This window comes from Trachurus trachurus (assembly GCF_905171665.1).
Source record: "Trachurus trachurus genome assembly, chromosome: 16".
NCBI lineage: Eukaryota > Metazoa > Chordata > Actinopteri > Carangiformes > Carangidae > Trachurus > Trachurus trachurus.
This window is the reverse complement of record NC_139902.1, coordinates 1198329-1342507: the sequence shown is the minus strand read 5'-3', so window position 1 is coordinate 1342507 and position 144179 is coordinate 1198329.

Here is a 144179-nt window from a genome sequence, read left to right as displayed (position 1 = left end):
CTCCCGTTAAGAGCTTCTTAAGAAGCTTCTTTGGCGTGATCTTAAGGTTCTCCTAAGAAGGCAGTTAAGAACGCATCTGGGAAACACCCGTATCTTAGCGCTCCTTCTTAGCCGAACCCTTCTTAAGAGCCTTCTTAAGTCCTTAAGAAAGATCGAATCTGGGAAACGCGGCCATTGTCAGTAAGTTACTAACGAAGCATGCGCAGCTTTTCCTAATAACAGTATTTATTCTGCTTTGTTTAAAATGCATACTGCGGTGGGAATAAAAGAGTTCCCTGATGACAAGCTAGCAGAGTCTGTCAGAGCAGGGCATCCCTCTTTATCTCTCATGTCTTCACAGAGCACCTCTCCTATGACCTCTGACACTCTAACCTGTCTAACAACCTCATGTTTTTCAGCTTCTATTCACTCATTGAATAGATGAAGCATTTAATACTTACACCAAGGTCTCCTCCTGCACTCAAGCTTTAGTAATGTCTTTCACTTTAGAAAAGTGTCTGACAAATGACTGAATGTAAACATAACATTCACTGGCCTTTTAGCTCAAGTGTACGGACTGTTAACTGTTAATTTTCCCTCTCTGTGCTCTCTACCACACCAAAGTAACAGTACGTTCTCTGTAGTCCATCAAATAAAACAATACTATTGATTATTTGATTTTAGGTTGAATATATAATGTGCTTGTGGATTTTAAATCTGAACTTCTGAACTTCAGTTAGACCCTTGGTTTTAAGGAAATTCATCTTAAATAATTGCAGTTTTAACAATAATAATACATTTGTTAATACAAAATAATAAAGAGTGTGTTTGTGCTTGTGGGGACAAAAGTAAAGACTGGTTTAAAATAGCTGCTGTGACCACATGACCTGTAGCAGTCCAGGTTCTAGGTGCAGTTTGCCTTTAAAACAAAGAGGGGTTGAACATGTTAAATATGAAGATTTAGGACCATTTACAACAACACATTGTTTTCTGTCAGTTAAATGTGATTTCAACCATTCCATGGCCTGTTCAGAGAAATTAAAGGAAGCAAGCTTGTTCAGTAGAATTGTGTGATTGACTGTGTCAAATGCTCTTTTTAAATCCAGAAATACTGCCCCAACACGCTGTCCTATCAAGGTACTCCTTTGTTTTTTCAAGAAATAAGTTGATTGCTGACTCAGTAGAGTGAAATTTTCGAAAACCAAATTGCATGGGATGCAGTGGAGTGTGACCAGAATTTAGATGTTCGCATAATTGTGTCAGTACCCATTTTTCAATTATTTTAGAGATGACTGGCAGGATACTTATTGGTCTGTAATTATTCATGTCCGTCCTGCATCCAGACTTGTAAATAGGGTTGATCACGGCCACCGTCCAAGCTGATGGTACAACTGAGTGTCTGATAGACAAGTTAATGAGGTGAGTTATCGGGCAGACAAGAGAATCCTTGTGAGTTTTTAAAAACTTGGTATCAAGTCCATAGATATCCTTAGCCTTGGAGCTGTTTAAAATATTGATCATATTGGCAACTTCATTTTCAGAAATCTCCTCTATATCAAATATGGGCTTTCCAAGATCAATTGGATGAGGTGCACAATCTGGGAGAGTAAACAGCTTGGAGATCTCTTCTGTTGATTTTAGGAAACATATGTTTAATTCAGTGGCCAGAGTATCAGGTCTTGTCACTGGTATATTGTCAATGTGCAATTCCAGTTCTGTGGTATCTTTTTTATTCTGTTGACCTGTTAAACTTTTATTTATTTTTTTTAATCTTAATTAATTTAATTTAATTTTTTTAACTTTATTTTTTTTTAAATTTTCATAAAGATGAATTTTGCCTCTATCAACCATCCAAAATTTCAACTCCAGCATTCAAGCTCAGTTTAACAACAACACAACTGTAGCAGAAACAGCACAACGTCACTAACAAATGCTTTCATCTCATGAAGCTATGAACTGTTCCATTAATCAGACTAGCAGTTGGTGCTACCTCATCAGCAACACACCACTCATCAAAGCTAACAGCTAACACCGGCCATCTTTTTTTTTAGAACATTAAAACAATGATGTGCAATGAACCAAAGAACAGTGGAAACAGGCTTCTCAAGACCCCATTTGGTTTTTTATGAAAAGTACCTGAACAGCATGCAGAGTGTATTCTGTCTTCTCACAGTGGCAAGCAACAGACCAGCAAAGAATGTGTTCTTCAACCCATTGGAATTTCATTCTAACATCTGAACAGAAGCCCTGTCTCACACATTCACGGTCAGGATTCTGATAAAAGACCAGCTTGTTAGTGTTGACATATAGAAATATTTAAGGTTTTAAGATGATTCTGTGGCTTTTCTCACCAAGACGTTTACCTTCAGCACATTGTCAAAACGCAAAATGCCGGGAAACAGTGTGTCACCTACACTTGGTCTGCAGACAGTGTATCGTGTCCCCCACAGGAATATGCAACTACTCCTCGAAACCAAAAATAATGTTTGATTAGCCCTATGTTTCATGAGTTATAGCTTTAAAGCAACATGGCGGTAAAAAAAAAAAAAAAGGTAAAGGTTAGTCCTCTTGCTTCGTAGTGCTGTGCTGTGATGCCAGGTCATGTCAGTCCAGTCAGTTAACATTAGGCCTTATCCACACAGAAACTTTTCCCTACGGCCTTTTTCTTGTTTGTTCGTAAAAGGTTTTCCATAAAGTTTAACAACATTGTTCCAAGAAGGGGGGCATTCGTGCTTCAGCACGGTCTAGTGTGAGTGCACCCTAAGTCCACTAAACACTATGTTGACTGGGAGTCCAAATTTGCTGATACAATGAATGTGTCTCAGGCGTAGTATCTGAGGGACCTGACAGTCGTCCACCATTGTTGTTGCTGTTATGTGACATCTACTGGCTCAGGTTTCAGGTTAGAGAGGTGGGGCTATGACATCATAGCTGCACAAAAGTTGTGTTTTGGTTGTCTGCACAAAAACGCTGGGGTGGCGTTTTGAGAATTATTCACTATGGGGCCCGTTTTCAGAAAATAGCTTTTTAGGCAAGGTGAGTTAATTAGTATAGCTCATTTTTACAAGCAGTTTGTCTCAAAGGGCTTTACACAGCATCATAACAACATCCTCTGTCCTTAGACCCTCACTGAAGACAAACTCCCAAGAAAAGACAGGACAAAGCTCAGGATGAGAGACACAGGAGGATCCCTCACCCAGGACGGGCAGACGTGACATAGATGTTGTATTCAGACAAGGAAACAGTTTACAACATGGAATGTGGGTCACATTCAGGGAGAGCAGGCCAGCTGAGTGTGCAGGGCATTTTAGGGCTACTGCTGGAATTATATAACACTTTAAGAACTGGTATCTGTGTGGATGGGCCCTTAGTCTTTGGAGCAGGAGGAGTGAGTTCCTGTTCCAGTCTGACTCTGAGGAGGACTTGGTTCACGCTTGTGTGTTTATTGATAAATAAACATGTTGTAAACTGTACATGTCTCTGTCTGTATGTGACAGACTTTCACTGGATGTCTCTAGAGATCACCTGTGTTTCTGCTCTTATAGAAATGACTTAACCTCACTTTAGAATGTGAAGCTCTACCATAGTTGCTGAGAGGAGTCCCAGGGGGAGGGAGGGAGGGAGGGAGGGAGAGATAGAGAGAGGAGGAGGGGGAGGGTCTCTCTTCTGGGTTGGGACAAATGGAAATGTATTATTCACAGACAAGTATCTTAATCAAAAAGGGAGTTGGCGAGATAAAATGTGCAAGAGAACTTTTATGTTGCTGTAACAAATAGGAAATCTACTTCTGGCCCAGGGGCACGTTTAAAGGGATAGTAGCATTTTTTTTTAAGTGGCCCCTCAAAGTGCAGGAAAAACGCAGTTTTTATTTGGACCTAACCAACTGCTGATCGGCGGGCGCTAACCCTGGGCTGAATGATACGTGAGTTGATTAGGTCCAAATAAAAACTGTGTTTTTTTTTCAGGTAAAACCTCTTTTAGGCCGCGAAAATAGGCCGTTTCTTTGGGTCTGTTCACAACAATGTATGTTGTAAATCTCTGGGCAGGGCTATGGGCTGGCGTTGCTAACGGGAGGAGTGCAGAGAGTCTTCCACTGCAATTAAAGTACTTAGGGGATATTTGTAGATCATACAACCCCACTTTAAAAAAATGCTACTATCCCTTTAACACTGGGTTCTGGTACTGATCCCTTATTGTGGATGAAGCAGCTGTGGGTGAGGCAGTCACAACATCAGGCCATTGATGAAAAAGCTCATATAGTGTAAAAAGCCATTCATTCACCTAGTCAGCACTGAGCCAGTGTGTAGCTGTGGGTCAAATCACACTGCAAAGAGAAAACAAACGTCACATCTGCTTTTTGTCTCAGGACTCCAGCATACACAGTACTGTAGGCATGTGTGTGCTGTGAAATACTGTTTCACTCAGTCTGACAGTCGGCTTTTCTCTCCCAATCTTTTTCTATTGTGGGCAGACAGATGGGAGCCTCAGTCACCAGAAAGGGGGTCTTTGATCACAGTGAAGCCTGGGTACATTATGAAGAATATGAGCGGTGGTGGTGGTGGTGGGGATGGGGATGGGGGGGGGGAGTGGCGGCGGCGAGGTAGGTCGGGGAACGGCAGAGCAGGAGCCTGTCAGATTTGCCGTTTGTTACTCGGGCTGATCTGAAGGGGAGCTCAGGAAATGATCAAAGCCCAGGTTAAGTCTCTAATAGAGCTGTCGTTTAGACTAATCTCTCTCCTCCCTCCCTGGCAGAAGCTCTCAGCCCTCCATCCTGCTGTCTCAGAGGTGGAGCACCAGAGCCAGCATCACCCAAAACGTGTCATTTAGGACGATGAGACGGCACAGTTTTATCGCCATTACATATTGACATGCTATGCATTGTTTTTAATAAATGCTGCATGACAGTTTTACAGTAATAACCACTGTTGTCTGTATGATCCATGCAGCTCATTGTTCCGTAAAGATGCACTCAGTAGTTTATTTGCACGCAAATTGCTCAAATCCCAAAGTTCCTTCCCAACTTGAAGATGATGGTCTCACACTTGACTGATCATTGTGTTGAGTGTTAACAGTGACTGAGGATATAGACAAGACCAACCAGATATAAAAGTTCTTTACTGAAATGTAACATGTACCCCATGACATTAAAATGACAAAGGCTGGGGTATTTTGAACTCAGATAGAAAAGACTTTCAGCTTTATTAATGCTGCCCAGGAGTTGTAGCCCATAGGGGTTTCACCGAATAGTCGAATAGTCGAATATTCGACTATCAAAACCACTATTCGACGCTGTGAGTCATAGTCGAGTATTCGCCTTTTCCTTTTTTTTCTTTTTTCAAAAGCCCGGTGTTGTAATAAAGCCGTGAATTGGCATCTACATTAATGCTCTACAGCAGATATGCAGCAGGGGGCGCTGTGGGCGTGTGTGAGACTAGTGTAGTGCTTGTGGTTCCCAGAATGCATTGCGGCCGGTGAAGCCAAATCAGCTAAAAGCTGCTAAATCACAGCAGCTAAAAGTTACCGTGGTAGCACTGTTAATATGTCACTTTTTAAATATTTTTTCATGAGGGAAAGTAACCGTTTCGATCCTTAATGTGCGGTTAGTTTATCCAAATGACGCCTGTTTGGACATTTACTCCGACTTTTTTCGGATCAGTGAAGCTCCGCCTGTGTGAGCAGCCCCCCGGGAGCAGCCAGTCACCCTTCCCAGGCTGCAGAGCTGGTCGGCCGCCTGACGTCCGTGACGACGATCGCTGATTAACGTACCCACAGGTTTTAGAGGGTTACCGCCGGCTAGTTAAATTATACTTTATGAGATAAATGTTGTTCTAATTGATGAAATCTAACAACTGTATTAGCAACATTAGTTTGAATGAAAAGTGAAGCTTCGGGGCTCTGTATGTACAAAAATCATTTACATTTACATTAATAAATAAATGTTTTACAATCAGTCAACATGACATTTTATTTCTAAATTCTATAGTATGTAACAACGACCGAAGGTGGATATAACTTAAGTTAGGCTGTATGGCTATTTAGAGCGGAGGAGTGTCCGACGCAGCTCTGTTTATGACCGGCAGATAAAAAAAATATTTATTTTAGAACGTGTTGAAATGAATAGCAAATAATAGTGAGACTTCAAATGCATAAAATATTAAATACATGTAAATGCTTATCCACAATGGATGACAGCGAATACATTGTGTATTTATAACAGAAGCAAACAGTGTAGGGTTATGGCTGGCAGCTGAGGTGCCTTATGGATTAGGAAAAAAAAAATCTGGCGAATATTCGACTATTCGTCGACTATTGGGAAGTATTCGGCGAATACTAAAATCCAGTATTCGTCAATGCCCTAGTAGCCCAGCAGATCTCTCTTTTTGCCCGAGATAAAAATTCCTTTAAGGGGACATATTATGGAATTATCATTTTTTGAAGGCTCTTTGGGTGTTTGTCTTGCCTTCCGGCCTCCAAAAAATGACCAAAAAAATCTGTAATTCTAAGGCTTCCTATGAGCTATTCCCTCAGTTAGCATGCAATGATGTCATTAGTTTTTTAATTTGCATAATACCACCCCTACCTGTAAGTACTGGTAACAGTAGAGGGGCAAGCAGTGGTTCATTGCATTCATTGCATTTAAAGGGACAGACACTGAAAGCAGCCGTTCTGAACAGGGCTGTTTAGAGAGGATGAAAAGAGCTGTGATGTTTGATCCTTGGGGGATTTTGGGGGATAGTTCAACATTTTGGCAAATTGGCCCATTGCCATAATCCCTATAGTCATAGCAGTAGGTTTGTTACCTTTAATTGTTGGTGCAAGCTATTTTTAGAACGGCAGAGCAGAGCCTTGAGCTGCTCAGCTACGCTACGGAGGCTAATGGGATTTCTTGGTTTCCCTCATCAAACTCATCAAATACACAATCCAACAACTCCACAACGCTCTGGTGGACAAGTTGTGACCTGCACATTCACCACGCTGAGATAATAACGGAACATTATGAAACTGAGTTGTTTTCGAGGTAAATTCATGCAAATCTGCTGATGCGTGTTACCATCGGGGGCAGTTTTTTGGCGTTCGCCTCGAAAACAACTCAGCCTCGTAACGTTCCGTTATTATCTCATAGCGTGGTAAATGTGCAGGTCACAACTTGTCCACCAGAGCGTTGTGGAGTTGTTGGATTGTGTATTTGATGAGGGAAACCAAGAAATTCCATTACCCTCCGTGGCGTAGCTCTGAGCAGCTTGTGGTTGCCTAAATGTTGCACTATCCCTCTAAGACACCTGGGGACTATTTTAATTTGAGGTAAATGGGCATAATATGTCTCCTTAAAAAGAAATCTACATTCATTTTGAAAAAAAATGTGAGACACGATACCTCAGGAGGGGTGATGAAGTTGGATCTGGGATGGACAGATCAAGGAAGACAAGTCTGGAAACTTCCAGAACTGCCAAATGACCTCCCCTCGATCACGAAGACCTGGAAATATGATACATTACCCAAAGGCCTGAGGCAAACTCTAGTACAGCAGTTACCCACACAGGAAGAAATGAACAAATACACAGTGGGAAAGAGACTGCAGAGACAGAGAGACACACAAGGGAGAGAGTGAATCAAACCATCTAGAATGAAACACAGATAGCCAGGAGAGGGTGAGCTCAAATTGCCTGAGTGGAGAGGGAGGAAGAAAGAGGTGCTGGACTCTGAGGATTGAGAGAATAAACATCAGAGGTTACGAGATGTGTTATGGCTGGTTATCAGAATGTTTTTAAGTGCTAAAGTTGAAGGCAACTGGACATGTTTTCAGTTTCCTCTCTCATCCAAAAAGCTTCTTCAGTTCTGAAAACTGATGCAGGAGTCCCAGGTATTTGACCTTCGGTCGGGCTGTCACCTTGGAGATGGTTCTGACAATGGCGACTCATCGTTGAGTCTGTCTCCCCCTGTTCTCATATAAATTCAGCACAACATAGAAGACCCAGCTCAGCAGGACAACACTCAGCTGTACATCAGCGTCTTATGGAGGAGACACAGTTTTGAGGACGAGGTCAACGCTTTGGACAGAGAAGACAGATGGTTTGACAGAGCAGTGAAGGAGGCCATCCATAGCAGAGTTTACACTAAGGAAGTTCCTGATAAATTTAAGAGGCAGGAAGAAGCAGGTCAGCATGGTCAGCATGGCATGGTCTCAGTCATGTCATCATATGGGCTGGTTGCTGCTTTTCTAGGATGTAGCCTCTTGAAATAGGTCAGGTCAGGGCGGCCACAGGAAGATAGGACATTATCAACAACATCAAATCTCTGCTCGATACATAGCTGGGACAGCCAGCTGTTCAGAGTCCGTAGATGGAAACACACACGATTCAAATTTCTTTTAATGCGCATTTCCCAGTAATTCGAATCACTTTGGATGGAAACATGGCTAGTGATTGCTGCTGAGTCATATGTGGGCATCTGAAGGCTAAGCTAGAAGGCTAGGGTAAGAGCTAAGCTGACAGGGAGGCAACTGGCTGACTACTAACACTAAGAAAGTCTTAAAATACAACAGAAAGTTAGAAAAGTAGCCGGTGCTTTCCAGGTATAGTCTTTTAGTATGAAGTCAAAAAATAGCAAATAGTTTTCAATCTACAGTATCTGTGTCTGGACCAGTTATAGACGGAATAATGGATACGTTTCTTTGAAAACTGTGATGCAGCACTTAAAGGGATAGTTCAACATTTTGGCAAATTGGCCCATTGCCATAATCGCTTTAGTCACCACGCTATGAGATAATAACAGAACGTTACGAAACAGAGCCGTTTTCGAGGTAAATACAGAGTCTGCTTGCACATCAGCGGTTTTGCATGAATTTCCCTCTAAAACAACTCTGTCTGGTAATGTTGTGTTATTATCTCATAGTGTGGTGAATGTGCAGGTCACAACTTGTCCACCAGAGCGTTGTGGAGTTGTTGGATTGTGTATTTGATGAGTTTGATGAGGGAAACCAAGAAATCCCATGAGCCTCCGTAGTGTAGCTCTGAGCAGCTCACGGCTCTGCTCCACCGTTCTAAAAATAGCTTACACCGACAATTAAAGGTAACGAACCTACTGCGATTACTATAGGGATTATGGCAATGGGCCAATTTGCCAAAATGTTGAACTATCCCTTTAAAGAGAAATGGAGGGAGGAATGAGTGTTTTTTGCATGACTCTTATAACTGTTAGCTAGATGGTTCAACCATCACCAGTTTTTGTCCATACTAAAAAAATATTGTTGCTTTTATGGCTGTACATTCTTGCTCCTATGCATTCGTACACTCTGGCCCTCATTTATCAAATATGCATACACCAAAGAAATCTGAACATGAGCGTAGCGTTCACAAAAACTTCACGCCAGGTCTGACCAGGTGTACACACACCTGAAGTTCAACGCTTTAATGGACGTCTTATATACAGAACATTAATAAAGTAAGGGCATCAGCTAATAAAGTTTTTGATGAACTTCTCTATTGGGTTTGCTTTCTGGAAGTGAAAAAAGCCAATTATGTCTTTGCAGATCTTAAGTCTAAAATATAAAGTTGAACAGATTATCTTCACATTATAAGGAATAGAAGCAGCCCACACTCTGCTTTTTGAAAAGATTGAACTTGAGACTTCTTATGAGATATTTTACTAAAGCTGTCAATTTTAAAAATAGTTATTCAGCCAATTAGTTCATCAGTTAGCTGTCGTGATGACAGATATGATCATTGTCCCGGTTTGACAGCAACATCTCATCTGGTCCACCATCACAGTCTAAGGAGTCCCAACTGGTTGTGTGCGTTAGACTGGACCTGACCCGTGGATCTGCTGACATTGTTAGCTCCCTGTGATGAGCCCTCTGGAGACACAGCTCTGCTTATTAGTCTAGAATGAAGCCGGAGGGTGGAGTGGGTGTGACAGTGCAGTGATGAGCGCTGGCTCCTCCAGCTCCATGCACCGCTGATGGGCGGTAAGTGGCCAAAGCGGGCCATGTGTTAGACAGCCATGCGTGGGCTAATGACCCAACTGAGGCTCCATTGATCTCCAGCATCGTCATACGTGCACTCCTGTTGACTTTGGCCTCTATTTGCACTGGGTCTTGGGCTATTGATGCTCCTAGATAGCAGCTCAATCTGTTCTGTACTCCACCAATACAAATAACAGGGTTAGTACATTTTTAAGGTAGCACAGGCACAACATCTGCTGAAGCTTTATGGAGTCGATGGCCAGTGTTGGGAAAGTTCATTTTCTACATGAACTAGTTCAAAGTTCAGTTCACAAATTTTAAAATGGACTAGTTCAGTTCATAGTTCATAATTCAACATTTTGAACTAAGTTCACGGTTCCAAAACTGAACTAGTTCATAGTTTTTTTTTCCTTTTCTTTATTTTTTCAATATGTTGCTACAAGCTATTATTTTTCAAAATGACTGCCTCAGCCCATATCGAACCAACAGCTGATTGGCTGGTTTTTCCGCTACATATTAACACCTGTTTACAGTGTGTTTTATAGGGCTGCCCCCGACCAAAGATTTTGTTGGTCGACCAGTAGTCGTCACTTATGGCGATTAGTCGACTAATCGACCCCCCACCTTGAGGGAAAAAAAATAAATAATTTTTATTTTTTTTTTATTTTTATTTTTTTATATATATATATATTTTTTTTTGTGCCAGCGGTCAGGTTGAGAATTAATTAATTAATGCTCGTGACTCCGGCCGTGTTGGGTCCGAGATTCAACAACAAGCCGGTCGGGTTTCACCGTTATTACCGGCAGAATGCCCGTTTATCACCAATAAACACAGTAGATGAGGAGGGTAAAAAGTTACTGAGCTCAGGCTGTGTGACGGGGGTGGGGGTCCGCGGCGTGGAGCGGTGCGGGCATAGTATATGTCTATGGGTGTGGGCATAGACTGTCTATGGGTGCGGGTCTCTGACTGCAGCGGGGACCATCATGGATCCGCTCCGTGACACTGAGACTGACCGCCGGTGAGCGCTGTGGGACGGGACCGGAGCTCAGACAGCACCGCTAAGGTTGATAACAGCGGTGATACGAGAGAGAGAGACTGCCGTGCCGTGTAAAAAAAAAAAAAAGTGTCACGTAACGACTTCCTGTATCTGGCCCTTCAAAATAAAAGCCCCATAACCTTTCCTATACAGTTCAGTCATTGATGTTGGCTTAATTTTGACAAGACACGGCTCCAAATGTTTTTTTTTTTTTCCTGCGACCAATCGACCAATGAAATTGTGGTCGGCTAATGATTTTTTGGTCGACCAGTGCTTGGTCGACTATTTGGGGGCAGCCCTAGTGTTTTAGCTGGTTTTTGCCTGGAAGGCTCTATAGAAATCTGGCACACTCCTGAACGAAGTCAGAGTCAGAGAGCGCTGTTCACAAACACCAGAATGAACGTGTTCACAATAACGTTCATCAAGCAGAAATACAGTACGTTCAGTACTGCCCAAAAGTAACAAAAATGAAGGCTGCCACTTATCGCTCTCTTTAATATTTATATTGCACAGTTACACACTGTTTACAGTATGTCTTCATCTTGCATATGCCTATGATGCCTACGACCTTTTCATTTCCTGCTGTCAGTGTCAACATTAAGATTATAATCAATCAATAATCAACTCTATGTTATAAACAAAAAGCAGAAAAAGCAATATGATAAGTTCTCACAGTGAACAGTAATATCTTATACTCTTACCCAGTAGTTAGAGCTCGGCTCTCTACAATAAACATCTCAGTCTCAACAGTCAATACAGAATAACCTGAACAAGTATTATTCAAATGGTGAAAATGAGAACAATAACGATCTCACACCATTTTCTTTATTTACTAGACAGAACACTGGGACATTTGCTGTACAGAGTTGATCAAGAGCCTTAGACACAAGTTAGTGCTTATAGCTCTGTACAGTGAACACTGGTTTAGAGTATTTCACAGTGATTGACATTACCACAAGTCAGTTACAATAGGGGGGGGCACAGGGTGGCCAATCAGATTTCAGGGGAGGCGCCCCTGAATATTGTTCATATGTTCGGGGAAAAAATAAAAGTAAAAAAGGTCAATTTTGTGTACATTTAAACTATGGGGCATTCACATTGTCCTTGATGAAACAAGACAAAGAAAACAGACAAACAAATAAACACTATGGAATCTAATGAAGTGGTCCAACTTCATTATAAACTATGAAGACAGTGAGGAATCATATTTTTATGAATGCAGCAGGTTGGAGCAGCAATGTGCAGCATCTCTCCTCTGAATTATCTCTGATTCAGATTGAATCAAATTGGATTGGGACCATGTGAATCAGAATTAAAGTGAACCAAGAACTAGTCTCTACCCCACTGCAGTCACTAGAGATACACTGGCAGCACGTCCAAAAGACGACAACAACATCAAACATTACACCCCAAACCCCTCTGTTCAGATGAAGTGACTGGACGTCCTGCACTTTGCCATGACATGCACCATGGTCCCCAGAAGATTGCTCTTCATTCTGGAGAACATCTGACCTCTGATCTGCTGCTTGGCTCCGATGAAAACCTGCTGCTTTCTACAGCTCATATTGAAATCGGTGCTGTACAATAGCTGAGAGCTTGGGTGGACACCATGTGGGAGGGAATAGTGTGAGAAGTGAGTCTCCAGGCCAGACTCTTTTCAGCTTGTCATTCCTGTCTCTACACTGTCCTGTCAAATAAAGACACAAAATGAAATGTTGTGATATACTCGGCCGACAGGACCGCTCCCTCGTTCTGGCCTCAGCCTCGTCCTCCCAGCAGTGGAATGTCCAAACTGTTGCCCCTTCCATTCATTACATCCATATAGAATAAATGCATTAATGCATTAATATATTTACACAAATAAAAAAATAAAAAAACTCCCAGCGCACACTAGAGCGGATTGACACATCAATTAACAAAGGTTAAAAACAGTGAACACGGCGTTTCGCCTGCTGCTTCATCAGGTTCACTGTTGATTGTCATCACGTGTGCTTAAAGCAGAAGTAAGTGATATATTTGTGTTAATATAAGTCTTAAATAGTTCTATCTTCCGACAGCAATCACTTACATAGAGTGTTTGGTCTGAAACACGGGTCTCCCAGTCACTCTGCTCTGCTCTGAGCGGAAGAGAAAACATTTATCGTATCCTACAGTTTTTATCCAATGAGGAGAGAGAACGGCATGCAGGGCTGTGTGTGCAGCCAAGGGACGCCGTGAATGTGGCGACGTAGGGACGAGGACTGTTATGGTGCGTTCAAGGAAACTCGTATTTTTCCGACCGTGAAGTCGTATCAGTTCGATCTGGTACGAGTTCACCGGTCGGAAGTTACGAGTGGCCGTTATAGTGACTTTCACCGGTAAAACAGGTCGGAGTGGGTTGCCTGAAACGCTACAAAGTCGTAAGTTGTGACTTGAAGCTGTAATTTACGATTTCAAAAGCCTGCCTGGAATGCAGCATTAGCGAAAACGACCGGACCACTTACTTCTGCTTTAAAGCAGTACTAAAGAACTTTCAGTTTTGGTTGAGTTTGGCGGCGCCTGTGGACCAAAGCGGTAGTGTTTTGCCTGAAGGAAGACTCCATTTCCCATGAACACTAGCGTGAAGCCCTGTAAATATCCTGCATTAAAATTAACAAAAGACATCAAAACTAAGTTTCTGTTTCCAGTGGATCATTTCAAAGTGAAAACACAAACATAATCCATTGCTAAAGTGCTGTTTTGCCTGTTCCCTCCTTGTTGTGACTCGCAAAAGTGAAAGTGAAGGAAGACTCCATTTCCCATGAACACTAGCGTGAGAGCAGGGTTCCTACCATGCTCCTCAAAGCTGCTTAGTGCCAGAGAAAGAGATACAGACCCCCTCAGGCCATAACAGAGGTGTCATTCAACTTGTTGTAAGTCGATGTATCATCACAAAAGTTATGAAAATATTTTATGAAGGTTGAAAAGTTACTTAGTGTTGGTTTAAGTAGACTGTGAGTGACATATAGTGAAATATATACAGAACAAATCTAAGAAAAGCTAATATATAAAGCTATATATATATATATATATATAAGGAAGTATAATTATATAAGGAAGTATAATTAGGACCCATTACAACAATGAGATATGAATACACAATCTAATTCAAATGTACCAACTCATTATGCATTAAAGAATATACCAACTCATTATGCATTAAAGAATAGAGTGTGTATACAGTGAGTAATAGAAAAAAGAAACAAGAATAGAAATACACAAATAATATATAGGAGTGTATATCAAAAATAGTGTATATCACATATTTATCGGAGGAAGCAAATCGATAAATAAAAAAATATGACAGAAAATTAGAACATGAAATTGTAATTATTCATCTGATATGATGGGTAGCTGATCTGCAGAATAATTCATTTCAAATTGAATTTCAAATGTGGTCTTCATGTTTCTCTTAAGCGTCTGTCAGCTCTCCTCACCAGCAGAGATTTAACTTTCAGAGGCAGAAAAATAAAGTTGGGGGGTAAAACACATCAGGTTGGCCTGATCTTCTCCATGAACGAGCTCAGACCAGTTTACTTCTAAGACTGAAATGAGCCTGTAAAGAAAGCTGCGTCGCTGCTTTTGCTTGATTGAGCTGCTGACGTTGAAGAGTTGAAAGCATCAAGTGTATTTTCATCTTTTGCAGAAGAGTTTTCCTCTCATTAAACCACTCGTAATCGATTCATTTGTCTTGCATGCAGCTGTAATTGTTTTGTGGAAAGGTCATGTTTTGTATCAAATTCTGCACTGGGCAATTTGTTATTTTTAGATGCCTACAGTAAGGATGAAGGATCATAGACATAATTACACTGGCCTGATGGCACTGTGACAATGTGGACGATCCATCAGGTTCAAACAGGAAACAAACGTGCTGCAGCTGAGGAATCTCTCTGCTTTCTGTGCATGACAGTGCTAATTGCTCTCGTCTTCCGTGAACAATAATTTATAGTGTCAATTTGCATCACAAGGAGAAAAATTGAAAATGTTATTGAGATGGAATCAGGCCAGCGGTGCCTTTTTCTAATTGTTCAGACTCGATCACTTCGGTATCTTAGCATTTGTTTTTTGTTTTTTTTTGCAAACCCTTTTTTGCAAATGATCCGTCTCCTATTGAGCAGAGGAGTGAGGGGAAATTAGGAGGAAGCTTTTTCGACAAAAGGAAACAAAACTATCCAGCCAAACTGCATGATGGGAGCAGCATGGTGTTGAGCCTGACCAGAACAAAGCTCCTCATGATAATGATTTCATGTCCGTCTGCATTTTCTGCACGTTCTGGCCGCAAGGGACACGATGGCACACGAAACAGAGCAGAACGCCTCCAGACGGCTCCGTGTGTGTGTGTGTGTGTGTGGGGGGGGGGCTGCACAGTATGGGTATGTGTTTGTGTTTGGATCGGGGGTAGGGGGTTGGTTGGGAATGTACGCCTCCTCCCAGTGAAGTCAAGGTGAATCTTTTATGAATTCCTGTGGTTTTTGCCCACTCTGCTCTCCAGGTTCTCTGAGCTGGATTCAGTCATCTGCCTAAAAATAACCCTGTTTGTCCATAATGAAGTTGATGTGCCCGTTTGCATTTAAAGGGATAGTTCACCCAAAATTGAAATTTCACTCATTATCTCCTCCCCCTCATGTGGACTAAGGGCTGGGAGAAGTTTCAGAGTCCTCCGTGGCTTCTCTGAGTTACAGGGGGTCTCGGCGTAGCAGTGCATGTCCATATAACGGTTGCAAATGGATACCAACTGTCTTCGTAACAAAAAGACACACCAAAAAACATCCAAATACCTCCATGCTGCTAGTATGTAATGTCCGTCTTGTATTGACGTCCAAATTGGACGAACCGGGAAGAGGAGCTTCTGCTACAAACAAGCTTGAAATATAGACTTATTTAATTTTTTCCGGGACAATTTCACATTTCGTGGCTTCAATACAAGACGGACATTACATACGAGCAGCATGGAGGTATTTGGATGTTTTTTGGTGTGTCTTTTTGTTACGAAGACAGTTGGTATCCATTTGCAACCGTTATATGGACATGCACTGCTACGCCGAGACCCCCTGTAACTCAGAGAAGCCACGGATAACTCTGAAACTTCTCCCAGCCCTTAGTCCACATGAGGGTGAGTAGATAATGAGTGAAATTTCAATTTTGGGTGAACTATCCCTTTAACAACTCAGAATCTGGACCGATGTTCACATGCTGCTTCACTTACAACACATCGACATATTGGGAGGTATCCAAATCTCGATACCGTTAAACCTCCTCCACATTTTCCTGGGGTGTTCAGTATTATACCGTGACTAATTCAAAAATCATGTTGTACGGCTCAGACGGAGTCACCAAACCTACACCCTTCAGAAACAGAATACCAAACACCACATAAGAATACTGAAACGACAACAACAAAACATTGACGACTTTTACCAACAACAAATAGCAGCTGATAAAAAAAGTGTGAATATAGCAGTCAACCAGCAGATATAGATCAACATAAACATCCAGGACAGTTATTGCACACAAATCAATTGAATTAAAACACATCCAGAATACTTCGGCCAATAAAATAACAATGAATAGCAAAGGCAGTAATGAAAATGTGCACGTAGTAGACTGACAACTTTACCTGCGGTGCTAAAAAAAACCTACTCTGATGGTTTTTTGGCACATTTGCACAGGTACTCTAGGCCACTCTAGACATCAGAGAACTCCTGCCTCCATCACATTTCCACCAGAGAAGGGGGTTCCTCGTCTCCATGAATACCAGACTCTCAACAATAGGCTGCCCAGAGTCATGTCTTTATGTGGGGGGTTGGGGCTCTGATGGCCACTGGACCTGCTGCTTCTTGCCCCTTTAGTCTCACCATCTCGGCCTGTAATGCGTTTCCATCACTCATGTGAAATCCTCCTCAGTTCCATCTGAAGGTCGAGGAAAGTACATTTTTCTCATTGAATCACATTCATATTGATTCAAGTTTTCACTCCTGCTGTAATGGCATGGACAGTCAGGCACATATGGGATCATGTTGACTGACGACCAAATGTCAGTTGCTGAAAAAAAAATGACGTTTTAATATATAATATACATTTTACAAAAAAAAGGACTTAAATAAAACTGATCCCATTGTTATTTTCAAGATGCCACTGGATACCTTAACAATGTGTTGGCCTTGGTCAAGCTGTATAGTGCAACAACAAACATCTGTGATGTTATTACTCCATAATTGGAGCCATTAAATGGATATTTCAACATTTTGGCAAATTCGCATGATGCCATAATCCCTATAGTTTTGGTGTTCCATTATTATCTCATAGCATGGTGAATGTGCAGGTCACAACTTGTCCACCAGAGTGTTTTGGAGTTGTTGGATTGTGTATTTGATGAGTTTGATAAGGGAAAGGCGAAAATACCGCTGTGCAGAGCTTGCGTCTCTGCCCCGCCACTCACAAAAACAGCTTGCAACGACAATTAAAGGTAATGAACCTACTGCTAACACTATAGAATTTGCCAAAATGTTGAAATATCCCTTTAATAATCTTATAGGACCTGTTTAAGATTGAACTGTGGTTTGACAATCCTTTTAGCTCAGTTATGTGCCACTTAATACCATATTAATTATCTATTTATCTATGTTTTGTTTTTTGTTTTATATGTCCTCCATTTGCCAGAGATGTAACTTATGTACAGCCCCACTGCATGCTTGCTACGCTCCATTACTTGTACTGTCTGATGTTTGTGCTCCATACCACATATGTGGTCGTGAGATAAATAACAAAAATGAAAAGTGAAATCAGTTATTTTCCTATATGTTATCAGCATTCCTGTGTAATCTACAAGAAAAGAGTGAAGGTTAAAACCGTGGCTTCATAGACGTAGTCCTTCTACAAACAAAGCTCAGACCTTCTCAGCTCCACCTGCAGCAGCAGCTGTTGGGAGCATCAGCTGCTCAGTGGCTGAATTGCAGATTTTTGGAAAGACTAAAATCTGTCCTCCCTCCTCGGTGAGGAGAGACAGCCCCTGACCTCCACCATAATGAGATGGGAGCTCCTGATTAAGTTGGTTTCTGATTTGAGAGTATAATTGAACATGCTGCAGATAGCACATTTGTGCTATCGACAAGCTACTCAGGGAGGGCGCCATGCTAATTCATCCCCTGCGTGCTCCAGACTCTCACTCATTACAGTAGCAGAAATCAGGACACTTTGTATTGATTATTCACTGCTTAAATAAAGTGAAGAGGAGAAAAAACCCAACCAGAGCCAACTGATCATCATCTATAATCAGTTCACTGGGGTTTATCATTACCAGTTGGAAATATGCAAAGTGAGATTCTGGCTTACAGCTTTGTTTTACTAAATCCCCCCTCAGACGTGTATTTATTTACTTACTTACTTTTACAGCTAGCACTGAAAACTTTAAATCCTATCAAGGAGATATGAAGTCATTCAAGTAGTGGTCTCATATTCTGTCTGCAGGCGACTGGAGATTAGCATGATTTGTAAAAAACAAAACAAAAACAAATATTGGATATGTTATTTGTTGAAGATAATTAATCTCTATCAGTTACAACCACAACTAAAACAAAGAAAACCATAACCTGTCATTAAAGTAAAAACATCTCCACTCCAGCACAGGTTGGAGTGGAGATGCACATGTTCACCTGCAGCTTGCTGTCAGAGGAGCACTCTGCTGTTCCTCTCTCTTTAGCCTGGTGTTTGGCTGCACTTTGTATAAAAGTTCTAAATGTGCTCTTACCTCCATCTGAGCACCAATCAGCTGAGCCAGAGCACAGTGGATGTGGAGCTGCACAGCTGGAGCAATTTGTTTTAGAATGGCAAGTAAAGATGTGCAGGTCAGGATGTTTTTCCAACCTGTGGGTCCCGCATTTATGAAATAATTAACCGCATCTATTTAAATTAATTAAATAATATTAAATACTTGTTAAATACTCAGAAGACGGCTTATATTCAGTATGAAAAAGGTGCTTGAGACCAGCCCAGTGGCACAGGAAGCTGGACCTCCTCTGTCAATCAAAATCCGTAAATAAACTGCGAGGAAGATCACATTTTAATTTTCACGTGTTGTATTTCTCTTTGAAGTTTCTCAGATCGCCTGTTTTGGAGGCTTTTTAATCAGAGAAAAAAAGAAACGAGAGTGAGTTTTGGGGGCAAAAAAAAAGTGCTGTTTTGTGTGGGGTGGGTATACAGTATGTGTGTGTGTGTAGCTATCCAGGTGCAACTGCCGCCACCCCGCACCTACGGGAAAATACATAGATCAGTGCTGATATGCTCACCACTGTAATTTCTCTCTCACCTCTTCTTCCACCTTCACTCTTCATTGATTATTCTCTGTTTGTTGTAGCTGCTGCTTGGCGTGTTTTTTGTTTGTTTGTTTTTTTGCGTGAGAGTGAATTTCTTAACCCGCCACGGCAAGAAACAGAAAAACATTGCCGAGGTGCAGGTTGCCGATCAACACAAGCCTAGGCCTAGTCACAGACGTGTAATAGAGCATTTTAAAGCCATGGTTATTGGTCAGAAAATAAATAAAAAATATTCATCCAGGTTGGCGTCAACCCAGTTTGTGTCTATTTTGAAGTTCAGCCTTGATCTCAGTCAGTTGGTCACTGGTCCAGCGTGGTGTTGCCTTAGTGTTCCTGTGGTCTTGTGTTTTTTTTCCCCATAAGTAAATACATTTTTCCTTCGTTCCACTATACCTGTCTTCCATGTGAGTGTCTGCACTTGAGATCATAAATCCTGACACAAGCCCATGGCCACAAATAGAACATGTCTCTGACACAAGAGTCTACAGTCAGCATTGGTAGTGACGCACACTAGGATGAAACATGTGATTTGCCACTCAGTCGGCCTTTTCAAGTTTGAACAGGTGTCCTTCTTTTAACATTCAGTTGTTTGGCTGTTGCACCACACTGACAACATGTTGTCGATGTGAACACACACTTGCACTCAATACAGCCAGTTTGTGTATGGAAGCACAGGTGCATCTCAATAAAGTAGAATCTGATGGAGGTCAGCCTGAGTCTTCCTCATGATAGTGGAGCTAGTGAACCAGACTAATGCTGCGTTCGAGACCAGTTGGAACTTAGAGTCGGAGCTCCGACTTGAGGTGGCGTTCGATTGCCCTTTTTCTAGTCGGAGGTCTGAAAGATTTGAGTTCTGACTTGTCTCGAACGCAGCATAAGAGAGCATCTAAAGGCTCAGGAAACCTCTGCAGGTGTTTGGAGTTAATCAGCTGATTCCATGTGATATCATTAGGTTACAAAAGTGAACTTTTTAACTATATTCTGATTGATTTTTTTTTAGAGAATTTTGGGTTTTCACTAAATGTAAACCATAATCGTTACTAGGGATGTTCGATATTGGAAATTTGCCGATATCCCAAAAATGGATTAACAACATACCTCCTACACATTACTGTATGACTACATTTATTGTGATGCCCCACTGGATGCATTCCACAAACTCAGGCATTACGTTATCGTGTTTCATTATCGGCAGAAAAACCGATAACGATATGGACAGATATTACATTTTTATGCTAATATCGGCCGATATTATCGGTCGGCCGATATTTTCGGACATCTTTAATCATTACAATTGAAATAAATAAAGACATGAATTATTTCAGCCTGTTTGTAATGAATCTATATATGAGCTTCACTATTTGAATTGAACTACTGAATTTAATTAAAGCAGAAGTAAGTGGAATGTTAGTGTTAATATAAGTCTTAAATAGTTCTATCTTCCGACAGCAATCACTTATATAGAGTGTTTGGTCTGAAACACGGGTCTGTCAGTCACTCTGCTCTGCTGTAAGCCGAGGAGAAAACTTTCCTTGTATCCTACAACCTTTATCCAATGAGGAGAGAGAACGGCATAAAGGGGCGGTCCTCTCTGTGTGTGCAGCCAAGGGATGCGCGTGAATGTGGTGACGTAGGGACGAGGGCGGGGACTGCTAACTCCATCTGCTGACAGGAAGTTAGCCAAAACCACCGGATCACTTACTTCTGCTTTAACTCTTCCAAGATTTTCTGATTTATTGAGATGCATAAACAAACATTCACAAATGCGCTCAGTGCATCACTTTTTGACAGAAAATAAATATTTAAAACACAAATAACCCACTGATATCTTCAAATCTCATTTGCGAGCATAAGGGAACAAACTTTTAAACTCGACAAAAATAGTGATTCGCGTTATATCGTGATATCGATATCGACCGATATGAAAAAAAAATTGATATAGTGGAGTTTTTCTCATATGGCCCAGCCCTAGTGCACCATCATCATCAGTTTGTGTATGGAAGTAAATGAAGCAAGACGCAGCATAGGAGCAGAGAGATGACAGACTCAAGGACAGCTGACAACAGGTGAAACACAGCAGGACCGTGAGGAGGAACCACTGCACAGAGACTGACTCAGCCACCGACATCCTGACAAGATGGTGATGGTGGCATTAAACCTGCTCAGTGTCATCATCGTCAGCATCGTAGCGTGTCACCGCGAGCTCAAAGTCCTGCAACGTCTGCTGAGTCCAGGGATGGAGGGCTGCCGCAGACACTTTAGATTTCATATTTACAGCCCTCAGACACATTTCCAAAATGTCTCTGTGGGGACTGTAATGTAGGACAGAATGAAAGTTGTGACTGTATCAGCCACACCACTCGAACCACAGGGAGACTAAATTTGTCAAGAGTGATTTTGTGAAGGCAATGCATATCAGTGCAGCTTTGAAGTGGCGTGCTGATATGGGCACGTTTAAGTGTCGACATGTTAATGTGAGAGAACAGTTTCCAGTGTGAAAAGATAAGAAGCTGCTGAATTGATCCAAAGCATTTTGCCAAAACACTGATTGTGAAATAACCCTCTATGGATCCTTCAACCTTCCAGGGAACAGTGGAAGTCAGTGAAATCAGCATGAAATCACAAGAACAGATTGTGTATTGTGGGTTCAAATGTGAAAATTATATTTCCTCGGCCTGGGAAGGATTTGGTCACAGTAATTGTATTTTCATCCACTTGACACAAGGATGAATTTTATGTAAAACTAATGAAATCTTTGCACAAAGTTAAAGTTGGGGTCATCAGATTGAGGTTTGAAGTGTAATAAATGAGACTATAAAGGTATCCTTAGCAGGGCTGTCAGAATGAACTTTGTTATTAGACCAGAATTCAAATTATTTTAAAATTGAGAACATTCGAAGGTGGAAACTGAATGTCAAACATGTGACTTCTGCAACGATGCAAATTAACGTAGTGCATCGCGACATTCGGGGTAGTAAACATGTTGATAAAACAAACAATTTTTAGAGCCGTAGCTTCAATTATATGAGCAGAGTCACCACGCTATGAAATAATAATGGAACGACACAGAGTTGTTTTCGAGGTAAATGCGTAGCCGGAACAACATTCCAGACACTACTGCTGGGCTTCGCGATTTCAAAAGCGCAAGTAGTTCTGAGTATGAGTCGTAATGTTACTGATATTTCATAGCTTGACAAATGTGCAGGTCACAACTTGGAGTTGTTGGATTGTAGTTGAGGGAAACGTGGAAATACCGTGCAGCTCACGTCTCTGCCCCGCCGATCTAAAAAGAGCTTGCACTGACAATTAAAGGTAATAGACCTACTGCTATAAGACTATAGGGATTATGGCAATATGTGAATTTGAAAAATTGGCAAAATGTTGAAATATCCCTTGAAGCTTTGATCAAATAAAAAGCAGTTTAGCCATGTAAACACACAAATTAGCAGTATCCACCACTTTCCGGGGAACGACACTGGGTGCCGCCATGACACTCCATTCATTACATTTTGTATTTAGCTGTTAGCCGTTAGCAGTGTCTTAAATAACTCAATAAACGGCCCTTGAAAAAACTATATTTTCCAGCGGATATCCTAGTTACTCATGACTGAGCTAACTGGAGTAGTTTCATGTTTCAACGGGAGGGTTTTGACAACTGACGTCCTGATGTTGGTTTGGTGCTGCTGTTGGCTGTCAGCGGCAGCGAAGCTAACGGCTACGATAGCCATGACTAGTTGCAGAGGCGTGCACACAGAAGTGGTGATGTTTGTTCGGTAATTAGTGTGAATGCTGAAAGCATTCACACTATTGTTCTTCTGTTCGGCCATTTTCTTTATACTTTTGGCACTTAACTAGTCCTTCATACTTTGTGCTATTTCAACAATTCTCACATCAAAATGTTCAGCCTTTTCGGGACAGGTGTGCTATTACTTTTCTCTTTTCAACTATTCATACTTTTTGCAATATTCAACTATTTCTCTTTCCCCATAGAGAATGCATTGGAACAGTCTTGAAACTCTTCAAATCTTCTTCAACCTCTCTTCTCCACAACTCTGTCTGTAGTCCAGTTGGTAAGGTGGCCGCTTGCCAACCCCAAGGTCACTAGTTCGAATCCAGGCTGAGCAATCTTGTTATGTGATGTTGAATTCTGCTCCCCTCCCCCACCCTCAATTGGTTACAGGTGTTCGTTAAGAGAAGCATTAATTGCTACTGCCAACAAGTTTATGTCTGTGCTCTCTGTGGCAAAGCGGCAGAGTAAAGGTTTAGTGATCATGAGGTTGTGGGTTCGATTCCTGGTTCAAATCTTGCCTCAACAACAATTATAGTGAATTATTTTCCCAGTCGTCCTCTGTTGACTTCTGATAACTTGCTTCATGTTGAAACTGCTGCTCTCAGCCTGAAATTCACATAAATTTTCATTGTAAGTCATTCAGGCTTGACTCTCAAGCTTTCTTGGTGTTGACACAGTGTGTTTCCAACAGGTGCAGCTTTGGGCTCGTTAACTTCAGAGTGAGACAGAGTGCAGCTCATCAACAGACAACAGTCTCTGTAACTGTGTGTACACTGTGGCCTAGAGGCAGAGTGAAAGTCTACTGACCGCGAGGTTGTGGGTTCGATTCCTACCTCGGTCAAACATTTGTATGGTGATCACTGCTTGCACTATTTGCTAATTCTGCAACAGTGTTCAGCTGCTTTCAGCATTCACACCATTTCCATTCTTGGAAATGCTTTTTCTAGTTTGTTTTGTAGACTTGACAAACATCAGATTTAGTCACAACGGTTTTGGCAGCCTGGAGCCCCCACATTTGGTGCCTACACCGGTGGCTAACGCTACCAGTTAGCCGCTCGCTAGAATGTTACTAAGGGGTGAAAACCGACTTCCGTTGTGGTGTGACGCAATGGATCATGGGAAAATAAAGTGGTGGATAGACCAGAACAGGCTGTAACCATGGTTATTTCTGTTGTTAAGCTGAACATGTTATCAAGTGGGGGAACTGCAGGTTTCAGCACCTCAGCATTAGATTCATCTCGTCGACCACGTGACTTTTTCATATCTCTGGACCTGTGCCTCTGGTTCCTACAACATCTACTGACCCTCGGTCACTGTGAATGGGACTTGTTGCTGATTCAGTCTCATCATGTTTTCCAGTCACATTCTCACTATTCGTCTCCCGTTTCTCACAACATGTCTCTCCCATAGATCTGCTGCATATGCAGATGTCTGTTTAGTCTTTGTTCCCATGGCAACACCGGCCAGCTTCGCATCTTGTGATGGGGAAGTGATGCTTCCTCCATCAGCGCCCAATCAAAGTCACCCATAGAGCATAACAGGGTGTTAATTAGTTAATGGAAGCATCTGAATTTTTACAGGTTTTCCTTTAATTTGTCAGCTCTGGTACAAACCCCCCCCTCCTGCAGGCCCACCCAGCGACTGGCTGGTCTGTGTCCACTGTAGCATGAACACTGGTGTCCATTCATCATGGTAAATGAAAGGTGTACAAAGCGAGTGTTAAAGAAGCGTGCGTATATTGAGATAATATTAAACGCACACTAAAGGGCCTTCAGTCGAAAAAAATGACCCTTTTCCGAATGTATCACAATCTTGTAATTCTGCTTGAGTGACTGCATGCAATCATGTTATTACCTGGACGATTTGTCAGTATAGCTCAGTGAGTAGAGTTAATGACTTGTGATGTAGAGTGAGGGTCTTATTTCCTCCTCCTCCTCCTCCTCCTCCTCCTCCTCCTCCTCCTCCTCCTCCTCCTCCTCCTCCCCTCACCGTTTCATTGTCCAGCTCTGCTTTGTCTTCTCTGTCTCTCTTTATTTTATTTCAAGATTTGATCCCCTCTCCTCAAATCCTGCTTCTTGTGCACATTTTCTAAAAGTCTCTATATATTTTATCTATATCACTGTGCTTTTGACCACGTCAGGATGAAAATGCAGATAGAAGTCATTTCTTGGTGCAGTGTTTGACAAAAGGGGTGGGCGAGATGGCTCATCCAGGTCGTGATGCTGATCTCTAGCCTGCTGTAATGGCTCCAGGCCATTAACCCTCCCTGTCATTTGCAATGACATGTGCTTTTGAACAAGGAAAATGCTCCTGCCCTCATAAGTTATACAGCAGACTCACCACTCCTGCTGCCAGCCCGTGGCTTAGTGCCATGCCATTTTCTTTTCCCCGTCCGGTCTATCATCATCGCTGCAGTTAGATCCTGCATTAGAGGCTCCCGCAGCCTTTCATGTCTGTTCACGTTCCACATCTATTCAACACAACAACAATACACACTCTCTAAATATAATTAATGTAAATGTCAATTTTCCCACCATCTCCCAACGCTAATTAATGTAACTTTGATGTGTCAATTCAATTCTTCCAATTTCAATTAATTTGATTCTCTAAAACGCCCTTTGCCAGTCTCACTAGATTTTGTTTAACATCTAACGAGAGAACGCAGATAACATTCACATTGTTCCTGCATGTACACTGACTTGTTACTCTACTTCCCAGAACAGAAAATAATTCAATTAATTGTAAATGTGAGCAAGACATCAGGAAACAGAATCCTTTTACTTGTAATTCTTGGTGATATCTGTGTAGTCTGTCATGAATAAATACTTGTGACCTGTCGAGAGAAAAAGAAAGAGGTATGGGCCTGTCACAGTTATTACATAATCACCTGATCTACATCATTTGAGCTGACTGCAATTATTTAGCATAATAGTGAAAATGGTTTCTATTCATCTGTATAAAAACAGCTGGATGGAACAGAAATGTCATATCTCCATATTTTTCACCATTTGAGGTTTGACTGTGGCTCTTTTTCATCTTGTTGCACCCTCTTCTTTGGCACGTGAGTGGAGAATTAGCACCACAAACTTTATCTGGAGGAGCTTTATTTCTAATGTTCGACCACTGCATGTCAATGAGCATGTATTGACATTAGCATCATGGATTTAGTTGCAAAGCCAGCACGGCTGTGGGCACATTCTCTTTTAAGTCAAATGAAAATAACTTTGATTTGTTGGATTTGCAGCAAAAAGGTGGCGGACAAAGGCTCTAATACCACAGATTTAAAAAAAAAAAGAAAAGAAAAGAAAAGAACATTTACGGAGCCGCCACCCGACCCAATTCGCTGAACTTGAAAAGACAGCTGCAGTTTCATCCCAGCAATTGGCTGATCCTGAAGCCTTCGGACGAGTGTCTAAATATAAACGTGACAGTACCAGATGGCGCTTTATGTAGGAATGAAATGCAGTCCACCAAAAAATTTTAAAAAAGCATTTCAATAAATGCTGCAAAAGTTTGACAAGCAAGACAATTCAGTTGTTAATTGCAATTATTTGTATGGCAAATAATTGACAACTAAAATGTTATGATCAGCATCATGAGCCATTGGTTGTCTGTGCTGCAGGTCATTTAGTTGCTATAGTCAACACAGTGTAAGAAGAATGTCACATAAGGACTAACTCCTGTGTGAAAGGAGCTACAGTATGGACATTGTTTCTTTTGTCCTTGAACATTTCCCAACCTGAATATTGATCTTTACATAACCTAACCAAGCCGTGACTGTTTTTATTGTCACAATGAGCTGTTATTAGACATTTTGACCTATGGTTACATTTTGATGCTTGGTAACATCTAGTGGTCAGAGAGGGAGGGAGACAAAGTCCATGGCACATCACATTGTGATTGTTGAATTTAGAAAAGCTGCACTTCATCTGAATGCTAATCTAAGTAGCTAACTAGCCATATAGCAGCAGTTTGCCATTGTTGCTTTGTTAATAGGCTATGTGGAAATAATAAGAAAACACATGGACTAATTTAACAGACTCTCATTCAAAGTGATTTAGACATGAGGGGGCTCAGTTAAAGGGATAGTTCAACATTTTTGGCAAATTGGACCATTGCCATAATCCCTATAGTCATAGCAGTAGGTTTGTTACCTTTATTTGCTGGTGCAAGCTATTTTTAGAACGGCGGAGCAGAGCGGCGAGCTGCTCAGAGCTACGCTACAGAGGCTCATGGGATTTCTTGGTTTCCCTCATCAAACTCATCAAATACACAATCCAACAACTCCACAACGCTCTGGTGGACAAGTTGTGACCTGCACATTCACCACGCTACAGTATGAGATAATAACACAACGTTACGAGATGGAGCTGTTTTAGAGGGAAATTCATGCAAAACAGCTGATGCACGTGGCCTTCAGGGACAGTTTTTCATGAAGCAGTCTTTGTATTTACCTCGAAAACAACTCTGGCTCGTAACATTCTGTTATTATCTCATAGCGTGGTGAATGTGCAGGTCACAACTTGTCCATCAGAGCGTTTTGGAGTTATTGGATGCTCTGATAGCTCTGATAGACTCTTCCACCATCAGGTGGACCAGTCTGGACTGAGACTGTGTTGTGTGTTGGGATGGTGACAGACCACAGTGATGGAGAAGGAGCTTCAGGCTCAGTGACTCAGAAGTCACTCTGAGGAGGGTTAGGGTAAGTTTTGGATGACATGACACTGTAGCTTAATGATGTCATCAGACAGTTATTACAGTATCCAGCCAATAGTTATTGAGAGATGGTGTGTAAAAATATGAATAAAGAAAAAAGAAATTCTATAAATGTCATCATAAAATCAGACAATTTGCTAGCTACAGTAAGTGGATCATCCAACCCATCTAACATACCAGAAGGTGAATAAATCTAGTTTTATATTGTATTTAAAAGGCCATCAAAGTAACAGACATCGGATCATATACATAGATGAGGCCTCGTGCATCAGTCTGCTCAGGAACTCTCACATGTTCATGATGTTTTGTCATGATTAATATTTGAGGTGTTGTGTTGTCAGGGAAACTATTTTATCATGTACTAGAAACAAAAACTGTGGTATTTTTGTCAGTGCAAAAGGACATCAAGGGCAATTCAGCCTTAAAAACACATTTATGGGTTAAGGGTTAAGGATTATGGGTTCTTCAGAGATCTGTTACTCAGATGCTCCAGATAGCCTACATGAGGATTTTAGCTGATGTCATACTGCAGATTTCTCCTCTGTAATTCAGTTCTTGGAAAAATGTTATTTTATCCAATCCAATCCACTTTATTTGTATAGCACATTTGAAAAACAACAAGGTTACCAAAGTGCTGCACAACAGATATAAAAACAGCAAAATAAAGAAAGTTAAAATTAAAATACAGTAAATTAATAGCACATAAAAGCAATAAGAAAGACATCAAATCAGATAAAACATTGAGAAATATAAAAATACAATAAAAGACAAACAGAGACCACACAACTCTTCATGCTGTATTAAAAGCCAAGGAGTAAAAATGAGTTTCTGAACGCGATTTAAAAGTATCCAGACATTTTTAGACAAGTGAAAACACACAGCTGCATTAATGGAATGTTTTGGCTACTCAGTGGCAGCACAATTTGAAAATCCCCACTGAAATATCAAGTGTGATGGATAAACAAGAAGAAAAATTCCAGACAACCACACAGATACATGTGAAAATGTTCTGCATGTGAAAGAATGAGTGTATTTGTGGCTGTCTGCTCCGTTCTCCCTCTGCTGCAGCGTCACACTCCACTGAGCTGATATCAGAAGTGTTTGCTGATATCATGTTTTCTCCACAGCCACACAGGTCAGCCCCTCAGAACTTCAAGATGTGTTCCAGGAGACCTCCTCCAACATCTTCCAGATCAACGCCAACGGTAAAACGCTGACTGTGTATATAGTATATGATGCTTTTGCTTGTTAATGGTCCTGTATCTAATCTATACTTAACATAATTACTTCAAGACCTTTGACCAGTCCTTTTTCTCTTGGAAGGGGTTCCCAGATGAGGATCTAGGTTTAGGAAAGAAAGTAGGAATTAGACGTAGCACTGCCTTTAAATGAACTTTTAGCTTTAGTGTTGAGAAAGATTGTTTCAGAAAACAGTCAGGAGGCTGAGTCGACTTTTCAAGAATAGAATAATAAGAATTGGATTTGGTTCAGGAGTTAGATGAAAAGTAAGAAGTGGTATGCATTGGTTTGTGTTGTAGTTGAGTTCATATAAGAGTTCAATTAAATTGGAGATTGAAGGGTGAGTGTAGGGGTCAGACTATTCTTAGAAGCAGCATTATGCTGTCAACATCCTCAAACTGCTTCAATCAGTTCCACTTTTCTTAATGTTTATTGATTATTTTTTTTATGTTCATGAACATTAGAGTCAATCTAATGATTTCCAGTGAAAGTCAAAAGGGTGAATCCTCAAATGATTTTCATTTGATCTGCTTCAGAGACTGAGGAATGGAGGTTTTAGTGACAGATTTGCATCAGGTAAATCTTGACCTAATCCACAAATTTGGTGGAATTGTATGTTTACGTTTCCATGGTTTTCAGTTGTTGTCATAGTTGCGGTAAACGCATGGATCTATTAACGCTGGCTTTTAACACAGATGTCAATTTGTGTGATATCCATTGTTAAAAGCTGGTGTGATTTTTATTGGGGAAAAAAAAAAAAAAAAAATCCATGCATTTACCGCGACTACCGAAACCATGGAAACGTAAACATAAAATTCCACCGGAAGAGCAAAACTGGCAAAACAGGCTTACGTTTTTGACGTTCAGAAAAAGGTGGATAGATTCAGTACTGTCTCTTTTTCTTCAGACATGCTGAGCACATTTCCCATGTTGGATTTTTCCTTTTTGACACCAATTTCAGTGGATTCTATTGTACATATCTTAAAAAATGATACATTTGTGTATGTTTCTTTTTTTTCTGTAAAAGTAATTTGAACTCTAAACTCAAGCTGAAATATTGAACTCAATTAAACCATACTATAAAATAAAGGTTGAGGTAATTTGAGGATTAAAGTTAGATTTTTGAATTCATTACTCTTAGTTCCAAGTTTACATTTTGGATAAACATAGCTATTGTTGTAGTTAAGGCTTATATATGTAGACAAGAAGCAGTAGTTTTGTTTTGGGATATATTTGGTTTAGGATTAGGAAACCTTATCTCAGGCTTTCTGTTCTAATGTCTCTTAATCTTCCCTCACTCCTTTCACAAAGAACCAATCACAGTGAGAGCTATAGTTTTCTTTAGACTGGGGTTGAAGCCACTTTGAATAACGGATAACGATTAATTAAACCTTGAATTAATCTCACAGTGCGCTTATAGAGCGAATGGACCGTCTCCTTAATGTTTATATTGCTCAATTGTCCCCACAGTTGTCACACTAGAGAAGAACCTTCAGTCCTTGGGAACATCTAGAGACACAGCCGAGCTACGACAGAGCCTGTGAGTTAACACACACACACACACACACATTCACTCACAGTCCACGCACTTGGTCGTCCAGCTCAGTACAAGTGTTACATTTATCTTTGCTTCCCAGAAAAGTGCTTATTTTCTCTTTGTTTCATGGCCCTCTTTCATATTGATTATTCTTTTTTAGTTGAGCTGCCAGCAATTACCAGATTCAACGCTGATGACAAAGTGGCCAATCTAAGATGATTGCATCTGTTTAAAATGCATTACATCCCACTGTGTTGGCTGGCATGTCATCAATTCTATTGAACATTTTTTATGATCGCCTTGGAAACTTACTGACAATGCTTGGCTGCTTTTATTTTTAACTTCCCATTTTCCTTCAGCGGTATCGATGCTGGATGCAAACAACACATCTGAGTGCCTCCGACTGATGCAAATTACATCCATGCTTTGTGTTATTCAGCAGCTTTGGTGTTTAAAAAGATTGTTGTAGGAGACAGTCAGCAGCCTCCCTGGCTCTCCGAGAACATAAACAGCAGGCTTTAGTTTTAATCTTGTTAGGACTTAAACACATCCAACATGCATATCACATGATCCATCAAGACGTTTGTCCAATGTGACGTAAGCTGACTGCGCCGCTTTTCCACCTCGACAAGAATAAAGTTCCAGTGGCAGAAACATTCAGTTACTTTTTAAAACATATAAGTGCTCACAAACAACAGTGTTTTGTACCTTTACAGCATTTTGGTGATGAAAAGAAAAGCTGAAAGAGCCAACCTCGAGCTTCATTGATGAGGGACTATTGACTGAACTGTCATTTTCTTTGTATTCCTATTGACTAAGCCCTTGTTTTGCCATGCGAGCGTCTATTGACTGGAGGAAAGTGACTACCTGTACAGTGAGCGTGACAGTGGGGGGGTTCTAAAGAAAATCTCTTCAAAGTAGCAACAGCAGCGTGTATCAGCAGCTTCACTTAATTCAGTGCTGGAGTGGTGAAGAGGTGGGGGACGCTGGGAGAAAGGAAGGAGTTATGAAATTCATTATTTTGTCTGCAATTGAGACAACTGTTCTTCTAGCAGGAGGTTCATCTAGCAGCAGCTTCTGATCATGAAATCATGTCTTTTTTTCTGCTCTTTGCTGCATGGCAGAATGTTGTGGTAAAACATCACAGAATGGTCAGGATTCATAACTACCGGTAATTATTATACAGTTTAACTCAAGGATAAAATGAAGTGATGACATTGTACAGGTCAGCATCACTATTACGTCATCATGTTCTGCAAAAACACTTGAGGCCATTACTCAGTGCTGTCGCTAAGGAAGTAGAGGACAATATCTTCTGGAACTTGGATGGTTGGTGGATGGTTTTAGTTTTTCTCATCATCTCTGAGCAGCTGATGGAGATGATGATGATGATGATGATGATGATGATGATGATCAGGAGTTCCTCTGCAGCAGATGCTGAATGGCTAACGTGCAATGATTGATTTCTCCAGGGCTGTATCCAGCCCATAATAACCTTTGGACTGCAGCTTTGATGAGTCATTAGTTGCGTTTCCATCCACCTTTTTTTATTTGCATTTTCAAAAATTGCGAATAAATACTTGGATGGAAACGCCGGAAATTCGAAAAAAGGCAGTAAATGCGCATAAAAGTTTTTACGCTTTGGCGGGGTGGATTTGTCAGCGTATCGATAAAAGGAAAATGCAACTTTTTGTTATGGAAACAGATTATGCGAATTGAGCCAGAGTTTGTGGGTGAAGTGCTGCTGGACTTCACCCGCCGACATTCAAACAAATGGAGAACGACGCGGTGTCCCAGCTCTCGTCTCTGCACCGCAACACGAACACACTCCATAACCCATAATCTTTTGTTTATGACGGTTAAGACTACACAAACACACACGTTGTAAAATCGCATATGTTATGTAACGTTATCCACCGCTCCATTTATTGATTTTTCACCGGCTTTGTTGTCAACAGATGCACATGGAGGAGAGGAGTGAAATGAGGAGTGAGTCAAATGATACTATACTGCTTTGTGTGGTTTGATCTGAAGGGAAGTGACAGAGAGTAAAATCAGATGATAAAGTCTCATTTCCATGATAGATAGATAGATAGATAGATAGATAGATAGATAGATAGATAGATAGATAGATAGATAGATAGATAGATAGATAGATAGATAGATAGCTTGATCCCTTCAGGAAATGTTGGTTCCAGTTCCAGTTGCAAGGCCATATGATAAAAGAGAAAGGGAAATAATACGCTCTGTCTCTGTCAAAGAAAAAAACAAAACACAGTTCTGACAAAAAGCAAAGTGCCGAAAGTCAAATATTAAGTCAAGTATCAAGATGAAAATGTTGTCCACTGAATCAATATGATATTTTATTCTGAAACTTGTGATTCACTCCCCTAGTAAACAGTTGGTAAGTCAGAAAAAAATAATTTCATACCCTGGTTAGTAACTTAGTCAGTATGAGCTGACCATAGGAAACACTGCTCTCTCCTGTAGATAGATAACTCCCAGCTGTCCCAGCTCCAGCCTCAGACAGACTCTCAGCTAGATCTCTTCAGGTCATTCCACAGCATCTGTCCAGGGTGCAGGTCTGGACTCTGGCTGGGCCGGTCGAAGAGCCACGATTCACTTTGCTTGAAGTCACTTTGCAGTAGATTTACTTCAGACCAGGTGGTGGACAGCCACCCTGTCATTATCCTCTAAGATACATTCACACAATTCTCCTTCAGGTACACAGTGTTGTGGTATCCTGTCATGGAAGCTATGCTCCATGATTCCTTTTAAAGGGATAGTTCACCCAAAATTCAAATTTCACTCATTATCATTATCTACTCACCCTCGTGTCGACTAAGGGCTGGGAGAAGTTTCAGAGTCCTCCGTAGCTTCTCTGAGTTAAAGCGGGGCTCCCTGCAGCACTACATGTTCATATGACGGTTGCGAACGGAGCTCACTTTTCTTCGTCCAAAAAGACACACCAAAAAACATCCAAATACCTCCACACAGCTTGTCTGTAATGTCCCTCTTGTATTGAAGCCCCGACATGAGAAATTGTTCCGAAAAAAATTAAATAAGTCTATATTTCAAGCTTGTTTGTAGCGGAAGCTCCTCTTCCTGGTCCGTCCAAATCTTGAATCTCGATTTGTGCCAGCGTCAGTGCGATTACTGGCGCCGGCGCAAATGAGTGAAATTTGAATTTTGGGTGAACTATCCCTTTAAACCTTTAGCTTTTTTTTGTTACATCACAGAATGTTTGTTACAAGGGGTGCATGATCTTCTTTTTTCTTTTTTGTACTCAAAGTCTGATTAAGAAATTATTTTTTTGCTCCCCTCAACACTGTGTGACCATCAGGACAAGGATTTAGGGGTCAAAAATGGTGTGCAAGCAGAAAATCTAGGGGCGCACAGCACACTGTAAATTGACGTAAATCAAAGCAAACATTCATATTTTCTTTTCATTCATGATCCTCACACACATTGGCCTGACACCTGTAATGGCAGATTCCAGATTCTTTGAGTCGTCCCTTCCATGTTTCACCAGTGTTTCAAATTTTAGGGGCAGCCTGGAGCCCTGCAATTTCTTTTTTTGCATTTTTGGAAATGAATCAGTTCACTGTAACTGTCAATAGGACATGTCACACAGGAATACCTGCCTGATCTCCTGCCTCACCTTCCACAGCAGATTCACTGCTGTGCCCATTATAGTATTTGTTGTGGAGGAGCCTCATATCAGTGTCAAATGTTGAATTTGGATTCATTCAGGAGTTCACCAAATGCAGTCACTGGGGACCTGTAATCATTTAGAAAATATCAACAGAAAATGACACCCATCCAGACTGAGCCCACTGACTCAGCCTCTGCTTCCCACATGTCATTGTTACCTGCAGTATCAAATGGAGGACTACATCTGTCTGATCTCTGTCCAATCACACTGAACAAGGCTACATCTATCACACACACACACACACACACGTCCTACAAGAAGCAGCTCCCTTGAGTTTTGTGAAATAATTGCAAGTCCTGTCTGGGCCGGTGATGGTGGGAACGGTAACTCACCATCTGCACGCCTATAGCTTCAGGCAAAAAAAAAAAAAAAAACCTCAAATCTCACAGTTAATAGAATTTGACCCACCCCTGTAATCGTGGAAATGCACACGGCAAAAAGTCTAAGTGGATTAATGGCTGGCACCCTCTGAGTGTCATTGTCTTTGTTAGCGCATTAGACATTCACTGGTGTTCTGGCTCTAACATGCCAGAGGACACAGGGCTGTGTTTGGAGTAGAGCGCCCCCACCTGGCTGATAACCATGATGTGATGGGTGTGAGCAAGGTAGACTCAATAACAAACTTGTCCCTCCAATCATTTTGATTGATGTAATGCATTAGCCTATATGTTACAGTTTCATTTCAATGTATCACTCTGTATAAACAGCAGCTTTTACATTTAGCATCACTAAGCTCTAAAGTTCACTGTTATAGGAGCGTTTTCCCTGACATTCTCCTTTTAGTTTTCTCTAAAGAAACTCTAAATGATCAAATTCTTAAAAAAAAAAACACAACCAAATGTTTTTCGCACTTGTTTTGTTGACCTTGTCATATGTAATTAGATGTTTTGGTAATTACAGAAGAAGTTTTATTGTGTTTTATTCTTGAAAATTGTGTGTAACAGAATGATATATTGGCGGTGTGGATGTACAATCATGAACAGACTACAATCAGGTTTTGATGAGGTTTTATTGATCTGTAAACTCTGGACTGCTTTATCCACCCCAGTCTTAATCCTCAGTGTGTTAACGGCTGTGATTTATTTCAGTGATGTGCATCTTTTGACAACGTGTTTGTGTGTGCTGCCATTGATGTCAGCTAATTTCACATCCCCATGAAGAAAACAAAGGTGATGAGGTGTTGAGGTTATTATTCATAAAATCAGCGTGTTAAAGAGGCCAGAGTTAATTTATTAAATATGTATCACTGAGTGAAACTAACAGTACAACAGGAGAGGCCGTAAAAATAGAATAACTGGATGTGAATGTAATATGTAATGATTCAAACTACTGACAGGTCAGTCAGGGTAGCTATGCTAGTTATGCTAAGCTAGGCTAAACTTTCTTTATTGTTCTACTTTGTTTTGATTGGTTGATTTTATTTATAAAATATGCACTTACATTAATTATTTTTAAAAAGAAAAAACAAACAAAACATGGCTGCACCAGATTTCCACTGGACTTTTGTAACGAGACAGAGTTGTTTTTGAGGTGAATGCAGAGACTTCTTGCTGAAAAACTTTCCCTGAATCAGTGGTTTTGCATGAATTTCCCTCTAAAACAACTCTGTCTGGTAACGTTGTGTTATTATCTCATAGCGTGGTGAATGTGCAGGTCACAACTTGTCCACCAGAGCGTTGTGGAGTTGTTGGATTGTGTATTTGATGAGTTTGATGAGGGAAACCAAGAAATCCCATGAGCCTCCGTAGCGTAGCTCTGAGCAGCTCGCCGCTCTAAAAACAGCGTGCACCGACAATTAAAGTTAACAAACCTACTGCTATGACTATAGGGATGATGGCAATGGGCCATTTTGCCAAAATGTTGAACTATCCCTTTAACACAGGCCCTATGAGCAGTCAGGAGTGATTTTGACCAGATTTTGGTAGTAGCTATGTAAAGATTTGATTTGATTTGTTCTGCTCACTTTTCTATGTTGTGTTTTCTACTATGGTTTTTAATTCTGTACCTTTAAATGCTTTATTTGCTCTCTTCTTTGGATATCATGTGTCTGAAAGGACTTGGTTTTGTTTTCCCTGAGTAGCCAGGTAGCCGTACCAAAGGGAGTGCAGGTGTTGTTTACCTTCATGGTCAGCTGACTGCAGACTCCACACCCACTAGTTCTCAGAGTGAGGCCACAACTCCCAGTGAGTTGAGGAGGAGACACTGGGGACGCGGGGCCAGAGGCAAATGTTGAGTAAGGAGGAGAATGTATAAACTCTCTCCTTATTTTGTTGTGAGGGAAAGGTTATGTGAGAGCCCCCCCGGTGAATTGGACGAGCTGGGTCTGCTGACGGAGACCCAGTGGGAATATCAAGAGAGCAGTCTTATGAGCTTTTACTGAGAAACGGCTGATCATATTCCAGACTGCAGCAGGCCGATAGAAAGTGCAGACAGAGTGCTGAGAGGAGGTGGAATGTGGAATAGCATTTTTGTATACTGGACGTTGGACCGTCAGCTGTGAGCCTGCGTCCGTGTTATCCGCCGATGGAGTTCACATGTGTACCACTGTTGTCATCCCACACATGCTGCTAACATAGCATCAACTCGTTGCTGCTGGATTACAAACTCAGTGGATACTTTGTGGTCATCTCAGGACACTGTGAGGTGCAAATCACAACAGCAAATCAGAAAACAGAACAAAACAAGAGAAAACACAACACAAAAAGAGAAAACACAACGGTAAATCAGGAAACACAACAGCAAAAGAGAAGAAAACACAACGGCAAATCATAAAACACAACACAAAAAGAGAAAACACAACGGTAAATCAGGAAACACAACAGCAAAAGAGAAGAAAACACAACGGCAAATCAGAAAACACAACGGTAAACCAGGAAACACCTATCCAGTGGCTATCACAGTTAGCCTCTGAAGTCCATGTTGTTGATAAGTGAATTGATCATCGGCCTAACCAGAGAGGACACACAACTATCAAACTGCTAATGGTTACGTACATTTCTTTAGTCTTAACATCTTGCATTCACACACACAACTTTAATAGATGTAAGAGTCTTGTGTTAGAGAAAAAACCCTTGACAAACCCTTGACCTTGGCTGTTTGTTAGCCACCTATAAACTAATGTGGCTGTAAACAGTTAGCAGTGAGCTAACAGCTAGCTCCACTGGAAAACTACATGTGCTTTAGCTGAGCAGGCAGTCTGTGAAGCCTGTGAAACACACACTGATCACTAAAAGTGCAATTCACTTGAATGACTTGGTCCACAGTGGCGATGCTGTGGGATTTCCTACTTTACAGCAGTAGTTTCATCTTCAGTGTCTGGATACAGTAGGCTATTACGTAATTAAACAACAGTGATATCTAATACAATTGTTGGGGTTGGCCAGGGGTTAGAATATATTGTAATCATATTATTGTAGCTTTTTGTTTTCAATGATAAGTCATTAGTTTATTGTATTTTATGTTTCAAAATTGCAAGTGATGCAATCAATAAACAACAATTCAAAATTGTTTGGCACATGCCAATGTACATGCAGCAGAAAGAAAGAAAGAAAGAAAGAAAGAAAGAAAGAAAGAAAGAAAGAACATGACGGGGAAATATTGCTATTAACTGTAGTAGATTTTCATTATGATACTGACATGCTATAAGACGGGTCAGAACTACTTCTTCTGCTGGCAGAAACTGCCATTCTTCCATGTGGACAGGTCCCTCATGACCCGATTTCATAAATCTTGCATTGAGTTGGTACTTACTTTCTCATTGATGTGCTGGTATGGAAACCACAACATCAAGTCCCGAAATTCACTCACTAAAATAGTGAAGTGGCAAGATATCAGCAGTAGGCTACAGCAGAGCACACTCTTGCATATTGTTGTGTCGTGTGTCTTCATATGGCTGACCACCATCTCTGGACCTCTGGACCTGGGTATGTGCACTGTAAAAAAAAAAAAATCTGTAAAAAAAAAAAAAAAACGGTGAAAGCACTGGCAGCACACGGTATCACAGAACTACGTACAATAACTGTAAAAATACAGAGTAGATTTTTACAATCAAAGTTAATTAAAATACAGTATATTATAATTGATAAATGCCCATTATATTGTAAAATAACATACATATTATGTCAAAAAACATTTAAAACCATATACATTTCAGGTTAATGTCGTTTTCTGTGTCTGTTCCTGTCGAGCTGCAAAACAAATTGCCCCCTTGGGACATGAATAACGTTGAAGTAAATATGATCATTATGCATTCACAGTTATGTGATTGTGAAAACGACTGACATAAAACCACCAAATAGACATTTTCTAATATAAAAGTCTTGCCATTTGATTTCCTGAAAACACAAGGCAGCACCTGGGCCGTTATTACATGAGGTTTCGGTTTCAGAGCTAGTGAGTGGTGTGAAAAAAACAAAAACAAATACAGCTAATACAAGCTGTGGAATCGACATCCACCACAAACTGAGCAGGAACATGCAGGAAACAGGTAGAAACGTCACAGCTCATGTGCTGAGACTCAGACTCTGACCGTGTGGATGCAGCTCTCCACCACGTTCCTCCTCCACTCTTACACAACAAGCAGCAGCCATCACTCTGCCTCTCAAACCCACGTAAATGCAGCGCTCTCATACAGCCACGTGCGCCTGCGGACCAATAGTAGGTGTGTGTTCTGTCGGAGATACACATTTAAATGTCAGATGGACTGTGAAACTGCGGCTCAGTCTGTGAGTGTGTGTGTTGATGTGGGTATAATTTTACAGTGCTGGCGATGGGGGGATTGAACTGTGCTGTCGCTCTCACTAGAAGTCTCTTCAAATAAGCGCCTGGAATCCAGCTCTATAAATGTAAATGTAAAGTGTCAGGAGTGTTTTGGGAACAGTCGCTCTGTGCATGTGTAGCTGGCATGTCTGCTATTTTCAAACTTTTCAAAAAGTCCGTTTTTCCACCAAAGGAACACCGTGGAGTTTTATTGTGAACAAACGATGTCAACCCAAAATACATGATCCATAACAAACATGTCTATTACATGTCCTTCCTCATGAAACCCCTCTAAAACCTTCCTTTCAGTCTGTGCGTTCATGCTCCTTCATTAAAGGGATAGTTCAACATTTTGTTAAATTGGTCCATTGCCATAATCCCTATAGTCTTAGGTTCATTATTTTATTTGTCGGTGCAAGCTATTTTTAGAACGGCGGAGCAGAGCCGCGAGCTGCTCAGAGCTACGCTATGGAGGCTAATGGGATTTCTTGGTTTCCCTCATCAAACTCATCAAATACACAATCCAACAACTCCACAACGCTCTGGTGCACTGAAAAAAGTGATTTTTTGGCCCTGTAATTATTACTTAAATTATGTATATAATTCTACAAAAAAATATCATTTCAGCGCTTTTACTTAAAAATGTCAGTTTTAATGTGGTGTGTTACTTAGTGATTGTTTGTAACAATGTATCCTCAATTTTGCATATAAATTTTACCCTTTATTCCAAGTAATATTCACTAAACTACTGCATTAACTTTATTAGTTGATATGTGCAAGTAAATTGTACTTGGGTAATATCAGTGAACCTGGCAACCTTCTTTGCACACGGAGCGTGACGTCAGAGGCCCGTTTCAGTCTGCCCTCGGACATGACTTGTGCGGTCGCCATTGGGATTTTTCAGCGACATGGAAACACGGGGGTAAGTCTTTGTCATGGATGTATTATATTAACTTAATTAGGTCTTTGTACGTTCCGTTATCTACGTTCGTTATTTGTGCAAGTCCGTGCTCCGAAAACGGTGGTGCTAGCTAATTTCCTTTTCCCCTCTTTCCTGCTAATGTTAGCTAGCTCACGTGTCGTCCTTGTTGCCTGAAGGAGGCCGTGGTTTTACCACTTTGACCCCCCCAAAACGAGTAGTGTACGAGTACTTTGATTTGAGTACTCACTGATACCGATACCAAGTACTCGCGCCATTACACGTTACTTTGATTTTTTTTTAATCCTACGTCATCTGTTATTTGAACAGCTGTCTGAAATTTAACCAGTGATGGTAAGTAACGAAGTACAGATACTTCGTTACTGTACTTAAGTAGAATTGTTAGACTTTGTACTTTCAGGAGTATTTATTTTTCTGACAACTTTTTACTTTTACTCAGTAAATTTTTACCGCAAATATCGGTACTTTCCACTCTTCACATTTCCCCAAAAGGCTCGTTACTTTTTTTTTTTTTAATTTTATTTTTACATTTTTAACATACAGTGGGTACGGAAAGTATTCAGACCCCTTTAAATTTTTCACTCTTTATTTCATTGCAGCCATTTGCTAAAATCAAAAAAGTTCATTTTATTTCTCATTAATGTACACTCAGCACCCCATCTTGACAGAAAAAAACAGAAATGTAGAAATTTTTGCAAATGTATTAAAAAAGAAAAACTGAAATATCACATGGTCATAAGTATTCAGACCCCTTAAAATTTTTCACTCTTTATTTCATTGCAGCCATTTGCTAAAATCAAAAAAGTTAATTTTATTTCTCACTAATGTACACTCAGCACCCCACCTTGACAGAAAAAAACAGAAATGTATAAATTTTTGCAAATGTATTAAAAAAGAAAAACTGAAATATCACATGGTCATAAGTAACCCTTTGCTGTGACACTCATATTTAACTCACATGCTGTCCATTTCTTCTGATCCTCCTTGAGATGGTTCTACTCCTTCATTGGAGGTTACAAAAGAATTTCTGCAGCACTCAAGGTTCCTAAGAGCACAGTGGCCTCCATAATCCTTAAATGGAAGAAGTTTGGGACGACCAGAACTCTTCCTAGACCTGGCTGTCCAGCCAAACTGAGCAATAGTGGGAGAAGAGCCTTGGTGAGAGAGGTAAAGAAGAACTTTCTCCCATCTCCCCACTGCATCTCTGGAGCTCAGCCACAGTGATCTTGGGGTTCTTCTTTACCTCTCTCACCAAGGCTCTTCTCCCACGATTGCTCAGTTTGGCTGGACGGCCAGGTCTAGGAAGAGTTCTGGTCGTCCCAAACTTCTTCCATTTAAGGATTATGGAGGCCACTGTGCTCTTAGGAACCTTGAGTGCTGCAGAAATTCTTTTGTAACCTCCAATGAAGGAGTAGAACCATCTCAAGGAGGATCAGAAGAAATGGACAGCATGCAAGTTAAATATGAGTGTCACAGCAAAGGGTTACTTATGACCATGTGATATTTCAGTTTTTCTTTTTTAATAAATTTGCAAAAATTTCTACATTTCTGTTTTTTTCTGTCAAGGTGGGGTGCTGAGTGTACATTAGTGAGAAATAAAATGAACTTTTTTGATTTTAGCAAATGGCTGCAATGAAATAAAGAGTGAAACATTTTAAGGGGTCTGAATACTTATGACCATGTGATATTTCAGTTTTTCTTTTTTAATACATTTGCAAAAATTTCTACATTTCTGTTTTTTTCTGTCAAGATGGGGTGCTGAGTGTACCTACATTAGTGAGAAATAAAATGAACTTTTTTGATTTTAGCAAATGGCTGCAATGAAATAAAGAGTGAAAAATTTAAAGGGGTCTGAATACTTTCCGTACCCACTGTAAAATAAAGTCTTCATAGTTCCGCCTCAGCGGGGTTGAGGTCGTCATATCACTCCTCCGGTGTTGTGGCCCTACTGGTTTCAAGTTAACTGGTTACAGCTGCAGATGTTTTGCGCTCCCTGAGCAGATTCGTCACAAATTCACAAACATACACAACATATTACCAGCGAGTTTCAAGCCACAATTCACATCTACCGCGGCGAATATGCTGCTGTGAGTGAGCACTAACAGTTACGTACCAGCCACATGGGAAAAAAAATAAAGTGGAGAAAAAATAATCTTCACATATTTGCGTGGGTCGGGACTCGATCTCGCTTCAGCAAAACCAATTACACCACTAACCACCTGTCTAGCTCTGTGAGCCACTCAAGCTCACAGATGACAGCCGTTTCACTGGATATCAGTCAATTACGTCACTACATGTAACGTTTTGACTCGAGCTGATCTGAGACAACTGGTTACCATTGAAAATACACAGACAATGCCTCGGTGTTTATTGTTCTCTTTCCTCCAGTCTAATCAACACATTCAGCGCTACACTTCTCTCCGCACAACGCTACGCACCACAACAAAGCCTGTCGTGTTGAGAAAGTGATGAACTAGCTCGGAAATACTGTCAAAATACGCTCAACAATATGTAAACAAAAGCGAAACACTTGAGCCACTGCATGTGTACATGGGTGAAAAACGTACGACTTGCATTTAATCACATTACTGTATTGCGAATGTTTTGTGTACTTACATTTCTTTACACTTCTCTACAGATCTTATAAAACGCACAACGTATTTATTGGCGTGCATTAAAAGAAATGTTCACTTGAAGTCGCCGTGGTTCGCGGAAGAGGTGATGTTAACCTCTGCTGTTTCTGCCTTGTGGCTATGATGCGTTCAAGGGAACAGGGCAGCGTCGGACGGATTCACAGAAAAAACTGACAAACTAAACAGTTTTGGGTCCATGGCGATCTAAATGGCAAGAAAATTATCAATCTCTATTTGAACATTAGTCCAGAATGATTTTCTGTCATAGATATGTCAGTTTTTTTTGTGAATGTCAAACTAGTTTTAATGAAAAGTATACCTTTACAAAGGGCAATGATAAAATATGTCGACACACGAAATCTAAATTTCAAACAATCGACTCACGTCCGACGCTGCCCTGTTCCCTTGAACGCATCAGGCAGAAACAGGTAGACTCAGAGCTAACTTCACCTCCTCCTCGACCACGGCGACTTGAAGTGAACATTTCTTTTAATGCACGCCAATAAATACGTTGTGCGTTTTATAAGATCTGTAGAGAAGTGTAAAGAAATGTAAGTACACAAAACATTCGCAATACAGTAATGTGATTAAATGCAAGTAGTACTTTTCAACCATGTACACATGCAGTGGCTCAAGTGTTTCGCTTTTGTTTACATATTGTTGAGCGTATTTTGACAGTATTTCCGAGCTAGTTCATCACTTTCTCAACACGACAGGCTTTGTTGTGGTGCGTAGCGTTGTGCGGAGAGAAGTGTAGCGCTGAATGTGTTGATTAGACTGGAGGAAAAAGAACAATACACCGAGGCATTGTCCGTGTATTTCAAAGGCAAACCGATGGTAACCAGTTGTTTCAGGTCAGCTCGAGTCAAAACGTTACCTGTAGTGACGTAATTGACTGATATCCAGTGAAGCGGCTGGCACCTGTGAGCTTGAGTGGCTCACAGAGCTAGACAGGTGATTAGTGGTGTAATTGGTTTTGCTGAAGCGAGATCGAGTCCCGACCCACGCAAATGTGTGAAGATTATTTTTTCTCCACTTTATTTTTTTTTTCATGTGGCTGGTACGTAACTGTTAGTGCTCACTCACAGCAGCATATTCGCCGCGGTAGATGTGAATTGTGGCTTGAAACTCGCTGGTAATATGTTGTGTATGTTTGTGAATTTGTGACGAATCTGCTCAGGGAGCGCAAAACATCTGCAGCTGTAACCAGTTAACTTGAAACCAGTAGGGCCACAACACCGGCTCGTCTCGCTCTTCCTTTTCTCTCCTCTCATCAGCTCCAAACTCACTCACACAGCAGTCAGTAAACTCAGGTGACAGAACAACAGTCCCAGTACAGATCAGTGAGCGCTGCTACCGCTGGGTTTTTAAAATTAGCCGGTTCGATTCTTGCGTTGTACGTCGCGCTTGAGTACCAGTGGAAAAACAAACAAACCAACCAGGTTGGTTTTAAGCCTTGCGACAACAGGTGGGAGACAGAGAGCCTCTCACAAGTCATGTTAGTTAACCTTCACAATTACTCCTGAGCTTTTTAATCAAGGTAGGCCTAAACCTGTCAAGCAGAGCCACTGTAATAAAACTGTTTAACTTTATTCCCTGGACTGTAATAAGTATGCTAAATAACTAAGTGGGAGTAACATTTAAGATTGGATATTTGCGTACAGAAAACTTATTTCAAAATATTTTTAAAATGTTGGATAGTTGCTCTTAAGGATGAGCACTGTGCAATGTGCACTGAAGTAATCTCAGTGCAATTTCAGGAGCTCTGAGCCACTGGAGTTGGGGGATATGAAATATTGTAGCAGATTTAAGTTTCAGTGTGCATCCTAAAGCATAAGTGAATACAAATTAATTTAAAAAGCACATAGATAACACTTTTTTCTCTCCACAGAACCTAGAAGGACATTTGGCCATCATTCTGCAACGTTGAGTTCACAGCTGATACTGTACAAGGTAAGATCAAATTGGTAATAATTAGGAACACAGGTTTAGTTTTAATATATTGAATTTGTATGTTTCAGGTGCCTCAATATGAAAACAGAATCCAAAGTATTCACAAACTACCACTTATACATTGTAGAGTCAGAACTAAGGTTGCACATCTGTTGACTTCACTGTTTTCCCCTGTTTTCTAAATAAAATGTTTTCAATAACTTTGCTCTAAGTAACTGTAGTGTAACAATATTGTCATGTCGTACATCAGTAGCCTCCTGCTGGTTAGACTCCCAACTAACCTTTTGTCTGCACTAAGTGGGCAATTGGTCTTCCATTGTCACACAAATCAGAGAGCCAACATGCAGCAAGCTTAATTTAACCATGGCATTAGATTTATAAGCAGCTTTTCAATTTTTATTTTTATTTTACATTGGAGACAGCGACTGGTCGGCTGGTCAGACTCGGGCCGTACAGTGCTCTGTTATAAGACAAGACCATGCAGGTTTTCATGTGGGACAGTGTGAGTAGAAATTATTGAAGACACAGTAAACTTCTGTCAGCCCCTCGGTGTGTACACACACACACCACTACTGTAAGTAAATCTCATATTCTCTCCGTACAAAGACATCGAAGACCTTGGAGATAGTTTATTCTTGGTCACATCAAAATAAAATACTTGTTATCCATCTGATTATCGACTGGTTTAGACTGAGAGCAGAGCATTACAATCACTGCTCCTCCCCGTGCACAAAAGAGGCATTGCAGCTGGTTTTCACTCAGGCTGCTTAGGGGCGGGGCCACATTGATGACATCATCGCGGGGGATTACATTACCATCAAGGACCTGAAGGCTACCAGTTAAGGACCAGCCAAGTACCAATTAAGGGCCTTCCCAGGTCCTATGATGGAAACAGGGGAACTTTTAAGTCGCTGCTACTGTAAGTGAATAAAAATTAGTTTAAAAAGCACATAGATAACACTTTTTTTCTCTCCCTTTACAGAACCTAGAAGGACATTTGGCCATCATTCTGCAACGTTAACTCCACAGCTGATATATGGTAAGATCAAATTGGTAATGATTAGGAATGCAGAACACAGGTTTAGTTTTAATTAGGGCTGTCAGAGTTAAAGCATTTAATCGCCAGTTACAACTCAATTCAAAAAAAAATTTTTTTGTCCTTTTTGTCCATCTACTGAGCCACACTCCCGTGCAGTGGGTGACTAAAGGCAGCTTTAAGTTGCTGCCAACCACCAATAAACTCCATAGAAGAAGCAGCAAAATGTAAAATGTCCATCTGTAATAGTTATTTCTTCCCTTTCTGCTGCTTCTCTCCTGACGTGACCATCTCATAATGTCACAGGAAACCTGCAGATGTTTTTGCTCCTCCTGTTCCTGCTCTACAGAACTTGTTCTTCTTCGCCAAACACTGCTGCTCTGTCTCTGACATCTTCACTCACACTAATTTTTAAATACCTCCAGTATTCTGGATGTTGCTTACATATTCACTAAGCTTCAGTCTCAAGTAGAAAAATGCCATTCATAAATTAATCGCGATTAACTTGACAGATTTGTGAGATTAATTAGTTATTTTTTTAAAATCTATTGACAGCACTAGTTTTAATGTATTGAATTCATGTTTCAGGTGCCACAACATGAGATGGGTGTGTAAGATATGTAGGTTTGAAGCAGAGAAGAGGGGAGCATTGTTGAAACACTACAGACTAAAGCATGGGCATGGCGGTCGCAGCCAGTCAGTTCCTTGTCTCCACACGGATTGCCCCTGTTCATTTAAAACATTCAATGCCCTTCGGACCCATTTGTCTCGGCAGCATGCACAGATGGCCACACAAAGTGGGCCTCTTTTATTTTCTTGTCTACTGTGCTCCTCTGCTTTTTTTAATTCAGAGAAGCAGTATTTTGAGCATCTTGGCAGCCACTTGAGAAAATTTGAACTCGTAGCATGTATTTTCAAAAACTGCAACTTCAGCACAAACATTTATTCAACATTTGCTACCCATAGACACAGAAAGCACCATTCACACTCTCCTGATGATTTTAAAACAGAAGTCTTAAAACAGCCCTCTGAACCCATTTCAGCTCAGGATGAGACCTATGTGGAAGAAAGCTCAGAGCTTTTGGGTGAGGAACCACAAGAGTTGACCCAAGATATAAAAGAGAGGTTTGGCCATCTCTTTTTGAAGTTGGAGAGTACTTTCAATGTCCCAAACAAGTGCATTGATGAAATAGTCGATGAACTTCAGTTTATATCCACATGTGCGTCTGGTCCACTTTTAAAAGATGTGGTTGTGTCCACCTTGAGAAACCATAAGTGTGATCTGGATCCAACTGTTGTTTCAGATTTGGTAAAAAATCTGTGTGAGTCACACCCTATAAGTATTACCTTGGGGGCGGATGGGCCTTTCACAACTCAGTACAAGAGGAGAGAATTCTTGAAAAAACATTTCTCAGTTGTTGAACCCGAAGAACACATACTTGACAAAAAGGCGGGCAAAACCTTCCAATATGTTCCCATATTGCCCTCATTGTTGCAGGTCCTAAGCAAGACTTTTCAAGAAAAGACATTTGAATGTGGAAAAAATTCAGAAAATAAGTACCAGACATTTCGTGATGGATCTCACTATCAGAAAAATGATTTTTTTTCTGTGGAGGAGGACAGAGTCAGTCTAATACTATATATTGATGACTTTGAGGTATGCAACCCGCTTGGGACATCGCGAAAAAAGCATAAAGTCACTGCCGTATATTGGGTGTTGGGAAACATCCCAGTGCACTTGCGGTCCACATTGGCATCTATCTATCTGGCAATCCTGTGTAAGGCTGAAGACACCAAGCAGTTTGGATTCCACAGAGTTTTGGAGCCACTCTTAACAGATATTCAAAGCTTGGAGAAAGATGGTCTTTTTGTTCCAGAGTTAGGCAAAAACATTAAAGGAACTGTGGTCAGTGTGGTGGCAGATAATTTGGGGGCCCACTCTGTGGCCGGATTTGTCGAGAGCTTCACAGGATTTTATGTCTGCCGGTTTTGTGTTGGGGAGCGATCAACGTTTCAGTCCAGTGAAGTAAGATCCGGGTCTTTTCAACGAAGAACTAAAGATCAGCATGCACTGCATGTACAGACAGCTGTGTCTAGTTCAAGTCACACACCTTGCTATGGTGTGAAAAAACAGTGTGCGTTGTCAGAAAAACTTGAACATTTTCATGTGACATCTGGTTACCCTCCAGATGTGTTACACGACACTCTGGAGGGCATTGTTCCTGTGGAACTGGCTTTGTCATTTGATATCATGATCAAGAAAAAAATATTTTCTCTCACTGAACTCAATAATGCCATCCGTGATTTCCCATATAAGTGGAGTGATAAAACCAATCGGCCACATCTCATTCCTGCCAACTTTAACACTCGAAAATCAGTGGGAGGAAATGCACATGAGAATTGGTGTTTATTGCGACTGCTGCCCTTGATAATAGGTTTAAAGGTACCTGAAGATGAGCCTGTATGGCAGATGTTGATGACATTAAAAGACATTGTGGAACTTGTCATGTCTCCAGTCTACACAGAAGAAAGCATCTGTTATCTTGACAGTATGATTGCAGAACACCGAAGCAGATTCCAGGATGTTTTTCCCCAGGAGAGACTCAGACCCAAGCATCATTTCTTGGAGCACTATCCTCAGCTCATTCAGGAATTTGGCCCTGTTGCTGCCCTTTGGACGATGAGATTTGAGGCAAAACACAGCTTTTTTAAGAGAATCGTCAGGCACACTGGTTGTTTCAGGAACATCTTGCTGTCCCTTGCAAACAAGCACCAGCTCATGGTTGCATACCATCAGTCACATGCTGTCAAACCATCACTTGCAGTCACAAAAACAACAGAGGTCTCTTTAGATGTACTTAAGGATGATCTAAAAGACCTGGTGCAATGCAAATTCCCATCTGTTACAACTGTGCACATTGCGAATAATGTGGTCTTTTTAGGCACCAACTATGCAGTGGGAATGTTGTTGTGTTGTGGCTCCACTGCAGGATTGCCTGATTTTTCTGAAGTGTTGCAGATAATGGTGATTTGTGACAAACTGACTTTTTTTGTGAGACAACAAAACACATGGTTCAACGAACACCTCAGGAGTTACGAGCTGGAGAACACAGCCAGTGTGCAGTTACTTGAGCAAAGAGAGCTTAAAGATTTTTATCCTTTAGCTGCATACACTCTTGCTGGAAGACGACTGACAACTCTGAAGCACCACATTTGCCTCTCCTTTTAAAGTAACATTGCAGAGTTTTTTCGGCCTTAAAATAATGTTTCCAGACTCATTGCAGTGGTAGAAAAATGGTTAATAGGATGAATGGAGCTGCTGCCAAGGTCTGAGCGGGGTCGCGTCAGCTGAAATGATGTAACTGATGTGATGTGAGCTGAAACTCCGCAATGTTGCTTTAAGTAAGACATGAGTAGAGAAGGGTGTTATACTAATTAATGTCTCTGTCTTTTTTCACAGTTTTTTTGAAGCACCTTCTTCCTGTTGAGATGGCAACCCCAGTGAGATTGCGGATCATCTTTGGCGAGGATGACATCCGCAAACTACTACTGCCTTCAGGCATCCCGGGCACAATTCAGGACCTCACTGATGTTATTCAAGAGACATTTAACATTGCAGGATCATTCACTGTAATGTATCAGGACATGGATTTTGATGGCCAGTTTTTTACTTTGACCTCAATTGAGGAAGTACAAGATAAGGCTACCCTCAAACTTGTAATGACTGAACCAGTAGTCTTAACTCTCAGTCCTGTGGACTTGTCAGACATAGAATCCGTACCACAATCTTCTGATGCAAGCTCTTGCCGCTCATCTGGATCTCAGGACACAATCCCGCTTTCTCCCGAAGATGAAAGTGGAACATCTTACAGGTCTAAGCCATGGCCAAATAAGTTTGAAGTGCCATGCTTTTCTTATGATGTAGACCTTGTACTGGAAGCTGGAAACCAGGCATATGAAAAAGAAGGCACACTGTTGAACAACCCAAGAATAATAAGTAGCATACTTGAGAAGCTATCAGAGACAATATTTTGCTTCACAGCATACCCTACTGGTCTCCAGATTTTAGCTGTAGCTGAAGCCTTGGTAGAAAAGTACCCGTGCCTGAAAGAGCCCGGTTCTTTTAATGGCTTATATGGCTGGCAGCAGAGGATCAAGTATAAAATGGGCAATTACCGGGCAAAGTTACGAGGTCGCCAGCTAGCCATTCCAGAACTGGAAGTTAACACACTGAAGAGACGACGCTCCAATGAAGAGGGTTCATCCAAAGGCTTCAAAAGACCAAAAAAAGCTGAAGTGAACTATCTTCCACCACTGCCATTGGGTGAGACAGAGCAAACTTTAGAGAAGGAGAGACTAGATTTGCTCAAAGAAATAAAGAAGAAGAACAATGACAAAATAATTAATGAGAAAATGGAGAAATCATTCGCGGCCCGAAGAATAGAGGTGGTTAATCACTGCCCAACAGTTCAGGACCTCATGGAACGATGGCCTTCTCTCTTCACTGAAACTCAGGTAACTAGTTCTTTCTTTCAATTACTGTACATTACACTGCAAAGTGTACCTGAGGTCTGTTGAGTCATCTTGATATGATTTTGTGTTTATATCTCTCGTTTCAGATCAAAGAAGAGTTCAAAAGAATAACCACAGTTCATCTGGAGCGAACATTTTTGTCCAAACTAGACAGGCACACCACCAAACTTGTGGAGATATTTCGGAAGAAGGGCGGGATTGCAGGAACGAAGATTAGACCAATGTTGGACTCGCTGAGTGAGGTAAATATTTTAATTAATCTAATGTGGACGTCACACTGAGAATGTATTGCTGATGTTTTATTTTGATCAGCATCTCGGTGGGCCTCAAACTTTTCACTTAATCACTGTGGCTACAATATCATGCATGATTTCTCACAGAAATATAGACAAAATTGTCCTCTGTCATAATATGTGCTTAAAAAAGCAAAGACATTTATTTTTCACAGTGAGTCGCTGAGTGTGGCGAGATTCATTCCTGCTGCTCCTAGACTCCAATACAAAATTTTCAGACAGAGACAATCAGAAGGGGCTGCAGTTTGATACAGCAGCCCTGGATGGAGCACATTTTCTCAACAGACACCATTACCATTAAGATATACATTTAAGTTACACACTTCTAATACTCTTGCCCACGTGGAACACAGTTGCAAGCTTACATTCCCTGTGGGTAACTTTCTCTTTACATTTGTATGTGTTGATATGTGGTGTTCTCTGTAAGAATTTTCTCGTATTTTTTAACAGCAACATATCGAAGGCAGAAGAGACATCATCATCCGTTGCTTACTTGAGTTCCTTGGAGAGTCTGTAGAGGAGCTGATCAAAGACTACCGGGTAAATTTTATGATTTTTTGGATGACCATAAAGGTTTTCCGGCCTTATAATCTGATATTCACTTGTTAGTTTTTGGGGTAAAACTTGTTTCTGATAATAAATAGGGGCAAAAACGTGAACCGGCAATTATTAATCTTTATTTAACCAGGTAAATCAATTGAGAACTAGTTCTCATTTACAGTGATGACTTGAGCCAAAGGCTCAAACAACATAGTAAATTACAATACAATATTAATGGCAGTGTGTACCATTTTTGACTGATACTGCATCTGACAGTGAATACAAACATATGAACAGAAACCGTATGAGCTGAAAAATGTGTTAGGTGTGCAGCCTTGGTCCACACTCTCACCTCTGGTCATCTGGCTGTAGTCTTGTTTCTCGTGAAAAACAAGGTGTCCAGAACTGCAAGTCTGAATCTGCAGTATCAGGGTTTGCAGACACAACCTCCTCAACAATCCAGGCATTTTTTAACTGTTTCATGTCATTCAACCTCTCTTTCACAAAGTGTACTTTTATATCTAGTCTCTCAGGTTTTGATTTCTAATTGTGGCTGTATGTGTTTTCACAGGATGTAAGTCAAGAAGCAGTCAAAGAGGACTGCTGTCAACATATCATGAAGATCGTTGTCATCCATCCGAACGTGGCACATGAAAACCAAGATCCCAGCTACGTATCTGTAATCGTAGAGGGGAAAGAGATTCTTGAGGACTGCAGAAGTGTGGCAAATGCTTGCCTTCTGCTCATGGGTATCATCTATGCAGTGAATTTAAGTTACCCTTTGAAACTGAAATACACATTTGAAGTATTTCAGAAACTGTTCCTTGAGCTTGACATCCTCAAAATGTCTTCAAAGGTCCAGGCTCTCCACAAGAAACTCGCATGAGTTTTTGCAGTGCTGGAGTGTTTTGAAACATTGTTCTTATGCACCACAAAGGAAAGGTTTTTTGTTTTGTCTTCGCCTTTCCTGTCAGGGATCACAGCGATCCACTACCAAAGAGTGTTGATAGACAGTTGATATACATATGTGCTCTTCTCTCTTCTGAGATTAAAAAAAAATCAAGACCTTACATGGATGCTTTAAAGGATCAACATGTTTATTTTTGCAGTTATGATGTTATCTATGCAATCTAGTTATCCACTGAAACTGAAATGCACACTTGAAGTGTTTCAGAAACTGTTTGATGACATGTGACATCCTGATTTTGAAATCCTCAAAATGTCTTCAAAAGTCCATGGTCTCCACAAGAAACACCTAGAATGAATGTTTGCGGTGTTGTAATGTGTGTTTTGAATCCTTGTTCTTATGCACCACAAAGGAAAGGTTTTTTGTTTGTCTTCGCCTTTCCTGTCAGGGATCACAGCGATCCACTACCAAAGAGTGTTGATAGACAGTTGATATACGTATGTGCTCTTCTCTCTTCTGAGATTTAAAAGAGTAAGACCTTACATGGATGCTTTAAAGCATCAACATGTTTATTTTTGTGGTTATGATAATGTTATCTATGCAATCTAGTTATCCACTGAAACTGAAATGCAGACTTGAAGTGTTTCAGAAACGTTTTTTGATTTTGAAATACATGTCTTCAGAAGTCCAGGGTCTCCACAAGAAACACCAAGAATGAGTGTTTGCTTTGTTGTAATGTGTGTTAAAATCCTTGTTCTTATGTACCACAAAGGAAAGTTTCTGTTGTTGTCTTCGCCTTTCCTGTCAGTGATCACAGAGATCCAGTGTTGATAGACACTCTTCTGAGACTTAAAAGTAAGATGTTACATGGGCTCTTAGATTGTCAAATTGTTTATGTTTCCGTTTATGGTGATATGTAGATATTTTACATATCTATGCCAAATCAAATGGTAAATAAAGTTTGGATTTGAAAAATGTAAAATGTTTGTGTAATCAGTTTCACAGAAATGGCAACAAATTTGTATTGTGGTATTGTCAAGTAGTAAATTATATTTAAATCAAGTAAATATTACTTAATCATTTCTTATAATAAAACACAGAAAATTTAAGTTAAATAAGACTAGGAAACACCAATAATATTTAGCTGGATTTTGCGATTAGATGCAATGGTAATTGAGTAAAGTTTACTATCAATAGGTGAGTATCTTTGGACATTGCTTGTAAGGTTTACTTGAGTATTTTTTGTAATAAAAATGCGTTACTAGGAAGTAAATGCTACTTGAGATTATCCTGAGTAAAAATTACAAGCACTTTCTGTGTGGAAAACGTTGCCTAGCTTTTTTTAAGTAAATATCACTCCAAATTTGTTTCAGTGTGGACAAGTTGTGACCTGCACATTCACCACGCTGCATTTTGAGAAATTAGTTGATTTAATAGGTTGAAAAGTTGAGAATACTGTCCAAACCAAGTCAGGACAGGAGGATTCGAAATGTGGAGAGTTAACTTGACATTTTTGACACATTAAAAAAAAACTTTCTGAGACAATATCAAACTGCATCTAATGGACCCCTCTTTTGCCTCATAAACTCAATATTTGCCTGAAATTTGATGTATTTTTTGGGGGGATATTATAGAGATTATGGTCACAGTCACTAGTGTTATACAAACCTGTCTTTATTTCCGAGCACACACAAACACACACAGGCTGAGATGTAGTTGTTTTAGAGGTAAATTCATGCAGAATTGATGATGCGCGTTCCTGTCAGGGACAGTTTTTCATCAAGCAGTCTCTGTATTTCCCTCTAAAACAACTCTGTCTGGTAACGTTGTGTTATTATCTCATAGCGTGGTGAATGTGCAGGTCACAACTTGTCCACCAGAGCGTTTTGGAGTTGTTGGATTGTGTATTTGATGAGTTTGATGAGGGAAAGCAAGAAATTCCATGAGCCTCCATAGCTTAGCTCTGAGCAGTAAGCCTGTGCATATTCTCATTTGTCCAGGTCATAGTATCTCAAAGGAATTTTAAATCGAAAGCAACTGGACTTGGTTATTTGTCTAGGAAGATGTTTCACCTCTCATCCAAGAGGCTTCATCAGTTCATGCTCACATCTGACCAGGCTGGGACTGGTCCAACTATCTGGTGTGGAGACCCAGGTATTTAACCTCTGGGAGGGGCTTTCACAAGGCTGATGGTGTCACTGGGTTAGGGAACTGATGAAGCCTCTTGGATGAGAGGTGAGACGTCTTCCTAGACAAATAACCAAGTCTAGTTGTTTTCGATTTAAAATTCCTTTGAGATAGCTCTGAGCAGCTCGCGGCTCTGCTCCGCCGTTCTAAAAATAGCTTGCAAGTTGAACTATACCTTTAAAAAAAATTCCGTCAAAGACATCATGAGATAAATATCATAATGATTGAGTCAGTTCATACATTTTGAAAAGGGCTGCCAAATAAAACAGACTGAGAATAATACATTACGTAGCTGATGGTGTGTTTATTGATATCAATTTGACTGAGATGGCATCCCATGGTTTTTAAGATGCATGGACCTTGATGCTAAAAAAAACTGTTTACCCAAATATACATTATTTTGATGGTGATTAACCTATTTATAATCAGCTCTAGACATACATAATAACATGTATCTGTTCAACACTGAGCACTTGCCCATCTGTTGGTTTTATAATATAAGAACTGATCCCAGAACAGAAATGTCTTTGATTAGAAGTATTGATATTTCAATTCAGTTTCAGATACTGAGATGGTCTCCGGTGCTTTATGTGAGCATTTACCTTGATCTTTCTCAAACTGTTCACTCACTCCTGGTCAGTGACCTTTGACCTCAAGATAAGAGCCAAGTCTAACCTCGAATGGCAGGAAAGAAACTGTAGGAAATGAAGCCTGGGTGTGTTTCATATTAATGTGATGATGGTTACGCCTCCTCATCCCTCCACACACAGCTCACATTTTTATCTCACTGTGTTTATGTCTGTCTGCTGAAGTGGAAGCATCAGTGGTGTCACGTGCTTCATTCACCTCATGAATTATTTATGTTATACCTTAACTTGCACTTTTACACAATAGAAAAAAAAACATTTATAACTGAGTCAAGCATAAACATCTTATTGCAATATTTCCCCTTTTTTATTTCCAGTCAGTGTTTTATAACAGGTGGATGACTTCGTATAAACCATCACATTTATTATATCCCTTCATAGAGTAGAGAATAAAATTCCTTTATTGTCATTATGCAGTTCATCAGTGCAACCAGTGGACATACAACACATCCACTTGATTCACAAAGGAGTTGTCTGCTGCAGTGCAGTAGCATTGCACACCACACCAGGATGCTGTAGTAGAGTCTCCACAGAGCGGGGACAGGGGGACGGCAGCAGCTGTTGGGACAGGTCGGCTCTCTGCAGTGTCCTCAGGAGGGACAGCTGCTGCTGCGGTCCATGTGAGGTCTGGTGACCCTCCACCATGTCTCCTCTGATGAATGGACCAGCAGGTTCTTTTCTCTGTTTCCACAAATGATCAGCAGTTCCTTGGTGTTGGAGGTGTTGAGCGTCAGGTTGTGAGGAACTCCTTGTTCCAGGTGCATGCATGCTGACTGACACCCAGGTGAATCAGCTGGGCCATCATTCTGCTGGAGATGACTGAGTTGAATGCAGAGCTGGTCACCCACATCCTCCTGTGTGTCCCTGTGTTTCAGATTCCTCGATGGTGTTGTCTGTAGATGTATTGGCTCCTCATGCAGTAGAAGTGAGAGCCACATGTCATTAAGGTCAGTTAACAGTCATTAAGGCTGCTAACTGACGCTTTCTTTGGGGACAGGCTAGGGCTGTGTGATTTGTCAAATTTTAATTGTTGTATGAGGCAAGAGGAAGCTTGCTTATTTTCTAATTTATCTTATTAATTCTGTACTGTAACTTGTGGATTTGAAGTTGGTCTAATTGTTATTGAAGAGTATGTTTAATTGATTTTGGCTATTGGTTAATCTTTTCTGTCTAGAACAGGATATTTCATTGAGTTTTGAAACTGGGGTACCTTAGCCTTCAGAGGCAGCAGCCTGGCAGTCTGGCTCAAGTGGGGTCGTTGAGCTGGGTGATAAGTGGAGCATAGACTAGTGGTGGAGACACATAGTTTTCTTACTGTGTCCTGACTTGTTTGGTTTTTATAGAGAAAGCCAATTCTGTTGATATTTAGTTAGACTTGTGGAGTAAAAGTTTCTGTTTTTTCCAACTTTACCGGGACATCGAGTGGATTATTAACGACAGCAGCACCTGGACACGTGTAAACCAGGACTACCAGCTAGTCAGCATAAGTTGCAATCGTGATTTCGATTTTGGCTCCAAACGATGTCAAAATGTATAAGCAAGGAACATCGATTATTTTGTCACTTTCCTAGATTTTATTCTAAAAAACACACGCGCGTGTGATTCAGCCCCTGAAGCCTGTGCTGTACTCACTGAGTCAATACTGTGAACAAGGCAACTTGTGTCTGGTGACCGGTGGTATTTAAAGAGGGAGGGCGTGAAGGGTAGGGTTTCCCTTAACATTATACGACTTTGGTGCACCACTGAAGTGTTTCTGCCCAATCTGAATGTGCACAACAACAACAACAACAACAACAACAGTCTTCTAGAAGTGAACGATAGTTCCTCGTTCTACCAACATGTGTCAGTTAATTCATTAAAGCTCATGTAATGAGTCGTTGTTGGCTGGTGAGTTAGTTAGTTAGCTCCTCCTCTAAAACCTGCAGGTTGTTGGCACAATGAAGAAAAATACCCCACCCCCCTCCCTACAATATATACGTACATAATCGTGATGTCAGTCTGGACCAAAATAACAGCGATTATGATTTTTTCTCTAACTGAGCAGCCCTAGGACAGGTACCATGGTGGCAGGTACATGCAGACAAGGTGAGGCTGAAACTCCTGCTGCTGGTCGGTCCAGTCTCAGCGTCGGCTCCGGCAGCCTTCCTGAGGCCTACTCTCTCCTGACATGATCTGTTCTATCAGTAAGGGCCAGAATGTTAGTGGGTGGTATGAGTGTCTCTGCCTTTTTCACCTCGAAGTGGCCAAAGAAGTGATTGAGATCCTCAGCTGCTGGTTGCTGCCTCCTTGTTGCCTTTGTAGTTCATGAAATGCTGAATGTCCTGTCAAACATGCTGAAGTAACCCTCCACCCTTTGCACACAGACCACCTTTTCCATTTCAATAGCTCACTTTAGGTTCAGTCAACAACACAGTGTTGTTCATTATTACAGTATCTTAAGGCTGTGTTGGGTTCTTCAGCTGGGTCCTCCATGGTTTGTTATTTGGAGGTCACCTTATCTGTTTTTTAATGGTGACATCATCAGTGTAGTTCTTTCGCCCAATACTTCCCTACAAAGGCAAAGTGCAGTATCTGCATTTTTTTTTTTTTGACCAATCAAAAGTGTGGCACTTAAATCTGGTAGAATTTGATATTGGTACTGCTAAAATTTCCAGAGTTATTGGGCTTTTTATTTCGCTGTCCATCCAAAAGAGGCCTGTGAAACCAATACAAGGCAAAGTGCAGTATCTGCAAAGAGTAACTGTACTCCCTACATTCTATAATTTACTCTATAATTCCATTGGAGTAAAAACAAGGCAAAGTGCAGTATCTGTAGCTAATACCAAGCCAAAGTGCAGTATCTGCACCAAAACCAAGGCAAAAGTGCAGTATCTGCCATAAAACGGTCAAAATTGGTCAGAAAGACAAACTACAAAATACTTTTTTATTTAATTCAGTCCACCTTTATCTAATCAATTATATACTTGGTAGTTATTCATACTTTGATGCTTAAACCTGACAATGAAAAACACAAAAAGCTGTTTTTCTCAGTTCGGTATTTTTACAGATACTGCACTTTGCCTTTGTAGGACAGAATAGTTCTCCAACTTTTTTAGGTCAAGGACCCCTAAACTGACACAAATTAGACCACAGACCCCCCATTGGACAACGTTTAAACAAACATCATAAATACACAATTATATTTCTTCTGAGACTGAATAATGTTACTTACTTTTTAGTCAATTTAGGGCCAATGGTGTGACATTTGATACAAATTTAGAGATTTTTTTCTGGAAAAAAAAGTGATACAATTTAGAGAAAAAGTTGGGGACCCCCTTGAACCCTCTCAAGGACCCCATGGGGCTCCCCGGACCCCACATTGAGAACCACTGCTTTAGATAAAACAAGACAGTGGAGTGAAAGCCCCCTCAATCCAGGTCTGGTATGGTATGGAAAGGTAATGGTAAGACTTAAGTGAGACTGAAAGAAGAGCTTGGACATAAATCATCATTTGATAGAATCACTGACAGGTGTAGTGTTGCATTCCTTACACATCTTTCACAGGCAAATCAGAGCAAAGAGACTTCTTTCAATCCATTGTGGGAATTTTGGACGACACTACAGCTGCTCCTGTTTCTCATCATGAATATAAATTGTCCAAAAATAATGTGTAACGTGAATATTAGTACATGAGCAGTTAGCAGGGAAATGATTTTGGACTCAACGTTTCATGCGACTTTATAGATAAAACCAAAAAAAATAAAGAGACCTGTGGTGTTTTTCGCTCCTTCATCTGAGCCCCTCCCTCCTCGCCTCTCTGATGTCAGAGCTGAGGAAGCTTCATCTGTTGTTACTTTCCAAAAGTGACAATACAGCCACTTTATGCTGTGTTTGACCAACTGTGAAAGTGTTTTTGGAACTTTTCTTGTGAACAATTATATGCAACACTTCCAGGAGACGGTCTGAAAATGTGAGTGTCCCCATCCTTCAAGAGTAGGTAAAATAAAATTCTTGCTCCAGTGCAGAATTATCATTGATTGGTAACTAGAGGGATTCTATGAGCATGCAATAAACCTGCTGCACTGTTCACACTGAGGGTGTACTAGTCAAATCTGGTTTGGCCTTTTAGCATTAAAGGGATAGTTCACCCAAAATTAAAATTTCACTCATTATCTACTCACCCTCATGTCGACTAAGAGCTGTGAGAATTTTCAGAGTCCTCCGTTCCTTCTCTGAGTTACGGGGGGGTCCTCTTGGCAGTATTTGTCCATATAATGGTTGTCAATGGATACCAACTTTCTTCGTCCAAAAAGACACACCAAAAAAACATCCAAATACCTCCATAGTGCTCGTCTGTAATGTCCCTCTTGTATTGAAGCCCCGACATGAGAAATTGTTCTGCTACTGCTCTTCCTGTGTCAGTGCAAGTCTCGCGTGATTTGCACTGACCGGCGGAACAATTTCTCATGTCGGGGCTTCAATACAAGAGGGACATTACAGACGAGCAGTATGGAGGTATTTGGATGTTTTTTGGTGTGTCTTTTTGGACGAAGAAAGTTGGTATCCATTGACAACCATTATATGGACAAATACTGCTGCGTGGACCCCCCCGTAACTCAGAGAAGGAATGGAGGACTCTGAAAATTCTCACAGCACTTAGTCGACATGAGGGTGAGTAGATAATGAGTGAAATTTCAATTTTGGGTGAACTGTCCCTTTAAGATTCAGCTCAGCATAACAACAGTACTTTCTACTTGAGGCAGCAAACACCTGACACTAGTGATGACCCTATTGGAACGACCAACAGAAATGAGCCCAACTCCCTAATGATGTAATATACAGTGCTTGTATCCAATCACTTTGGAGGAAAAAAATGACCAACCGGAAAGGTCAACACACCCTTGACAACCAACCAGGTTGCTATGAGCAGGACTACCTTTGAACACACCGTGCACACTTCAATCAATCAATCTCAACACCACAGTTACAGCTCCTCTTGGTAGAGAGCATGAAGCCAGAGATGGTTTATTATAGAGTCACCGACCTGTGAGAACTGAAGAGAGAAGACAAAGTAATTAAATAAATAATCAAATGAATAAACACAACAGTGCACAGCCAACAAATTAACATACCTCGTAGGCTGAGAGCTCAATCTGGTTTCTCTTCTTTCTTCATCTCCCTTTGTTTATGTTTTTAATTCCTTGACATTGTTTAAAGGTGTACAGAAATGGCCGTTTGTCCTGTTTGTCGCGCCGAGTTGTCACGAGCTGCAACACGACTTTACCCGAGTGAGGAAAACGAATTTGATTGGTCGTTATGGAGCGGGCGGGATATTCAGAGCTTGGGGCGAGACCGAGCTCCGTGTGTGTGTGCGTGTCTCAGACGTTTGAATGACGGATGACGGATCCAATACCAGTGGCTGGTGAATCGTGTACAGGCTGACGTATAATCCGTGCGCCTGCATTATCCAATGCGAAAAAAAAAATACACACTTTCATCCCGGATTTACTCAAAAATAGAATTTTGCACAAAGTTTGGCCTACAACGTCTGAAAGATGAGTTATCACATTAATTTTATGACCCAAAGTGGGCTCAAATTCAATTTTCTTTTCTGTACACCTTTAACTTCAATTGACTTAATCTGGAGACAACTAACGGTGTGGTTTCTCACTGTGCAGTGAAAAAGTCTTTGCCCCAGTCCTGATTTCTTTTGTTGTTGTTGTTGCTTCAAACAAATTTGAATATTAGACAGAGATAACCTGAGTAAATATAAAATGCATTTTTTTACTGATGATTTCATTGATTAAAGCAGAAGTGAGTGATCCGGTCGTTTTGGCTAATGCTGCGTTCCAGGCAGGCTTTTGAAACCGTAAATTACAGCTTCAAGTCACAACTTACGACTTTGTAGCGTTTCAGGCAACCCACTCGTGTTTTTCCGACCTGTTTTACCGGTGAAAGTGAAATATAACGGCCACTCGTAACTTCCAACCCGTGAACTCGCACCAGATCGAACTGGTACAACTTCACAGGTCGGAAAAACACGAGTTACGAGTTTCCTTGAACGCACCATAACAGTCCTCGTCCCGACGTCACCACATTCACGGCATCCCTTGGCTGCACACACAGCCCTGCATGCCGTTCTCTCTCCTCATTGGATAAAAACTGTAGGATACGATAAATGTTTTCTCCTCGACTCAGAGCAGAGCAGAGGGACTGAGAGACCCGTGTTTCGGTCCAAACACTCTATGTAAGTGATTGCTGTCGGAAGATATAACTATTTAAGACTTATATTGACACAAATATATCACTCACTTCTGCTTTAAGGGAATCAAAAAAAGGCTCCTGCACACTGTCTTCACTTGCATAGTCGTATTTAATAAAAGCACAAGCACAACGTTTTGGTCCCTTGGACCTTCATCAGGTTATGTTACATTGTTAAAAGAGGAGGCAGTTTAAATACCCTCCAAGGACCATATGGGCCAATCAGAGACCGCACCTGCGGTGACATCATAACACAACAATAGATCATCCAGTACGAGCATATACAGTATATCAATGGACAATAGAATAAATAGAGTCCATCAGCACAGTACAAAACAATAATGCATATAGGAGAATGTCAAGATACATAGAAGGGGCATTATACATAGAAGTAGTTTAACTAGATATTTCTAATGAATTCAAAAGTTCTATATTTAAAATTTTAAAGCGTTAGGACCCCAAGAGGAACAAGTGGATGAGGGAAAAAACAGTAACTTATCAAGACAACGTACTGTATCATGAACACACATTCAAGGTAAATTCATGCAAAACCGCTGATGCACGTTCCCGTCGGAGGCAGTTTTTCGGCAAGCAGAGTATTTTAGAGTTGTTGGACTGTGTATTTGATGAGTTTGATGAGGGAAGCTCGGCTCCGGCGTTCTGAAAATTGCTTGCACCGACAATTATAAGTAACGAACCTACTCCCGAAGCTATAGGGATAATTTGCCAAAATTATGAACTATCCCTTTAAAGCCCCCTCCTGTGACTCTTTTTGGTTATTATCCTTTTTTGTTATTTTAAAACATTTTCTGTGGTCTTTAAATTGTGATTATGAAGTTTTTAGCCAAAATCACAAAACCTGTGCCATTTCCCAGGGCTCTCCTTCTGCACAGCACCAGCAGCTCATTAGCAATGCACCTCTGGAGGGTGGGCTTGTAGCACTAGTGCCCTCCCCTGGAGTTGTGACACGTCAACCCCAGTCTCCCTGAAACGGCCAGTATGCGTCTGCCATTGGTTCACAGCAATTTGAGGGCAGAAAAACTCAGAAATGCAATTTTGCACTTCCTTTTCTGCTGATATGTCCTCTAACACAAGAAAAATGCCACAGGAACATGTGAAAAGCACGAAAAACACAATTTTCATGGGAGGGGGTCTTTAAAGTCAACCGCTCTTAGGTTTCTCCATTTGTGGATAATGGCTCTCACTGTGGTTCACTGGAGTCCCAAAGCTTTAGAAATGTCTTTGTAACGTAAAGACAGGTGGGAACCAAATATGGACCTAGTGAGGATAAAATAAAAGTGAGGTGAGGCAGTTCCAACAGTCCTTGTGCCAAATCAGCACACTCTGGAAAGCTGGGTTGGAAGGTAGATGGATGTGTGTAGTGGACGCTGATGGAGGAGTGAGGCAGATGATTCACCACCCGGTCACTATTACTGTGATGACAGCGTTGGTCCTCACATATCACAGGTGTATTTTGGACTGGAGTCGGTGCTGAGTTTGACAAATGTTCTGCATTGTCATCTGAGCCGGTGGGAGGTCAGTGGTGCGTGTGAAGCAGCTCCACTTTGGTGCTTTAATCCTTATCACAGCTCAGAATAAGCTCTGCTCCATCTTGTAAAGTCCTGAAACTATGATTGCAGTCAGAGAAGAGTCCACCCCCACCCACCCACCCACCACAACCACCACCACTGTCATTGTGTGTCCCTCACACCACAACTCCATCCATCCTTCACACCTCCCCGTGCAGCCAGCTGCTTCCTCCGGTCCTCCTCCACCGGGGCCAGGAGAAACACACAACAGAGGTGACTGATTGAAATTCACAGTGTGAGCAATTCCAATCTTTTGCATGCTGTTTCCGGACGCCCCAGCCCTCCAGCTTGTTGTGGGAGAAAAAGTGTGACTAGCAGATGTATCATCATGCAGAGATATTGCAGAGGTCCTCTCAGGGGTTCTCAGGAGTGGGCGAGCTCTGATTGTTTGGTAACAGCGTGCCGGTGGTGGGTGGGCGGGGCTTCCTCTGACTCACGGATCATCCACAAGAGCTCATCAGCACTCTTAACACAGTTCAGATTGTATTTTTAGCTGACGGGCTGAAAGTTTTACAGGATTCCCTTTTTACTTCTACCTGTCAGATAAATATAATTATACGCTTTTATTAAAAAGTTTCTGTTAGTCACCGTTCTGGAATCTTTCTAGTCTGGTATCCCCGCAACCCGGCCTCCAGCTGACAGCCGTTCATTTGCAGCTCATCTTATCAGCCTAAAGGAGAAGCAGTGATAGCTGCTCCACCGGACACTTTTTAGTCAGATATGTTTGATAAATGGATCGTTGGCTCCACCGTGTTCCCACAGGAAACTCCTCGATAGTTGATGTTGCACCCACCGAAATTAAACTAAAGTCAAGCAGATTTTGTGGATAAGACCAACAGTGAACTTAAATACCCATGGTGGCATTTTGAAACATAACTAAACGCAGCTGCATTGTGTTTTTTAAAGGGATAGTAGCATTTTTTTAAAAGTGGGGTTGTATGATCTACTAAGTACTTTAATTGCAGTAGCAGACTCTCTGCACTCCTCCCATTAGCAACGTCAGCCCATAGCCCTGCCCAGAGATTTACAACCTACAGTGTTGTGAACAGACCCAAAGAAACGGCCTATTTTCGCGGCCTAAAAGAGGTTTTCCCTGAAAAAAAATACACAGTTCCATTGTTCACTATATTATAATTTTTTCCAGCCCTTCAAAGTGCAGGAAAAACACAGTTTTTATTTGGACCTAACCAACTCACGTATCCCTCCGCCCAGGGTTAGCGCCCGCCGATCAGCAGTTGGTTAGGTCCAAATAAAAACTGCGTTTCTCCTGCACTTTGAGGGGCTGGAAAAAATTATATTATAGTGGACGCAAAATAGGCTGTTTCTTTGGGTCTGTTCACAACACTGTATGTTGTAAATCTCTGGGCAGGGCTATGGGCTGGCGTTGCTAACGGGAGGAGTGCAGAGAGTCTTCTACTGCAATTAAAGTACTTAGGGGCTATTTGTAGATCATACAACCCCACTTTTAAAAAAAATGCTACTATCCCTTTAAGGAGGCAAGTTCAGTGACACAGATCAGGCTAAAGCAACTGACTGGCTTGTGGCAGGGTTCATTATGTCGTCCAGTAAACCTCTCATTGACTAGTAGATTCATTCCTGGTGGATTATTTGGAACATTAACACTGTATGTCTTCATCTTACATCATGATCAATGTCACATTTGCTAAAATATTACCACAAACACACTGTTTTAAACGTTTCAGACCCTGTCACATGGCTTCATAGACGATTGTGCTCTGCTCTAGCCTCTGATTTTTGGCTTCCAAATAAGATGGCAAACTAGAAAAAAAAAGATAATAATGCATTACATAAACAAGACAAGGTTAAAACCTAGTACCTGATAATCTATGGTCAAATCCTGATTTGACCACCCCTACACGGGGGCGGGACTAGATAAGCTTTTGCTTCTCCCGCTTCCCCTTATTTAAACTAAGATGATGTGTGATGATGATCGATCTAACGGACATGCCCGAAATAATCAAATCAAATAAATAAATACTTAAAGCAGAAGTAAGCAGAATGTTTGTGTTAATATAAGTCTTAAATAGTTCTATCTTCCGACAGCAATCACTTACATAGAGTGTTTGGTCTGAAACACGGGTCTGTCAGTCACTCTGCTCTGCTCTGAGCCGAGGAGAAAACTTTCCTTGTATCCTACAACCTTTATCCAATGAGGAGAGAGAACGGCATAAAGGGGCGGTCCTCTCTGTGTGTGCAGCCAAGGGATGCGTGTGAATGTGGTGACGTAGGGACGAGGACCGATAGATCCATGACGAGGGCGGGGACTGCTAACTCCATCGGCTGACAGGAAGTTAGCCAAAACCACCGGATCGCTTACTTCTGCTTTAAATTGTGTCATTAAGCTGTGATCGTCATCTGACAACACCTCTAAACAAAGATGACAGTCTGAGTTCTGACTTCAGCTGAATTTACTGTAAAATGATCACCCAAAGAGGAAGTCAGGACAAATGTCCAAACATCCGTCTTTTTCAAAATTATTCTGACTTTATTACAGTCACAGAGTGTGAGAGAGACTTGAACCTGGGAGGCAGCAGGAACTAAACCCAAATGTCAGGCTCCACCAGGTGAGCTACCAGTCTGAGACAACTTTTTGTTTTTCATTATGTATTATTTTCTCTCACACAGTTCACAGCCTCCACCTGAGATCTACAGTAGTTTAGATTTAATTTACTTCACATCACTCCAGAGTGTAAAACACTTTTATTTCCAGCAAATTGTAGTTCCAGCAAATGGTTGGAACTAGCAGTGGAATAAGCCCCCACCGGCACAGCTCTCAGGATCTCAGGAGGACACAAGCCTCACCACCACAACAAGGTTGCAGTCTGTGGGAACTGGACCGGTCAGTGGGCTGGGCATGGGGCTAAGTAAAAAAGAGTGCGTTAAGGTTAAGGTTACTTTATTGGTCTTCACCAGGGAGAGATTTGTCTCGAAGATAGGGAATGAGTTGCAACACACAAGAAAAAGACATTCAGTAAAAACAACATACAATAAAAATGTTCATCAGGTTAAAAGACTGATGGAATAACACTGGATAATCCCACTCATACAGTGTAGTGATGTAGATATCCACTCACGCCAGCACTCAAATGCATACATACACTAACTGGAACCATACATATTGCCTACATTCATTTTGACAACACATAACCTCATAACATACATTAATCCATTCACCCACCTGTATCCATGGCTTGAGTCATATGTATACCTTCATTTCCATACACATGTATGTTCGTATACATATACAGAAACATCAAATTCATTTCATACTGTTGAGAAGCTTGGTTGATACAGGCACAAAGGAATGTTTGTATCGATTGTACCTGCACAAAGGAAGCCTATATTTCTTCCCAGACTTCAGAAGAGCATATTTACTGTACAGCACATGAGAACTATCTGTTAAAATGGCATTTGCCTGTCTAATTGTTGCTGTTCAAAAGCTGGCAAGGCTGCCATTGTTGCCGACGAATAATGACACTGGTAATGAAATGGCACGCTACAGCATCTCAGTCCTGGGCTTGGCCAAAACAACCAAGTGAGGTGGTGAACATTAGTCAGTGGTCTATGCACTCTGGAGGAGCAACAGGCTTAAGATGAAGTAAGACGTTCCAGTATAGCTATGCTGTAATGGAGGTGAGGCTCAGTGTACTGGAAGCACTGCTCCTCTTCCCTGCAGTGCCAGAGCAGCCCATTGGCTTCCAAGGAACTATGCATTTTAGCAGAAATTAATATACAATCATTGTCTTACGTCAGACGAAATAACATCAATGATGTCATCATGATTGTCTCAGTTTAGGCCTGGCGTACAAATGTTTAACTCCAAATCAAAAAGAAGAGGCAAACGTTGAAAGGTGTGAGCGTTCAGCAGGCAGGGAGGCTATGATGACAAATGCTGCTGAGTTGCATCATGAAAAAAGAAAGTCATTATTTTTGGAACTCAACCCACACGGGCGAGTAAAAGTCAGTACATCTCCACCTCTGCTGCTCAGATTTGGACTATTCTCTTCATGTCAGTCTCCCTAGTTCCCCTAATTGATAAAAGTGTGACATTAAATCAGCAGAGCGCCTCTTTAAGTCGTTTGCGACATTCGCCACTGATTGGAGAGAGGGAGTCTGTCACTGGCGAGGAATCCATTAAAAGGTGTTCCTAAAAATGAACCTCTCCACGTCTCGCATGGCGCATCACAGCTGCACATTCATACCGAGGTTTATTTGTCATCCCTCCAGATCCCTAATGCAGGGTGCCAGCCATACAGTCTGTGCCCTGCTGTGTAATTTTGGTGGGTAACATGATGGAGCATTAGCTGGCTGTGATTTCAAAATAATCCTTCACATGTCTGTTGCTGCTTTGCAGCTAAACGATGACGCATCAGCCCGAGGTTTAGCACTTGTTAATCTCTCTGTTGTGGGTATGTTTATGTGTGAGTCTGTACTCTGGCTGAGGCTGAGGATGAGGATGTATCCCTGCTCATGAAGCACAGGCACTCTAATGTAGTGCAGCATGTATGGTGCTTATTCCCAAACAGATTAGCTATATAATTATAATTATCATTTTGAAATGTATCACACACCTATACATCGGCCAATCTCACTTATAGATGACCGGTATCTGTAGCCAAAACCGTGATCATGCATCCCTTAGCCGCAGCTGCAGTACGATAGCGTTCAGGCTATTTAAAGCCTTAAATCCTCGTCTTGATTGGGGCGGAAGGTGTAAAACTTTTCCACACTGAAGAGGCTTTTTCTGTCCGTTATGACTTTGGGCAGAAAGGAGACACTGGCGAGAGTCCAATTTAATTATTTCCTTACGATTAAACTTTTATTTCTAGCAGCAAAATTAACTTCTACTCCGTCTACCTCGCTGACTCCTCGGCTCTCTTTAACCCTGCGCTGCATATCGTTGACAGCTGATGCTTTCCAGGTATTTTTTTTCCCCCTACTGTGACACTTTAGAAATTTCTCACAACAAAACCAGAATAATAGGAACCTGATCCCTCTCTCCCCAGTGCACCGTTGGTCCGTTCCGCTGCCTCCCTGCCTCCAGTCGGCCACAGATCAATATTTGAGTCGGGTGTACGGCAGCAGAGAGGTGCGCTGGTGTACCGGTCTGTCTCTGTTGTCGAGCCCAGAGGACAGGAGCCGGCCCTCAGGGATACTCCGGTGAACCCAGGGTGACCTGCCAGCATAGATATTTGATAACAGTCCTAACCCACAGCTCAGGTGGATTTGTTGTAGACTTATGAATATGACTACATCTTTCACCTTTCACCTCCAGTGAAGCTTTCCAGAGGAAAAAAATCATGAAGTAGCAGAGAGGATGTGTCATGTCACACAGTTCCTTCTCTACCAGACAGATGTTAATACGCAGTGACTCTGCAGGTCAAATGTAACCTCCACCATACTGTACATACCTGAGAGGAGCAGGCTCACATGGTTGTCATCTGTGTGTAAGATGTCCTTTATTTTATAAAAACTCAGAGGCACTCTATTTAAATCAATAAAATGTCTTTATTTATATGGCATTGTCACAATGACATGTTGAAAATAACTCTGACGTCTTTCAGCATCAAGCCTTCATCAGGGAGTCAAACAGACATTTCATAAACACCGAGTTCTTTTGTCTTGTTGTTCAACTTTGTTGCACTTTAGAAACTGGCACTTTATACCAGGCACTTTATAGATCACATGCACTTTATGTATAGGTATGAATGTGTATATGATTGTGAATCACTGTATAATTATTGTGTATTTCTGTCTGTTTGTTTATTACCTGCCAAGGGACTACGGATGCAAATTAGCAAGCTGCTAACTCTGACGCATTTACATTTGTACACACGTACGGATGTTCATTAATGTGTATTGTCCCTTTTAAATAAATAAACCAATGACAAGCTTCCACTTGGTTACTGTGACCCAGAGTGGGTGTGGTCACCAGCCAACTCCTGTAAAAGGGCATGGCCTTAAAGGAGACATATTCTGCCCCCTTTTCCACAAATTCAAATAGTTCCCAGGTGTCTTAAAGACATGTCTGTGACATGCTTTGGTCAAAATACCCCAAGGATCAAACATCACAGCTCTTTTCATCCTCTCTAAACAGCCCTGTTCACAACGGCTGCTTTCAGTGTCTGTCCCTTTAAATGCAAATGAGCCACTGCTTGCCCCGCCCCTTCTACTGGTACCAGGTAGGGGTGGTTCTACAGTATGCAAATTTGAAAACTAGTTACATCACTGGAAGACAGCTGAGGGAACAGCTCTTGGTGGTGTTGTGTGTTGTGTGGCACGCTGCCACCTAGGCTCCTGGCGTGCTACAACATTGAATTCCACAGACTTTTGCGTCACCGTATGCACGCAGAGTTCCACCCCAAAAACGCTCGTCTAAACGCGGGAAAAAAAAGTGAAGACGCGACGCCACTTTTGCATTTTCTGTTCGGATCGTTTCCGTATGAACGTAGCCTGAGCCACATGTGAGAACCTCAGTCTGAAGAAGAGCAGCACGCTCCAAACGTTACTATGGTTTGATGTGCTAAATAAAAGCACGTAATGGGAGCTTGAGTGTGCGGTCTCCTCTTTTCCTTTTTCTTTATGTATATTCATTTTTGAGACCAGAACCTTTTTTTGGATGTGCGCGACTTTTCTAGAACCTCAGTGGGACCCTGACTCAGACCAGCAGACACACCAGACCAGTTTGCTTAGTTAAAGGGATAGTAGCATTTTTTTTTAAGTGGGGTTGTATGATCTACAAATAGCCCCTAAGTACTTTAATTGCAGTAGAAGACTCTCTGCACTCCTCCCGTTAGCAACGCCAGCCCATAGCCCTGCCCAGAGATTTACAACATACAGATGTTACTGGTTCAAAATTGCGGACTTCACGCGTGGTCCACGCGAGACGGCACAAGACTCAGGAATTTTTTTTCTTTGGCGAGACAAGAGGTTTTAATGAAAAGCCTCAATGTGCCAAAACAACCGCCAGGTGGCATCTGTGAGAACGGAGGACGACAGGCGGATGACTCAGTGATCTGTGCAGTAATCCACAGCTTAAACTCTAGGCTATTAAACTAGAACTAACTACTGTATACCCTGCCTAAATCACATAAACTATTGTAATATGATAAAGCCTGTCTTGCTTTATGACTTGATGATTATGTATCACAAATTATGAAGGATCATCTGCGCAAGGCAAAGATGATAGCATCAACAAAACACGTCGTAACACACGCGGCTGTATGGGACAGGCTTTTATTTAATTCAGCACTCACTTTAAGTTAAACACTTTTTAATTCATAAAAACTGCTCGGCAGCGAGAAACGGACGCGTTTCGGCAATCAGCCGTCCTCAGCGTTTTTTGACTTTGAATTTTTTTGGACTGGCACCCGATTCACCCGTTCATACCTTGAGTTGAGCACGCCAGGTTTGCTGATTTTATTTAATTCAGAACAAACCGCTTAGCAAAAATGGAAAATATAGTCTATAATAATTAATTGATCTGTTGTTTGGCCACTGTTTGAAAATAACCCGAATTATGAGCAAATAATCTGATCCAGAGCAGCAGTCATAATCAGACTTCTTCTAAATAAACCTAAACATTCATTCTTTTTTCTCTTCTTCTTCACAGGAGAAAATGAGGTGCGCTGCGCTCACGGACGCGTTGATGTTTTGTGATTTATCTGCTGCCTTGACTCTGCCCTTTATACATGTGCGTTCAGATTAACAATAAGACAAGCCATGGTTGAGTTTATTGAGTTAATAATCAGCATCTTAGTACCTCTGATCCGGAGCGATAGTGTTATGAAAATCGCTACAGTTGAACTGGTCTGGTTTTTAGCTGCTCAATCTCATTGTTTCAAAGAAAAGGGATTGATTTTTATAAAGAAATGAAACGAAAACAATATTATATTGATACATTGTTGTAAAAAAAAAAATCCAAAAGAAACGAAAATGAACTAAAGAAAATAACTTTCACACACACATTAAAACAGTGCGATTGGTTGAAAGCTGATAATTAGCCATGTGCTTATAAGCTGATTGGCCGAAACCAAGAACAAAGCCGCGTGAATGGCCAATCGCCATGTGTTAACGGCCGACATGTAAATCAGCTGTTTCGATGGGCGTTATATGAATAGAGATGTTAATGTGGTACTTTGCACATAGGCTACTTTCTGTAACTGGAAGAAAAACAGCCAGCTGGAAGAATGTGTTGCCTAAATCTTTTACTGTGTGGGAGATTTCATTCATTCATTCAGAAATTTATTTAATAGGATAAACCCCTTGAGAGGAATCCTCTCGTTTTCGAGGGGGTCCTAACAACGTAGCCGGGGAGAAAGCAAGTGGGACCGTTCTGCCCAGTCTCTGAGCAGCGCACGTTTCACAGATAAGCTTCATAACGGGAGTAGCCTAATGTCAGTAGTTTCTGTTTAAAACATGCTGTTTCAACCGCCCCTCCTCTGTGTCTCAAACGACCCGCATAGGTGGGACGTTTGAGACAAATAACAACATACGTTTAAAGTTATAAAACAGCGCGATCATCCAACATATGTGTTAAATTATAGCCTATGTAACTAAGAGAATAGACATGTGAGTTGTTGATCACATGATACAAATGTTTGTTTACATAACGTCACCTGCCCTAATGTGCGTGTCCCTTCTTTTGTCTCTAGTATATTTCCCACAACTTTAGAACAAAGAACTGACTCATGCCAGATTTTTTTTCTCTAGCTTTATTTAAAATATACAGCAGCTTTATATTAGGCTACAGTCCCCAGCAGGCACACAAACAGCATCAGGACAGGATATTGATTACGGTCACATGCCAGTCGCTCCTCCCTTCAGTTCTATAACTTTCTCAATGACACTGTCCAGATGATCGATGTAGGCTACTTATTACAGACGCTGATGGTCAGCTTCTCCATCCAAAATGTCTGGATCGCTGCTTCCAACTCCTCCCTGTTAGTTGGTATCGCCTCAGAGCGGTTTAGGGTTATTTAGAAGAAGAGTAAGTTATTTAGAGCGGTTTATTTAGAAGAAGTCTGATTATGACTGCTGCTCTGGATCAGATTATTTGCTCATAATTCGGGTTATTTTCAAACAGTGGCCAAACAACAGATCAATTAATTATTATAGACTATATTTTCCATTTTTGCTAAGCGGTTTGTTCTGAATTAAATAAAAGCCTGTCCCATACAGCCGCGTGTGTTACGCCGTGTTTTGTTGATGCTATCATCTTTGCCTTGCGCAGATGATCCTTCATAATTAAAAATAAAAAGTCCAGGCCGGCTGCATGGCTGACGGTGTCACCACTCTCATTATCACTGGCTGTTTGTGTTGTCTGTCAAAAAATGGATGAATTAAACCTATAGACTTTGTATCGGCCGCGTCTTCTATCGAGGGAAAGTTATTTATCCTATGTTTTATCGCCCAGCCCCAAAGTGACACAGACCCGTTCATTCACAAGAAATCATCCAGCTGCACTCTCAAACAAGGTGCGGAGTGAGAAATCTGCGGCACTACTGCACAGTAGTGTAGTTGGCTCATTTTAAAAACACATTTTGGAGATGACGAGACAGATGACCGAAAAAAGAGAGTGAGACGTGGGCTATAGTCTACTGTAGCTGCCGTCGTTACATTTTGTCATTGAAAAACGAGGCTACTATATTATTTACTGTCTGCAGCTAGTTCTCCTTTCATCCTCTTGTATTCTGTATCATGAACAGCGCCACTCCTAATCGCGGCTATCAGGCTGTCAGCATTGTCCCCAAAACGTCTGAGCAGTATTTAGTACGGTGCTGCCACCTAGAGGAAAACAGTTGTGGTGAAAAGTCACGCGATCACGCGATCCTGCAGTGCAGGAAAAACCCCGCAATTTTGAACCAGTAACATCTGTACAGTGTTGTGAATGGACCCAAAGAAACGGCCTATTTTCACGGCCTAAAAGAGGTTTTACCTGAAAAAAAATACACAGTTCCATTGTTTGCTATAATATAATTTTTTCCAGCCCCTCAAAGTGCAGGAAAAACGCAGTTTTTATTTGGACCTTACCAACTGCTGATCGGCGGGCGCTAACCCTGGGCAGAGGGATACGTGAGTTGGTTAGGTCCAAATAAAAACTGCCTTTTTCCTGCACTTTGAAGGGCTGGAAAAAATTATATTATAGCAAACAATGGAACTGTGTATTTTTTTTTCAAGTAAAACCTCTTTTAGGCCGTGAAAATAGGCCGTTTCTTTGGGTCTGTTCACAACACTGTATGTTGTAAATCTCTGGGCAGGGCTATGGGCTGGCGTTGCTAACGGGAGGAGTGCAGAGAGTCTTCTACTGCAATTAAAGTACTTAGGGGCTATTTGTAGATCATACAACCCCACTTTAAAAAATGCTACTATCCCTTTAACATCATCTATTAGATTATAGTGTTTTGTTAGCCGGAAACTTTTGTGTGTGACATATGAAACTGTGACTCAGCGCTGTTCAAGGTTAAACCTAAGTCATGCTGTGGATGATTTTGTTTATATCATGTCAACAAAATATGAAGATGTCAACACAGTTAAAAACTTGATTTTCACTAGAGGGGGTCTTTAGTGTATTGACTGTCATTTGAATTCTCATAATTCAGTGTCTGCTCTCTCTGTTTGTGTCTTCCTCCTATCTTTGTCTGCAGACACTCCACACAGCAGCAAACCAACAAAGTTATCACCAGCACGAGCCAACTCATCAAACAACTCTCCGATATAATCAGCGGCTCTTCACGGGTATTTCATGCTCCTGTTCCTTCCTGGTTCATTGTCATTTTTGAAGACTAAACAGTGGATTTAACAGCATTTGGGCTAATTAAAGCTAATCTTGTTTTTGTTGCACAGCAAGACCGTCTGCGCCTGACCAGACTAAAGACTGAACTCTCAGAGTCTGTGCAGCGCTATGGGGATCTGCAGAAGGTAAGACGATACACTTGGCCGTTCTCATCAATACGTTGCTATGGTTACTGAGCTAACATAAACTTGTACACTTCTGCATCCGCCTATGTGTTGCACATACAGGCAAAAAAAGAAAAGAGAAATCAAAGTGTGAGCTTTTAAAGAAGAGAAAAATGAATCCTCTTCTTGACCCTGACTCTTCATTTGTTCCTCTTTCAGAAAATTGCCGAGCGCTCGAGGGCCCTGCTGCCTCCAGCACAGACAGACAAGAAGAAGGTGAGCAGATATGGAGGGAGAAAATCAGCCCTTTGTTTCAGTGTCATTCATAAAAGAGTGAGATGATGAGATGGCATTTCTCTGCTCGATTGCATCCTCACAAGGGCTCCTTTGAAGCTCTGTCTCGCCTCTTTCACTCTATTATATCACAATGGACTCCTTTCATTCCATCCAACTCCTCTGCTCTGTTCAGATTTCTCCATGTTTTAATCTCAATCTAATTCAGTTACTAGCCAGGGTTTATTTGCACTGTGAGGCCGATGTAATAAGTAATTGTGTTTCACAAATTAAAGTCAATCCTTGTTACAGACAGACTGGATGTGAATGAATAAAACCCTAAAATGAGTTTTTGATTAGTAAAACAAAACAATGGGAAATGAAACCTATTGACCCATGTTTGTATATGAGGTGATATCAGCAGTAGAAGTAATCAAAAACAGCATCAGCATGGCTGGATAGACTGGACTGGATATAGACTGGATCTGGATCTGGATCTGCTGTACATGTATGACTGGACCTCCATGTGGTTCTGAACCCCTAAATTGACACAAATTAGACCACAGACCCCCAATTGGACAATATTTTAAAACAAACACCAGAAATACGCAAATATTTCTTCTGAGACTGAATATCATACATTCAAATTAGGTCCAATGATGTACAATTTTGAAAAATTTAGAGAAATGTCTGGAAAAAAAAGTTGTAAAATTCCGAGAAAAAGGTTGGGGACCCCCTTGAACCCTCTCAGGGATCCCCTGGGGGTCCCCGGACCCTACTTTGAGAACCACTGCTGTAAACAACGAGCATCCCTCACTGCAATGAGCAGAGCAAAGCCAGTGTGTGCTAGGTGTCAGCTGCACTGACACAACGGAACAAATGGCGTCACAAACATCCACCTTTGCCACCGTTATGTATGAACTACAACTTCAAACTTAGCGCATAACCTCAACATCATTGTTCTCAGCCACTCCCTCTGTTCTCTGATTGGCTGCTAGATTCTCTGCAGGAGAAAAGCACTTCAGTCCCAGGCGGAGTTCTGAAGGGAAATGAAAATTGAGCGGAAGTACGTAGACAGTGATATCAGGGACGAAATCCATATGAAATCATAGAAAACATTTAATCATCAAAGGTTTATAGGTTTTCTCATCAGCATCACCACAGTGTTCAATGTGTAAGTGTTAATCAGAGCAAATGACTCAACATGTATTTTTATGGTTTTTTTTTTTTACTTTTTTTTCTGTGACTGTAATGGTAACCATCAATGTGCAGTGTCTTCCAGTTTATTAACACATAATCCTGATAGATTAGAGAGTGGAAATGCATCCAAGGAGCTTTAAAACTGATTGAAATCTCTGGAAACTAGACCAAAATAAGCTGTTCTGTTCTCCCTCACACTTTTACTTTAGTGATAGGTCATAAATGACAGTCAGTCATCCAGTCAGAGTCTTCAACCTCAGCAGGACACACCCTGGACAGGACTGACAGAAAGAGACAGAGACAAAGCACACATGCTCACATTGACACCTATAAATTTAGAGTCAGCAGTCAGCCTAATGCAGGAAGCTGGAGAACCCAAATCATTATGTGTCAGATAAATGTTGCCGTGTACTGCACCTCTGGCTCAGTGTTTCCCATGTCCAGCCTTTGTGCTGAGCTCACTTGTTCAGCTCTTGGTGATAACTTCATGTTAAGTTACAGAAGGAGGAACGTTTTATCTAAGTCTCATCATAAGCAAATAAGCTGTTTCCCCTAGTTTCTCCAGTGAATCAAGTTTTATAACCTGTGTATTAAAGGGATAGTTCACCCTAGAATGATATTTCGCTCATTATCTACTCACCCTCATGTTGACTAAGGGCTGGAAGAATTATCAGAGTCCACCGTCCCTTCTCTGAGTTACAGGGGGTCTTGGCGTAGCAGTGCATTTCAATGCAACGGTTGCAAAGGGACACCAGAGCTCTTCGTAAAAAAACACACACAAAAAAACATCCAAATACCTCCATGATGCTCGTATGTAATGTCCGTCTTGTGCTGAAGCCCCAAATTGCGTAATTGTCCCGAAAAAAATTAAATAAGTCTATATTTTAAGCTTGTTTGTAGCGGAAGCTTCTCGAAGCTCCTCTTCCTGGTCCGTCCAAATCTCGCGTGATTCGCAGTAACCGCACTGACGCCGGCGCAAATCACGCGAGATTTGGACGGACCAGGAAGAGGAGCTTCGAGAAGCTTCCGCTACAAACAAGCTTAAAATATAGACTTATTTAATTTTTTCGGGACAATTACGCAATTTGGGGCTTCAGCACAAGACGGACATTACATACGAGCATCATGGAGGTATTCGGATGTTTTTTTGTGTGTGTTCTTTTACGAAGAGCTCTGGTGTCCCTTTGCAACCGTTGCATTGAAATGCACTGCTACGCCAAGACCCCCTGTAACTCAGAGAAGGGACGGAGGACTCTGAAAATTCTTCCAGCCCTTAGTCAACATGAGGGTGAGTAGATAATGAGCGAAATATCATTCTAGGGTGAACTATCCCTTTAAGTAAAAAGCCTTGTTTCCACTGGTTAAAACCCACTAACACTGCCTCACACTGGGCTGTTGTTGGTGATGTGAAAGGGGACAACAGGTATCTACACCTGAGCAGCTGATGCAGGTTTTTATCAGTTCATCGGTTCCTGCTGAATGTGGTCGTTTTCACAGCTGCTCCAGCTGTGACGTCTCTCTGAGCAGAGACCGTGTAAACACACGTGCCACCGGTCCAGCACAGTGCTGCTGCACCTGAAACACGGTGGAGACGACAGAGTCAACACCACCTTATTTATTTATTTCAAAGGGACAGTACATATTAAAGGTCCCATATTATGAAAAACTGTTTTTTTCTGGTCTCTACATAGATAAACTGGTCCTCCCTGAGCCTACCAACTCCTAGAATGAGGAAAGCAAACGGGTCCTGCATGGACTCTGCAGCCCACTGACTGGTAAAACGCTGCTCATATAGGCCTGCAGTGCGATAAAACGCCTACCACGTCTATTTCTATGGCTGCAGTGCACAGCAAGAAACTCCTGAGATAAATTGATGAAATACCGACCAATTTTAAGTCATAAAGTGGTTATAATCTTTGCCCTGTACAGTCACCATGTTACTTAAAGGTGCAGGCACAGAAACAGCTTGTTCTTGAGAGACTTTTAGACAGCCGACATTCAGGACCACGGATCAGTTTGGGGCAATACATTTACAATACAGTTTAGTTGGACGTCTGACAGCTGAGTGAAATTGAGTAAAAATAGTATAATATGGGATCTTTAATGGACATCAGTATACATTTGTAAATATGCCGGAATAAGCATGAGGTTTGAGCAGTTTCTAAGCTGCTTCCTTCCGGCTAGAGTTCTCGACGGGCCTAAAAGTTAAAATGTGACCCGGTCTGACCTGAAAGTGGGACCTGATGTAGCCGGACTCACGAGCAGTATTTTTCGTCCTGAACGTGGCCAAAAAAAACAAAAAAAGTCCTTTGTCCAGCCTGACCCGAGTTATTCATCTCGGAGCGAGTGGAATGTAGCTCAATGTAACAGTAAAAGTAGGTTAAAAGTGTGCTGCATTAAAACTACTCTGACAACAGTTTACCCAAAAAGTTACTCAAGTAAATGTAGTACTATCCACCTCTGGTTCAGAGCAAACTAGAAAATTTTCTTTGGGAAATTTTGATAGGGCCATGGGAGCTACTGCTTCACCCCGAGGCACTGGCCTCTACTGTATAATAATAATAAAAATGTGAATCGATTTTTTCTCGATTCGCATAAATATCGCAATATCTTTTTTGACGATTTTTAAATCGTATTTTTTTTTCAAAAATCAATTTTTCTTTTTTTGATTTTTTTTTTTTTTTTTTTTTTTTTTAATATTATGCAATGTGCATTTGTTAGCCTTTTTTTTTTTTTTTTTACATACAGAGAGTACAGGTTTTGAAAACGGTTTAAGTTCACTTTACAATGGAGTATGTTAATTTATAGGCTCCTACAGTATTTGTGTGCAGATAAATGTTAAAAATGCAGACTAAAAATCGAGAGAATCGGCAATATCGTAGAATCACAATTTAAAAGTATCGCCATCCAAAAAATCGTAGAAGAATCGAATCGGGAGAAAAGCATATCGTCCCAGCCCTAATTTATATGACGCTTTTCTATCAATACCCGATACCCAAAGCACGTTACAGAAACCATCATTCATTCACACTAGTGGTGGTGAGCTACGTCTGTAGCCACAGCTGCCCTGGGGCAGACTGACAGAAGCGTGGCTGCCTCTTCGCGCTAAACGGCCCCTCCGACCACCACCATGATCATTCAAACGCATTCAAACAAGGCAAGGTGGGTAAGGTGTCTTGCTCAAGGACACTACGGCGGAGACTGGGACAGAGTGGTAGTCGGTAAACTGCCAACCCTCTGATTATTGGGCGACCCGCTCTACCTCCTGAGCCTCTACCGCTAGAGGCCAGTGCCTCGGTGAGTTTCCCCCGTGGCCCTAATGAGAGGGACTGCCTGACATTTAGACCATCATACATATGCATTTAGCAGATAGTTGCAGATGTTATTGATTGTTTCCCACCCACGTCTTTATGCGCTGACAGCAGGGAGCTCTGGAAACTCTGTGCACTCGTTCTTCTCGGCCCGTGAACTTGTCTAATTCGGTGTCGGAGCGATCGCCTTCACAGTCCGTGTGATGTGCAACAACACATGCATGTGGAGGAGTGAGCACGATGTTGTGGAGTTTGCTGCGGAGCGGTGAGTCAGATGGTGGTCGTGTAGACGGAGCTGAGGCGTGACTCAGCCCGGGACGGTCCCTGCGCCCTGACCCACAATGCCCCCCCCCCCCCCTCCACCATGAATTAACTGTGCAGTCAGCCGCACCAAGGTGGAACACATTAGCAATGCAAAAGAGTGGACCGGGCCCTTCTCTGCCTATACGTCTCTGCTCTTGCTTTTGCTGTAGTTTGCGTGTGTGTGTGCAGATCTGTCAGGTTTCCATGAATGAACCTGACGTTGTTGCCATTTATGTTAATAATTATTATTTTCCAGTGTGATGTGATTCACAGCTGCACCCATTTTTTTTCCATCAGGGAACATTTACTTTGAACATTTCAGATTTCCAGTGTTGGGCAAGCTACTTGGAAAATGTAGTGAGCTGAGCTACAAGTTACTCTACATGAAATGAAGCTTCACTACACTGAAGCTACCCACCAGAGAAATGTAGCAAGCTACGCTACGATAAAATGACAAAAGTAGCTACTGATCAATAATATAGCTTAACTACTGAAAAGCTATTTGATGTAGAAAACAGCGACGCTACGACCACACTACTGAGAAATGTAGTTAAGTTACTAACGCCGCTACTTGTAACATCGCTACTGCCCAACACTGTATATTTCATGAGGTAAAATGAGACTTGGAGCGAAAGAATCTAGACCATAATTTCTGGAGGTCTATAAGGAGGCCAGGTCTAGATCACTGTATACTGGAACTATGTAACTTGCTGTATCCACAAGCTGTTAATTCAGTGAAATGTCTTGTGTGTGTGTGTGTGTGTGTGTGTGATCCAGCAGAGTGTGCAGACTCCATCCAGCGAGCCGTTGGATGAGGGTCCACTGTTTGGAGAAGTTGCAGCCTCAGAGGGAAGAGCTCAGGCTTTCTTGTCTGAGATCAGTGAGGAGGATGTGGAGGTGCTTCGCCAAAGAGAGGAGGCCCTGCTGCAGATCGAGGTAAGAACACCGACTGGATGAATCCACCACACACACACACACACACACACACACACACACACACACACACACACAGAGAGAGAGATCACACAGATGAGTCGTCTGGTACAACAGAACAACTCCCTTGCTTCAGGGCTTCTTGTAACAAAAGGCCTCACACTCACTACAGGTAGTGTGTGATTTATGTTACAGTGATCACTGATGCAGGACAATGGGCCCCGGAGCTCTGACATAATAATGTCCCCTATTAGCATGTGGCAGCAGCACTCCAGGTTCCATCTATTTCAGCAACGTTTTGCACAAGGAGAAATGCACCTTAAGTTTTTATTTTGTATTTGCTAGAAATTAAAAGACATCGTCTAGCTTTCTTAAAGGGGACATAATATGGAAATATCACTTTTTGAAGGCTCTTTAACATATATTTAGGTGTTTGTCTTGTCTTCAGGCCCCAAAATGTGAGAATTGACAAAAAAATCTGTAATTTTCAGGCTCCCTAGGTTGAAATCTATGTGGTTTTACGAGCTGTTCCCTCAGTTGTCTTCCAGTGATGTAACTAGGTTTTCCAAATTTGCATAACCCCACCCCTACCTGGTACCAGTAGAAGGGGCGGGGCAAGCAGTGGCTCATTTGCATTTAAAGCAGGGGTGTCAAATGTGCGGCCCGCGGGCCAAAACCGGCCGGCAGAGGGTCCAATCCGGCCCTCAGGATGAATTTGCCAAGTGTGAAAATGATATAGAAGACAGAAGAGGTATACTTTTGTTGAAATTGCACATATTTTTTTAGCAAGAAATTTTAGGTTGTTCATAAAATGTTTTGTAAAAGTTATTTTTATGTATAGGTTATGATGCTGGTCCGGCCCACTTGAGATCAATAGCGCTGTATGTGGCCCCTGAACTAAAATGAGTTTTCCACTTGATTTAAAGGGACAGGCACTGAAAGCAGCCGTTGTGAACAGGGCTGTTTAGAGAGGATGAAAAGAGCTGTGATGTTTGATCCTTGGGGGATTTTGACCAAAGCATGTCACAGACATGTCTTTAAGACACCTAGGAACTATTTTAATTTGTGGAAAAGGGGCAGAATATGTCTCCTTTAAGTAAATCTCCACAGTGAGTGGTGGTGAGTGTCTGGATACAACAGAACTGGGTTAAATTGAACCTGTAGTGTAGCTGTGCAGATGGATTATGTGAGAGAAAAGAAGTGACTCACACCACATGTCAGGTCAGATGAAGGTTCTGACTTCAAACAGGACATTATACAGGACGTCACGTCTCTGCACTGGTGACAGTCGGAGGAGGGGGACGTGTTCTCTTCAGGTTATCTGTCCATCTGTCCCACTCTGCTGGACACAAAGCCTGGACAGAACCACAAACATTCACTCAGATGAAGCATGAAGCATGAAGCAGCAGAAAGAATACAACCAATCAGCATTCAGTTTCATGATGTCATTTTACTTTTGATTGTTTTTGGAGAAGGAATACTTTAGCCCTTTTTATTCTGATTGAGCTGTTTATGGAGCATTTGTATTCCGTTTGGACATCTGAACTGAGTATTATGTTTGGCTCCATGTAAACCCAGCTAGTGTGACCCACTAAAATGATCACATACAATAACAACATTTGTTCTGTATATTAATTAATATTATACTTCTGGATGAATAGGGGAAAGGGTTTTAAATGAGTCTGAGTGGAGAATTGTGGTTCTAAAAACTAGAAAACCAGTGATCAGTTCTGGTTTTTGGCGTAGTAGTATCATGCGACTCACTCTTAAAAACACACCAGTGATCCACAATGTGGCAGTGGGTGACATGTTCCTTAATTATATAACCACACACACTGTAGACTATTTTGACTCAGTCCCACACCCCATTAAGAGCACCAAATGTACTGTAACTGCTATTTAACTCAGTCCCCACCTCCAGTATGGCAATGAGGCTGTGCATGTTTGTGTCATGTTCTCACTGGCCGTGTCAGGACCGTCACGCTCTGATTCTGGTTCTATATGAGCTATTAAAGGGGACATTTTATGGAAATATCACTTTTTGAATGCTCTTTAACATATATTTTGGTGTTTGTCTTGGCTTCCAGCCCCCACAATGTGAGAATTGACAACAACAACAAAAATCTGTAGAAGGGGCGGGGCAAGCAGTGGTTCATTTGCATTTAAAGGGACAGTCACTGAAAGCAGCCGTTGTGAACAGGGCTGTTTAGAGAGGATGAAAAGAGCTGTGATGTTTGATCCTTGGGGGATTTTGACCAAAGCATGTCACAGACATGTCTTTAAGACACCTGGGAACTATTTTAATTTGTGGAAAGGGGGCAGAACATGTCTCCTTTAAAGCAATGTTGTCAGGCAAGAAAATGTAAATGAAGCCTTTGGAATGAAACAATTTAGTTAGGACTAGCTAAATCTGCACCTTCAAGAATAAACACAGTTACTTCTAACACATAACACACAAGATTGAATCAAAACACACCAGTGAGCCACAGTGAGGCAGTGGGTGAACACACACACTGTGGTTTATTTAGATTCAGTCCCATATCCACCGTCCTGCTGCTCCAGATACTCACCAAGAGTCTGCTCTGCTGCCAGAGGAACTCCCAGACACATGGAGCCACGTTGGTCAACAACTACAGTGATCAGCTGGTTTAGGGAATGATTGAGCCCTTTTTCACACATGAGAGTATACTGTACAGTATGTATTGTGGGTGTTACTGCAGTGCATGTCTCATGGATCAGCTCCTTGAGTGCTATAGAAACAGCAGCTTTTATGCAGCATCAGTCACAAGGACTTTCTGGAGACGGGGTGGTTGAGCATGATGGATGATGCAGCGTGACATGAAGGACTGAAACATGGCTGAATACCAGCATTCACACACATGACTGGATCCACTGGGACACGTGTGGTGGTGGGCTGTGTGTTTATATCCACAAGGTGAACCGGTGCTGCGGTGGTGTCCAAAGACTTCTCTGCAGGCGGAGTTCACATGAGACAGCGGTGCAGCATCTGAGCCTCCTCTCTTCAGGGAACAGCTTTCTTTTTTTTTTATACTTTTTTATTGTTTACTTTTAAAGAAATGACAAATGATATTTACAAGCATTGTGTACATCTGATATCATAACATAAAAGTATTATGGAAGAGATATTTAACACATAGGCGTAAAAAAAGCAAAAGCAGGTAAACCAGGAACAAAAAAACAAATAAAAAAGACCAAAAGAAAATCTTTTTTTCGATTGAATACCGATCTTTATTTGAAAGATCCAATATCGATTCATAAAACCCTTAGACAGATCTTTTGATGTACACCATGTCCTGTTTCCTCCGTTAGTTAGATCGTGAGACTAACAGGATGAGATCACAGAGCAGCATGATGCTGTTCATTTTGTTGTGTCTCTCCATTGCTCAAACATACACATTGATGGCAGTCCTCCTGAAGAGTTGCACTGTTTACTTCTGTAGTAGGGCATGTTAAATCAATGTGCGTAAATGTAACTGCTTTCTATTTTTAATATTTTTAAGTTCCACCTAGTTCCACCTTTGTACAATTTGCAGCATTAGTTGAAAATCTCAATAATAAGCAAAATTGGTATTAAAACTGAAATATCTCTAAATCAGTGGTTTCAAACTCAGTGAAAATGTAAAACACGAAGTATGTTGCAATAAAATAAAATAAAGTAAAATAAGAATGTAATGAATAGAAATGAAAATAACTTTGTTTCATTAACAGTGCCTTCAAGCAAAATGAGAACATAACAGATATTAACAAACTGGTGAAACTGTATAGTGATTTCAACAACAGAACTAAACACATATTTAGTGTTGTTTTCTCTCCTATGCCATTGGCACTTGTCAATCCATTGCTTGATCATGAATATGGTAGCTGTTGCAGTGTATTATGGGATTTTTACTGTGAGCGCTGTATCGACAGGCCATTAATGAAAGAATTATAAAATAAAACATAAAATCATATTGGCCCCCAGGCCTTGAGTTGGACATGTGTGCTCTGAATGAATCAATCTCAAATTGAATCGGACATTGAATCGAATCAGGACCTTGTGATTCTGAATCACATTGATTCAGTAAATCAGTAGCAATTCCCTACTCTCTTCTGATTGGCTAACTGACCTGGAGCCTGATAGAGGACATGTAAAACAACATTGTTACATATTCTGAGAGCCACAGAAGGTCAGGGAATCAGGAGGGACAAAACCACTGTTGGTTTTGGTCTTTACATTTCATCCTTTTGGAAAATGAAAGTGTACTCCTGAACTCCTTATCCTTTAATAACAGTCTGCTCACACAAAGACAGAGTGTTGAGGCCTCCTGATTCTTTTGGGCCCAGGAGCCAGACAACATAATTTATTGTGTCGCATTTAGCATAAACTGCCGTCCCTCTGCTCATTTTATATTGCACACATGTCCCAGAAGCTAAATATCGGCCACTCGAGGTTCTCTCTCCCCCCGCCAGCCTCCAACACCCAAAACAGCAACACTTTGATTGTTTACTGATTTTCTCTCGGGGCCACATTTACTAAGCTTTTGGCACCTTGTGTTAGATGAGAAATGAAAACCTGCATTTTTCATTTTTCAGGTGCATAAATCTGTGCAATAGTCATACACACCATGAATGAAACGCCCGGGCCACTTACCTTTAAACTTAGGTATCTGAGATAGAAAAGCCAAATTCACAACACTCTCCAACACGTACAAAAAAAAAAGAACGAAATGAAAAACAAACAATTTTTTTTTCATCACATATTGCCTCCCAGGAGACCAACACATGCCAAGTTAGTAACTAGAAACTCCGACAAGCTCTGTCTTCTTCTGCCACCTCTGAAAGCTTATTAGTATTTTGTCACAGTACCCCCATGCTGCTGCAGGATATTGAATGCTACCCAATTACTAAGGTGCTTATATAGACTTGTTTGTTCCTTTACCTGAGCAAAGTGTGTTTGGAATTAAAATATTTCCAGACTAAACTTTTGAAGCTGGCGTGAACCCACGTGTCATTTTGTTAAACGCTGTAAAATTATTTCAAAAATATCTCTGATTTGATCCAGATGAGAGATGTTTATTTCTATGTCAACCTGTTCCATCATCATGGATTTCATCATGAATATATAAACTTCAATCAACATCATTGGCACTTTCTTTTATGTTATTGTACATAAATAAAAGATTGTGTTCAGGACAATTGTAAAAAAGACAGCATGGTGGCATAAAACACAGCATAGTCTTATTGTGTCATTGACATTTAACTGAAACTAAATGGTTATTATAGCCTTAGCCAAAATTTGTGTTTTTGACTAAACCTAACACTCTGGATGTGAGTTGTGAACTGTTGTTCCAGGAGTCCTGAACATACAGACCAGCCACCCAGACCTGCTGCCAGACTCAGGGGAAGCACATAAATAAATCACTACCCATAGGGGGAAATGATTTCAGTACAAAATGTTACAGACAACAAGAAACAAGAATGTATGGACAAGTAGGACTGCAACTGACAACTATTTTGATAGTCGACTATAATAAATCATACAATTACTCATTTACTACTTTTAAATGTAGCTTCATCTTTTTCAAGCGTGTGCTAACTAATAATAAAGAATTAATACATCACTCAAAAATATGTCTTTTAATAAATGTTGCTGCTGTTGAGGTTACTACTGATGCAACAGATAAATAGAAATTATTACATGTATTGATATATCTCTGTAAAACCAAGGACTGGCAAATTTCTGATGTAGAATAAAAAAACAAGTAGCCATTTTTTCTTAAGCAAGGACAGACAATGTAGCAGAGATAACTAGAAAATTCACACGCATACATTTTGAGAGTTCCAAAGGGGGGACTGCCGTCTCCGTCAACATGGGAATCAAACCCACAACCTTAAAGTCAGGCAGACACATCTTTTTTCATTGAGGAGCTGTTAATGTCAATGTATTGTGTGTGTTGGTGTGTGTGTATCTGACAGAGCCTTGGTATAAATGTGTAGGAGCTGGTGGTCAGCAGTAGATTACTGTAACAGCAGAGGAATCAGAGGAGTCTCTGATTAAGGAATTGGTCTCAGCTGTGGCTCTGGCCTGAGGCTCAGAGGTCGCCACGACGATAGACGACCAAGCGTTTTGTTCACTATAACGCAGGTGTAACTGTCAGCAGAGATTGGTAGAAAACGAGAGGGCTCACTCTGTACAAAAAAACTCCACCACGTGAAAAAGATGCTTAATGACGTAATAGACAATTAAAATTTGTTGGCAACTTAATTCCATAAACAACGTTGACGATGGTTGCACCACTATTAGTATTAGCAAGTTAGCACTTATTGTGTGGTGGCTTGACTGCTGCTGTTGAAATGGTAAAAGCTCTTTTAAAGGGATACCTCATCCAAAATCGATAATTCACCAATTTTCTACTCACCGTCATGCCAAGGAAGGGTTTGGAGAACTTTTGGAGTTATCAAAATGCCAAAACACACATTATGAAACATCCAAATACCTCCATACTGCTCGTCCTACTGACCCAAGTGTCCTGAAGCCGCCACATGAAAAAGTTGTTTGGAAAAAATGAATGTGATCTCTGTTTTTAGCCTTGTTGTAGCAGCAGCTCCCAGTGGCTGCGTGAGATTTGCTGCAAGATGTTCTTCCATGTTTACATCACACATCCAATGGTTTACAATGACGAATGAATATCTCTCAGCAAATCACGCGCATGCGCTCAAACATCAACAGAGCCACTGGGAGCTACTACTACAACAAGGCAAAAAACACAGATCAAATTTTTTTTTTCCAAACAATTTTTCCATGTGGCGGCTTCAGGATATGTAGGTCAGTACAGATGAGCAGTATGGAGGTATTCGGATGTGTGATTTGGACGATTCAAAAGTGAGCACTATCCGCTGCCACTATGTGAAAATCCTTTGCCAGCCGGACCCCCCCCCCCCCCCCCCCCCCCCCCCCGGAACTCCTAAAGCGTTTTGATAACCCCAAACCCTTCCTTGGCATGACCGTGAGTAGAAACTTGGTGAATTATCAATTTTGGGTGAAGTGTCCCCAACGAGGAGTTTCTATTTGCTTATAAAAAAGTCTCATATTAATGTGGATGAATCTACGTTCCTCACTCTTGTTAATGGGCCCATTTTCAATAAATATATCGTTTTGTCTCTATCGTTATTTTGTTATTATTAGTGGTGGTGGAAATGCTGGTCGAGCCGACCAGCGTTTTTTACTTTCGGTTTTGCAGCGAGTTATGATGAGAATAACGCAGCAGAATCGCCGTTTATGGTGGGAACTACGACGGTATGTGATCGTCTTCCAACCTCTGACTTTAATTCTTGATGAATGAAAACATGAGTCTGTCTTGCGCCGGTCAAAGAAATGTACGGTGCGCGCAGAGGCTCATAAATGTAGTGTGAAAACGCTTCCCTTTTCCAAAACTCCTCGTTGTCCCTTTAACTTTTGTTGACAACGCTCCCTGATGTCTGAAGTCTGTTGAACGCATCACTCCACTTCTGTCCAGGACACTTTTCAGGACATATTGTAAACCTCATCAGCTGTCTCACAACCATATGTCTGAATCACAACAGACAGAAGCGCCACACATGGAGCTGCAGCTGCAGTCTGACAGACCCCAGTGCAGCAGTAGCCTATATACGTGACATGACGGTCCGGCTCTGGACTGCATGCGGCTCGCCATCCAGCCGGTTTGAAGACTAATGATAATGTTTTAGGAGCACTTTGCAGCATAATGAAGATGTATCTCTGTGCCCGGGTGGAGCAGTCTGAACTTCATCAATGTTTCAAATCAGTTAATCCCACCACGGGAGCCGTGCTGGATAGGAGCACACACACACACACACACACACACACACACACACACACACACACACACACACACACACACACACACACACACACACACACACACACACACACACACACACACACACACACACACACACACACACACAAAAAGAAAGAGAAGAGCATCAATCTCTCCCTGCGGAGTGACATACAGTGAAAGAGCGGCGGCACAGATGACAGCTTCATTTCAGCGCAGGCGCCGCCGAGCCGGTGCCGGTCAGATGATTGGTGTTGAGACGGGGGCGTGGGGCCGGGGGGCCGGGGGGGGGCCGGGGCTGGGGCTTTAGTCACAGCAGCAGAGATAAATGTCAGACGCTGCTCAGGCAGGTGCTGAGGAGCTCCCACGTTGTTCCTTTTTGGGAGAGTGATAGTATCTGAGAATATGCTTTTTCGCCTCCACACCACCCTCCTCCCCCCTCCCCCGCCTCTGTACATGCCATCCAACCCCCACCGCACTGCCTCATCCCTTCATACCACTAAATCAGCAGTGTTTGCTGTAAATCCGAACACACTACACTTCTCCTCACTACTCCTCCCAGAGGAGCTGCAGCCTTCTGTCTGTCATCGTTATCAACCCCCCCACCACCACCACCCCTCCCTTTCCTCCATGTGCTTCTAAGGTTTATTCCGTCTTTCCTCAGTGACTGGATGTATGTGTGAACTGTGCTGAGGCTTCTAACTGTGGCTGAGGCTGCAAGTCATGTGCACTGACTGTAAGCAAAGTGAGTCTCTGTAGGGTTTAGTTTATAAAGCCTTTACCCGCTAATGCCTTCACATCTGTCATGTTGGCAAGTCTCTCCCAGTCCAGGGCCCTGGTCTCTGCATGTGGATACTAGCCTGTCCTGTAGAGACCATGTTACTGTAATACAACTCAACTGCAACACTTCTAACAGAACCTATAGAAGGCTGTTGAAGGTTAAAGGTATGGTGTGTGTGTCTGTGTGTGCAGTTTATTGTCCAAACTCAATGAAAATGTTCCATATAAACAGCTCAATCAGAATAAACAGACCCAAACCGAATGGAATTGCAGTCCGTTTCAGAAAGGTGGAATAAACCTTTTCTTAAACTGAAACTGAAATCGAAAGTGAAATAATATCATGTAAACAGTCAAACAGAATGTTGTCTGGTTACGTTCTTTCTGCACATGTTCTGTGTTGACATAAATGCCTAATGACGTTTCTTCATTTGCAAATGCTTGAATGAAAGTGTCAAAACTGACAAGTACTGAGCTGATCAGACCATAGAACGTCTGTTCTGAATAGATGCAGTGACACATGTAAACACCAGATCGGATGACATCATATCACATGTAAACAGTGAACCTGAAAGACTCATTCTGAATGAATTAATTTTGATAGACAGATAGAAAAAAAGAAAGAAAGAAAGAAAGAAAGAAAGAAAGAGAGCAAACAAATACTCAACCCTTGTGAACAATCATTCAAGAATACTATAAAAGACAGATAGATAGAAAGAAAGAAAGAAAGAAAGAAAGAAAGAAAGAAAGAAAGAAAGAAAGAAAGAAAGAAAGAAAGAAAGAGAGCAAACAAATACTCAACCCTTGTGAACAATCATTCAAGAATACTATAAAAGACAGATAGATAGAAAGAAAGAAAGAAAGAAAGAAAGAAAGAAAGAAAGAAAGAAAGAGGCAGAGAAAGGGGGTAGAAGAAAGAAAGAAAAAAAGAGAGAAAAATAGACAGAGAGAGGTGGATGGATAGATAGAAAGAGGTAGATAGAGATAGAGAGGGGTAGAAAGAAAGAAAGAAAAAGACAGAGAGAGGGGATGGATAGATAGAAAGATACAGTATATACAGTAGAGATAGAGAGTGGTAGAAAGAAGGAAAGCAAGAAGTAAAAAGATGCAGAGAGGGTAGAAAGAAAGAAATAAAGAGAGAGAGAAAGAAAGAAGTAATAATGTAAGACAGAGAGACGGGAAAGAAAGAAAGAAAGAAAGAAAGAAAGAAAGAAAGAAAGAAAGAAAGAAGTAAAATGACAGTGATATGGGTAGAAAGAAAGAAAGAAAGAAAGAAAAAATAATAGATAGATAGATAGATAGATACTGTAGATAGATAGATAGATAGATAGATAGATAGATAGATAGATAGATAGATAGATAGATAGATAGATAGATAGATAGATAGATAGATAGATAGATAGATAGATAGATAGATAGGCTTCAGTGTTCACAGCAGTTTTTAAGAATCTTTGTGACATTTCACAGATAATCTAATAAGTTTTTAAATAAGTTTCTTTAACCAAAAAGAGGGGCATTTTTAAACCATAAATAAATATTTAATCTGTACTCCTGCTTTAAAAAATCACCAAACTGAAGGACTTTCTTTAATTGGGTGTTGAAAATAATTAATGTCCAAGGAGGTTCAGTACTGTTCAGCCAGAGAGCACAATGTGATACCACATGTTCTGACAGGAGATAGAAGTCTGGTATCGGCCTCTGCAGCACTTAAAGGGATAGTTCAACATTTTGGCAAATTGGCCCATTGCCATAATCGCTATAGTCATAGCAGTAGGTTCGTTACATTTATTTGTCGGTGTAAGCTATTTTTAGAACGGAGGAGCGGAGCGGCAGGCTGTTCAGAGCTACACTATGGAGGCTAATGGAATTTCTTGGTTTCCCTCATCAAACTCATCAAATACAAAATCCCAAAACTCCAAAACGCTTTCGTGGACAAGTTGTGACCTGCACAATCACCACGCTATGAGATAATAATGGAACGTTACGAAACGGAGCCGTTTTCGAGGTAAATACAGAGTCTGCTTGCTGAAAAACTGTCCCTGAACGCAACGCGCATCAGCGGTTTTGCATGAATTTACCTCTAAAACAACTCTGTCTTGTAACGTTCTATTATTATCTCATAGCGTGGTGATTGTGCAGCTCACAACTTGTCCACGAAAGCGTTTTGGAGTTTTGGGATTTTGTATTTGATGAGTTTGATGAGGGAAACCAAGAAATTCCATTAGCCTCCGTAGCGTAGCTCTGAGCAGCCTGCCGCTCCGCTCCTCCGTTCTTAAAATAGCTTACACCGACAAATAAAGGTAACGAACCTACTGCTATGACTATAGGGATTATGGCAATGGGCCAATTTGCCAAAATGTTGAACTATCCCTTTAACGCACATACCAGCCCCCCCTCTGACTGTCACCTCCCAGCTGCACTTTATATGCTTTGGCACGGGAGATCATTTCATCAAAAATGAATTCATAAAAAAAGCTCAGGACATAACAGAGGACAGCTTTCAAGGAGAATCTGGATACAACACCTGGCCCGGTAGACAGAGAGGGGGGAAAAAAGCCCACAGCAAAGCGTGTCTGTCCTACCAATGTATTCTCAGGACGATGTACCCACAGAGTTTACCCTTCACTGAAGACAGGTACAGTGGGGAACACCACCAGATAAATCACTGCGTTCCACAAACAATAAAACCTTCAAACCCTCAGCAGAAAATATGTCAGAGAAAGTTGTTTGCTAGAGAAAGCATTTGGTTTTAACCCTGGCAAATCAGTAGAGTATTGATTCTCCTCCCTTTACACATGGAAGCTAACGGCATGATGGCAGATCAAAACCAGCTGGCTGGCTCCCTCCACATAATGACAATATCAACCTTCTGTGAAATCCAAACTCTCACATTCACCTCAGACTTGAATATCTAAAGCTCACTAACACAGGCTGCAGGTTGCCTATAATGAGCGACACTGTTCACAAGGTGAATTATTGCTGAGTTACAGTACAATCGCGCAAATTACTCGAATTTGACTGAAGTAGAGGCACAGTGTTTTCAGAAGAGGGAGCCAAAAGCATGAGCCAGAGAACAAATCGAAAAATATATATATATATGATCAGGATCAGGATCAAACTAGAGATCTTCGGAGGGCGAGCACATGGTGCAGTGCAGGTGGAAACAGACAGGTGTGTGTGATGGGGGGGGTCAGGTTCTGAGAGGATCATGTGTACACACAGTTGGACTCAATAGAAATGACTGAAATTCCTCATTTATTTATTATTTATTGTAAAACAGAGGACTGAGGTTTTAATAACATCCCAATTAAATGATGATAATAGATTGATGAAATAAGAGGAAGGGACTTTGATTCATATCAATCTCATATTACTGATTAAGAAAAACACTACAGCGATAGGCCTAGTAAGTGTTTGTGTTTTTTTTCTTTTAATAAGACACATAAAATAACACGTATTCAACATAAAACTACAACAAAACATACATCTAACGAAATAGATCAATATGCATACTATGGGCCCTAATTTCTTGGCGCAACTCACGGGGGCGCAGCGAAGCGAGCCCTGACGCAGCTGGCGCAGTGGCATTTTCCTCCAGTGCAACAAGGTGCGCAGCGGATTCGGTAAATTGGTGGACTGCTGTGCGCTGAGATGGGAGTGGTCGCGCAGCAGGGGGAGGTGTCGACAGATTCGCCGTGGCGCAGTGACAATTTGTTGCCGATAGACCGCGCGGAGAGTGCGCCGAAAGCTCGCCAGCTCCAACCTGGTCTAATGTCAGCGCAAGGCGAAGCACAGCCAGCGCAGTGGCAATTTGACTGCCCAGCGCGCAGTGCAGACACGTCACCAAGACCTCACAGGCAGATTTCCACACTTCCAGGCACATTTAAATGCAATTAATAATAATAATAATCATCACAATAACCCCTATTTATTGTATCTGAATCAGCACATACACCTATATCTATATAGATTGTCCCGTCACACTGATGACCATCAAAGGCTTGCGTAATGGAAACTCAGCCTGACTGAATTAACACAGATGAAACCAGGGAGGGACTGAGACAGCCGTGGATGTCCCAAGAGCAGTGTTGACACTACACACTGTGCCGTTGCAGATGATCAGCTATTTATTTATTTATTTATTTACTTATTGATTTATTAGGGGCCAGCGCCGCATCGTCACGCGACCATAACAAATACAACTGAAAACAAATAAACTATCATCTCTCACAGCAAACCACAATCAGCCTCGGCACCATAGTGAGCAGATATTAACATCTCCATCTCAGGTAAATTCTAAAGAAAAAAGAAAAAGAGAGACGCTCCGCGATGCCTCGTTACGCCCAGCTGTTTGTTATGTTGTGATCTGTGCACACTTGTTTAAATATAGGTTACTAAATATGAGTGTCTTTATTAATGGAAAAGGGCTGTGTGTGTTTTGTTTTTTGTTTTTTTTTACTGGGCAACAGCAATCTGTCAGAGCAAACATCATAACCTCCTCCCTCCCAGACTACTTTTGCACCATCAGCCCGTGAGGTCTGTTCGCGTGACCTGACACTGCCAGCTTGGACCGGACCAGAACATCAGTTTCCTCCCGTCTCACTTGCTCTGACAGATTGAGAGCTGTTGCCCAGTAAAAAAAAAAAAAAAAACAAAACACACACACCCCTCTTCCATTAATAAAGACACTCATATTTAGTAACCTACAGATGTTACTGGTTCAAAATTGCGGGGTTTTTCCTGCACTGCAGGATCGCGTGATCGCGTGACTTTTCACCACAACTGTTTTCCTCTAGGTGGCAGCACCGTACTAAATACTGCTCAGACGTTTTGGGGACAATGCTGACAGCCTGATAGCCGCGATTAGGAGTGGCGCTGTTCATGATACAGAATACAAGAGGATGAAAGGAGAACTAGCTGCAGACAGTAAATAATATAGTAGCCTCGTTTTTCAATGACAAAATGTAACGACGGCAGCTACAGTAGACTATAGCCCACGTCTCACTCTCTTTTTTCGGTCATCTGTCTCGTCATCTCCAAAATGTGTTTTTAAAATGAGCCAACTACAGTACTGTGCAGTAGTGCCGCAGATTTCTCACTCCGCACCTTGTTTGAGAGTGCAGCTGGATGATTTCTTGTGAATGAACGGGTCTGTGTCACTTTGGGGCTGGGCGATAAAACATAGGATAAATAACTTTCCCTCGATAGAAGACGCGGCCGATACAAAGTCTATAGGTTTAATTCATCCATTTTTTGACAGACAACACAAACAGCCAGTGATAATGAGAGTGGTGACACCGTCAGCCATGCAGCCGGCCTGGACTTTTTATTTTTAATTATGAAGGATCATCTGCGCAGAGGAGGGACGGTTGAAACAGCATGTTTTAAACAGAAACTACTGACATTACTCTCGTTTTTATGAAGCATATCGGACAACATACTAGTGTACTTGTTATTGCCAAAATGTCACATAATTTCTCACAATATAAATAGGTCAAATAAATATTTTTGTCCCGTGCGCAATTGTCAAGATCCGCATTTCGATTAAACTCGCCTTTCTTCTTTTGTACGAGTTGTTGGACAACTGCATTTTCATTTAATTTACTTATTTCCCTGCCCTAAGTCATGTTTATGGATACACAGTTGAACATATTGTCATTTTTCCCTCGGCATTTTCCCCTCACTTTGCTGAATATCTGTTGATTCACGTCATAAACACGAACATTAAAAATATGTGGTGTTTATTAAAAATACATGTTGTTCATTCAAATCGGTTGTTGTTCATTGCAAAACAGTTAGGCTATTAATTTGGTGATTTATATACAGATATTGATCGCGCAGTGTGACCACAATCACTACGCACGGTGGCGTGAGGGACATTTGAAACAGCTGTATCAATCGTCCCTCCAGCGACTACTGACAATAAAACCTGTTTTGCCTCTAAACTTCAAAACTATGACATTTCATAATTTAGGACCTGTTTATGTACGAATTCATCTGTTGTTAGGTCATATTATTATTGCATTAAACACACAATACAACTTTTGATCACTTTCTCCCCGGCTACGTTGGTGGAGATCTCCCACACAGTAAAAGATTTAGGCAACACATTCTTCCAGCTGGCTGTTTTTCTTCCAGTTACAGAAAATAGCCTATGTGCAAAGTACCACATTAACATCTCTATTCATATAACGCCCATCGAAACAGCTGATTTACATGTCGGCCGTTAAGGCAAGGCAAGGCAAGGCAATTTTATTTGTATAGCCCGTTTTTACAAACAGTTTGTCTCAAAGGGCTTTACATGGCATCGTAGCAACATCCTCTGTCCTTAGACCCTCACATCGACTGAGGAAAAACTCCATGGAAACCCTTTTAACAGGGAAAAACAGGAGAAACCTCAGGGTGAGCAACAGAGGAGGGATCCCTCACCCAGGACGGACAGACGTGCAATAGATGTTGTTACAGACAAGAAAACAGTTTACAGTTTGTCACAGAATGTGCGGAATATGGAAATGTTAACACATGGCGATTGGCCATTCACGCGGCTTTGTTCTTGGTTTCGGCCAATCAGCTTATAAGCACATGGCTAATTATCAGCTTTCAACCAATCGCACTGTTTTAATGTGTGTGTGTGAAAGTTATTTTCTTTAGTTCATTTTCGTTTCTTTTGGATTTTTTTTACAACAATGTATCAATATAATATTGTTTTCGTTTCATTTCGTTATAAAAATCAATCCCTTTTCTTTGAAACAATGAGATTGAGCAGCTAAAACTCAATAAACTCAACCATGGCTTGTCTTATTGTTAATCTGAACGCACATGTATAAAGGGCAGAGTCAAGGCAGCAGATAAATCACAAAACATCAACGCGTCCGTGAGCGCAGCGCACCTCATTTTCTCCTGTGAAGAAGAAGAGAAAAAATAACCCCATGGTCCGACCTGACCCAGTTATTTAATGTTTAGGTTTATTTAGAAGAAGTCTGATTATGACTGCTGTTCTGGATCAGATTATTTGCTCATAATTCGGGTTATTTTCAAACAGTGGCCAAACAACAGATCAATTAATTATTATAGACTATATTTTCCATTTTTGCTAAGCGGTTTGTTCTGAATTAAATAAAAGCCTGTCCCATACAGCCGCGTGTGTTACGCCGTGTTTTGTTGATGCTATCATCTTTGCCTTGCGCAGATGATCCTTCATAATTAAAAATAAAAAGTCCAGGCCGGCTGCATGGCTGACGGTGTCACTTTGTATCGGCCGCGTCTTCTATCGAGGGAAAGTTATTTATCCTATGTTTTATCGCCCAGCCCCAAAGTGACACAGACCCGTTCATTCACAAGAAATCATCCAGCTGCACTCTCAAACAAGGTGCGGAGTGAGAAATCTGCGGCACTACTGCACAGTACTGTAGTTGGCTCATTTTAAAAACACATTTTGGAGATGACGAGACAGATGACCGAAAAAAGAGAGTGAGACGTGGGCTATAGTCTACTGTAGCTGCCGTCGTTACATTTTGTCATTGAAAAACTAGGCTACTATATTATTTACTGTCTGCAGCTAGTTCTCCTTTCATCCTCTTGTATTCTGTATCATGAACAGCGCCACTCCTAATCGCGGCGATATGTGATACATAATCATCAAGTCATAAAGCAAGACAGGCTTTATCATATTACAATAGTTTCTGTGATTTAGGCAGTGTATACAGTAGTTAGTTCTAGTTTAATAGCCTAGAGTTTAAGCTGTGGATTACTGCACAGATCACTGAGTCATCCGCCTGTCGTCCTCCGTTCTCACAGATGCCACCTGGCGGTTGTTTTGGCACATTGAGGCTTTTCATTAAAACCTCTTGTCTCGCCAAAGAAAAAAAATGCATGAGTCTTGTGCCGTCTCGCGTGGACCACGCGTGAAGTCCGCAAATTTGAACCAGTAACATCTGTATATTTAAACACGTGTGCACAAACAGCTGTGCGTAATGGATGCATCGCGGAGCGTCTCTCTTTTTCTTTTTTCTTTAGAATTTACCTGAGAGGGGAGATGTTAATATCTGCTCACTATGAGCACTATGCCAGGCTGATTGTGGTTTGCTGTGAGAAATGATAGTTTATTTGTTTTCAGTTTTATTTGTTATGGTCGCGTGACGATGCGGCTCAATAAATCAATAAGTAAATACATAAATATAGCAGATAATTGTGTAGTGTCAACACAGCAGTAATCCATCCTCATCTTTCATCTGTGCAGCCTTTGATCTGTCATCAGTGTGACGGGACAATCGATATACTGTAGATGTGCTGAATGTGTATGCTGTAATCTGTATGTGCTGATTCAAATCTTCTCTTCCACGGGGAAATCAAACGTCCGCCTTGCGCGCGCGGCGGATTTAAAGGTGAGGAGAGGAGCTCATTTGATTGGTGAAGATCTGACTCGGCTGTGTCAAACCCACTCCACGCCTTCTCTCCACCCTCTATGCCATTTGCGCCGGTGGGAGGGAAGTAGGCGGGATGCGCTCCGCTGCGTCTCGAAGCAAAATCGCAATCTGCTCCTGGCCACTCCCCGTTGGCGAAGCGAAGGCGAGGCGCAGGGCAGATGCGCCTCGCCTGCACCTAGTCTACCAAAGTAGAGCCCTATATCTCAGCTTTTAATACACGTACCATACAAAAATTCATATCATAGCTCAAGTAAATAAATGACTAAGTAACTCACTCTATAGCACCCCCCCCCCCCAAAAAAAAAACATTTAACTATATTAAATCTTCATCCCAATTTTTTGTTATTGCCAAAACTTCCCATCTTTTCATCTCTGCACTGTTTTTCTTGTTTTTTGGCAGCATCTTTGTTATCAAATAATGATGTTTGATGAGCAGTATAAATTATCTCAAATTAAGCTGTCTTTGACTTTTAAATATGAAGGCTTTCCCAAGGACAATAGTATTCAATAACACATTTTGTCCTTCTTGAAAACCTCACATAAGATTAATGAGGGATAATGACAAAACAAGTCCTTGGTCAAATAAACCAAGTGCCAAGTCTAAGTGTAAGTCGTTGTATTTGCTAGTCATGACTCATGCAAAGTGTAACATTTACCATTGTCACTTAGCAGGTTAACATGATAATAGGTGATAACTGAGTCTGAGATGACATAATCCAAACTATTGGTCACATGACATATGTTGACTTTTTAGATGAATAGATGAATTCATCGGTTTGTTCACTGATTTGCTCACTTGTGTGAAACTTCTGTCTTTGGTTTCTCCATCAGAAAGTAAAACACACAACATACAATATAAAATAGTGCAGATTGTGAACCACTTAAACAGTTATAGAGTCACTAAAAAACAAAAATGTAACAAAATGTGGTTAAAGCGGATCCATCTTCAGGGGATGATGAATGATATGAAACCAACTGACCAGTGGACAAGTCAAAAAGAGACAAAAAGTTTACTTACAAAATAACATTGTGACTTTATGACGTCCAGGTTTTGTTTGTTGTCAGGCTTGGTAGCTCAGCAGCTCCTGTGTGAAAGTGTTATCTTCACGTCTGGCGTTAGAAGAAACCTTGAGCACAGTCCAGATATTTGGGGTTATCAGCTAAAAAAAAAATGTTATTTGCTTCGTCTGATTTTACACTGTGTGGACATGAAGTGCTAATGGCTCTAGACAGGTCACTAACTACAATTATTATCATTCTCTGGAGAGCATGAATAAGATAACACCACAGCAAGAGTTACCAAGACTCTGAACAGCAGAGTTTGCTTGTTTTGATTGTTTCTAACTGGCATTTTCACAGTCAGCAGCCGACAGCAATAATAATCATACGTTTTATTTCATAGGCGCTTTTCTGTCACTCAAGGACACCTTACAGTGAATAAAACAAAGTGCAAAATAAACAATAAAAACCACAAGAAGGTCACAAAAACACAAACACAGGTTAAAAGTAGAGTAGAGGCAGGGCATGTAGTCCCACAGACAGGAAACCAAACATGTTTCATAGTAAAATGATGGGTTATTTTCAAAATAAGTCATGGAAACACAAACTTGAAGCGTGCTAAACATTGAAAACATTGTGTGTTATTTTGAAAATCCAGGAGAGGAAGCGGGTTGAGCCTGAGCAGATTGTAACCTCCATCTGAAGGATTTTCATCTGGGTGTCCTGGCTGGCCTTCAGGCCCGGCTGCTGTCACCGTGTTATCATATTCTGGGGTGTTAGGTCCTTCAGCTACTGCCAGAGAGGAAACAAGATTCTGCATTTACAAACCGTTTATTCAGCGAGGGCAAAAAGGAGATGCCTATCCTGCAGTCGGTGTGGGAAACATGTTTTTTTTTTTTTTTGCTTTCCCTCCTCCCTTTTCTCACAAGTAAGCGTGCAACTAAATCTGCTTAAGGTTTTTTTTCCCCCCTCTCTCTGCTGTGGCAGTGACACCGTGTCCTGTTGCCCGATGCCTTTGGGCTCGGGTGGGAGATGTGGGGAGAATTTCATATCAGCATTAAGCACACTTATCAAAGAGAGTGAGAGCGGGGGAAGGGGGAGGGGGGAGGAGGGATGACTGAGCATCAGAGAGAACAGCAGATAAACGTATTTGTCCTTTGTCCAAACCACTTTGATAATCCATAACTTCATATAACCACGTGTCTGTAATCTGTACCAAGATTACAAGTTATTATTGGTGTCATTTATTTATGTAGACAGCATTAACTTGTCCTGATTGGACCAAGATTCCCCAGACTCCAAAAAAGTAGTCTTAAAATCCTTTAACCCGACACAGGGAATCTGATTTGATAAGTAAACCATGCATTCACCACATAATGTTATGTTTATTTATTTGATATGGACATCACAAATACATTAACTAACACTAAAACACAACACTCACAGAGAGCACTAACAAACCAAAGCCGATCCCGAGTTCACTCTAACACATCCAGCGGTTCATTCATTTTCTTCTTAAAAAATGAATAATAATAATAATAATAAATATAATTAGAGTAATTAATTCAAATATAGATGGCAGTATTAGCTGAAAAATGGTAATATCAAATGAGAAAATTATTAATGAATGGTTAAAATCAGCATTATGGTAATAATAATATGTCAAATCTACTTTTAGGAGAGGAAAATGTCACAACATGTGGATAATAATTAATTAAGAAGAAACACTTATGAAAAATGTAAAACACATTACATATAAGGTGTTCCTATCATACTGTATGTTGTGTTGACAGTTGCATTTTATTTTGGGTGATCATCTGCAACGTACAGAAGTGACGGCAAAACATCTGCAGAAATCACTTCCCATGTTTGCTGACATTTAACAACCTCTGCAGTGTCATTTACACACTTGTTAGCAACCGGCCTTCAGATGTGAGATTATTAAGAAACCAGGAGCAGAGTATTTACTGGTGTAGTTTGTGTCACAGAATAAAATGTGAAAATATTGTGAGTTTGTGTTAACTACAGATGTGATTTCAGCCACTGCACCAAACTCATTCAAAAGGTTTAGGACTCATTCCTGAGGCGCTTTGTAGTAAATATTCTGAAATTAGTATTGATGTCTTGTTTTGTAACACTTGAATGATGCCATCACTTACAGTATGAGCATTCATTCAATAAATCTCTTAAGTATCAAGATATTACATTTTTGGATTTGATCCAAACCTGAAGGTCTTTACACACCAGGGATAAAAGACAAGAAAATACCTCAAAACCACTCATATACCAGCGGCAATGTGAGTATGTGACAGACGGGACAATTATAAAGCAGAGTTTCACATCGGATGGTTCTTTGCTTCCACGCCGTGTTGTAAAACCGTATAACACACAAATCATTATTTGTCCCTTATGTATTCAACACAGGTTTGTTTACATTATAACTGTCATCTTGTTACCAACTCTCAACAGCTTCGCCACACACTGTCCTTCATTTATTTATTTTATTTTAATGTTTATTTAACAGGGATGATACATACAACATTGCCACAAAGAATGAAAAATGCGATGCATACAAGACGTCTAGCTTCAGCTAATGTGCAGTCTTTGTCCCTGGTCAGGCTAAAGAAGGATAAAAGATACTGAATACAATAAGTGCAATAATACAAATACCGTGAATAATACAGCGAATAGTTATCATGAATAAATAAACACTGCTACAAAATTTAGATTAAGAAATTGCACAAATTAAATACATTAAACATTAGTAAAATGCTGTATTGACAGTGACTTGAGAGAAGTTAATGTTCACATTTCTGCTGCTGCTTAAGCCAATGTTTGGCTCTAGCACTAAACATCTTCTTCACATATTCATTGTCTTTGTAATGGTTCTGTCCCTTGTTGGACAAGACAGGGTGGTGAGAGACACAGGTTGTTGACATTGTTGTCATGGTATTGTGTAGGGTTGTTGTGACGTACCTCCTTTCCATGCGACATGATTGGTTGATGTGTTTAGTTGATGGGCGAAAGCTCCAAGAAATTGACCTCACTCTCGCAAAATATTATTTTGCATCTTCTCTGCCTAATATGTGAAAGGACTCAAGATGGAAACCAGAGTTTGAAACATGTTGACGTGCGAATTACCCGCGTTAAACCCATCCCCGGTGTGTAAGTACCTTCAGTCTTATTGTGGTTGTAGATTTTGTAGGTTTTCAGCTTTGTGGAGTTCATGTCGGTGCCTCTGTGGTCCTAGTTAGGAGTAATTTGAGCTGTCACAATGAATCAATTATCTCTGTCTGATTATTTTCTGCCACTATTAAAGTACAAACCTAAACATAGTTTATTAATACACATACACCTTATGAGGAGGAAGTGTCATTTATTTGCTTTGTAACTAAATTCATGCTGCTAATGTCAATAGACGCTCATTAAAAATGCGGTCGTCGAATATTAGAAATGAAGCTCCTCCAGGTGAACTCTTTGTGGCTCCACTCAAGTGTCATTACATCATTAAAGGGATATTTCAACATTTTGGCACATTGTCATAATCCCTATAGGTCTGTTACCTTTAATTGTTGGTGCAAGTTGTTTTTAGATCGGCGGGGCAGAGACGCAATCTGCTCAGCTAACGCTACGGAGGGGTACGGTACTTTCGCCTTTTCCTCATCAAACTAAACACACAATCCAACAACTCCAAAACAGGTGGACAAATTGTGACCTGCACATGAAGCAAATACCCGGAACTACTTGCGCTTTTGAAATCACTCCGCCCAGCAGCCGTGTCTGGAATGTAGTTCCAGCTTTGCATTTGCCTCGAAAACAACTCTCTCATAGCGTGGTGAATGTGCAGGTCACAACTTGTCCATGAGAGTGTTTTAGAGTTGTTGGATTGTGTATTTGATGAGTTTAATGTGGGAAAGCCGGAATACCATAAGCCTCCGTAGCGTTAGCTGAGCAGCTTGTATCTCTGCCCTGCCGATCGAAAAACAGCTTGCACTGACAATTAAAGGTAACAAACCTACTGCTATGACTACAGGGATTATGGCATTGGGTGAATTTGCCAAAATGTTGAAATATCCCTTTAAAAGAGGACCAGTCATTCCTCAAATGGTGGAAAACAAGGAGGAAATTTCATTTCTGTTATGTTCATCCAACTGTTTTTATACAGATGAATGGAATCCATTTGAACCATTATGCTAAATGATTGCAGTCAAATAATTGCGATCAGGTGATTATGTAATAATTGTGACAGGCCTAGGTGTAATTAATGAACTGATACAAGTTCTGACTCGCTCAGATAGAAGAAGTGTGTAATATGGAAATGTATGTGGAACATTAGCTGACATAACAGAGGTTAGAGGTCTGATGTTTCAGCATGCAGAGCATTTACCCCGCAGATCCTACACCATACAGTAGATGTTCTCCCATTTGTTTCAATGTTCCTTTTTTTTTCAATTAAATAGCAAAGCCAGTAGGTCTCCGCTGTCTCACCGACGCACATGGGGAGCTGTGAAGAAATGCTCAAGGGGCTGGTGAGCTGAGGTAACTTTTATTCGCAGCGTGCTGGAGGGGGATTTCATAAAACAGATCTCAGGCCTACATGTTTGTGGGGGCGGAGGTGATGAAGAGGTCTCTGTCAGTATGGAGTGCTCACTGCTGCTGTGAAGGAGAGGATGAGTCTCTTGTGCCGAGTCCCAGTGTGGTGTGGATTTCTTGTCGGTATAGAGCACGCTCATACATTTACATCTAAATGAGTCTATGTGAAAACCTGGTCTGTGTTCCAGCCCCACAGCCTGATCCAAGACTAGGTCTAGGTTTTTACTTTAATCCTCCTCTTGTCCTTCTGGGTCAAATTGACCCAATCTGTTCCCTTCCTCCATCCTTTCTTTCTCCCTTCCTTCCTTCCTTCCCTTCGTCCTTACGTCTTCCTTCCTCTTTTGATCCAATTGACCTGGTCTGTTCCCTCCCTTCATTTTTCTTTCCTTCCTTTTCCCTTCCTTCTTTCCCTTCTTCCTTCCTTGAACGAATCTGCTCTCTCCCTCCCATCTTTCAGTCCTTCCCTTTTCCCTTTCTTCTTTCCACAATCCTTTTCCCCTTGCTTCTTTCCTTCCCTTCGTCCTTACTTCTTCTTCCTTCCTCTTTTGATCCAGTTGACCTGGTCTGTTTAATTTAATTTAATTTCCTTTATTTGTTAAGAGGGACAGTGTACATTAATGAACATTTTAAAAGAATAAAATGTAAATGCACCCAATTATAGCCAACAGGCTAATTTCCGTTGGCAGTCCCCCTGCCTGATGGAACATGGCATGAAACATAAAACAAAGGTATATAAAAAGTTACATTAAAATACATTAAGACACATAGCACAAATCACTACACAACAATACACCTTAACCCCACCCCTCCCACCCGCACGTACGAACGCACATATTGTTCATGATGGAATCCATGAAACAATATGCGCACATATAACACGTTGCAGATACAAATATAACACATTGCAGATTCAGATATATGTTAACAGATATCAGTACACAGTACCACAGTATCAGTACATTAAAAGTGATCACATGCCTGGTTGGCTCTAAGCCATACCTTCAGGCGGCCCTTAAACGTAGACAGAGTAGGGCACTCCTTTATGGGCAAAGGTAGTGTGTTCCAGACCGTAGCTCCCTTCGTAGACAAGGCATTTCGACCGAAAGAGGTCTTCCTGTACGGAACCACACAGTCCCTGTTAGTGATTGACCTGGTGGTCCTTGTTTGTTTAAATGCAATAAACTCTTTAAGTGGAGATGGTGCCAGGCCATGAAGTACTTTATAAATCAAGCATGCAGAGGAGAATTTACAAAAATTAGGAAAACTCAGCAAATTATATTTCACTAGAATGTTACAATGATGGTACGATAACGTTTTTTTGTCTAAAATTTTGAGTGCTTTTTTGTACAGAAGCTCAACTGGTTTCACAATAGTAGAGCCGGTCATAGACCAGCTGGTAATACAGTAGCTTAAATGAGAAAAAATCATCGAGTGCAGAAACATCAGAGCAGCTGCTTCTGATAACGATCCTCTGATTTGCTTAAAGTTGCAAAGGTGATATTTAATTTTTTTTGATAACGTTTTAACATGATTTTTAAATGAAAGTTTAGAGTCTATAATCACACCTAAATATTTGAATTCACTAACAACCTCCAACTCGTCAGTACCCAAAAAAACACCTGAGCGAGAAGGCATAGAAGAAGCAGATTGCTTCGACAGAAATAGACAAACAGTTTTTTTTGCATTCAAAATAAGACACGAACTTGTAAGCCATGATTGTATGTGTGTAAGTGCTGTAGAAAGCACCCGTGCTGCCTCCTCAGGATTTTTAGCTTTAGTAAATATTACCGCATCATCAGCGTAAAGCTGAACATCCACATTTAGACAAAAATCAGGTAAATCATTAATATACAATGTGAATAGAATGGGCCCCAGAATGGACCCTTGGGGGACCCCTACTGGACAACCCATAAAAGAGGAGCTGGCACCGGCCACCACAGTTCGTTGTTCTCTATGTGACAAGTATGAGTCAAACCATTTGATCGATTGAAAAGAAAAATTAAAATGAGACAGTTTGGATAAAAGTACCTTGTGATTGACGGTGTCAAACGCTCTTTTTAAATCTAAAAAGACAGCACCAACACATCCATGAGCATCCAAATAATACTTAGTTCTCTCCATGAACATGGTCAATGCGGTCTCGGTGGAATGGTAAGGTCGAAACCCGAACTGCATGGGATGTAAGGGAGTAAGGCTATTGCCAAGGAAATCAATAACTTGTTTGGCGACCCATTTTTCAATAACTTTAGAGACTACGGGCACAATACTAATAGGTCTGTAATTATTTAAATCAGACTTGTTGCCAGCTTTAAATACTGGAGTAACTGAGGCCATTTTCCATGCCTTAGGTACAGTTGAGTTTTTGATCGATAAATTAACCAGATGCACAAGTGGGGGAGCTATGGCCTCCTTATGTGCTTTCAAGAAACTGGTGTCGAGCCCGTGTATGTCCTTGGCTTTAGAGTTGTTCAGATTACTTATGATATCAATGACTTCTGATTTTGTGATTTCTTGAATATTAAATTTAGGCTCGATATTGTCAGACAAGTTAGAAACCTGCTGCTCAGAGACTTCAAGAGGTGTGAACTGTTTCACCATTTCCTCTATTGAATTTATGAAAAAATAATTAAATTCCTGAGCCAGGATACCAGGGTTTCTCACCAGCTTATTGTCGATTTTTAATTCCAGACCTTTAGATTCCTGCTTGGGTTGTTTTCCTGTTAATTTATTTATATTCTGCCATTTTTTTTTGTTCCCTCCCTCCATATTTCTTTCCTTCCCTTTTCTCATCCCTCTTTCCACAATCCTTTTTGCCTCCCTCCCTTCCTTCCTTCCGTCCTTACTTCTTCCTTCTTTTTTGACCCAATCTGTTCCCTCCCTCCATCTGTCCTTCCTTCCTTTTTCCCTTCCTTCTTTCCTCCCAACTTTCCCTTTGTCCTTCCTTCCTTCTTTCTTTCCCTTCGTCATTCCATTTGTCCTTCCTTCCTTCTTTCCTTCCCTTCGTCATTCCCTTTGTCCTTCCTTCCTTCTTTCTTTCCCTTTGTCATTCCCTTTGTCCTTCCTTCCTTCCTTCCTTCCTTCCTTCCTTCCTTCCTTCCTTCCTTCCTTCCTTCCTTCCTTCCTTCCTTCCTTCCTTCCTTTCGTCCTTCCTTCCTTCACCCAGGAGGACAACAGGAGGGTTAAATTGATACTTTGTTCGACCCGGGTTCATCTGAGCATCTGTATTCAAGATTGATTGGGAGTTGCACTGAGCTACTCAGGCACACTGTAAAGACCCCCCCCCCCCCTTCCCCCCTACACCCAACACCCCCCGCGGGCCGTGGATTTGTCAGAATGCAGTGGGAGATTCAGAGCGGACTTGAAATGACAAGCGTTGACATGGGATGATGACTAAAGCGCCTGTGGAGAGAGGATACGTCACTCCCAAATCACAACTGTCAGGGCTGAGGCGGTTAAGACAACACCTGAGAAACACAAGAACCCGCTCCCTAAATAAACACAGCACACGTTCCACTGTGGTCACCGTGGTCTCCTATGCAACTCTATTAAAGGAATTTATTGTCAAGCATTTTCGAGTAATGCAACAGCACAGTTATACGGTCACAATTACAAAAGTCATGCAGACAATATGTTATCAGTAGCAGTAAGAATGTATTCAGAGGAGTAGATTTATGGAAAGAAAGTAGAAGCAGTGATGTGGTAATAGGCTGGTAACGTAGGGTAATACGGTTATATTTTTACTGCTAATGGAGAAAGTTCATCAGCACTGCTTTCTATTTTCATCTTCAACTTTTCATTTTCATTTTTTCCTCCTTTCATCATCTTATTTTAAACTTAATACTTGAGCCATAATAGTTGGAAACAGACATTATTAAAGAAAAAAGAAAAAAACTCATGATATATGTTAGAGAAAAGAATAGAAGGACAGAGAGAAAATGAAACTTTCTCACAAATGGCCAGAAGCAGTACTGGGAACAAAAAGAAAAAGCTCCATGACTTGCACTAAATGTGAAGTGTTTTCAGAAAGCCTTAAAGTTGGTGAATGAATTTACAGCTGGTTAACTTCAGTCAAGAATCAACAGTGTTGACTCAGTTCACTTCAATCCAGCATTTAAATGGCTCTTACACTGGGGTACTACATTTCCCATAATGCACACAACTACATCATCAAACATATTATTGTTTTGAATTCCTGTCTCCATGGGCCTCTAAAACAAAACAGCAACAAAAGATGATGTTGAAGATGAAAGATGAAATTGCAAGGGATCATGGGAGTTGTTGTCTTCACTGCCTTTACCATAAGCTCCCCCTGGTTTGGATTCCCTCAGTGATTCAGGAAATCAAACAGACCCGGTGATAAAACTGAGAGAAGCAGTTACACATTTACCGTCATGGTTTGACCGTTGTTGAACAAAGGACAGAGCCGTCAGGGAAGAGCTGCAGCTTAACTCACTGCTTACCTCTGTGGACACAGGACAGGGCGTCCCCAGCAGCCTGCAGCTCAGCTGTCTGACATTTACTCAGCTCCTTCCTCCGAGGACCTCAGATCCAGACCTCCAAAATCTTTCATCTGGTTCAAATATATTGCTTAAAACCACCAAGGTGTAAAAAAAAAAAAAAAAAAAAAAAGTGACATGCAGCATCACTATAGGTACAAGCACACATCTCCTGATTTGAGAATTGATGTAAACATTCGGGAAAAAGTAAGAACACAACTCAAGAACAGAGGTCCAGTTAATGAGGAAAAGTTACAGATTCTAACTAAACTTTCTCTGTACTGTTAATTTAGAAATAATAATAATATAATATAATAATAATAAAACTTCCAGCTTGCTGTTTACAAGTCAGTTAAAGCTGAAATCCACCTCTTTCTATGGAGCATATTTACAGTAATATTTAATGGAATCACCACACTGGACCATATGAGCCTTTGGTAGACTGGTTATAGCAGGATCACAGATAGATAGATAGATAGGTAGATAGATAGATAGATAGATAGATAGATAGATAGATAGATAGATAGATAGATAGATAGATAGATAGATAGATAGATAGATAGATAGATAGATAGATAGATAGATAGATAGATAGATTTATCCATTGTAATTAATGCAATGAAATTCAATCGGGCTTGTAATAACAGTAACTACATAAAAGTGATGAATAATTAAAATAAAATAAGATAAAAACACACACTTGCCCATGCACACACACACACATACACAGTACCAACACATTTAGAGAAAAAGAAAAAGAAAGAAAGAAAGAAGTAAAAAGACTGAGAAAGGGGGTAGAAGAAAGAAAGAAATAAAGAGAGAAAAAGAGACAGAGAGAGGTGGATGGATAGATAGAAAGAGGTAGGTAGACAGAGATAAAGAGGGGTAGAAAGAAAGAAAGAAGTAATAAGACAGAGAGAGGGGGTGGATAGATAGAAAGAGGTATATATAGAGAGATAGAGAGGGGTAGAAAGAAGGAAATAGAGAGAGAGAGAGAGAGAGAGAGAGAGAGAGAGAGAGAGAGAGAGAAAGAAAGAAAGAAAAAAGTAATAAGACAGAGAGACGGGGTAGAAAGAAAGAAAGAAAGAAAGAAAGAAAGAAAGAAAGAAAGAAAGAAAGAAAGAAAGAAAGAAAGAAAGAAAGAAAGAAAGAAAGAAGGGATAGATAGATAGATGGATAGATGCAGACACACACACACACACACACACACAGTACCAGCACATGCTGTAAACATAAAATAGCAGGTGATCACACACGAGACAGTGATGTAGTGACTGCACATTATGAGTGTGAGTCAGTCACTGGCCGTGTGGTCACAGTGCACCATTCACTGTGCTGATGGCTTTTGGGTAAAAACTAATTCACAACTGACCTGGTTTCAGTTTAAACACGGTTAGTGAGAATCAACCCCTGCATGTGAATGAGTGTGATCACATGAGCAGAGCAGGTTGGCGGTCCCGAACCAGGACCGGTGGCTGGGGTCGGGGACACGGTGAGGTCTCACTCTGATTACTCTGCACTCATTTGGTCAAAAGAAGCAAACTAAGTGGGGGGAGGGGGGGGCACTTGAAGAGTTCCACAGATCTTCTTGGGGGTAAACAAAGTGTGAAAATACCTTAAATCTCCCAGACGCCTCTCCAGAGGTCTCGCTGTCTATCAGCGCCCTCCCTTTGCATGCCCAATCAGCTGTTGTTACCGAGGCTGGGCTCACCTTCAAGAGGCTGGAGAGAGGAGCCACACTTCCCTCTGCAGGCACAGGAGGAAACCTCTCCGCTCCGGTCTGCAGCGAGAGACTGAAGCATTAGAAACGCTGCAGCCAACCCCTCCATAAACTGCAATCTTTGCATGAAACCCTCGCTGGGAGAAGTGTGCCGTACGCCGCGTCGTCTTCTAATCCCCGTGGCCCGCTGTCATACGCCGGAATGTAAATCATCTTCATTGTGCTGATATCTTGTAAGGTATCAAACTGTGCCTTGCAAATGTTCCTGTTAATAAAGAAAGTAAGAAGAGAGAAATCACACGGGGGACACCTGCTGCGTTTGAAGCTGCTTTCTTTGTGGATGGAAGTACCTCAGGGTTACACAGGCAACAAAGTGACAGAGAAAAGGAGGGATTTCTTACCTGTTTTACTCATCTTCTATCCCTCCATCTGCAGGTCGGTTTGTTCAGGTTTGAACAGAGCTGCAATCTCTACAAGTGCTGCTATCAGCTGGTATCAGACAGATCCCTATGACTGCAGAAATGCGAGACATGCAGCTCTGGTGACTGAGGTGTCAGTCAGACCCTGCCAGCAGGCTTGTTGTTGTGACTTTTTTATTTTTTTTTTATTTTTTTTATCTTGGCCTCAGGTTTAATTGCGTCTTTGCTGTCTCTGCAATGGCCCCGGTGTCAGATGGAACAGATGTCTGAATTGCAGTCTGACATTTTAGTCCCATGAAAATATATAGTAGACCCTTAGAGCCTTTCATTTGTTCTTCATCAGTCACACAATAACAACAGTGGTGGCTTAGACTGCAGGTGTCAGAGGTGAGAGTCAGCACTGACTCGTTGGCTCCATCAAACCAATCTGTGGAAAGCAATTCTGACATTTTATTGATCTCTATACAGGGAGTTCATCTGATGGCTAACCTGTTGCATTCAAGGAAAATGATTGAGTGATTAACCACAACTTTGGTTTGCATCAAATCTGAGGATGGATGAATAATTCCAACATGGTTTTCATCCCTCCATCTCATATGAACTCTACACACATTTACACACTACAGGGCAATTTAGAGTCACCAATCAGCCTAGAGTGCATGTCTTTGGACTGTGAGAGGTTCTCTCTAGGAGAACCTAGAGAGAACATGCAAACTCCACTCAGCAATGTCCCAGGCCTGGGAATCAAACCCACAACCTTGTTGCAGTGTGAAAACAGTTCATTTTTATCCAATCTCCTTATTGTCATTGCACATTGTGCAACAAAAAACAACACATTGGCTGTGTCCGAAATCACCCCCTACTCACTATATAGTGACCACGCCATTTTGTAGTGGTGTCCGAATGTTTAGTGATTATTAATGTTCACTATATAGTGCACTGAATCTATCCCACAATTCACCGTGAAATGTAGTGAACATCCGATTGTCACTAACCGGAGCAAGATATCCCATCATGCATTGCGGTCACGGATCGCCGTTACCGCAGCGGCCCAGAGCGACCGGTGTAGCTACCAAATAAATGCAAGTAGTGACTGGTGTAGGTACCAAATAAATGCAAGTAGTGACCGGTGTAGCTACCAAATAAATGCAAGTAGTGACTGGTGTAGGTACCAAATAAATGCAAGTAGTGACCGGTGTAGGTACCAAATAAATGCAAGTAGTGACCGGTGTAGCTACCAAATAAATGCAAGTAGTGACCGGTGTAGCTACCAAATAAATGAAGTAGTGCAGCAGCCTCAATAAATGTGTCCAGCTGCCAGAGTTGTCCGGTCGCGGCCTTAACAGACTCCCACAACAAACGTCAGAGCAAATTTCCTAACAAGCGTTATAAACTGACCACTGACTCTGGATAGCGAGGCTAATTTATGTTAGCCCGTCTATGGTGTTTTACATTATACGTTAGCATTAAGCTAGCGGACTTTATGCTTAGTTGTGACACGTTGTTGTGAACGTTGTTTCAAACTATGTGGGTTTGATTACTGCTTAATATATTGCTTTACTCCTCTTTTTATGTTGGTACACACGTGGTCTATGCTACACCCATCCCGTTAACATGGTTTTATCCATGGTACCTACACCGGCCGTTACGATCGCGGTCGGAACGTTTTAATTACGCAACGTAATACGTCATTAATTAACTGTGCGGCGGAGGAGTGTCCGAAAGTGTTTTTTTATTTGACCAGTGAGTCCACTATATAGTCCACTATATTGAATTCACTATATAGTGAGTAGGGAGGAGGGAATGAGTGAGTGATTTTGGACACAACACATTGTCCCGACTGGTATACACATAAAACATAATTACAAACTCATTACAGACTATAACATACAACAAAAAACGACTAATTGCTAATGCATTATTACATATGTCAGTTACTGTGCATTTACAGGATATAGGTCTGCATTTATTATATCCTGGTATTCTGAAGTTATTTCTGGAATGACACTATACAAAAAACTTGTCAGGAGCGTGGCAGTGTTGAGCTCTTAAGGACTCTATAAGACTGCAGCAGTGAAGATGAGTCTCGTATAATCTCTGTGGCCTGGTGTAGAGAACAGTTCCCTCCATTCTAACCTGGGAAGTGAACCCTAAATTACAGACATCAAGTTACATATCTGTAAAAAAAAATTGCTATCCAGTGCACACACAAAAAATCTCTGTCATTAATGTAAGTTTACATTTATTTCATTTCACCAACTGGGTGAAGCTGTCAACATTCCCCGATGTCTGTGACTCAGAGTGACAGCCAGGAGGCTAATGTGAATGCTGTCCCCCCTGCTGCTGTTTACTGTGTGACTGCTACTGCTGTTTGGAAACTCACATTATAAGATGTCTGTTGCCAGAGCCAGGAATAATGAGACAGCAGTGTTTCATTTCCTATCATCCCAGAGCGGACTGGGCCGGGTCAGGTCACTTCATTTAGTTCTCAAAGCATCAACACGGTCCTCAGGAGCCTCCACACAGCAGCTCCTCCTCTGGACTGGTCCCAGACCTCTGATAGGACCAGAAGGTCATGGTACCAGTCCCTCTGTGGTCAACACTGGTCATCAAGGATATAATAGTAGCCTGTGTGGCTAATGTGGTTAAAATGATGAAAGCTTTGTTTCACACATACATACTTAAATAGTATAAGGCAGTCATCATCAATTAGAGGTCGGCTGGCTGAATCCAGCCCACCGTACCTTCCAGTCTGACTTCTGAAATTGTGAGCATAAAAAAGAAAATATCTTGTGGTTCACACTATTTTTTTTTCTTTTTTAAGTATATATTTTTGGCGTTTTTGCCTTTATTTGATAGCACACGGATAGACAGGAAAGGGGGAGGCAGAGAGAGGGGGAATGACATGAAGGAAATGTCTGCCCGACGCGGGATTCAAACCGGGGACGCCTGCGTTGAGGACTGTTCGCACTATTAAAGCAACTGAAAAACAAACAGAGACTGAAATAACATGATCAGAAACAATCAGGCCGTCCTTATACTTGAATTTTCTCTGATTAAAGCAGAAGTAAGTGATCCGGTGGTTTTGGCTAACTTCCTGTCAGCAGATGGAGTTAGCAGTCCCCGCCCTCGTCATGGATCCATTGGCCCTCGTCCCTACGTCACCACATTCACGCGCATCCCTTGGCTGCACACACAGAGAGGACCGCCCCTTTATGCCGTTCTCTCTCCTCATTGGATAAAGGTTGTAGGATACAAGGAAAGTTTTCTCCTCGGCTCAGAGCAGAGCAGAGTGACTGACAGACCCGTGTTTCAGACCAAACACTCTATAGAAGTGATTGCTGTTGGAAGATAGAACTATTTAAGACTTATATTAACACAAACATGCCGCTTACTTCTGCTAAATAGTATAAGGCAGTCATCATCAATTAGGCAAGGCAAGGCAATTTTATTTGTATAGCCCGTTTTTACAAACAGTTTGTCTCAAAGGGCTTTACATGGCATCGTAGCAACATCCTCTGCCCTTAGACCCTCACATCCACTGAGGAAAAACTCCATGGAAACCCTTTTAACAGGGAAAAACAGGAGAAACCTCAGGGTGAGCAACAGAAGAGGGATCCCTCACCCAGGACGGACAGACGTGCAATAGATGTTGTTACAGACAATTAGAGGTCGGCTGGCCGAATCCAGCCCACCATACCTTCCAGTCCGACTTCCAGTCTGACTTCTGAAATTGTGAACATCAAAAAAAAAAAAATCTTGTTGTTCGAAAACAAACAGACTGAAATAACATGATCAGAAACAATCAGGCCGTCCTTATACTTGAATTTTCTCTGATTAAGTTGATTAATATTATTTATTCATCATTTTGTCCATAACCTACTCCTAAAACTATAGGGATTATGGCAATAGGTGACTTTGCCAAAATGTTGAACTATCCCTTTAATGATTTAAACTAAATAAAAACAACAACAACAAACATACTGTAATGTGAATTGTAACTTGTAAATTGGATATGATAATATTGATATCAGGAAGTCTTGTTAAGAATCAGTATCAGGCTTTGCTATCAAGACCAATATTGTTTTTTATACCCAACACAAATCCAACACACTACATATTCATTATTTGAGTTCACTGTTGTTACTGCACTGCTGCATTACAGCCACTGCAGGTTAATACAGGGCAAAGAGTCTTTATTCTGAGTCTCCTCTCTGTGGTGATTGCATGTAGAGGAACAGTCTGTATCTGCAGTACTGCTTGGTTGTCAGCATGGACACTACAGGCTGAAAACCTGCACAGAATTGGAATCCAGTGTGGATTGGTGAGACGTCATGTGTGTGGGACTGTATCATCTTCTTCTTGAGCCCAGACCAAGTGAACCAAGCTGCGATACCATGCTGAGATACTGCCTAGACTCCTTCCTGCTCCTGGTCAGCTGGGGGTATAGTGCTGATATACTTGTCCTGCATTGATAAGACACCTCCTGTAGTAAACCTGTTGGAAAAAAAACCTCCAGTCCTGGTGCCGAGCCCAGTGCCAGTATCCAGTGCCTGCTAGATTGGCCATGAGCAGAATTTAAAGCCCATGAAATATGGAAAAGGGCAGAGTGTTGGCCCAAAGCCTGGCCACCCACTCAGCCCCCAGGCGGGGGTCCCAACCCATCACATCCCTGTGTGTGCATCTCTGGCTTTGCCCATTCACATTCACTTCCACACATTATTTGCTAAATTGGTTACACACTGTTCTGTCATTATGATGAAATGAGCCCTGATTGCTCAATGCTTTGCCAGGTAAAATAAATTTGTTATTCTGCTACAGCAATGATAGACAGGGTTGCCCAAAGATAAATGCAAAAAAAAGAAAAAAGTCAGGCATCACGAGGTTTGCCAGGGGCCATTTTGGCTCCATTCAAATGGTTTTTGCCAAGTGGCAGGATGGCTGCCAGTTTCCACAGCAATCTCCGCCACCTGTGATGGATGGCCCAGTGGGTTAGGCTACACAAACGCAGCTGCGATTGCACAGAGCCATAATGGAAGAAAGGGGAGACCTGTGAGCAGCAGATAGACAGAGATTTTATAAGCTTTCATATTGCTGGAAGTTGAAACATTGAGAGCAAATTCAGAGGTGTGGAGAATTAACCGCGGTCAACCGTAGAGCTGCTCTGCACCCTGACAGACATAACTCAACAGAAATATTCAACAGCTTTGTCTCGCTTTGTTTTATTGTATTTTTAATCCAGACACACGATTAACTACAAGTCTACTGAATGAGTCAATGAAGAGACAGGAGGAATACAAATTTTTATTGTAGACAACTCCATATAAACTCTGAAGATAGGATCTCTATAGGTGAAAATCAGAGTTTTTACAATTAGGACTTGATGATGGTACTGAATTAATATTTACATTTAATAATTTCACAGGCATCTGCAGGGGCCGCCGCAAACAATTGCACCGCCACGTGAACGGCTTATAATATGATAATATATCTATAATTTCTAGGTTAAACTATGTATTATTTTATTCTATTTTGATGTAATTTTATCTTTAGTTTTGTGCTACAAAATCACTGACTGGTGGATGTGTGAAAGTCAATTTCCCTTTATGTGTCACATAAATGAAAAATGACAATAAAGGAATCAATTAGTTATTAATTAATCATTGGTATTTACATTGCTTAACTATATAATCTACTTATATTATATATATTTATTTTAAAAAGTCATTATTTTATTCTTCTATGTATTATTCTTTTATAATAATATAGAATCTAAAACGAACCATGGGTTTCGACTGATATGTTTTTGTTTACAATGAATAAACAAGACAATAAATGAATTGATCAAGAAGACAGAAGTAATAATGAACACTTTGATTGGCTTTTGTAGATATTTAATTTAAAAACTGCTTCTTCTCAGTTGCATTATTTGACACCCAGCTATTCACCCTGTGATCACCAGACCAGACTGACAGTCATTACACAGTCAGAACTGAGGCCTCCACTGTCTGTGTTTAATCTTCCCAAACAGCAAACTCCCTGTCTGTACAGACTTTAGTTTTATGTTAGCTAACAATCTACACACTGGGCAAATTCCTCAGTTTACTTTCCCCCATTTAGCCTACACTTTTTTTCTGAACACATCTGAAGTAGCTAATCAGCCTGATAACCTGTTGGCAACATACTGTATTAGAGGTGACACCAGGAAAAAAAGTAGTGTTTAACATTTAGCAACTTCTCTTTAAACCCCAAAATAGAATGATGTAATGAAATAAAACATGGTAACAAGTAGGCTGGTGGTGGTTTGCACTCTTGTCTCTCAGCAAGAAGGTTCTGGGTTTGATTCCCTCTCTGGGTGGAGGTTGCATGTTCTCCCTGTGCCTGTGGAGGTTCTCTGCAGGTTCTCCAGCTTCCTCCCACAGTCCAAACACATGAACATGGTCAGTTGGTAACTAGAAGTTGCCTGTAGCATGCCACTGTGAGTGTGTGTTTGTTGTTCATTTCTTTATGGGCCCTGTGATAGACTAGTGTGAACCCTGCCCTCACCCTCTGTCAGCTGGGATTGGCTTCAGCCCCTCAGTGACTCTGCACTGATATACACAGTGGATGGATGGATGGATGGATGGATGGATGGATGGATGGATGGATGGATGGATGGTGGAAAGTAATAGTTATTGATGATATTCATGACAAGAGCATGCTCATCTTCAGGGGAGACACTGCAGGTGAATTGGGTAAAATATTTAAATAACAGATATCACCATGAAACTTACCAAGTTTATCACTTATATTAAGACAAATATTTTTTGTATTACAAGTTTTGTCAATTTTTATGTTTAAATATGTAAATGAGGCAATATCTGATGAAATATGTGATAATTTGCATACATTTCCAGAACCGAAATCTGAACAATGGATAAAGCCACTTTTATTTTGTTGACATATTAGAGTCAGAAGTTTTTACAGAGGGAATCTCTTTTTATCACTCTGTAAATGAGAAAATACTGTCACCAGCCCTAAAAAATCCATGTTTTTGGGAATAAAATGTTGTATAAATCAGGCTGTGAATGATTTATCAACAATCCTCTCTGAAAAACCTTCAGAAAATAGACAGGAATAAAACTGGAAGGTTTGGTGTCTGTAACTGCTGCTGATTTCGGGTTCAGAGTCTGAGGGAAAACTCATTTTGAGAAAACGGCCTTTAAAGAGTTGTACTGTAAAATTCCATAGATTGTTAATGTAAATCATACTTTTACGATTGGTTGCAGATACAAAGGCAATTACAATTTCTGTTCAGGAGAGAGAGAGCTTTACAATGATACCTGACATGACATGGGTCAGACTAACTTTTGGTGAATTTAGGAGAAATCTACTGACAAAAGAGACAAAGTGAAGTCAAATAACCACCTTAATGTGGATTTTCTACCATTTCTTTTGACTTTTCTGAAAGAATACATGTTAAGGAAGAAAAACAGCCCAAAATCTCAAAATTGATCAGTGGATGAAAAAACAATGTTTTTGCCTGTAGTGTCTCACCTTCAGTGACTGACCTCAGACAGTGTTTGTTGGTGATTGCAGTGTAACACTCGTGTTTCCTGTGTGTTTCCTCCACAGAGAGACATGCTGGATGTCAGTCAGATCATGAAGGATCTGGCCAGTATGGTCCACGAACAAGGAGACGCCATAGGTAAGATTTGTATGCATGGTTGCTGTGTGTGCCTGTGTCTATCTGAGTGTGTGTGTGTGTGTGTGTGTGTGTGTGTGTAGAATATTGTTTACATTGTTGTCCCTAACTCAATTAGCATGGATAACCTTTGTGGTCATGTTTTAATTTGATGCGCTCGATTAATAACAACACAAGCTCTAAAATTTCTGCTGGGCAAAACAAACTTTTTAACCTCCACCTTGCTGCTGCCACGCCGGCAGCTTCTGTGAGGAGAAGCAAAAATAAAAAAAAGCGCTGTGGGTTTATAGAGACAGTGGCCGGTTAGAGAAAATCCATTTAAACACCCTGATATCTGTAAATGGCTCTCTGCACCCTGCAGTGATTCAGACTTGGCAAAAAGAATGAAACTTAGCGCATAGATATAGGGCAGATATAGAGGCTTTGCTGCTGGGTCACAGATCTGCCATCAGCTACGTCTAGCTCCATCACCAACGTTCACTGGAGAGCTGGCTTTTACTTAATAATGTCAAACAATGACACAGACAAATAGACAAACCTGAAAAATAATCTTGCCATGTTAGTAGATCAATTCTGGGAAGAAGTGAAAGGGATGATAAGACAGATGACTTTCCAAATTTTTATCTTTCACTGTTTCTGCAAAACACCTGAAGCGAAGGCAGGAGGACAGCCGCTTCATCTGCAGCTTATGTTCTGGCCAAATAAACAACTGGGAACCTAATGTAACCCTTTAATTGTATCATCTTTTTAAAAGTATGCTCCTGTCCAGGGGTGCAGATCCGATGTCAGGATTGGGGGGGACACAAAAGTTTTTTTTTTTTTTTTTTTGCTCGTATGCAGCTAATAATATGCCACCATAAATCACAACTTGGTAGAGGCTCACCATATCATTCAAAAAATACTGCACAGGGAATCATTTATTGTGCTTACCTTTCTTGTTTATTTGTCCTAAACAGCCAACAGCGTGTATCACTGCTGTTGTATTAGTGAATCATAATTTTAAAATGTCTCAGACATATAATATCTGCTCACGTTCTTATCTTTCGCCTCCATCCGACACTCCCAGATCCCCAGTTCTTCTCCCCATCTTCCTTTTCTCCCAGTGTATGGAACTTTATGCATGATTAATTGATATGGATGAATGTCAAAATATGAAGCCCTAAGATTGGGGAGGTCAATTTTTTTAAAGCATCGTAGTGAAGGAGACCAGAGACCAGAGATGGAATATGGAGTCAGAAATACATTTGTCAAACATTATTTGTTTCACCATTTCAATCATTTCTTTTTAGATGTGAATCTAAAATGTGAAGTCTGAAAATACATATGTTCAATTCTGAATAATTTTGGGTATTTTTATTGGGGCGGACAATTCATGTTTTTCAGAAATTGGGGGGGGGGCATGTCCCCCCCCCCCCCCCGTCCCCCCGGGATCTGCACCCATGCTCCTGTCTTTTGTTTCCTTTCAAGTGTTGATCCATTAGAGGGTATATCTGTAGTTTTAAAACCAAAATAACATCTCTTTAGGCTTCTTTCTGGAGTTTCTTTTTGTTTCTGAGTGACGGCAGTAATGGATTACTGCAGCCTGCTGAAACTCACCTTTAGAACCATCGGTCAGTCAGCGCTGAAATTAACCAACCAGACAAATCTGGGCCAAAGTGGTCCAGCTGGATTGGATGTGGAGCTTTACCCCGGGGTCGGACCGCTGGACGATCTGGCAGCAGCAGGATGACTCCCAGTCCCCGCACTGATGCAGGATCCATGTCCAAGCTCACGCTCCTCCGCTGCCCAGGCTGTCGGGGACATTAGAGACATTAGAGACATTAGGGAGGTGGGTAATCAGGCAGCTGGGACAGCAAGAATGGAATCTGGCGAGTAGATTTCCAGGAGGAGGAGGAGGAGCAGGACAGACCATCCGTCCGTCGCCGCCAGAAGGTGCAATTTTGACTCTGATTAATTAGGAGCACAAATGGAAAGGACTGGCAGGAGTGTGACGCCAGGGTGCATGTGTTCCCCGGGCAGCGGCTGCACAGACAAAGCCATCAAGCAGCTTATTCATTCCTCAGAGGTCTGACTCCAAGCTGAGAAGATCATTAGGGAGGTCAGACTAAACTCTAATGAACATCTATTTATGATTTAATAACCAATACATCAGCCTTCAGAGGAACGAGGCTGGACGGTGGCTCCAGGTGGGCGGGGCCTTGTTGTGACATCACAAAGTTACAGATGTCCTGATGGCTGCATTTTATACTTTTATAGTATAACTATAGGAGATAGACCTGCTTTATGAACAAACTACACATGGACATCTGCTTTTTATAAAACTGTCAAGACCATCAAAATTCACTATCAGCTTACTTCACAACAATGATGATGGAAAAATGCCATAAGAATGTCAAAACTATTAAATCTATTAAAATAATTGGCCGATATGGCGATCATGTCTTATATGCACTAATATAAATGACATTAACAACAAAAAAGTGCCACTTGAATTTCAGAAAGGTTCACACTCATCCGTACACAGGGCCGTTGCTAGGAATTCTGGGCCCCCTGAAAGAATACTAAAGTGGGCCCCTGCCCCCTGACTTTTCCACTTTTTTTCTTAGACTACGTATGTATTATAATTTCTTATTTAGCTTACTTTGTTTTGATGCTAATGCAGCATTACTATGAGTATCAGTCAGGGTCTTAGGCAGAATAATTCAGTCATACAAAGATTAGACTACTGGGGTTTTTGTGGGCCCTACTGGGCGCTGGGCCCCTAGAATTATCATCACCTTTCTCCCCTATACAACGGCCCTGTCCGTACAAATATGAAATAAAAAGGAGGAAAGATGAGAAGACTATTTGAATGATGAAATGGACCTGAGAAATTCTTCTCCCAGGATCCTCAGAGATAGTTTGGCTGTTTCGTTCTAATGTCATTTCTGGACCCAAGAGCACACCCATGAACAGCCAGCTGGCATAAGTAAAAATGTACTTAAATTTAAAGTATTATCCAAAATCCAAAATGCTCCTGCATTAATTGCATCAGTCTTTTACATGGTGAATATTTCAAATTATTCACCAACAGCACCACCACATGTATCATGTAGATACGTCTAAAGAATTCTCTCAGTATCACTTTGTGCACAGTGTATACTCTTGCCCTGTAAGTGTGTCTTACCTTGTGGTCTTTAAAACTGTTCTGCAGGTCAGAGCAATGCTGACATTTACTGTAACATTTAGCAAATTGACAAGCTAATTCACTGCCTTTGACAAGATTTATGTGTGTTTGTTTTCCTTCACCATTTGCATTCTTATGCTGCCACTAAGTGTTTTTCAAGTTACGTCAATGTCCTTGCCAATAAAGAAATATGAATCAAAAACATTTCAGCACAGGATTCCTCATATAAACGTGTGTTTGCATTAAAGGCTGCAACTGGAAATGTTAGTCCTCACAACATGAAAACAATAGCAAAGAGCTAAATGCCTTATTCCTCTCTATGGTGCTAAGCTGTTAGATGTAAAGACTGCTGAGATGTGTGCATTTGTGTGTGTGTGTGTTTTCTGGAGGGAAAGAGGAGCAATAACTTGTGCTAATTGCTGCCTTTTTGTTGTAGAGTGTCCTTTTGTCTGTTGCCTTCAATCAGGATAATGTAGATGCCCTTTAAATACCCTTTAGAGTCAGGCTGACTCAGACCGCTCACAAACTTCCAAGCGTGCTCTGCCTCTGGCCACGCCCAAATCAATGATGTCACACAAGAGCAGGTGCTTTCCATCAGCCGCTAAAGATAAAACATCCAGAGCCCTAACTGAGAACGGCATCACTGAAAAATATTTTACTCACAGAGAGCTGTGCAGTACCTCACCATCAGGATGACTGAAGTGTTATCTTTAGTTCAGATTCTTCAAGTAAACCTGGTGCCCAGAATCATTGTAATTATTATTATTTATCTTTATTTATTCAGGGAAGGTCAATTGAGAGTAAGCTCTCTTTTCCAATGATGCCATGATTACAAAAACAACATTAATATACACAACACAAATCAAATCATAGTCCACAATTATTGTACATACAGAGTACAGAACACTTCCCAGCCAGCAATGCTACGTGGGGTATATGGGCCCCACTTAGGCTGCAATTGTGGGCCCTGTATGTGGCTTACACCCAGGATCCATATAGTACACTGCAAAAACTCAAAATCCTTCCAAGAATATTTGTCCTTTTTCTTGTCAAAATGTCTCATTTCTAGTCAAACCTAATCTCTTTCCCCTTAAAATAAGACTCATCACCTAAAAATGTACTTGTTTTCAGATAATTTTCACTTGTTTCAAACAAATTTTCACTTGAAATACGTAGAAAAATCTGCCAGTGAAAGCAAGTTTTTTGTGCTTGTAATAAGAAAGAAAAAGTTGCTCCACTATCAGATTTTTCTACTTATTTCAAGTGAAAATGTACTAATAAGTAAAAAGTGTCTAAAAGCAAGCAACTTTTTATGTGATTAGTCTCATTTTCAGTATAATTAGATTGTTTTGACTAGAAAGACAAATATTCTTGGTAAGATTTTGATTTTTTGCAGTGTAGGGGCCTATTTGGCCCATATGGACCCCACGTAGCATTGCTGGCTGGGTTAATAGTACTGTAAGTTCTTAAAGCTATCTAGAGAAATAAGATGAACAAGTCGAAGTGCAGAATTATAAAATGCACTGTAGGCCAGTATACAACAGGTATAATCGAGTGCAGATAAAAAAAAGTGGCCTGAACAAGTTCTTCTCTACTTTCTGATATTAAACAAGCTCTGAGTGAATTCAGTGTGATCCACATCAATAGTGTTTGACACAAACACTATTGAATTCATCAAGATGGAGGAAGTGTTGCCATTGTAACAGCAGTAAGTACAAAGAGGAATTGATGAGGCGTAACAGATTTGTATGAAATTCTAAAGGTGAATTTCACCAAACTTACAAAAAACAACAACAACAACTGAAAGTCATTATGGACAAAGTCCTGTCCACTCGACTGTGCTGAAATGTTGCAGCTCAGCATCAAGGTCTGTGTTCTTGGTGGCCAGCTGGTTTTTGTTTTGAAATGGGAAAACCAAAATCGGAAAATGGATTGTAATGGGGGATAGTATGGGGCTTGTAACCTACCAGGAAGTCAAGAGCGTAAGTTGCAGTGATGTTGAGCTATGATATGGAGATGGACATAAATAAGCCCAGAAAAATCAAAAATATTTTGGAGGGAGCCTTCAACATCTAGTTGTGCTTTAGTGACACAATCAATCTTCAAATGCAGCTCCAGAATGGGGACAAAGCTACAGAAAAAAAATGAACGCATTCTTCTATAACAATCTGCAATCTTAGTATATTGTGTTTGTGAATTGTGCACCATGCATGAAACTCATTGCGTGTTTCAGCCACTTTGTCATTTGCATGTGAAAGACTGTTAAGATGGTGTTTTGGACATGGACGGTGGAGGAACACAGTGTACTCCCACCCAAATGGATAAACAGAGAGATAGAGGACAACTGTGCAGAAGACTGCAGAGTTCACAGCATTATACCACGGCACAACTCTAATCTGATCATTACAGAGCCACATAATAATGGACCTCTACCCATTAAAAAGAAATGCAATGAAATTGCCTTTGGCCTTTTTTGAACAAGCCTTTCTTGGTGTAGTGGCGGATATGAATAATGTGTTTGCTGTGGAGGCGTTTGTTGCGAAAGCAGCAGGTAATACAAAGAAATGAATAGGCTGAAGAAGGAAGGATTAGTGCTTTTATGGTTTATTCATCCTAGCTAGGGACAGACTATATTAAAGCCTGTGAGTCAAGATACGCAATCATCAAGGTTTAGCAGGCAGACACAAACTCTGGCACAACACACAAAAAAAGGTGTTGAAAACATATCCATTTGTACACATCAAAAGACTGAATAGTTTAGTTTTTCAAGGTGATTAAAATCGTCTGGAATTGGCTGCTGGAGGATTGTTTCTATTGGTTGTTATCATCTACTACAGATCTCTGTGTGTGTGTGTGTGTGTTTGGTTAGCCTGTTTGGAATGTATGAATGAATTTGTTCAGAGGGTAGTGGGAATTTCAATGGCTCCCTTGATACTGTTTGCCTGAGGAGGCACCGCACTGAGAGTCCATCCTCTTGAGAGCATGAGGTTGATGGAAATGTCTGTGTTAGAGTTAAATGATTGTATGAGCAAATGCAAATTTTGTTCCAAGGGTCAAGATACAAAGTCAATGTGTCACCATGGTAGTGTCCATTATCTGGAGACCAGGAAAATGACACCGAATATTTAAAAGCCGATGTAGAACCAAAGAGGTGTTTTGATGAGCTTAAAGGTTTCATATGGAGTGTTTAACCTCGAGAAGCACAGGTGTCTGCTCTTCAAGTAAAGTCAGACAAATCAAAATTCTGACTGAATAACTGTGCCAGATGAGAAGTCAGTGCATCAACAGAGATGGTAAAATTGTCCTTTAGTCATCATGACAGTTCCATGGCATATTGAAATCAGCTAAATGGTGGGCTGACTACCAACAGACATTGCCATCCCAGGAGCCATGCTGCTACCATGACAATACAACATATACACAGCACTACTCACAAAAAGTTACAGGGATATTTGACAAGAATATCCCTATAAAAAGTTCCTGCTACAGTGATATTCTATCATGAGGCCTTTTAAGTAGAAGGATGCAATGGTCATTTCTTTATCTCAAACAAAAGCTAACAACAGTGGTGCTATAGCACAACAAAGATCTCAATGTCTCAATAACTTGATCAGTTTGATCAAAGTGTTGTCTTGGTCTCATGCTGTCACCATGGTGACACGGTGGAGAAGAGAGGGAGAGAGAAGAGGACTGTCTACACACTGTCATTGAACCAGAACATTTAGTGGTTCAATGACAACTGAACCACAAAACCAGACAGTTGTTGTGATTTTTGTGGTTAATCACCTTGTTAGAGAACAGCATGTTATTCAATAAGCATTCAAAAGTTTAGAGAAGGTTCAATTAAGTTCACCTGTAAAGGTTATGGTGCATTTTAGGTTCATTCTGAAATGTGTTCCAAATACAAAAGCCAAACATCCCTAACTTGTTGTGAGTAATGTATGTCCAAAAGCTAAGCTATGTGTATTTAAAGCAGAAGTAAGCGATATTTTTGTGTTAATATCAGTCTTAAATAGTTCTATCTTCCGACAGCAATCACTTCTATAGAGTGTTTGGTCTGAAACACGGGTCTGTCAGTCACTCTGCTCTGCTGTAAGCCGAGGAGAAAACTTTCCTTGTATCCTACAACCTTTATCCAATGAGGAGAGAGAACGGCATAAAGGGGCGGTCCTCTCTGTGTGTGCAGCCAAGGGATGCGCGTGAATGTGGTGACGTAGGGACGAGGGCGGGGACTGCTAACTCCATCTGCTGACAGGAAGTTAGCCAAAACCACCGGATCACTTACTTCTGCTTTAAGTGACCAAAGAAATATTCTAACTTATTCAAACATATGATTGGACTGGTTGGACTATACTATGAAAAGAAGGATTGAGTCTTTAAAGAGCAATGTCAATTAATTAATCATGAAAGTTTTTTCATGAGACTAAACATATTGTCCTCTCTGACTCAGCAAAGCAGAGAAGGCATCTCACTGAGCACTATTCATTATTCCAACCTCTTGATCGTGTTAGGTTTAAAGGTGAATTCTCTACAGGTGCAGTAATTGTTAGAGCATGAGACGGTGAAAAGTCTTTGCCCACATCACTGAAGTGGTTGTAGCCCTTTTCTTTCTCCCAGCACCACAAACAATCAATAGCACTCCCACTCGTATTGGCCAGTTGTAAATATCTGTATAAGTAATCGCAAATATTTTGGACCATCCAGTTCATTAAACAAGTTCTGTCTCATCCCATTAACTCCTGTGTATCGACATGCTTTAAAGGAAGGCCCGCTGCTTTAACGGTGGAAGCTATTAGCCCCGTAGTCCTTGGTAACACAGAGGCTGGTGGGCTGTCACATAATGTGCTGTCAAGGCAGACCAACAGAACAAAAGCCAGTCCTTCTATTAAGCTCAGGATGACTCAGCAATTTGGGATACACAAGTATGATAAAAGAGTTAATTTAGTGTTCTCTCCCGCATGTGTAAGAGCTAAAACCGTTCTCGATCAATTCTATCTAACTATTAAAACTACAACACAACATTTGAAGATGTATTAGCTTTCTGAAGTTCTCCAAACTCCAAACTTCCAGCCAAACAAGGCTGGTTTGGCTGCACCGCAAACATGGGCCTAGTTCCGTCCAAAGAGGGAAAAAAAAAACAAAACACTTAAAGGGATAGTTCACCCAAAATTCAAATTTATCATTATCTACTCACCCTCATGTGGACTAAGGGCTGGGAGAAGTTTCAGAGTCCTCCGTGCTTTCTCTGAATTACAGCGGGGCTCCGTGCAGCACTGCATGTCCATATGACGGTTGCGAACGGAGATCACTTTTCTTCGTCCAAAAAGACACACCAAAAAACATCCAAATACCTCCATAGTGCTCGTCTGTAATGTCCCTCTTGTTTTGAAGCCCCAACATGAGAAAATGTTCCGGAAAAAATTAAATAAGTCTATATTATAAGCTTGTTTGTAGCGGAAGCTCCCAGTGTTGCGCTGCCGGAATCTCGCGTGATTTGCGGCGCCGTGAACTGGGTGTCAATGCAAATCGCGCGAGATTTGGACGGACCAGGAAGAGCAGTGAACTGAGACACTGCTCCGCTACAAACAAGCTTAAATTTATTTTTTTTTTCGGAACAATTTCTCATGTCGGGGCTTCAATACAAGAGGGACATTACGGACGAGCACTTGGAGTACTTGGAGGTATTTGGATGTTTTTTTGATGTGTCTTTTTGGACGAAGAAAAGTGAGCTCCGTTCTCAACCGTTATATGGACATGCAGTGCTGCAAGGAGACCCGCTGTAACTCAGAGACTCTGAAACTTCTCCCAGCCCTTAGTCGACATGAGGGTGAGTAGATAATGAGTGAAATTGGAATTTTGGGTGAACTATCCCTTTAATATATATGCCCAGACAGACAGGAAAGTAAACAGTCCACTTCAGTCAGTTATTTTCAGGAAAACTTCAGAAAGTTCAGTCCCTGTCACCACTGATAACATGAATGATAACAGTCTGCCATGTGGCGTGACCAGTCACCTCACACCCAGTTCAAGTTCAAAGCTGCTTAAAGTCCAGTGTACGTAAGAGATGACAGTAGCTTTGAGAATATGGGCTGAATTTTAACTTTTTCTGTGTTGTCACATTGCAATCATAAGTGTGAGGAGTGGAGTATGAGAGTAATAATTAAAGTGCATTGATTGTTTGCAGATTCTGGATTATCGGGTGAGAGCACACTGTCGGTGATGATTAAAAACAGAGGGCGGAAACAATGGATGCCAGTGCATACAGCAATTTATTTTTAGAGTTTGTTCTTAAAACCAGAGTAAAAACAGTTGATTAAAACCCTCTAAAATGGTTTCAACCAAGTTAAAAGCCAGCAGAGTCAATGTCCATTAAAACGACAAGTCTCTGTTAAAAAGGGATGTAGCCAAGACCGGGATAAGTGACACACGAGGTTCAGAAGTGGAGACTGTGGCCTCTGGCAGCCTCTTTCCGGTGCCTTGGCTCTTCCAACATGGAGGCCACCTGGAAATCACTGCCAGTATCGTTGCTCAAAGACAATCCACCCTCTCCTGGGGATGCCCACACAGAACGTTACCAACAGCCCAAAGGGATACTCACACACCAGGCAGAGCGTTGAAGCCCTGCCGCTGAGAGTGTGACGCGTCGTAACGTTCTGGATTTTCCGTCTTTCCACACTTCGTCTCCGTCTTCCTCTCGGCCCATGTTTTCCCGGTCTCTTGCTGTCCTCTCCAGCCATGCTCTCTCTCTGATGCCACTTGTCTCCACGCCCTTCTCCTTCCAGTCGGGACCCTCCTCCTCCGCTGTTGATTGGATCTGGAGGGGGAATGGGTGCATTCACTGGCAGTGGGACAAACTAAAACATGCAATAAAAACTAAAACACAATATGAATAAAAAAAACATGCAAGGATAAAACTCTAAAATTACACATCAATGAAACAATAAAACCAGTCCCAACTGCCGTGTTACATAAGCAACAGGGTTTTGTTTTTACACTTGAGGGTAAACTGGAGGCTGGGGAAGCTCCAGTATTGCGGCTGTGAAGAACCTTCTGCACACAAAGAATTAGGGGCTGTACAGTTGATCAAATTCAGGATGTGTGTCCACATCCCTGGTGGCTCCTCCTTGGTCCATTTATTTTTTCAACAAGGTGAGCGCTAGTGGCCACAGTGGCTAATCAGGGAGCTGTCAATCAACACAATTCTGCTGCTGCCAGACCTTGTGCTTTTAATGGGACTGATTGGAAAGTGCATTGAAGGGAAATCTACCAGAAGTGATGCAACAGTGTTGTAAACTTGCAGATTATGGTGGACGTATTGTCATCAAACAGTTCATCCTTTCATCAGCGTCGGGTTTCATCCCTTATTTTTGAGTGATTAGAGTAGTTACTGAGGAACTGATGAAGAACTAATGAGTGGTAAGTGGGGAACTGAGGTAGCTACTCAAAATAAGAATAGTTACTGAGGAACAAATGAGGAATTAAGGTACACCTAGAGTAGCTACTGAGGAACAAAAGAGGAATGAATGAGGAACTAATGACAAACTAATTTAGAGAGGAACTGAAGTACACAAAATTAGAGTAGTTATTAAGGAACTAATGAGGAACTAATAAGGAACTAATGAGTAGTTACTGAGGAACTAATGATGAACTGACTATTAGTTAATAATAATGAATAATACATTTATTTGTATAGCACCTTTCACAGAAATAAAATTCACAAAGTGCTTAACAAAATTACAGTTCACGAGCAATTAATACAACAGTAAACAAACTAATGATAATATTATTTAATGATAACTAATGGTGAGTTCTTCAGTAACTCCTAATCAAATTACTGAGGAACTAATGAGGAATTAACTATTACTAAATCATTAGTTACCCTTTTTGTGTTCCCTAAGGGATGTGTGAGGGATCCCTCCTCTGTTGCTCACCCTGAGGTTTCTCAGATTTTTCCCTGTTAAAAGGGTTTTCCATGGAGTTTTTCCTCAGTGGATGTGAGGGTCTAAGGACAGAGGATGTTGTTATGATGCCGTGTAAAGCCCTTTGAGACAAAGTGTTTGTAAAAACGGGCTATACAAATAAAATTGCCTTGCCTTGCCTTGCCAATTGCCTAAACTAAAGTGAGGCATCAAAATGAGTAACTACTCTAATTGTGTGCACCTCAGTTCCTCACTAACTACTCATTAATCCTTCATTAGTTCCTCAGTAACTAGTCTAATTTTGTATACCTTGGTTCCTCAGCAACTACTCATTTGTTCATCGTTAGTTCCTCAGTAACTACTAGTAAGTTTATGTTAAATTAAGTGCTTAATAAAGATTAAATAGATACACAAACAATTTCATAAACCAAATACTGCAGGTTGGATGGTGTGTATAAGTACAGGTGGGCCTTGCTGGTTCTGTAGCTGGGGATGATGATTGTTTTGTTGTGACATCACAAAGATACACAGGTCCTGCCGGCTGGTTTTAACACCCAGTTTCTGGACTGAGGCTTTGATACTTTCACAATATTCATCTAGATCTAGACGATTTCTCTAATCAGATGAGGCATCCACCTTTATAGACTTTTGAAAATACACTGCTGTCCATTCAGACTTCGTCCTGTTTGCTTGAAGACTGGATGAGCACAAGCTCAAAGTGGTCGGACCCAGGCCCACTCAAGGATGTGTGTGTGTGTGTACCAACACAATTGAAAATAAATTGATGAACATCTTGTCTTCCAGACAGATATTATTTGAAAGCTGTGTTCAGTGATTGCTGGTTTGCCAGGTTTGGTTCCTCTACACCTGGGTGCTGAGCTTCTAGAGCTCTGGGCAGATGCTGGTCAAGAAATGATTATAAATAGTGTGGCCCGAAACTGCAGGAAGTAGTCTTTTACAACCTGGACATACAGTGTTTGAATGTTGTGTGCTTATTGGGAATGGAAAATCTAATGAAAGGCACAATTAAGTCACATTATGGAAAGATAAAGGGACTCAGAGTCCAACTGATCATTCACCTTTAAAGCAGAAGTAAGTGATATATTTGTGTTAATATAAGTCTTAAATAGTTATATCTTCCGACAGCAATCACTTACATAGAGTGTTTGGACTGAAACACGGGTCTGTCAGTCACTCTGCTCTGCTCTGAGCCGAGGAGAAAACATTTATCGTATCCTACAGTTTTTATCCAATGAGGAGAGAGAACGGCATGCAGGGCTGTGTGTGCAGCCAAGGAACGCCGTGAATGTGGTGACGTAGCGACGAGGACTGTTATGGTGCGTTCAAGGAAACTCGTAACTCGTGTTTTTCCGACCTGTGAAGTCGTACCAGTTCGATCTGGTACGACTTCACGGGTCGGAAGTTACGAGTGGCCGTTATAGTGACTTTCACAGGTAAAACAGGTCGGAAAAACACGAGTGGGTTGCCTGGAATGCTACAAAGTCGTAAGTTGTGACTTGAAGCTGTAATTTACGGTTTCAAAAGCCTGCCTGGAACGCAGCATTAGCCAAAACGACCGGATCGCTTACTTCTGCTTTAATCCTGCTTCTCATAAATCCTCCAACTATTAACATTTATTTTTTCTTTGGCTAATCCATCTGAACACAGCATCATTGTACTGCTGGAGGGAAGAAGAGACCTGTTAATAAATTTGCTCTTTGTTTTTTCAGACAGCATCGAAGATTACATCCAGACCGCATCGTCCAATGTGGAGTCAGCCAATCAGGAGCTTGCAAAGGCCAACCACTACCAGGTATGCTCTGAACCAGCCTGTGCTGCGGCGGCTCTATGGTTTGAGGTTTGCATTGACTTTGCTCTGTTTTAATTTTGTGTACTTAACTGAGCTTTTGCATTGTAATGCACTCACAAGAAGCTTAGCTTGATCAGCCATGCAAACAGGGACTTTGCTAACTAGATTACACAGCTTTATCACATCCCCCACTAGCATAATAACAGAGATGATGTAATTTCATGTCATACTTTACTAGCTTTTGCCTTCAGTTAAATTAATTGTATTTAGAGAGAGGAAATATAAAATGCACGCCCGCAGTCTTATAAAACACAAAACCACATGAATTCCATACTCATTCCCATTCCATGGGCAAGTGTTATTTCTACTGAGATAATGGTTATAAATTTACTATTTTATCCTACAAGTGTATTGACTTAGAGAGGAAAATGCATTAATGGACAAAAGCTGCAGACAGAAATGATATAGATTTCTTTCTGTGGTTTTTGGGATTGCTAGAATTTCCACTCCACAGCACATATTGGAGACATTTTATGAGACACCCAAGGGTCTGCTTTTGCTCTTTCTTTTCAAGGAAATATATGTGTGTCCTGCTGTTCTGTCAGGGACTATCTCAGTAGGCCAGAACTCAGTGTGGCTCTGTGAAGTGTCGGCCCCTGGCTATGGTAAATAATGTATTGACTTAAGTGTCAGTGGGTTAATAAAGGAAATACCTTCTTTTACATGGTTTACATAGCTTTGAAGCTGCATCAAACTCCCAACCTGCAGTGGCTGTCGGCAGCAACGGAAAATATATGTTTTTGTGCTTTTTGACATTTAGACCTTCAGTGATCTCTCTATATTAAATAAACCACTAATAAAAAGTCAGTTTGAAGTTGTGGACATTTGATAACATTTATTATATTAGGCTTTTCTTTAAAAGACAGAGACCAGAGAGTAATGGACTCAACTTCATTGTTTCTATATTTACGTGGATTTCTGTCATGTGATCAGCAGCTATTCAAAGTGAGAGCGATTGCCGGCCAGAGTCTGTCATGACTGCAGTGATTTCTGTCCCCACATGCTGCTGCTCTACTAGTGAGTGAACAAACGAGCGAACGGCAACAGCTTTCCCATTAATTGTCATTTCATTATCTCAAGGAGAGCTGAGCCGTGACCGAGCTCACACTGAGCAATTTAGCTCTCCGCCAATCCAGACAGCCGCTGCCGGTGCAGAGGCAGAGCAGCTGAATGGAAGCAAAACAACAAAGGGGAAAGAGAGACAGACAGACAGAAAGACAGAAAGACAGGCACAAAGTCAGACAGACAGACAGACAGACACAGAGGCAGAATTATGGACTGAGAGACGAGTCCAGATTGTACAACAGAGCTGATTCCTCTGTTTTATGTAGAACGCTGTGGAAGCCTTAAAGTCTTTACATCCACCACATTTACTGATACAAAACTAGACTGTATGAGGCGCCTGAAGGCATCACGCTGTATCTGACATGTAGTAGCACATTCTCCAACGTCCTGTCACCACTTCATGCCCCCCCCCCCCCCCCCCCCCCCCATGCAGACTCCCTCTCTCAGAGCTGCTCTGACTCTAACACTTTGTGCAGCTGTAAAGACCCTAACCCTGACACAAACTGTGATGTCATCGGTGACAGTGTGTGAATGGAGCTCATTGCTCTCATCAGGCCACTGACAGCCACAGTCTGAACTGCCACTGCACTGCTACTACTAATAATAATGTCAAACACCTTCTGGCTACAAAATAAAGTGCATTCAAATAGCAATGTTTATTCTAGCAGAACATGATCACAGTGTTCCCAGTTACAGATAACTACTTATCCATTATAAATGTGCAGTTTTCCTCTCCATTATAGTTGTGTCTTTAGACTGCATGGATTACTGTAAATAACCTTATATTTCCTTAACAACAGAATAGATGATGCAGAACTGTATAAATACACTTTAAACAAGAACCATTTATTTCGTAAAAGACTGCAAAAAAGTCAAATAACTGATTTTTTTTTTTTATACACCTTAATTGTTATTTTCATCTGTTTTAGTATCTTAGCAGATTTTCACTTCCACAGTGTCTTTAAGCTTTAAGCTCCTGCTTTTTCACGAGCTGAAATTCCAACTGTTTCATATTTAAGTGGTAAAGCTGAAGTTAACGGATATGTCAACAGCGTTTATCTTGGGTGTTTTAACTGGTAACAGTTCTTTCAGTTTCCTTGACCTTACTTCTGCTCCAACTTAAAGTCACTTTAAACGTAACTTTTGGAAACCAACAATTCAAAAGCTCCAATTTATTTTACTTTTTTTAAACCAAAGCTCACTTTAACTTTGCTTTCACTGCTTAAACATCAAATGACAATTGTGCTAATTCTTTACCATCACTGACACCATCAGAGCTCAAAGAACGCAGGTGAAACTTCATTGCTTTCAACCTCTCACAGCACCAACAGGTCAAGTGACAGTTACAATGCTTTCGTCTGCTTTTAGAAACACATAGTTCAGCTGTCACTTCATCTCCTCACTGTAACTACATTGACTTCAATTTGAACCCTCATAAAACATTTCATGAGCAAAAAGAAAAACTCAACAGAATCCTTCAGTGTTTACAACTGCAATTTTCTGCACAGGCGAACCTCACGTCACTTTATTTCATACATTTTTCACCCCAATCTTCAGCCTGACATATTTGTTTCTGCCACTAGAATTTAAATTACAGTCCCGTGGGTGTGAGCAACACTTGACAACATAATTTGTGTTAAAACAGTTCCCTTTTTTTCTGTGGTAATCATGCACATAAGAGGAGAACACGTTTCGTAAAGTAAAAAGCCACGATTAATCCTGCATAAATTGGCTGAGCTTTGATTGGCTAACTGAGGGTTACACTGATTGTAAGTCAAAACCTGAAATGCTAAAGTTTAGACCTGAGATCTAGGTCAGGTTCAGTCTGCTGTCAGAGGGGGTGGATCTGCACCTAAGACCTCTAAATCTCATTTAATTTCCGCCTGGGGGCCCACCAGTCAGTAGCTTATATTTACCCAATATAAAGTGAATGTTGCGTGACGTTAATGGCACTATTTGTGATCACATAAAAATTCAACAGAATTTAGAGAGAGGGGGTGGGGGGATGGAGGAGATTGAATCCTCTGCAGCGCCGGTGCAGCCTTGAACAGCGGTCTACATGCACCGCTGCATCTCCACCAATGGTCAATTAAGAGCGGATGTCATTTTCTCCCCTTGCCACGCCTTGTCTACTCACTTTACACTGAAAATAAATGGAATCTATAATCCTTTATCTGGTGGCTGATTGCTCTCCCTGATGCAAGTTCCTCTTGTTCCCGTGATGTTTTATCACCTCATCTGTGTTCAATGGAACACAATGAACTCTGATTGTTGATTGCAGCGCGAGATGGTTTATAATTACCAATAAAAGTTGCTGTTCTGGTAATTGAATGAGGAAACACTGTGTCACACATGTGTCGGGGTTTGTGTGTGTGTGTGTGCCTATGTCATTGTTAAGACTCAAAGTCTATCCTCTTCAGAACTGAAAATGGATCTCCTAGTGAACCACTACATCCTTCTGAGTTGTGCAAAAAAAAAAAAAAAAAATCAATTTAACACAGTTCTTCTCCGGCTAAATTGAGGATAATATGGAGCGCCGGCTATTGTTGCTGTGGAAGGAACAAAAGGCAGAAGGAGGGGAAGAAAAAGAAGACAAAAAAGGAAGATGGCTTGTAAATGAATGGGCAGATGGATGAATGGACCTATCCACACACAGACACTTACAGATGGTTGCCCTTTTGACAAATAAGATAATGGAATAGAATAACCTAATCACAATGGTGAAGCTCTGAGTGATCGCTGTAGTTGGATGGTGGGGTGGGGGGTGGGGGGTCCACATCATTGCAGGAGAGATTGCAGATCGCAGGGAAACTGCTTCTCTACTCAATCACTCTCTCCCAAGTCCCTCTGGACTCTTTATGCTACTTTGAAGGATATGGAGTGGAAATAATAATGTTTGAAGTTAGCCAGGTTGATGTCAGTGACGCTCCTCTGGCTCTTTCCCATCAGCCTCGGCTCGCCTCAGCCTTTTGAAGAGGAGAGAGGTAACCTGGCTTCAAATAATATACAGACATGTTTCTTTGAAATTCCTTAAATACGACTTTGTAGTTTGATTTAAAAACAATAATCAGACATCAAACGGCTGATGTCAGCTGCACCCAGTTATGCAGGCTGTCAGATCAACATCAAAAAATGACTTTTACATTTTTAGAGTTTACTATTGGGGGATGATGAGAGGTAAAAACACACAGGGTTAATTAACAGGGTTTATCCTCTAGGGAGTGTGGATGAGTGAAGTATAATCTTCAGATTAAATGGAGATGTGTGTTACAGTAGAAGTGATAGGAGGTGCTATCTGAAGTGCACATCACTAGTATAGATCATAGAATTCATCCTGTGCAGACCAGGAATGTATTTTACAATAATGAGTAAAATACAGTAGGGTTACACATTTTTGAAATAGTACATGTATGGTTGTGGAAAAGAGGCCAGAGTATGGTACATCATAAAACACACACATGGAGCCAAATATTTGAAGAAGAAAAAAATCATTTTTTTGATCAAATTTTTATTTTATTTTAACTCAGACATAAAACAAATGATGATGTACAGTCACTGAACATACAGTTACATCAACCACCCCACCCTCCCCTCAAATCCTAAAAAAAAAAAAGCAAATTAAGACAAAGCGGCTAAAACACACAACAATAATCAAAAGAGAAAGACTTGTGGAATTGTGGGACAGCTAATAAAGATACAGATTAATACAAGATGTCAAGTGAGGTAAATCAGATACACAACAGGTCACAAGGATCAGAGTGAGCTTTTCAGTGTTTCAGCCGTGATGAACCACATATTGACATTCACCTCTTTAGCCCCATTTATTCGGGCTGTCGATAACTCCATATAAGTAAGATCAAGAAAAGTTCAAACCCATTGTCTGATGGTCAAAGTGTTAAAATAATACTAACCGTAGTCATTTGTATATAAATTCAGTCAGCACGTCCAGTCCGGCCCGGCCTGTTTAGAATTCTCTGTGCATGTCACACGGCTGTTAAATGTCTCTTCTGACTAAAGGCATTGGCACATGTAAGATAGATAGATACGTTATTTCTCCCCATATAGGAAACTTATTGTATCCAGCGAACATCAACACACAGAAAAAAAGAAAGATCATGTCATATACTGTATAAACAGTTAACATGAAATCTTCATTGAAAATGATTTGAATCTGAATGAAAAAGAAGAAGTTTGCAGCATTATAGAATCTATCTAAAGCTAACATTTAGGTAATTTCAGACCAAGAAAGACTACAGAAACAGGTTTGTTGTTTTTTTATGCACAGGAAGAAATGAATGTGAGCTGCTGAGTGGTTTTTCATTCAGTGTTCAAGGCCACAGTCTTTATAGTAAAATTCTAGGAAAGAGAAATGTGAACAAAAAGATAATGAAGAACTATATAACAAAGCAATTGAACTGGCGGTTTGTTTGTGTGGTGCATTCTGGGTGATGGCACACTGACAACTCAACTGTCTCCTCAGGAAAACATTCATGCATCACATCACCTGTTTCCTCCATAGAGATGTCTGTGCCTTAGCATGTTTTTTTTTTTTTTAAAGTCTGTGTTTCTTATTCTGTTACACTGTAGGTCTGTTCTTATTCATTTTTCAGATAACCCATTTGAACATGTGCTGGTTCAACAAACTGACAGTTCCCCACAGACAACAGTTATCTCTGTCAGAAAACAAACCTTTTACTACTTTAGACACTGTCACACAGGTAAACGTCAACTTTCTGTCAGTGATTGCTATCCAACTGTAGTAAAAAAAAAAAAATAGTTCAGCTCATCAAAGCTTTTCCATTTGTTGTTTTTAAATGTGAGTGATTTTCCAGAACAAAAACACGAGTGTTTACAGTGAGTGCTCCGTTGACAAAGTGCCACCTACAGAAACCTGATTAATAGAAAATCCCAAATCAGAAACCTGTAGAAATAAACAGGAAAGACAGAGGCAGCCATGCTGGTTGATTGACAGCTGGTCTGTGGAAAGTGCAGCACAACAACAGGAATCAGGTCTGAGCAACAAAGTGGAGAGAAAACCCCCGACAGTGACGGCACGTCAGTAATGAAGGGCTTCATGTATGGAGTCATCCTGTATTTCTATGTTCATCTATACTCCACTAAATCAGGGGTCGGCAACCTTTGGCACTCCACGCTAAATCTCTCACCGCCACATGTATTTTGAAAGAGCGGTTGGAGATAGGCAGGGAGGGAGAGTGAGAGGCGGGATTCCAATCCAATCCAATCCATTTTATTTATAAAGCACAATTTTAAATAAACACAAAGGTTTCTGGCTAACACCAGGCTAATATTTTTTCGTATTTGAGGCGTGGTTTATGAAAGCTGTTTATTGGGCGCTAAATGTCTATCCAATGTGTCTGTACGTAGCTTATCAATCAAACCTGATGACGTATGTAGAGCGACATAAATCCCATGAGGAAAAAAATGCTAAACGTTGCTCTTTTTTCAAAATAAACTTGCTGTCTAAACTGCTTAAAGGGATAGTTCACCCAAAATTCAAATTTCACTCATTATCTACTCACCCTCATGTGGACTAAGGGCTGGGAGAAGTTTCAGAGTCCTCCGTGCCTTCTCTGAGTTACAGCGGGGCTCGGCGCAGCACTGCATGTCCATATGACGGTTGAGAATGGAGCTCACTTTTCTTCGTCCAAAAAAGACACACCAAAAAACATCCAAATACCTCCACACAGCTCGTCTGTAATGTCCCTCTTGTATTGAAGCCCCAACATGAGAAATTGTTCCGAAAAAAATTAAATAAGTCTATGTTTTCAGCTTGTTTGTAGCAGAAGCTCCCAGTGTTGCTCTGCCAGAATCTCAAATCAAATAAATCAAATAAACTTTATTTGTCCCGGAAGGGAAATTTGTCTTGGGCAAGTGGCATCGTATCAGCTGCTTTGTACTTGTAATACATACATACACAATACATACACTACAGTAGTAACAATGGCACACATATCCAAGAAAGGAAAGAGAAAAAGAGAAAGTGCGGAGAGTGCAATAAATAGTTTAAAATACTCATAATACAAGTTCAAATAAAAACATACAAAAAAACTAAAAAAGCGCGATTTGCGGAGCCGTGAACTGGCAAATCGCGCGAGATTTGGAGGGACCAGGAAGAGCAGTGCTGGGAGCTTCCGCTACAAACAAGCTTGAAATATAGACTTATTTAATTTTTTTCGGAACAATTTCTCATGTTGGGGCTTCAATACAAGAGGGACATTACAGATGAGCACTATGGAGGTATTTGGATGTTTTTGAATTTTGGGTGAACTATCCCTTTAAAACACTTTCTACCACTGCACCGAAAGGTAAAGCATCTGCCGCCATGTTGGATCAACAAGCTATTGCTGAAGTCGCTTCGGTGTGTCGTCATCGTCTTGTCATTGTGTCATTGTGTTATTGTAGTGGCACACCCATTGACAAGAACATTTCAAACTGCCGCTCCATGACACAAAAGTTGACGCCTGTGTTGCAGGTCCCACGCACAGGACCCATCTATTTAAAGAAAAACCAGGACCAGAACATGTCAGGTTGTTGCTCTGTTTATCTCCTGTCGCAGAGTAACACTTTATTAACAACTTTTCCAGTGTTACCTATCATGAAAATATGCAAGTGTACAGAACGCCAGTCTCTTGGTTTCCATTTTACATGAGGGAAGTCACACATACAAACTGCAAGGCCCCCAATCTACTATAACGGGACAATTCACCGATAGATATTCTCAAATCACACTCAGACTTCATCATAATACAATAAAACACAATTTCACAACTCTTGTGTATGTGGTTTTGCACAATACTAACCTATTTAAAGAAAAACCAGGACCAGAACATGTCAGGTTGTTGCTCTGTTTATCTCCTGTCGCAGAGTAACCCGGAAGCCGACAAGAGCAACTAGGAAGGTCCCGAGTGGCTACATGTTGCTCTACTGCCTCCTACTGGCACTCTCTGGTCAAGCAGTGAATCTCCACTGACTAATTATAGTTCTTTTTAAACTTGAACTTAATTTTACAGCATGAGCTGGATTACAGTGTTCTCCTGAACATATATAAACCACAAACATGTGACCACATATTTGTGTGTGTCACACACTCCCTCACCAAGAAAAAAAATGACTCCTGGCATTTCACACCAATTACATAAACCATATACATTTTCAAACACCATTAACTTATTTACAAATGAACAACAGATCTCCCATCCTGTTCAGTACACTGGTACATGAGTGACATAAGGCACAAGGGATGTACACGGCAAAAACTGGTATGGCATGGCAAGGTAAGTTGGTTGATATGACATGTGGTGTTGTTGGATCTCATGTTGCATTGCCCAGACTGGTATATGTCCCACCCCATGAGCCTCTACAGCGTTAACTGTACTTTTTGCCTGGTAAGAAGGGTCACCCAGTGTCTCATAAGTTAAGATCTGTGTAGGTCTCCTCTCCCGAGTGGATTTCCTAAGTACGGGACTGTTGCCTACTGACTGACTACTAGCTGACTGCAAAGACCTCAACTGATGGTCTGATGGAGTGTGGTTGGTCTCAGAGGTTACAGGCGCAGGCATAGACCCTGAGTGATTGTCAGGTGACTGACACAGTGCAGGCCTGTACTCTTCTACTGACTGTGTTTCCTCTAATCCCTCCCCATCACCAAATAAGCCTGGGCCACACGCAGTCCCATTTACCCTGTCATGTTCAACAATGTCCAGTAATGTTTCCTCCGGTTCACTTTGCTGGAACTGAGCATAAGTCACATTTTCCTCTGGTCGTTCAGTGAGCCTCCTTGGTCCTCCTGTGACGGATCCTCTTCTTACAGGTACCCGAAGCCAATAGTTCATGTTTTCATCCTCATCTGACTCTGACAATTCAGAGTGTGTGAACTCACTCTGATATCCTTGCACTAACTTCACCTTCCTTTTTTTTCTCTCTGTTAGTGACGGTGAGGATGGTTGTGAGGCCACAGGTGGGTTTCTTTTTTTCTCAGGTCCAGATATTTCAGGTAAGTCTGTTGGTAAATCATTCACAAGATGTAACAAATTTCTGTGCAGGGTGCGGCTCCTACTGTTACCAGTTTCTGGATACATCTTATACACAGGACCGCCATTCATCTGCTCTTTGACAATGTAAACTGTGTCTTCCCAGTAAGATCTTAGTTTTCCTGGGCCTCCTCTCTCACCCAGGTTGCGAACTAAAACACGATCGCCTGGCTGGAGAGTCACTCCTTTCACATGTCTGTCATAATGTTGTTTTCCTCTTGCACTTGAGTGCTGGCTGTTTTCAGAGGCGAGTTGATAAGCCTGTTTCATTCTTACTGCCCACTTTTCTGCATATCCTTTTGGGGTAGTGGTCTCCTCTTCCCCTGTCAGTCCAAACAGGAGGTCCACCGGCAGACGGGGGTGGCGGCCATAGAGTAAGTAGAATGGTGAGTACCCTGTGGCTTCGTGTTTTGTGCAGTTATATGCATGGATTACCTGCGGCAAGTGCTCTCTCCATCTGCTTTTCTCTTTTTCTTTTAGGGTTCGAAGTAGCTGGAGGAGGGTCCTGTTAAACCTTTCGGCTGGGTTACCCTGGGGATGATAGGGTGTGGTCCTAGAGTGTCCCACCCCTGAAAGCTGCTGCAGGGTCTTGAACAGGCTGTTTTCAAATTCACGACCCTGGTCATGATGGAGCTTCCCTGGGTAACCAAACCGAGGAATGAAGTCACTGAATAGTTTTTCCGCCGCTGTCCTCCCGGATTTATTCCGGGTAGGATAGGCTTGGGCAAACCTCGTGAAATGGTCGATCACCACCAAGATGTACTCATACCCCCCCACACTGCGCTCTAGATGCATATAATCAATAGACACGAGTTCAAGGGGTGTTGTGGTGGTGATGGACTGCATAGGAGCCCTTACATGAGACACAGGCTTTTTCTGTTTGATACACGGGCATTTTCTTGTCACATAAGTTTCAATGTCTTTCTTCATATAGGGCCAGTAGAATCTGTCTCGAGCCAAGGACAGGACCCTCTCTGTTCCTACGTGGCCCATCTCATCATGTAGATACTTCAATGCCATGTGTCTATACTTTTCAGGTAAGACGAGTTGACGTCTCTGTACTGTCTTCCTGTACAGCAGTCCATTCTCTAAGTGAAGCCTCCCCCACTCATGCAGGAGCCTTTTCACTGGCCCTTTAGCGACACTACTGTGATTGTTTGGTAACTTGGTGCATGTTTTCTTCAAAGTAATTACTTCACCGATCACTGCGTCTTGCTGCTGGGCTTGCTCAAGCTCTTTTCGAGTTATGGTGAACCCAGACCCAAGTGTGTGAGACTCTGAGCTGTCCCGTGACAAGTTTAAAGATGCCACATATGCTACCTCCCCCTCTCTGGCAGCTTCACTACCCTCCCAAGTTGCTTTAACTGTGTCCCTGGGAACTTCCTCGGTGCATGCAGCTACATACTCTGACATATCAAGGGGCAGTCTAGAGAGGGTGTCAGCATCTATGTTGACTCTGCCTGGCCTATATCTGATCTCAAAGTTGAAATCTGCCAGTTCCCCCACCCACCTATGCCCCACAGCATTCAGTTTGGCAGTGCTCATTACATAGGTCAGGGGGTTGTTGTCGGTGTACACTGTAAAATGAGGGGCATAAAAAAGATAATCGCGAAATTTTTCACACACCGCCCACTTTAACGCGAGGAACTCTAGTTTCCCTGAGTGCATGTGGTAATTCTTTTCTGCTGGTGATAGCGTTCTTGACCCATAGGCAATGACCCTCAACCTCCCCTCCTGTCGTTGGTATAACACTGCCCCGAGACCTTTTGCAGATGCATCTGTGTGTAACACAAATGGCAGGTTGAAGTGGGGGTAGGCTAGTACAGGTGGGCTGGACAGGGTGTTTATGAGCTGCGTGAGGACTCCCTGATGTTCCTGGGTCCACTGGATCGGAGCTCTTGAGGACAGTTGCCCTCCTTTCCCCTTGTTGTTCTTTAGCTGAGACGATGCCATGTGATTTCCTTTCAGCTGTAGTAGGTCATACAATGGCTTTGCAATTCTGGCGAAGTCCTGAACATAGGCTCTGTAGTAGCTTAGAAACCCTAGCAGCTTTCTGACTTCTCCTACAGTTTGGGGGTTTTTCTCCCTCAGGGCTTGAACAGCTGCTATGTCTTTGGGGTCGATCCGCACTCCATCGGCCGAGACCAGCCTCCCCACATAGCGCACCTCCTCCTTGAACAACTCACATTTGGTAGGCCTGAGTTTGATGCCATGTTGCTGCAGAGCCCTCAGAACCCGCCTCAATCCGTCCACGTGCTCCTCGAAGGATTTTGCGTAGCAGAGCACATCATCCAGGTAGGGGATACAGCATTCATCCCTCAAGGAGTCCAGCACCTCCTCCATGCATCTCTGGAATGCGGCTGGAGCATTTGAGAGGCCGAAAGGGATGCGGACCCACTCATAAAGGCCCCAAGGGGTGATGAATGCTGTCAGATGTCTGGACCCCTCTGAGATGTAACCCTGGTGGTATGCTTTCCCTTGATCCAAGATAGAGAACCAGCGATAGCCTCCAAGCGTGTCCACAAGATCCTGAATCCGCGGGAGTGGGTGTCTGTCTGGCACAGTTTTACGGTTTAAGAGCCTGTAGTCAACGCAGAGCCTTAAGGTCCCATCTTTTTTTCGCACACACACCACCGGAGCCGAATAGGGTGACTTAGATTTGACGATCCATTTTTTTGCAAGCAAGTCCTGAATGTATTCTTTCACTTCCTTAAAAAGTGGTTTAGGGATGGTTGCGTATGAACGCTGCACGGGGATGTCATCGGTTACAGTGATTGTCATTTGCAGGTTTGGAATGCGGCCAATATCATCACTGTCACGTGCAAAAGCATTGGACTCCTCATACAACAGCTGCTTCACTATCGCCTGCTCTTCGTCACTCAAATGGCTGATATCAACTGGTGGGTGCCACAGTGAAGGTGAGTTGGTTTTGTCATTCTCAGTTGTTGATTTAGATGTGCTAATTTCATCTATCTGCACACTGGTTCTTTCATCTGTTCCTATTATTTTGTCAATTGGCTGTATGCTGCCTAGAGCAGTGCAGTTAGCCAGAAACACATCATGCCTATTTGAGTTCCCTACAGGGATTTCAACAAAGGGCTTCTCAGTGTGGTTCACTTCTACAAGACCATCACCCATGTCTAACTGTTCTAGCCGTGGATCATCAGTGCTAAGTTCAAAAAGGGCCAGGGGGTGAGAAAAACTAGCAGGGATCGGGCATTTAATGTAGGCAATTTGGCCTGCATGAACAATAATGTTTTGACGGCCTACTTTCACTGTCACTGGCTCAACTATTGTTGTGCTTTTCTCTGCCTGGATGAAGCTAACTACAGCCTCAACTTTCTCTGGCTCAATCTGCATGGCCCCTTTAAGGAGGTGGCATATTGCTGGTAATGTATCCAGTTCACCTCCATGCCCCAGGATTATCTCCTGAATAACATTGAATCCCAGCAGTGGCCTAAGGAGGTTCACTTGGCTAACCAGGAATGGGACTTTAATGGAATTGTTTGGGTTGTCATTGCCAGGTAAGTTGACTATTACTTCCACCCACCCATCATAAGGTATTGTTTCCCCATTAGCAGCACAAACACTGAGGTCATAGTCTCCCACCAACTCACTTAAAGGATGGATGTCTTCGTGTGGTAAGAATTTCTGTTTCCAGTTTCTGTCTATAAGACTAACCTGGGCACCAGTGTCAAATAGAGCAGTAACTGCATACCCATTCATGTGGCATTTCAATAGACATTTCTTTCCAATCAACTGTGCTACTCTTTCAGATGTGGTTTTACTGCTGACCGGAGAGTTGGACATGGCCGCAGGCTGATGGCTGGTTGTGGTCTGCTCTAGGCTGTCACCATTCACCTGAGATGGGACATGGATGCTGGTCACAGGTCGTCCCTCTGCTGTGACCACTGCTGGTTTCCCGTCGGCTTACGTCTCTTCAAACACCCAACTGCCCGATGTCCTTCTTCACCACATGCAAAACAGTGATTGCAGTTTGGCAGATTTTTATCACTGCAAGAGGGACAGCCACGTACTCTCCCCTTTCTCTGTGGTGGTCTTGTTGAAGAGCTTACACAATGACAGTGCTGTTGGGAGGAGTGCTGGGGTTGGGTATCAGTCTGTGTCTTTGATTGTTTCAGTGACTCGATCATTTGTGTTAATGCTTGTACTTGTGCACTCAGTTTTTGTACCTCCTCATCCTTGTTTTTAGAGTGAGAATCACTTCTGTCGTCACATGACTTCTCGGAGTTCACCTGGCCACTCTGAGCATAGATGACCTTGGTGCGTGTATTACGGCCCAGACGACGTCTCCTTTCACTCTCCTCACTGGTTGTTTTGATGACCTGTCGCAGCAACGCTTCATCTGTAACAGATGGGTCAGACAGCAGTGACTTTAATTCTCTCCTAATGTCCTCATGTCTTTCACTCAGTCCCTGATAAACTGTGTGCATGAACACGTTCTGTACTGTCTGTGCCTCATACTTGATTTCTGTTTCAGTCCGCTTTGAGGTGAGAATAACCTTTTGTTTCAGTCCCACCATTCTGTACAGGAACTGTTGTGGTGTTTCATGCTCCAGTTGTTTGCCTGTTATCAATTCTTGAAAGAGCTCAGTTGTGCTCTTCTCCCCCATGTGAGACCAGAGGAAACTTTTCAGCTCGGCTACTGTCATCTCATCTTTGCTGATCAACATATCTTTGAAATGACCTGGCTTGGTGATCCGTAGCACTGCTCTAATGACTTCACTTTCTGTATGCTGTTCTTTTAGCCCCTCATCTATTTGTTTGCAGATGTTGCTGTAACTGATGTCTGCTGTGGTGTCACCTATCTGCCCACCATAGATTTTGAACTCTCTTTTGTGAAGTAAGGCTAAATCTCTGAAAGCTACCAGGCTATCACCCACATGTGAAGGCTGGTGTGCAAAACTTGGGTGTGGTGACTCAGTGACATATGTGTTGCCGGGTTGCTTAGAACCACCTACAGTTGTCTGCTGGGCACCAACATCTGAGGTAAGTGGAACATAATGGTCACTACTGGGATGGTGCTCAGGTGTTGTAATTTTTGCAGTGGCCCCATACAACAGTGTGCTAATATCTCTGTCAATATTCCTTGTATCAGCTGGAGTGGTTTGAACATTTACACCTGAGTGAGTATGTGCTCCTGTAAACACTGCCTCATCATCAACCGTTTCAACATTAGCGGTAGGCATTGTAATAATTTCATCGATGAAATCTTTCAAACTAAGTAGCTGGGACAATCCCTGGTCCTCTAAGTCCATTAGAGATGTGGAGGACATGTAGGAGCATACGTAATCAAAACATTTTTCTTCATCCTGCATGTCCAACTTATCTGGATCCAGCTGTTGTTGTGGTGGGATGTTCTCTGCCACATGGATGATCTGCTCAGCAGAAAGGCGGAGTAGTCCTTTTTTTTATAGACCAAACTAGGTCTTTTCTCTCGCTAGAAGCCATAGTCCACGCTTGTCCAACGCTGGGAATGCGGCGCTCCCACTCTGGCTACACACAGACGTCCTGGGCCCGCGAAGTCCCTCTGCTCCGACAGCGAAGTCCCTCTGCTCCGACAATGTGGTTTCTGGCGGTCCACCGGTTCAATAATCACTGGATTGATGGCCCCTGTCGCTCCGGTGCCGTCAAT